This window comes from Trifolium pratense, linkage group LG3 (assembly GCF_020283565.1).
Source record: "Trifolium pratense cultivar HEN17-A07 linkage group LG3, ARS_RC_1.1, whole genome shotgun sequence".
NCBI classification, from domain to species: domain Eukaryota; kingdom Viridiplantae; phylum Streptophyta; class Magnoliopsida; order Fabales; family Fabaceae; genus Trifolium; species Trifolium pratense.
In genome coordinates this window covers 52875800-53008645 of record NC_060061.1, presented here as the reverse complement: position 1 = coordinate 53008645, position 132846 = coordinate 52875800, and the positions used below count along the sequence as shown (strand labels likewise).

The window sequence follows — 132846 nt, the reverse complement described above, 5'->3', positions numbered from 1 at the left end:
CAAACCTAATCAATTCAGATTTAACACAATTCATATAACAGTAGTAGTATGAGTTAAATTTTTTTTTGAACGGCAAAATGATATTTATATATAAAAAACGAATTGGAAAAGATTACAAGTGGTACTCAATCCACTTTTAAAGAAAAAGTACAAATAGTACTACACCCAATCCGAAAAAACCATACCCAAAACTATCTAGCTATACAATCAAAGTAGTATGAGCTAAATAAATAAACTAGAAGGTTTCATTCTATTCTATCTATGTATCTACACAAACTTCACTTTCTTAGTTAGTTATTAATTCCAATAAATAAATAACGGTTATGTGATAATCCAAGTCAATGAAAGTGTGTTTTTTAGAATGAATACCTTACCTTGGATTTGAATCCAACAACTCTGTTTGAGCGATGATGATGAACATGCTATAGCTACCCGTTCTCGCTTCCTGCTACTCCTTCCATTCCTTTTCATTTGAAATGGGTTTGGTTTAATAGAATTTTGGTCCCAATTTAATAAAGGGTCATGCTAACCGGTGCTCCCAGGCACTGGTTAAGGAAACCAAAATTAGAAAGTTTTGAAAAGAAAATAACATTTTTTAAACTTTTGAGAAGTTGACTGCACAAATTCCAATGTCAAATTACTATTTTTGCATCCTTAACTAGTGCCCCGGAACACTGTTTAGCATTTTCCTTTAATAAAAAATAATGAAGTTTTGATCTCAACATTTTTAAATAGTTTTTTTCTTCAACAGCATTCATCATCGTGTCACGCTCGTTGTGGGTATGATGGTTCACACTATTGTTGCCGTTTTGTCTTATTTTTATGTTTTTTTTCACTTTTTCTTGCTTCTTTATCAAATAACTTTATTTTTTCAAGTTTTTGTTTGCTTTTGGTCTTCAATTACTCTAAAACTACCCTAAAATGATACTTAAAATCGCTTATAATTGAATGTCATCAGATATTAATTTAAATTTCATAACAAATAAAATATAATTTTTTTGCAATGGTAGTTTTATTATTTACATATGAGATATATCATATATGTATTTATTTAGCTTATCTAACATATATACTTGAGTTATTTATTTTTTCGCTTATCAATTGAGTTACTTATTTGATCATAATTCATATAAAAAAAATTCACTTGCTTATTTTCTCATAATTTTTATTTAAAATTATATAAAGTTATTTGATTACTTATTTATATTTTTTATTTATAAAATTAAAAGTATTAAAAAATAATTAAAAAATATTTTTTTTAGAAGAATAATTAAAGTATGAGCGAGTATTTATTAAAAATAAAGTATTACCAAACGCATTATATGATAACTAAGGATAATTGTCATCCTGCTTATACCTTATCATATCCTGCATACCAAACGGGCCTTATACTGAGTAAAACAAGTGACTCTAATCTTTTTCATATACCTCCCTACCAATTGTTTCATCATCATCCTTGATTTGGTTCATCTACTCGCTTTGATTTGGTTTATCTACTCTATATTGAATAATGCGTTTTTTATTGAAATTAAAATTTTATTTTAAGATAATATAAGGTAGTTTGAATTTTTGAAGAAGACAAGTTTCAACTGGATTAAATCTCGGTTTGAAGAAGACAAGTTTATCTACTCATCTTCTGTTTTTTTTTTTTTTAAAAAAAAAATTATGTGAATCATTGAATTTGAATTAATGAATCAGATGAGAATGATGCATTAGACATCGTTGTAGTAGGAAAACAACGAGTAGAGGATACATATCCTTCGATTCTCCCTTAATTATTTTATTTACTTTTTTAATTTTTTAAAAAAAAAACTTCTTATTTCTAGAGTTTAACAATATACTTTGTTAGAATATGATCCACATTTCTAGAATTTATTAGAATTCATTAGTAAGTTGTAGAATAATTAATAGTTATTAAGTGATGTTGTAAACTTGTAGAACTTTCTAGATTACTTGAGTAGTTAGTAGAATATGTAAGTACTAGGACATATCATGAATGATCTAGAATAAAGGATCTAGAATATGCCATCCACACCTATAAATATGTAACCATTGCTCATTTGTAATGTATCCAAGGGGAGAGCAATAAAATATATTGTTGCTCTAAATGATCCTCACACTATTTGCTACTATTATTCAACTATCAACTAAGCATTCTACACTATCTAACTATTTTCTGAACTATCACTATTACCTCAACAACGTACTTATCATTTATAATATTTTATATTATATCATTTTTAAAAGAGGAGATTATTGATATAAGGTCATAAAAAACAAACACAGCATAATATACTTGTTACAAGTTTACAACACAATTTCATCCAGACATACATAAGGTCCTATAAAGATTGCATAACTCCCCAAATACACTGAACATTGGGTCATGAAGTATTTAATTTAAGTAATAACAAATTATAAATGTTTTGCAATACTAGGAAGGAACTTCAAATGAATCAAATACAAGGGACCGAGTCGAATACTGCAACAAAATCAACCCATGCATCTGCAATACTTCCTGTAGTCACAAATTTAAAAGATCAGACAAAAGGAAAATTTAGATTTCATGAAAAATAGATCATGTACTAACTGCAGTTGAAGTAAAAAGGAAACAAAATCTAATACAGAAGATTACAGGCAAAGAATTTTTTTGATAAATCAAAAGTTGATTGAGTAGATACCTACCTACAAGAGAGGTACACAGAATCCAAACGAGCTCTAAGAAAAACAAGAAAAAACAGAAAAAAGCTTGCAAGAAAACAAGAAGGCACACTAACAACAAACTCAAGCACCTCAACGTCACCACTGTAAGATCAAGACCCCTCAGAGAGAGAGAGGGGTAAAGATCAACCACGAGATAGGACAAAGTAACAAGAGGACCTCCAATCCACCAGTTCCATCGAGACCCAAATCCACACCCCACAGAACTCTATCGGTTCCAGCAGAAAGTATGGTAAATATCCCACTCATAGAAGATATTTACTATACAAAAGCAGATATAAAACATTTTTAAACTTGCTCTTTATCACATACATATAAAGTTGATCATAATCAAAATTATGAGAACGATGATAGGTTCAATTTTTTCATGAGAATTCATTGACATTTATAAATAACATATCAAAAATGTAATTTTCAGGCCATGGTTGTAAATGAACAGCTCAAAGTCCCTTTCTACCAAAGCAATGTTCACAAACCTATGTTTTAGGGGTAACAAACATTGTTGCATAAATAGCCATATCCATATAATAAATGAAGTACAATTAAACCTTAGTTATTATTCTTTATAATCTGATACTATTTCCATTTTACAAATCGGTACATTGTTTCTCAACAATTAATTAACATTGATCCATAAAGTCGTCAATAATAAGAACAAGCATAAAATAAATAACATTAATGGAAGCTTACCCATATGTTGAAAGTTGCAACTGAATAACATTGCATCTAAGAACAAGGTGATATCAAACTCTCAACATAGACTTCTGGATCCATGTAATCACTATTAAAGCTTTCAATCTTGGACATATTAAAAGTACCACTTTTGAAATCATAGACACCCAACTTCAATTGCCTCGAATCTCGAAAAATCATTAACAATTGGTCATCATTCGAAATATATAAAGCCTTGTGGCGGGGATAGAGACCCCGAACTCCTGTGCAATAAGGAACCTGATACAATTTAGTCCACGACTCTTTATTTCCAAATTCCTTCATAATCCAAACATCCACAAACATATCGGTACTCGCAGATATGCACAAGAAATCTCTCAAAACCCCCAACATACAAGTATCCGTCTCCACATTTGGCAGCAAAAGCTTTTGATAGGACTCGTTCTCAAAATCAAGCGAAATAATGAAATGTTTAGAAGTAATAGTGGCATCATATACCAACCAAGTAATGGTACCACTCACAAATACTCCTGGTCTAATAATGAAGTCAGAATATGGCAAGTCTTTGATCCTCCTCCAAGAATCCATACCCAAAGTATAAACCCTAACTTCATTTTTTCTTTTTGCACGAAAGTTAGTAACAGCAACAATCTTATAACTCTGAGTGAAATGATGATATCCAAAACTATATTCAGATTCGCGTCGTTCATCTTTAATTGGCAAAGGTGGATATATATAGAATCTTCTAATGGAAGGGTTCCACAAAAGAACTGAACGATACATAATAGTGAAACAAAGGATACCGTCGCAAGAGCAAAGATATACAAAATTGTTGAAAACATTAGGGCACCATAGTCTGGTCTGCTTAACCGTAGAGGATGACATGGTGCTGCTGAAAACAGTGGGAATTATGGAATCCCAAAGTTCCAGATCATGTGAGTCGATCCTAGGGTAAATAGTGAGATGGTGGCGGTCTCGGGAAGCCTTTGACATGATAAGATGTTTCTCGATGAATTTGTTATCAGAGATGAGAGCTTTCCATGACTTACAGATACATCGGAGTTTTAAGAGGTGTTGGACGGGAAGTCTACACAAAATCTCCGCAACTATATCAGAGGAAAGAGTGGGCAGTGGTGGTGATGTTAGGGTTTCTGTGGTAGTAGTCAATCGCCGTCTCCGCCGCCGCTTCTTAGTAGTGATTATAGGTTCCCATTCTTCTGCGAATGACCGAGAGGGAACTGGTGGTCTTCTTTGTTTTCGCCTTCGCGGCATCTGTGGGAGTTGCAAATAGGTTTGCTCACATTTCTGGATGGTTGGGTTGGGTGTTGTCGGTGTTGATAATTAAGAAGAAGAAGACTATGTTGTGTTAAAGTAAATAAAATAGACTTAAAAACTGTAGTCATTAAATTTTAATTAATGTTTTGGTCAAGGCATTATTAATTGAGTTTAATTGTTGGGCATTGTCGGTGTAATACATCCAATAATGCGTTGTCATATGACACATCATGTGTTTTTAATTAGAGTTTAATTGATATGCACTGACGGTATAAAATAGTTTTACACGATCGTTCAATAAATAACCATCATTTTGCCATGTCATGACAAGAAAGTGGGGTGATGTGGCGGAAAACATGGTTGATATTGATTGACAATGTAAAATTATTTTACACTGCATATCAATTAAATCCTTTTAATTACCATACATGATGTGTCAGTATATTATTGGATGCATGTGTAAAATAACTTTACACTAACGATGCATATAAATTAAATTCTTATTAATTCCTTCCTCATAAGAAAAATCAAAGTAGTATTTTATTTTTCTTTTCACCGAACAAAGTAGTTTTTTTTTCCGCGTAAATTATGTATCTTCTTTATGCACCGGTAGAAGAGTCCGATTTCTGGTTTATGCGTATAGAGAAAATTCGGTTGGGAGGGGAGAACTCACCTTGTGTGCCCCACAGGTTCTCCGACGGAAATTAGTAATCAATCACCAACGACGGTGGAAATTTTGTACCAATATCATGGTAACCCAAAAAAAAAATTAATCTTTTAATTCTTGTGAAAAAAATAACTTTATATAAAATATAACTCTTAGATGAATAGTAAAATTTCTCTAAGAGCTTTACGCTATGTTTGGATGTCAGAGAGATAGTGGAGAGAGAAATAATGAAGAGAGAAATAAGAGAGATGGAAGAGAAATTGTATAGCAATTTTTTATGGTTTGGATGAATAGAAAGGTGAGAAGAGAGAAATTAATAAAAGAGGGAAAATAACATATTTATCTTTTTTTACGAGAAAATAAACTAGTTAACGAGGGTATTGTTGTAAAATTATTTATTTCACTTCTTGACACACAAATCTTGCTTAATATGGAGAGATTTGTTTTTTTATAGTTTTTGACCATTATATTTCAGCAAGCGAACAACTGTTAGTTAATTTTGATATTACTGGTACAACTTTAATCCGGGGTTATCTCCATGTACATCTCCTTTTCTAAGTGTCCAAGCAAGAATGCATTTTTTACAAACTGGTGCAACTTTAATCCGAAGTTAGCAGTGAGAGGTGCCATCTAGAGCAAATGTTTCCACCCGCATCCAAATGATTTCTTGACTCCTTGCCTCTCAATTAAGATAACTAGAATTTTTTCCTTGCCTCTACTATTTTTGATCACCTAAGTAAATACAAAGTTTATACATGTTTTGCGTTGCGTACTTATAATTTGAGTACTGAAGGAAATTTAAACCTATCTTGAGAAACATACTATTCCGAATCAATCAAGAATTAAGTGTTCCATTAAATAATTTGCCAACCCGAACAGTTGAATGAGGTGTTCTGATAAGAGTTTAATTGCTGTGCACCGTCGGTGTAATTTTTTTTTACACATACATCCAATGACGTGTTGCCACATCATTTAATGAATGTGACACATCATGTGTTTTTAATGACCATACATGATGTGTCGGTATATTATTGGACGCATGTGCAAAATAATTTTACACCGACGGTGCATATAAATTAAATTCGTTCTGATAAAGTGATCCTCCGTCCGATCCTTTTTATAAGAAACGCTTTAAAAAAAAACATACAGATCAAAGAAGGTAATTTTCTCATTAATAATTTTAAAGTTTTATGTTTTATTCCAAAAGTAACCTTGGACTAACATGGAGAATATGCCTTTCTAATTAATGCATTATCATTAGAATGAATTATTTGATTTCATTTAGTAAAAATGAAATTGTGTATTTAATAATGAAAAAATTTAAAGCGTGTTTCTTATAAAAATAACCAAATAAAAATTCAAAAGTATTACTTATAAAAAGAACTAGAAGGAGTATTTATCACAATTCTTAGATTCTTTAGTTCTGTAACCCAACCATTGTGTATCTAAGTTGCGCTGTAACCACAACTCTGTTTCCTTCCACTCTGATGGAGTAACCTTTTTAATTCCAGGGACATCACATGCTGATATCAAGTCAATGATAAGTTAAGGCATTGTAAATTGTAAAGTTTTTTTTTTTCACCACCAGTTTAATATGGTTCGGAGGTTAAGTTCTGACATCAAGTGGTTCTAGTCCCCTCCCAATCATAGTTGCGGGGGATCGAACCGCGGTGCTCACTACCAAATTCAGCGCCAATCACCACTGAACCAACTGACGATTGGTTAAATTGTAAAGTTTTGCAGTAATATGAGTTCAATACAAAAACCAAAGGTGTTCTTCTCCATTCATAATTTTTTTTTTCTCTCTCTCTTTTTGCTTCTTCTTCAACCGTGCAAGATTCAACTTAAGTTATTTTGTTGTTGACAAATTCAACACAAATTTATATTTTTTTCTAAACTCCTATATACGAGTTCCCTAATTTTTTAACATATGCCGACAACGTTTGGTTTAAATGGAAAAAAGAAACAATTTTTGTGTGTATGAGAGATATTCAAACATTGCTATTGTTGTTGTTATTTACACTAGGGGTAAACCCGTGCGTTGCACAAGTTCGATTAAAATACATAATTAAAATATTTTTATAAATTAAAAATAATAATTGTGATAAGTATAATCATACATTCGATTAAAATACATTGTTAAATACTTTTTACGATATGGTTATATTCAATATTATATATGTGTAAAAATAAAAAAAGTTGTTACAAAATTAAAATAATTTTTATTGAAATGATGTATCAAATTTTATTTTAATTTGTGTCATCGTATAAAATCTTAGTTTTCATTATATGAGTTGCAATTTTAGTCACAAATCACTTTGCTTTTTTATTTTTAATGTATCCCTTATTTATTTATTTTTAATAAGAGTTGGAGGTCATACATACTTATACTTGGTGAAAATATTGCTCATGAGTGATGTTGAACTAAGAAGTATGGTGGTTTTGACATTTTTTATCACGTGATCTCGTGTTCTGAAAATTACCTATCAAATAGCAACATTACTGCTTACTCCCTTCTATACAATTTAAGATGCCAAATAACTTATCTACTTACCTCCCTCTCGTTCTTATCAATTATTCACTTGGTGAAATTTTATCCCGATTTTATTAGTCTCGATTTTTTTTGTCTATTGTTTGTTTTTTTTTTACTATGAGGTTTTTCTCCGCTCATTTTGCTTTGAATTTTTTTATTTAATAATCTTTATTCGAATTTAAACATAAGAAGTTTATTTAAAAAAAAAATTGTTTAATATTAACCTACATAGTAGATTTGTGTATATTAAGGACAATTAATATAATTTTTAGTGAATATCTGTTAATATTCATAAGTTTGAAGAGGTGCATTATATTTTATTCTAATAGTGTAATAGCATGAGAACTTAATTTTCTTTTTATACATCGTGGTAGTATAGTCGCAACTTGCTTTGCTTTCTTACTTTTTTTTTTCTTACCGTTGTTTTTTTACTTTTGTATATTAGATGTAGTCATGCTTGCCTTATGCTGATATATTGACTTTGTTGAGCTGAGTTTTATTTATTGTTAAAATTTATTCTAAATTTTTTTTTTGATCATTTTTTTTCATTTGTGCAATTTTTCAACTACTTTTTTCCTATACTATTAATAAAAAAATGTAAATAATTGATATTTTAATAAAATAAAAATAGTTTGTAACTTACGACTTTTCATTGACCTTTCATCAATTTGAACCTTTTATTATTTTTATAAATAAATAAAAATATTTTTTTGTGACTAAATTTGTTATTCTATAAATGAAATTAAATAGAAAAAAAGAGTGTTAATTAACTAATTTGTGGAATGAGTGATGGATAAATTTGTTATCCATCCGGTGATTCCAAATCACCAGATTTATCTGTTCCATTATTATCTTTGAACAATTTGAACCTTAACAAAGTAAGAAAAATGGACATGAATATTAAAAATAGAATAAGCTTTAAACTTGAAAACACACCAAAATAAAACCTACAATATGAATAGTTGAATACCAAAATATGTATCACTCTTCTTGCAAAAGTCTCAACATATATATATATATATATATATATATATATATATATATATATATATATATATATATATATATATATATATATATATATATATATATATATATATGATAAAATCTTCATGCTAGCTAGTATTTATATATACTTACTATGTCTATGGTTTCTTAATTTTATGAACGTATATGTTTATTATTGGAATTCTTTGAGTCACGTAGCATAATAACTTCCCTAATTATATTTATTGACCTTATGTATTCATTTCATAAGGTGTGGGTAGATTGATTTTCCGTATTCTTTTTCATTAAATAAACTTGTGCGTTGCACGGGTTTGATTAAAAAGCACGTTTAAAATATTTTTTAAATAAAATATAATAACTACGATAAGTATAAATACATATAATTAAATTTAATATTAGTCATGAGAAATGTTGAAATAAGCTCATGTTATAAAATGTGATTCATATATGTTAGTTTTATCTTTTTCATCTTTTGATCTCATTCCTTGAAAGTACATACCAAATAGCATAGCTTCTTACTCTCCTCTATGCAATTCAAGATCTTTCATATTTAACTAAATTTTAGTTCTTGTGTTGATATATCGACTTCTTTTAGAGGTTTTTTTTTTAGTAATTTGCTTAATTCTTTCTTTCTTTTTTTGTTTAGATTTTTTTCCTTTGTTTAATTATGTCCCTCGTTTTTCTTGTTGTTTAGTTGGTCTTTTAACCATTTAATAATATTTAATTGCGAATTTGTTTTTAGTTTGGTTTAAGAACTTTCAATAATGACTTTCAAAGTACTCCAAAATAGAAATGAGAGAATGAAACAAAAAAAATATTGATTATTGGATATAAAAAAGAGTGAGTGAAATTAAATAAATCTCCAACATTGATTTATGATTCATCTTTGGTGGTTTTTGTCTTTCATCCTTTGGTCTTTCTTGTAAAATTAAGCACAACTTGACGGAACTATTAACTTTACTCCTATATGTAATTTAAAGTTTCTCATATTTATTGAAATCTATGGTCATCCATAAACAAATTAGTATTCTTCATCTTTTAATTGAAATTGAAATACTACTTCAAATTCTTCATCCCCTCTAAATCAGGTAGATTCCTATCGGAAAGAGGTTTGACAATTAGTTTTTTCAAAATTCATTATAATTTGGTTTATTTTTTCTATGCTTGCAATTATATTGTTACAAAATATTTTTAAAATGTGGAAGTTGAAAATGTGAAACAATTGAATTAAGATTAAAGATGAAAATTTAATTTTTTTTCTAATTCACATAATTATAGGCACTAATAGTATAAGAATGGGTGAAAAATATTTTTGACACAAACATAAACGAATAATATTAGAGTCATTCACTCTTTAATCTCTTGCAAATGGACCAAATTATAAAAATTGTTTTCACTTTTTTATAACTTGAATATAATTTTGGCATACTTACATTTTTTTATAACTTGTAAATAGATCATTTATATATTTTAGGGATGGAATAATTTTTTGTTAAAAGAAATGATAATTAAAATCAATTTAACAATATGTTCATTAGTTGTATATATAAAAAATCTCCAATTACTAATTTGATTCAAATGATAATTATCCAAAGAACATTTAAATTGCAACCTAAGATGACGTGCTTAGATTAAAATACGACTGTCTATTAAAATTTATATATATTCAATCCACACTTAACCGATCCAGATTTAGGCATATGTTATACGATAAATGTATGAAGATTATATATTTGGACAACCTCTAATTCAAGTTGAATCAATATACTTCTTGTATTACAATTATAAGAACCACATGACTTGAGTGTCAACTTAAAAAAAAAAAAATACTTTGTTTTTGTTTCTATATTTCTCTTGAGATATATCACCTACACATTGTAGACAATATAGTATTTAAAAATGAAACATATATTTATATTTCTAAATTATTTGGATTGCCCTCCTTTGATTGAATGTCTCCAACATCAATATACATACCCTCAATCTATATAAATTTTAAGGCACTACAAAATCAATAAAAAGAAGTCTCTTTTCTCCTCTTCAACTTATTCACATGAGAAATTAAATATATTCCCATTAATCAACATAAGAATATAAGAAACAAATAAGCTAAAACATTAGACTAATAAAATAATACACAAAAAAAGAAGATTTTTCTAGTAACAAACATTATATCAATAAAAATACACATCCTGTTTGTTTCCTTCACATGAAAAAATAGTCATATTCATATTAATCGATATCGATATAAGTAAATAAGAAAGGATGCTTAAAAATTAGACTAATAAATTATTATACCATATCGCTAAAATAGGAAGCCTTAAATATTTGTTGAATCTGCAGATTGTCCCACATTCTAGCAATGCACACTTTTATACTACTTTCATTTGTCGCATTGTCGAGGTTATTTAAAAAACTGTATGCGACATGATCTCCAGCTCCTGTTGGCCTGTAAGGAAAACAAACCAAGATTTTATATGTATAAAGGGTTAAGTCTTATGTAAGTGGAAATATTGCATGTGAAGAGCATAGGTGTATGAAATGTAAGAACAATATGCTTACTTATTGGCATTACTTTGAGAAGCAGACATGATGTGGTAACTCTCTTAGTTGTGTAATTAAAATATTTCTTGGGTGTGAAAGGTGATGAGTATAGGAGGAATGAACACATTTATATAGGAACCAATTAACCATGTTATGAATATAGGAAGAGTTAGGCTTGTTCAAAAAAAAATATAGGAAGAGTGTTAGGATGTGACCCAAAAAAAAATACGAAGAGTTTGGCTATAGAGAGTCACACATGCAGTGGTTACAAATATTAATTACTTGGAGTTACATGATAAAGTAAATGAGGGAATGATTAAGTGGGAGTTACATAATAAAGTAGATGAGAGAAAGACAAAGGAGCCACAATTGACATGTTGTTATACGGACCACCAAAATGTTATATATCTTTCATTGTCAACAAAAAAGAATTCAATAATAGAAAAAATAATCTTTTAGATCATCATAATAATTAAAGAACTCAATAGTAGGAAAAAAAATAGTTCAGAAAAGGAAATTGTGTTGTAGATCATAATAAATAAAATAAATAAATAGTTGAAAATAAATTTATAAAATGTTAGAATTTCAAACAATAAATAAATATAAAATAATTGAACAAATAAAAAAGAATTAACATTTAATTATTTTAAATTTTGCATGAAATTTTTTTAGAGGTGCCACATCATCATCATATGAAAAGTAAAAAAAAAGTAGTATAAATTTTTTTATTAGTGAAACAAACAAATTATTTATTTTAGATTTTGCATTAGAACACTATTGAGTATGTAAATAGTTCTGCAATGCAACATGATGAGTAAAAAAGAAGAGTATTCCGTATAAATTTTTTATGGATTTGGTAGCCATAATTTGTAAGAAGGTTTTTTTATGATAATTGTAAGAAGTTATATAGTTCTGCAATGCAACATGATGAGTAAAAAAGAAGAGTATTCCGTATAAATTTTTTATGGATTTGGTAGCCATAATTTGTAAGAAGGTTTTTTTATGATAATTGTAAGAAGTTATATAGTGATAATTTGATATATTGATAATTAAAATGATTTAATTAAAGGAGATGATGAAAAGGTTTTTTAATAGAGATTGTAAACTTTTCTTATAGAGTGCCACATCATCAAAATACTTGATTGTGAGCAACTCAACATTCCTTTTACTTGTAAAAGATTTCGTAAATAGATTTGTTATTTTTATGTTTTAGCTAGATTTATTTTCTTTTACTATTTTTTAGGAGATTTGTTATTTTTATTTTTTACAGACAACCTTTTTATTTAATAAAAATTATAGAGATTTTTTTCAAATTTGGTAGATTCCAAATTATTTACTCTTTCTGGCGGATTCCAGAAGCTTGCACACCTTTGTTCTTGTTATAAGATTATCGCTTGTTAATCATTTATACTTTTGTACTGCGTCACTCAGATCCAAACATGAAATCATCACCGACTTTCCCAATTAAAAACTCTAAAACACAATCCAATTTCTTTCAATTATCTAAAACACAATCCATTTTCTTTCAATTATCATATGAAATCACCGTCCACCAGCAAAACATGTTTTAATGGATGTCATTTGAGCGATTCAAAAGAAGAAGAAAAAAAAAAGAATAAAACGAGTCATTTTATCGTAAAGTGATTCTGAATTTTTTGGTTGTGATTTGAGGATGATAAATGTCCTGGCTAAGGTTCAAGGTGTACTATAGAGTTTATAATGAAACTCAAATTTTACAATATAAAAATTTGTTTGATTAAAAAAAATTAATGTAAATTTTTAAAGATGGTGATTAGTCAATTAATTTGGTCTTTAAAAAGTTTTATGGAATTTTAGGCTAGAGAGAAGAAAGAAAATTGAAGAAAGAAGAAGAAAATATCGTTTTAGTATTTTCATCACAAATTTCTGGATTTAAAAAAATATGTGTCCAATTTTGGGTTTATAGAAAAAAGAAAAAAATATGTTTGGGTTTAATTTTGTTATTTTGGATTTGATCCCTCTAAACGGATGATTGTTTATCATCATCGTTTGCCACGTCACACATTGCCACGTCGACCTCCGTTTACCACGTCATCATTTTTGAAACGGCATTTAATGTTATGTACTAAAACCAAACAGATTTACAAGCACAGCGGCTATGAAGTGTCCATTTGCAACTTTACGAAAACATTGTTTAATTTTAGTGTTCATCTTGGTATTCTCCTCCTCATTATTGTCTTTCCCATAACCGAGACTTTCTTGACCATAATTGCCCAACACACCATCAACTAATTTGGCAAGACCATCCGGTTCTCTCCATGTAGCCAAACACCCCAAAATGTGATGTTGCTGCAAGGACTTCCTATTCCCAGACCTACGATCTCGTCTAGTCTGAGGCTTGACCACCTGTAACGTGCACCGAGGAAGTACTAACAATTGAAATAGCATGAAGTTTGGTGAGGAAAAAGGGTAAAAGCAGAAGCTAATTGTTCTGTTAAAAGCAGATTGAGAATGAATCATAATCGGAGACATGAAATTAAATGACATAAACAAAAAGTAAAATATAGTTTGCTGTTGAATCTCATGCTCAAATGAAATAGCCTGGCGCAAAACTTTAGTTTTCCAAATATCCACAGTTTCAAAGAGCATGAAATTTGCCGTTAATTAGTTTTATTGAAAAAATAAGAGTAATTGATAATGGATATAATTGACAAATGGTATCCTTAAAATATCAAAAACACAATTAAATAGGAACGCAATATTGTAGGAGAATCTGGGATTAAAAAAGAAAGAAATAGTATATGCTTTTAAATCGGTTGAATTGACTTAAAATAAGTTACTGAGTCGGTTAAACTGATTTAAATTTGATATTTTAAATCGGGTACACCCGATTTAAAAAGGTAACAGATTTTTTGAATTTTTTTAAATTGGTCTAACCGATTTAAATAAAACTAAATAAATCGTGCTACCCGATTTAAAAACTTTTTTTAAATCGGATTGACAACTGATTTAAAACAAAAAAACTTACTAAATCGATCGATTTTAAATCGGTTGTTGAACCGATTTAAAAAGCCTCCAGGAATCGATTTAAAAAGTGTTTTTTCCACTAGTGACGTTAAATCCGACGTCAAAAGACACTTTAAAAGAACGGAGGGAGTATATATCTCATTTTGGCTTGTTAAAAAAAAACGGAGGGAGTATATATTAAGTAACAAGAATATATATTTTTTTAATAATAAGGACGATAGGCTCTGGGAGCGGTTGATATGGACATCACACTAAACATGCAGATGTTGGGGTTTGAACCCTGAATACCCCTCTTATATATTCTCCTTCAAGGTAAAATTTTTACTCACTAGAGTACCTAAAAAAAAAAAAATAAGAAGGATAAATCTTTTACAAGTAAAAGGAATGTTGAGTTGCTCACAATCAAGTATTTTGATGATGTGGCACTCTACAAGAAAAGTTTACAATCTCTATTAAAAAATATTTTCATCATCTCCTTTAATTAAATCATTTTAATTATCAATATATCAAATTATCACTATATAACTTCTTACAATTATCATAAAAAAAACCTTCTTACAAATTATGGCTACCAAATCCATAAAAAATTTATACGGAATACTCTTCTTTTTTACTCATCATGTTGCATTGCATAACTATTTACATACTCAATAGTGTTCTAATGCAAAATCTAAAATAAATAATTTGTTTGTTTCACTAATAAAAAATTTATACTACTTTTTTTTTACTTTTCATATGATGATGATGTGGCACCTCTAAAAAAATTTCATGCAAAATTTAAAATAATTAAATGTAATTTTTTTTTTGTTTGTTCAATTATTTTATATTTATTTATTGTTTGAAATTATAACATTTTATAAATTTATTTTCAACTATATATTTATTTTATTTATTATGATCTACAACACAATTTCCTTTTCTGAACTAATTTTTTTCCTACTATTGAGTTCTTTAATTATTATGATGATCTAAAAGATTATTTTTTTCTATTATTGAATTCTTTTTTGTTGACAATGAAAGATATATAACATTTTGGTGGTCCGTATAACAACATATCAATTGTGGCTCCTTTGTCTTTCTCTCATCTACTTAATATATATATTCATTGTATCATCATTCATTGTAAATAAAACTTTTTTTTTGCTGATGTGGTAGGCTAACAAAGCTCCCTTTTTTTCTAAGCAATAGTTGGTGCTTATGTGACATCTTCATTTTTAAAGTAACAAAATAATATTAATAATAATATATTAATAATTATATGAAAGTTAGATAAGTACTATGTGAATTTTACAAGTAATACAAGGGGTTACTTTTACAACAAACCATTGAATGGAGGGACGTTACTTTGCAACAAACAATGTACATTCGATAAGAATTTTTTTAAAAAAAACAAATTAAACAAACAATAAATATGGCTAACGGGGAGGCTTATTTTGTTAAATCATGTAAATAAATGTCATTACTCTAAGAACGGCGGATAAAAAAAAAATAACCTTTAAGAATTCCAACTTATATAAGTTATAGAGTCTTTTGACATAAATTATTGTCTATGAAATTCATTATATATATCTATTGTGTTTACTACAAAAGACATATTGAGTTTTTGTTAATTAGTTTTGCTTGATGTGTGTGAAAATTGGCAATATATTTGTTTGAGTTTGCTTTCTCCTGACTTTTATCGAAAAAATAAAAAGGTGTGTAATTTTATAATACTCTTTTGAATCTTTCTTTCCATTTCTCTTATTTACTATATCACATAAATAATTTGAAACAATGATAAAATTTCTTATTTTTTATCTTTTCAGGTTTGAATCACATATGATTATAAATTAGACTTTTGAATCGATAAAGCCTCAAATCGAATTTGCTTTCTCCTGGCTTTTATCGGAAAAATAAAAAGGTGTGTAAATTTATAATACTCTTTTGAGTCTTTCTTTCCATTTCTCTTATTTACTATATCACATAGATAATTTGAAACAATGATAAATTTTCTTATTTTTTATCTTTTCAGATTTGAATCACATATTCTATCCAATAAAAAGGTTGAATCACATATGATTATAAATTAGACTTTTGAATCGATAAAGCCTCAAATCGAATTTGAGTGTGTGAAAATATCTTAATCTTAAGAATATGAACTTTTGAAAAATGTTATGATATATTCAACAATTTAGTCCGGAAGATCATATCCAAATAATACATTATTTTCTTAATTAATTAGACTCATGCTTCTTCTTTTTTCAGTTTTATTTTTAGGTTTTATATATACATAATAACAAGTAGAAAGATGTGTAAATATTTTAGAAAGTGAATCAACACTGTTTAGGTAGCGAAGTCATGTTAAGAAAGATATGTTTGTGCAGGTTGGATCTTTAGAGGGACAAGTTGTGATGGAACTAGAAAACGCGAGCATACTTTATAGTCCCTCATTTCCAAAAAAAAAAAATGCATCATTTGAAGAAGATTCACCAATCGATTATGAGTGTGGGAATTTCTCACAAGATGTAATAAAATTATAAGTAAGGTGCTTATAGTAGCATATAAGTTGTGGTCCTTTCAAGATAAACTTACTCATACCTTTTTGCCCCATGACAACGACAATTTTGTTAGATATATTGTTTGAGTCATCATTTACTTTCTCCAAAATAACTCTTGGGTAGATATTCTACAACTTTTAATAATATCTTATGTTCTTTTCTTACTTTTCATGTATGCCTTCACTAATTTATGGATTTCTATGGCAGAATATTGACTAAAGCATCTATTGATTTTCATGCATCCTTACGAGAAATTTGTAAAACAAATGGTCACTCATTTAATAATATCTTATCATCTATTGTATATTGAGTTTCACCCTTTTATTATTTATCCATTTTGTATTTCATATATATTCTTCATATATGTCTTGATTAATCCATAATTTTTATGGTTGGATATCTATTATATATTGATCGGCCAAATTATATCTTGAAAATTAATATAACCTCTTTTAATATAACCTTCTTTGTGTTGATGTGGCACCTCTAAGAAAATTCTTACAAAAAAATATATCAGTAATGAAAAATGAAAAGTTTAATTAAAAGTGACCAACTGATATTATAAGACCTACAAATTTATATTTCGGTTATGGTTTAGAGAGAGACATAAATGATACTATGACCATCAAATTCTCATGATTGTTGGAATTCTAAAATGAAAATCTCACAAGAAGATATATCAACAAACAATTATGTATTCTTATATTATTTGTCTCAGCTTTCTACTAAATTTGGACTTATAATGATAAATAATTGAGAAAAAATTGAATTGCGCCATATTGACATCTTTGCGTTCAGCTTTACTAAAAAATTCATTAATAAACAAAAAAAAATCTTACTTAGAAAAAAACATTAATAATAGGTAATTTTACTAAAGTTATTGTATAACTATGAATATAATTTTATATTTGATATCGGACTTTTTAGAAAAAAGAATTGATAAATACCAGAACAATAACATGTCTATTATTAGTCCATAGAAGAAAAAATAATTGAAATCGGTTATGAGATTTATTTTATGCTTAATTGCAAATAATTGGAAACACAAATTAATAGTGTGACTTTTGATTATCTGCAAAAGAAACGGCACACTAAAATGAAAAGAATAAAATTTCACGTGTTATTGTGGTTTTTGCATAAAGAGTTCTAATTTCTTATGCTATAAATTGCATAGTTAATTTGTAAAAATATAATGCAATGATAACTAAACACTCATTACGATTAAATCTTATGACTGTTGGAATGTTTCTTAATGTAACCATGGTCCTTATATAACTAATATTTATTCACATGTATCACATACTTTTGTTTAGTCATGCTCTCTCATTTTTTGTATTTAAATTATTTTGTATGTTTTCTATGTATAGATATTTTAGCAAATTATGTGTATATATATTCTCAACAAGTAAGTCAGCCACTATATATCTTTATCTTTTTAAGTATATATATGAATGTTATTCTATTTTCAATATCCATTTTTCACCTTTTTAAGGACTGAAGTTTAAAGATTGCTTTATGGAATAAATGTGGTCATTGTAGTGTGATGATTGTGGAGCACGTCAATTTGATCGGAAGTTTTCCTTCTATTTAAACAATGGATTTGATATGTTTTGTAAAAAAAAATGTATGTCTCAACTACATTAGAAATAATTTGAATGTATATGACCTATGCAAAAATTTAGAAGTTAAAGGTTATAATTTATTTTACGACATCTCTATAAGCGAGCTCTAAATTGCTCTTATGTCTCGATTTTGTTGATGTGCCGCCTCTAAAAAGGCTTCATACAATTATATGCAAAAATAATGCATAAAATTTTAAATTAGAAAACTTATCATATTTTTTTTTTTTTTGACCAACAAGACATTGAAGATGAGTTAAATAACTATTTTAATATCTATCATTTAACTATATGATATTATTATATTTATAACAATTATTATTTTTTATTTATAAAAATATTTTAATTATATATTTAATCGAACCCGTGCAACGCACGGGTTTACCCCTAGTTAATAAATAAACGAGGGGTGGAAACATCTTTACAATCCAATGTACTAAAGTGCATATAGAAAATTAAAATCAGTTGTAACTAAAATCGAGGAGAAAGAATGTACCAAAAAAAAAATCGAGGAGAAAGAAGCATCATATCTTTTTTTTGTTAATATATCCGCACATGAGTTGGAAAATATTGAATAGTGAGAGACCAATCTTGAAGGTGTAGTAAATTAATAACCTCTTTTAAGAGAGGTTTGAGATAAGAGATGATGTTAAGGACAACATCCACGTACAACAAGGGTAGAATCCATTTAAAAAACAACACTATCAAGGTGGAGATGATGAGCAATACGCATAGCATGAAGTAAGCTGGACATCTCATCAACCTGAGAATTATTGCGATCAAGATTGCAATAGAAATATATTGGATAGGAAAATGCTAGATGTAGCGAAATTGGTATCACGAAACCATCACGAAGACGACGTGGCATGACAACGCGTGTTTCTCTCTCATGCGTGATGCGTTTCTTTCCCCTCTTTAGCATTTTTTTTGGTGCAATAATTTTCCCCTTAGTATTGTGATGACCCTATTTCTGGTTTTCTTCCATCTCAACCGCTTCACAGCTTCCATTCCATCTCATCTATCCTTGCCCACAAAAGTAGACTCGCCTCAGCTCCAGCATCTGTGTTTTCACACCTCTGTGTATATCTGTAACACACTATAAAGGGATGCCAAAGTAGAACATCGATATCTCATCATACAAGAAGAAAATGATTAAAATTTAGAAGAAAAGAGCTTAGGAAGTTAGCCTAAAGATGTTCACGGCATTGAAAATACCTTGATGACTAGAAGAACCTAATGATATTACTTTATTACCGGCAGATTAGAGTGAGCAGTGATATTGGTTCAAAGTGTGTCAGAGCAATAATTCTAGTGGTGTGACCGACACAGAGTAATACCAGTTTAATAGTGGTTTTATTTTTTGTATAATATTTGCGGAAAGCAACAAAAGACAGTGTTCGTGAAAATTCACGAAACATTCTTTCGCGATGTATAGCATCGCTCATATTGGATAAGCGTCTCTATATATCTGCCACAACCCATTCCATTTGCTATGAATTAGCTACCACTGGTGTCGTAGCTAACCCCAGATTTTCCTTGTAGTGTACTGTTGTTCTTTTATCATGTTGTATATATGTTTGTTAGTAGATTCTGAAATGAACTGCATAGTATTTTGTCATTAAGCTATATGAGACCTTCTAATCAACATGATACCATACTCTCCAAATTAATAAAAAAGGATCAAACACATGAACCATTCATAAATATTCAGATATATAAATCCCCAGAAAGTAGAGTACATGAAACAAATTATAGGAACAATATTAATATACTAAATTGCAGGAAAATGTGTCTAGCAAGTACAAGAAAAAAACAAGAACCAAGCCTATTCCGACTAAGTAGGATCGACTATATGGATAAAACGATTCTATAAATAAGCTTATAGCTAGCAAGTAGATCGAATGAGCAAAAGTGTTCTTGTTATAATTCATCGATAATTTGAGGACTCTCTCTTGATTGCAATCTTCTTAGAAAACCTTATGTATCATCCTTCGCCTTGTTTTTTTTGCAACCCAACATATCTTGTGTTCACCTTCGCCCGATGCAGTAGGTCTTCAAAAAGTAGAGCTGATTTCAATTGAGAAAACACACCATTAAATTAAATAAACTCAGATTAGGTACGAGCCTTACACAAATTTCAAACAAAAAAATCAAAACAGATACTAATAAGAAGGAAATAAGAAGCAATAAATTCATGAGACTATTCTAGAACACATCAAACCTATCATATGATTTATTCAGAAAGCATATGATTTTAAGCGCATATTTTGAGAGCGCTAAACTCTCCCAAACCTCAGACTTCTATTACATCACTCTGTTATGATACATTCCTATTAACCACATAGCTAATCTAAACATTTATCTTTTGTTAGCAAATTTTTTTGTCATGCTTTCCGATAAAAATGCAATACTGGGCTGCTTAATTCATTAGAAAGAAAATCGTAAAAAATGTTAACTTGCAAGCAAAGCTACATACAACACCTACAACCTTTAACTTTGCTGATGTACATTCACAAGTTAATAACTGAAGTTTATATTAGTAGTGAATCTTGTATGAACTAGAAGTTTAGCTTTAATTCAAACTAGTTGTACATGTGATTCAAGATGCACTCATCAACATGAATACATTGTACACGCGCATTTGTTTATGCAAATAAGGATTTGTAACGGAGAAGAATGCAAAAATAAAATTAAGAAACTAACAATCTATCTTTAAAAAGTTATTGTACCTTTCACATTCTAATAGCTTTATGATGTCAACCTTTGCCAAGGGTGAGTTTTGAATCAAAGAGTCCACCTTTTTGTAAGGTATCAATGAAGGTGGACATGCTTGTATTTTCAATGACTTCAAGTTATACAAGGAAGGGGGCTCAGTCTTCAATGAAAGAACCTAAGCAACCAGACGTATTATGACCAGCTGCAAATCATATTTTTCGAAAGAAGATTCATAAATGCAATATAAAAAGTACCATTAATGGTTTAATATAAAGTACCGTAAGAGTATCTGAAGAGATTGTCAAAGATTCGATAGTAGCAAGCTTAAACAGCCAATCGAGTAGAATTGATGAATGGTTCTTTGGATTCAGACAACAGGGTAAATGAATATTTAGATGTTTGATAGAAGAGAAAACATTGTTGCTCCCAAAAAGTTTCAGAATATTTTCACCGGTAAAAGTAAAGGTACGAAGACTTGGAGCATAATATAACTCTATTCTGAAAGAGGCTAATCCTGAAGAGGTGAAGGGATAGGCATTAGGAAAACAATGTATAGTTAAATTGACAAGCTTGGCATTTGAAATACGAAGGTTTGATGTTCTACGGACTACACAACGATCAATGATCAAAGTATTCAACATGTTAAATGTCGAAAAGGGCTCGGCACAATCATCAGTGTTGCCACGAAAGGCATAGTACTTTAGAGACAATTTGGTTAATGATGGCAAATTCAGAGAATCTAGAAATATTTGTGGCTGGTCCATATTAAACAATCTTTTGTAGTGAGCAGAAAGATTAAGAGACGTTAAAGTCAGACATGAAAAGAAGCAAGACGGGAAGCATTCAATATTAGGTACATCGAGTTGTAAGTGTTTGACATTATGTAAAACAGCATATTTTATAGCCTCTTTGAATTGTCTATCGTACACTGTATAATTGCTACTCATATGGAGAGTGTGGATATTAGTTGAGTGATCTCGTAGAAACAAAAACTGAGACAGGAATACTTTATAACTTTCGAAGGTCATATGGTTTGAACTGAATATAAGAGTGGGAAGAGTCTTCCAGAGATTGATCCATCTTTTAGACAAAATGCAAGTTTGAACGGCCTGTTTGGTGTTCAAAAAGGACAGTATGTGAAGGATAACTTCATTGGTCAAGTCACTGATCATGTCTTCGTTTTCGTTGTCTTTGTTGTTGCTCTCCATTGTTGTCAATAATTCAACTGGAAAATATGAGAAGCAAAGTATTGTTAAACGATCAAATTGATTCAAAGAAATATATATGTTCAAAGAATGTAACCTAGCTAGTTTAAGAAGAGTGTGCGTCTGCAATGGCCTTTTGAAGCGATTGTTTGAAAACTTGAAAACAATAAAAAGCAAAATCAAAGTATCTTTCTATTTTGTTGCATCAAGTAAAACCCCACTTATCCTGGTGATCCCACTTATTCACTTTAAAAGTGATATTTTTAGCTAGGCTACTTGACAAAAAAAAAAAAAAGTATGTTTGCATTGACATAGATCTATCTAACTAAAAAAAATTATTTTTCTTCAATTGCAAACACGCTGCCACTTACCCCATCGAAATCGCCAACCTCCACCATATGACACAAAAAATTATTTTTCTTCAATTGCAAACACGCTGCCACTTACCCCATCAAAATTGTCAACCTCCACCATGTGGCACATAGATAAATCTATGTCAATGTATAAATATAATTATTAAATAAATAAGATATTTGACGTTATTAATATTTTTTTTCAGTTTTTATCATTTTATAAATTTATTAATTTTTTTATATTTGAAGTTTAGGGTTAGGATTAGAGAAAGAAAAACAAACAAAAAAAACCAACTAGAATAAACCAAAAAAAAAAAAAACTAATAAAAAACCATTTTTTACCTTCAATTTTGTTCATCTACTTTTTTTATTTATCAAAGTTCATCTATTTTTAAAATACCCAAACAATTAAATAGAAGATTTATTTTATTCCACCCCATTCCGCTCCGCTCGATTCTATTATATTGTGGCATTTTAGTATTTTATTTTCAATATGTGGCATTTTCATATTTTTTCACCGCAAAGTGTGTGGAAGTTTGAAAAAAAAGCCGTAAATTAACACTTCGGGTGTGTTTGTTTCGAGGATTAAAATTATAATCCTAGGATTATTATTCCTTGGAATATTATTGCTGGGAATATTATTCCTATCAATATGTTTGGTAAATAAATAAAGTTCCTTGGAACATTTTTAAAATAAATTCAATTAATATTTTAAAATATTAAAACAAAAAAATAAATGATTTAAAAATAATGGGAGAGTGAGGAGTTATGAGTGGTTACCTCTTATTCCCATAGGAATGTAAGATTCCCACCATTTAACATGGGAATAAAAAGTGGGAAAGTCATGTGTAATTTATATTCCAAGGAATAAAAAGTTCCTAGGCATAATTTTTTAAAACTTGAAACAAACATAGGAATTAAAGATTCCCAAAGTCACATTCCTGGGAATAAATTTATAATAGGGTTCCAAAAACCTAAATTCTAATTGAAACAAATTCTTCGAAAACAATGACTCCAGGAACCGTACAAAACGACTCCGCCGCAGTTTCTTCTTCTCAGTCACTGACTGACGAGACAACCGCCAAGCAACAACAAATGACAACCACCGCAGAAACCCTAACATCACCACCGTCATCCAGTGATGACTCACATCACGATCTTCCATTATCCACTCTCCCATTTGATCTCGTTCAAGAAATTCTATGCAGGCTTCCTGTTAAATCTCTCATGCAATTCCAATGCGTATGTAAATCCTGGAAATTGTTAATCTCCGGCGATCACAAGTTCGCGAAGAAGCATCTTCACATGTCAATCACTCAGAGCCGCCACCACCTCATGGTAAACAAATGGAAGGATGCACTGATTTCGTCTATTTTCGACGCAGTGTCGGAGGCTAAGATCACACAAACTAAGCTTAGGTCTCCTCCCTTTCTGAATAAAGGATATTATTTTGTATCGGTTGCTTCTTGTCACGGCATTGTCTGCTTTCAAATTCCTTATTATGTTGTTTTTTGGAATCCTTCTATTGGAAAATACAAGACATCACCATTTTTAAGGCTTGCACAACATTATGGCCTTGGTTATGATCATGTAAACGATAATTATAAGTTGGTTGCTGTTTATAACTATGATGATCAAGGTGATAGTAGTGATGATGATAATGGTAATGGTAATGGTAATGGTAATGGTGGTGATGATGATGACGATGATGACGATGATGACGATGATGATGTGTTCGAGGTTTCTAAGAAAACTGAAGTGATGGTTCATACTTTGGGGACAAATTGTTGGAGAAAGATTCGAAAGTTTCCTTGTGGTGTTCCTGTTGGTAAATCGGCAGGGACATTCGTTGGTGGCGCTATTAATTGGGTGACGTCTAAAGATGGGAATGAATTTTATGCTTCTTCGTATTTTATAGTTTCTCTGAATATGGCGAATGAGTCCTATCAAGAAATTTTGCAGCCTGATTATGGAGAGCTATTTGTGGTTGGCTTGACGTTAGGTGTGTTAAGGGATTGCTTATGCATATTTTCTCATGGTGAGTCGTTTGTTGATATTTGGCTTATGAATGAGTACGGAGACAAAAATTCTTGGAATAAATTGTTCACTATTCCTTTCATTAAAGATATTGGTTTGTATCCTTCTAACAAGGCAATATATATTTACGAGGATGAACGAGTGCTGCTGGTGTCTAGTGATGATGAACATAGATCGAATCCAAAGTTGGTTGTTTACGATTCTAAAAGTGATACTTTTAAATTTCCTGAGATTGCAATCAGGAGGGTTCCGACGATCTATGTTGAGAGTTTGATAACAACTTGTTTATGATGTTGGATGTTGGCATTGGCTATGTCATTTGAGCATAGAGCATAAGGTTTAGTTACAACTTTTAAGTTAAATTTCTATTTATGTTATTTATTTTATGCTTATTTTGATTACTAGTGGCTTTATGGATTATTGTTAATCAATTAATATTGATGGATTCTTCAACTTGAATAATCGCTTTGTTTGTGTTTCATTTATATTGTTATTGATTTTTACTTTTTACACTCCTTGGACCCCTCTTTGTGTTTTATGCAACCATGTTCCAGTTGTTGAAATTCATGACAATCAAATCAAAATCAAAGATATAGAAATGAAAACTAAGATATCCTCTGTTTGTTAGTTTGTGCAATGTGATTGTGAAGCATCCGTAAATGGAACAAGTAGAATTATTCATGTCGTTCTTGGTTCAAAATTTATATACCTCCTCTAGCAATTCATGTTTTTGTTTCGTTTTTAAAGTCGAAAGCTTCGGAGAAAGTAGGGTTAGCTAACTCCACTGCCCCCACTCTAGATCCGTAGCTGCTAATAGTTTAGACCAATCATATATTCTCATATAAAAAATTCACTCTTATATACTAGATTAATTATATATCAATAATTCATTATAAAAATGGAACAAAATAACAAATTCACCCCGATAGATTCATATAATCAACCCTTTAATTAAAGGATTAAGGTAGATAAAAAAACATCGGGTTCTTAATACCCCAAGTACAACATTTATTAAAATTAAAAACTTATTACATCAATAGTTATTTATACTATACCTATTTCGACTAGGGAGGATGATTGGTGTCGGAGACACGTGTCAGGAGGTGTGTTCTCGGTTAAATCAGCCTATTTGGCCCTTGACAAGAGAACTAGGTCCCAAAGGATTCTCCCGGGAGATGATATCGAAAATCTTGCTAGGGTGTGGGAGTCTTGGGCCTCATCCAAAGTGATTGTCTTTTTCGTGACAACTCCTTCAGGATAGGATTCCAACCTGGCAGGTGGTGTTTGTACTTTGGCGGACCCTAATTACGGTGATTCTAGCATAACTCCGTGAGCAAGTCTCTAATAGCTTGTAGAGGAAGGTAATCAAATAACATAAAGAGAAAGCTTCTAGTAACACAAACTCTAACAAAAAATGTTGCACAACATAAACTAAAATGTTATCCTTATGTAAAGGACATTCTGTATGTAGTTATTACACTCATTCTACCATAACTTCCTATTTGAAGTTCATTCCTATTTCCCATGCATGATGATCAACTAGATAGATCATAACTTTCTTGATACCAACTTCCTAAGGATAATAATAGTACATATATTTAGAGTGATCTTATTATAATGCATAATGAGATGACAAAAACTTCAAACAATTTAATAAATATAAATAACTACAATTTCTCAAGTTGAAGATTCAATCAACCATAAATTGACAATGATCCATGAGGTAAAGTCTAAAATATATAACACAAATATAAATTAACATATAAGTTCTTCAAATCTTGTGCTCAAGTAACATATAGCACCACATACTTATACTTCTGGGGTGTTCTTAAAATTAGTAAACTTAAAAGTATCATTCCTAGAATCATAAACAATCAAATTCATTTTCTTCTGTTCCCCTTTATACTGAAGCAACACTTGGTCATTCTCAAAAATATATACTAATTTGGTAAAGGTATAATGTTTACTAGGATCTTGCAGGTAAGATATCGTGAACAATTTTGTCCAAGACTCTTTATTTTCATATTCTTTCATAATCCAAAGATCATGATCAACAAGGATGCTCAACACAATCCCTCAACACACCCAACACCGAATCCCACACATTTATCTCTCTGACTCTAATATAATCAGGTAGTAAAATCTCTTGATACCACTCTTTCCTCAAATCAAAAGAAACAATAAGCATGTATCCTGGTTAGATTTTGTAATTGCTAACCAATTAATGGTGCCAGCCACTCACATAAATTCCAGATCGAGCAATAAGAAAAACACATAAAGGAAACTTTGGAATGTTTTTCCAAAAAGGGTTAATAGCTCTTTACCGCTGCAATGTTGGTGATTTTTGCTTTACCCCCTATAAAATTATTTTTTTCTTTTATCCCCTGCAATTCAAAGATTTTTGTTTTTAGACCCTCACCGCACATGTAAGCATCTGACTAGACATTTAGATGACATGGCTTGCCTACATGTCAAATTATTTTATTTATGATTTTTTTTATGCTAGTTGGATATTCCCTTTTTTATTAAAACAAAAAAATATTAAATTTCCTTTTTTTGAAAAAAAAAAACTAAAATACAAAATAAAAAATTGATAGGTTTATCTTTCTCCTTGTTCCATAAAAACCCAGAACAACTTGCTCCTTCATCTAACAACATTCCTCCTGAAGTAAAAACCTAGAAAATGAAAATTTATTCTTCATCTAACAACAAAAAACATTAAAACGACAACCACCAAGAGCAAAGATAGTTGCAGCAAGAGGAACAATTGAATCATTCCTTTTAGGCAAATCCAAAACACCAAATGAAACATTTCTCTACAAAATCCTTAACAAATAGATTTGCAAAACTGAAAATCATAACACACATACATTAATCGAACCCTAAAACACAAAAAAAAAAACACAAATAAAAATTAGAATATAATATTATATTTCCCATTAAAATAAAAAACATTGAGGTAGATAAAACACTGGCTTCTCAATACCCCAATTCCGAAGTACATTATTAAGATTAGAAATGTATAAGTATTACATTGTTAACTAATTATTCCAAGGAAGCTGTTCTCCAAAATCCCGAACTGGTCCAGCTTTATGTATAAACCACTGACAATGTTGACATATATCATTATCTCGTTTGTATTTGTATATATCAAACCAATGAGTCTCACCATTCCATTGAAAGGAACAATAGTATTGTGTGGTGTGAAAAATGTTAGGTTTAAATTCCCAACTGAAATAATCACTATGATGAAGAAGCTGAATCCCAAGATCATCATCTCCAGATTTACAATGAATAGTTAAGTCTAAATTTCCTTCCAAAGCGTTAACAATAATCACCTGATTTTTGCCAACTACAAGAACACTTTGCATTGATAGCGACATCAACACACATAGCAGGAGCCATTTTTGGATTAAGAAAGACATTACACCCTAAGATATTAATTTTTAGTATAATTGTTAAAAGATATAAACATATATTTATAGGTGTTTAGGAAAGAAAGCAGAAATCACCAGGTCACGTTACACTTAAATTTATTTATTTTTGATAAATAAATGTTACACTTTTTTTTTGACTAAAAATAAATGTTACACTTAAAACTTGTTTATGAGAGTATAATTAACCTTAATTCCCAATCAATATGGGATTAAAGAAAAAAAATACGAAAAAACTAAAAATCATATATTGTCATATAAAGAATAAAGAATAAATAATTATATTAAATACATTTATGACCAAAACAATAAGGAAGAAGAAAGCATTTGGAGACGCCACATATACACTATCATTTGAGAAAAGGCTCCCAAATAATATATTAATAGATAGATTAATAGATTTGTTGATCTTATCTCGACCAAAGAAAGAATCTTAAGATCTTCAACATTGATATTTAAGTCTAAAAGTAATGATAATGATATACATCAAATTATAATTAACCTTGATTTGATATATACATCAAATGTCTTTTTTTCATTCTGTGTTTAATCTACGGGGCAATAATATCATTTTTTAAGGCAATAATAATGATATTATTGCGAAAATAATATTTAAGGCAATAAGTTATTTAAGTCAATATTATTTAAGTAAATAAAAATGATGATATTTCAGCGAAAATATTATTTGAGGCAATAAAAATGATGATATTACTGTGAAAATATTATTTAAGGCAATAAAAATGATATTACTGCCAAATGAATAAAAGTGAAAGTTGGCACCTCTTGTAATATTCTAGTGTCTGCATAATTTATGGCCTAATTTTTAGGATCGGGATTTGTTGTGATATCAATCAGTTTATTGTGATAATTATATAATATTGTCAAACTTTTAGGATGTGAGATAGAAATCAGTTTAGGAAGGAAATGATTGAATATTGTAAAAAAAAAATTGTGACAAAAAAGGATTCCAACGCAATAAGTTCAATAGGGCCTTATTGGCCTCTGCTATACTCAGTGGTAAAGCAATGATTTTATTTTCATAAGATAAATAAATTTATTAATCCATTATTATATTAATCACAATAAAAATATCGTGAACAATTTTATCCAAGACTCTTTATTTTCATATTCTTTCATAATAATCCAAAGATCACGATCAACAAGGATGCTCAAACAATCCCTCAACACACCCAAGACCGAATCCCACACAGTTACCTCTCTGACTCTAATATAATCAGCTCAGGTAGTAAAATCTCTTGATACCACTCTTTCCTCAAATCAAAAGAAACTTTGTAATTGCTAACCAATTAATGGTGCCAGCCACTCACATAAATTCCAGATCGAGCAATAAGAAAACCACATAAAGGAAACTTTGGAATGTTTTTCCAAGAAGGGTTAATAGCTCTTTACCCCTGCAATGTTGGTGATTTTTGCTTTACCCCCTATAAAATTATTTTTTTCTTTTACCCCCTGCAATTCAAAGATTTTTGTTTTTAGACCCTCACCGCACATGTAAGCATCTGACTAGACATTTAGATGACAAGGCTTGCCTACATGTCAAATTATTTTATTTATGATTTTTTTTTATGCTAGTTGGATATTCCCTTTTTTATTAAAACAAAAAAAATATTAAATTTCCTTTTTTTAAAAAAAAAACTAAAATACAAAATAAAAAATTGATAGGTTCATCTTTCTCCTTGTTCCATATAAACCCAGAACAACTTGCTCCTTCATCTAACAACATTCCTCCTGAAGTAAAAATCCAGAAAATGAAAATTTATTCTTCATCTAACAACAAAAAACATTAAAACGACAACCACCAAGAGCAAAGATAGTTGCAGCAAGAGGAACAATTGAATCATTCCTTTGAGGCAAATCCAAAACACCAAATGAAACATTTCTCTACAAAATCCTTAACGAATAGATTTGCAAAACTGAAAATCATAACACACATACATTAATCGAACCCTAAAACACCAAAAAAAACACAAATAAAAATTAGAATATTTTATTATATTTCCCATTAAAATAAAAAACATTGAGGTAGATAAAACACTGGCTTCTCAATACCCCAATTCCGAAGTACAATTATTAAGATTAGAAATTTATAGGTATTACATTGTTAACTAATTATTCCAAGGAAGCTGTTCTCCAAAATCCCGAACTGGTCCAGCTTTATGTATAAACCACTGACAATGTTGACATATATCATTATCTCGTTTGTATTTGTATATATCAAACCAATGAGTCTCACCATTCCATTGAAAGGAACAATAGTATTGTGTGGTGTGAAAAATGTTAGGTTTAAATTCCCAACTGAAATAATCACTATGATGAAGAAGCTGAATCCCAAGATCATCATCTCCAGATTTACAATGAATAGTTAAGTCTAAATTTCCTTCCAAAGCGTTAACAATAATCACCTGATTTTTGCCAATTACAAGAACACTTTGCATTGATAGCGACATCAACACACATAGCAGGAGCCATTTTTGGATTAAGAAAGACATTACACCCTAAGATATTAATTTTTAGTATAATTGTTAAAAGATATAAACATATATTTATAGGTGTTTAGGAAAGAAAGCAGAAATCACCAGGTCACGTTACACTTAAATTTATTTATTTTTGATAAATAAATGTTACACTTAAAACTTGTTTATGAGAGTATAATTAACCTTAATTGCCAATCAATATGGGATTAAAGAAAAAAAATACGAAAAAACTAAAAATCATATATTGTCATATAAAGAATAAAGAATAAAGAATTATATTAAATATATTTATGACCAAAACAATACGGAAGAAGAAAGCATTTGGAGACGCCACGTATACACTATCATTTGAGAAAAGGCTCCCAAATAATATATTAATAGATAGATTAATAGATTTGTTGATCTTATCTCGACCAAAGAAAGAATTTTAAGATTTTCAACATTGATATTTAAGTCTAAAAGTAATGATAATGATATACATCAAATTATAATTAACCTTGATTTGATATATACATCAAATGTCTTTTTTTCATTCTGTGTTTAATCTACGGGGCAATAATATCATTATTTAAGGCAATAATAATGATATTACTGCGAAAATAATATTTAAGGCAATAAGTTATTTAAGTCAATATTATTTATGTAAATAAAAATGATGATATTACTGCGAAAATATTATTTGAGGCAATAAAAATGATGATATTACTGTGAAAATATTATTTAAGGCAATAAAAATGATATTACTGTCAAATGAATAGACGTGAAAGTTGGCACCTCTTGTAATATTCTAGTGTCTGCATAACTTATTGCCTAATTTTTAGGATCGGGATTTGTTGTGATATCAATCAGTTTATTGTGATAATTATTTAATATTGTCAAACTTTTAGGATGTGTGATAGAAATCAGTTTAGGAAGGAAATGATTGAATATTGTAAATAAAAAAATGTGACAAAAAAGGATTCCAACGCAATAAGTTCAATAGGGCCTTATTGGCCTCTGCTATACTCAGTGGTAAAGCAATGACCTTATTTTCATAAGATGAATAGATTTATTAATCCATTATTATATTAATCACAATAAAAATCTTTTTGCTGCGTTGGAATCCATTCATGCGTGCATCAAACAAAGATAAAATTCAGAGTATATATATTTATTTTTTCGTGACAAAATCGAACCCTAAAACACCAAAAACAACACAAATAAAAATTAGAATATTATATTATATTTCCCATTAAAATAAAAAAAATATAAAAAACATTGAGCTAGATAAAACACTGGCTTCTCAATAAGCAGAAATCACTAGGTCACGTTACACTTAAATTTTTTTTTTTTGATAAATACATGTTACACTTATTTAAGAGCTCTAATATATAGGTTACACATTTTAAAAGGTGTTACTAACTCATTGTTACTTAATTAAGGTCACTAGTAACATTTTTTCGTCAAAAAAAAATGTTACACTTATTTAAGAGCTCTAATAGGTTACACATTTTAAAAGGTGTTACTAACTCATTGTTACTTAATTAAGGTCACTAGTAACATTTTCAACAAATGTAATTGGTTAAATACTTAAATGTTACTAAAATTCTAAAGTGTAGTAAGTGAAATTAGAAATTGTGTTCTAATTCTTTATCAAAAAAAAAATAGTGTTCTAATTAACACCAAAAAAGAAAAGAAACACTGTTCTAATCTAAAAAATCTATAATAATTCCCCATCTTTAAAGTGGTAATCCCTACGTCCCAAATATTTGATCTTTTTATAAGAGTTTTGCACATAAATTAAAAAATAATAAATATTAAGTTAGATAATGACGCAATACGGAAACGTGAAGGAATGCCAAACGCTAATCCTATAAAAAAAACACAGGTTTGTAAGCGACAAACCTGTCAGATAAAAACTCTCAAATCTACCAGATTTCTGGAATCCACCAAAAAGAGAGTAATGCCTTTTCGGAATCCACCAGAAAGAGAGTAATGCCATAAGATATCTTGAACAATTTTATTCAAGACTCTTTATATCATATCCCTTGATAATACTAGCAGACGCCATCCCTCTCAATTTGAGTCTTCTTGTCTAGGGTTACACGCTTTCCTTCAATTAGAAAAGGGTTTAACAGTTTTGAATTTATCAATCTTATTTTGTGAAATCTTATATTAAAAAAGAGAAAATAGGATACTTATAGGAAAAATTCTTTTAAATGAATTGGAAATCGAATTCATGACATATAGCTTACTACCCAACCCAACCCCCCCACCCCACTAGACTAAATATATATAACAAATTTATCTTTAGCTCGGATTTTTTATACGTGTTAATCTTTTATCTTATTTATTTGTAATATATTTGTCTTTATCTTTTTTCTGCACGTGTTCTTTATATTTACTAGCAGCCAGACAGGGCGAGTTCTACACGTGTATGCGTCTATTATGTAAATTTATGTCAAAAAAAATATTAAAAAAGACATGCGTTATATTATGATAAGTTTGTTAATAAAATATTTTTGCTGCTAAAAATCAAATCAATGATATTGTTGGTATTATGAAAAGTTCACACCAAATTTTTCTATATCCTCTTTATATATAGATATAGATAAACATGTCAAGTTAATTTATTACCTTATTTATTTGTAACATAACAAACGGTTTCAAACAAGGACATAGAGTTTGGAACAAGGACATAGAGTTTTAAATATATTTCATAAGGGGAAAACGAGAGAATATAATATGTAGTGTAATGTAGTATTACATTGTCAATTAATTATTCCAAGGAAAGCAATCTCCATCTCGACATGGTCCTCATTTATTTATAAACCATAGTCGATCTTCACATACTTTCTTCTTGCAATAAATTTAATATATTATTATGTAAATTAAAAAATAATAATGTTATGTACAAAAAAAAATATTAAAATAAAAATCTTTAGTTTTCCAAAGATATAGCATTAATTAGTTTTATTGAAAGAAGATATAATAGATAAAATATAATCTTAAATTATCAAAACGACAAATAATTTGAAACAATTTTTTTCTTCTAAAACGACAAATAAAAAGGAATGGAGGGAATATTAAATTTCCAACCGAAACTATCATTATGATGAAAAAGATGAATTCCAAGATCATCATCGGCAGATTTACAATGAATAGTTAAAATCATCATCATCAAAGAGTTTGCCAACTACAAGAACACTTTGCATTGATAGCGACATCAACACATAGCGGGAGCCATTTTTGGATTAAGAAAGACATTATACCCGTAATTAGTAGAATTTTTTTTTTATAAGCAAAAATTGTATTAATAAGGAGTACTCAATCCTTACAATACAATAGGGCAAAAAGCCTCAAATACTTTGTAAACAATACAAAGGCTCGTTACACCAATTAAAATACAGATAACTAGTTTTGCATCCCGCTCTACCACTAAACCAAAGCCAAGATATGAATTTAATTTGATCTATCAAAGCAGAAAAATCAGCCACCACCCCTCGAAACAACGTATTATTTCTCATCCTCCATAAACACCAAGTTGTTGCTAACCAAATTACATGTCTAACCTTCTCTCCCTTCTTTGATGTAATAAGAGAGCCAAATGACAAAAAGTGTTTCCAGCCATACTGTAATTGTTTTTTAAGAGATAAACAAAAATCACTAGGTCACGTACACTAATTTTTTAATTTTATTTTTATTTTTTTATAAATACATGTTACACTTATTTAAGAGGTATAATAGGTAAACATTTTAAAAGGTGTTACTAACTCATTGTTACTTGAGGTCACTAGTAACATTTTTAACAAATGTAACCGGTTAAATACTTAAATAGAACACTGTTTCTAATTTCACTACATAGTGTACTTAAAATGTTACACTTTATGCGTGATATAAAGAAGATTATATAACTGTTTTATATTTGGATCGTCTGATCTTAATCGGACGGCTAGATATTCTCTTATTACAAGCAATTAAATTCCAAAATAAATTTAAAAAAATACGAATAAAAAAAACATTGAGGTAGATAAAACACTGGCTTCTCAATACCCCAATTCCGAAGTACAATATTAAGATTAGAAATGTATAAGTATTACATTGTTAACTAATTATTCCAAGGAAAGTGTTCGCTATTATCCCGAGTTGGTCCAGATTTATTTATAAACCACAGACAATGTTGACATATATCTTTATCGCGTTTGTATTTGTATATATCAAACCAATGAGTCTCACCATTCCATTGAAAGGAACAATAGTATTGTGTGGTGCCAAAAATGTTAGGTTTAAATTCCCAACTGAAACTATCACTATGATGAAGAAGCTGAATCCCAAGATCATCATCTCCAGATTTACAATGAATAGTTAAGTCTAAATTTCCTACCGGTACCAAAGCGTTAACAATAATCACCTGAGTTTTGCCAACTACAAGAACACTTTGCATTGATAGCGACATCAACACACATAGCAGGAGCCATTTTTGGATTAAGAAAGACATTACACCCTAAGATATTAATTTTTAGTATAATTGTTAAAAGATATAAACATATATTTATAGGTGTTTAGGAAAGAAAGCAGAAATCACTAGGTCACGTTACACTTAAATTTATTTATTTTTGATAAATACACGTTAAACTTATTTAAGAGCTCTAATATATAGGTTACACATTTTAAAAGGTGTTACTAACTCATTGTTACTTAATTAAGGTTACTAGTAACATTTTGGTATAATTAGTTAATTAGTCCCTTAAAGATATTTTAGGTTTTACAATGGTCCCTTAAAGAAAAAAAGTTTTGAATTGGTCACTTAAAGACATAACCGTTAGTCTTTTTGGTCCCTTCCGTCCATTTTTTCCAAAGAAACGTTAACTATTAAAAGGTGAACCAATATACATTGTGGTCCACCGTAGACCTCAGTAAAATTTAAAATTTTAACCATTTGATTATTTTGTCAAAATCTTAACCAACGAATCATGTAAAGTATATGGTATCTAAGAGCCAATCAACAACACCTAACTTTTTCTCCTTTTGTTTTCATCTTCTTCCTTATTCTTCTTCATCACCAGAGAAGAACTAGAGCCAAAAACCAATAACAAAAAGTAAACGTTTTTCACAATCACCCAACCTGCATATTCACATGGTGAGCTTCATCTTCACCATCACTCCCTTCTTTTGAATCTCTTCAAAATCTTCAATACCCATAACTCAAAACCCCTCAATTCCTCAACCCTTTTGATTTGATGTTTTAGGGTGAATGAAGCTTTGATTTTTAAAGCCAACAAAACTATGAAATTAAAAACCACAAACATCAAATATGGATAAATCTAACGTGCTTGGTGACTGAAGTTTTGATTTTTAAGACTAACAAAATCATGGAATTAAAAACCACAAAGATCACATCAGTATGAATCTAATTAATAAGCTTGGTGGGAGTGGTTATGTTTTAGATCTGGAACTTGATTTTCTTTTTCCTTGAAGTGAAGAGAAAAAAAAGAATTTAAGATTTTTGCAATTTTGGATTTATTTTTTCTGGATATGTTTAGAAATTCTAGGTCTAAAGGATGAAGTTATGAAGAACATCATGAAGGGATTATGAAGGAATGAGGAAGAAGATGAAGAAATAGAAATAAAAACTAGTTGGTGATGGTGCACTGTTAGATTCGGTGGACATGCAAAATCTAATGGTTTCTTTCTTTTCAAAAAGATTGGATGGTTAAGATTAAAAAATTTATTGAGGTATATGGTGGACCACCTATAATGTTGGTCCACCTAATACATTTGAGGTTGATAAATTAACGGAAAGGACTAATTTGACAAACGGTGATATCTTTAAGGGACTTAAGCGGAACTTTTATTCAATAAGGGATCAATGTAAAATCAAAAATTTCTTTAAGGGACCAAAATACTAATTAAGCCTAACATTTTTAACAAATGTAATTGGTTAAATACTTAAATGTTACTAAAATTCTAAAGTGTAGTAAGTGAAATTAGAAATAGTGTTCTATTTCTTTATAAAAAAAAAAAATAGTGTTCTAATTAACACCAAAAAAGAAAAGAAACAGTGTTCTAATCTAAAAAATCTATAATAATTCCCCATCTTTAAAGTGGTGATCCCTCCGTCCCAAATATTTGATCTTTTTATAAGAGTTTTGCACAAAAATTAAAAAATAATAAATTGACCCTAAATCTCCTCTCTCTAATAGATCAAGAAGAAGATTTAATCAAACTTTATGACTGTTTTATATTTGGATCGTCTGATCTTAATCGGACAGCTAAATCTTCTCGTACTGCAAGCAATTAAATTCCATTCTCATCTACAACCAAATTTGAGTTTGCCAATCAAGCACCACTATATGCAGAAATGAGAAACCAAAAGAAAAATGGGCAAACAAAAAATTGAGAAACGAAAAGCCATAACATGATTAAAATATTGGGTTCTCAATACTTTTATTAAGATTAAAAACACATTACATCAATAATTATTTATTCCAATCATAGCAAGAAATGTCATTCACACATGGTCCTGCTTTCTGTATAAGCCAAGTGCAAATAGTTCCATCCAAACATATATCTCCATCTCTTTTGGCTTTGTATATATCAAACCAATGAGTCTTACCATTCCATCGAAAGGAACAGAAAAATAGTGTGGTGTTAAAAATGTTATTATTAAATTCCCAACTAAAACTATCACCATAATGAAGAAGATGAATTCCAAGATCATCATCGCGAGATTTGCAATGAATTATTAAGTCTAAATTATCTTCCATATAGTTAACAATACTCACATGGCGTTTGGCAGTTACAAGAACGTTGTGCATTGATAGTAACATCAACAAACACAGCGGGAGCAATTTTTCAGTTGACAAAGACATTACACTTTTTTTTCTTGAAAGCAAATAACTTTTATTATATAATGTTTACAGTAATTGTTAAGTATATATAGGTAAGAAAACAACTTTAGATTCTACAATTTGTTATATGATGTTTCCATACAAAAATACTATATATTCCCTTTGGCTTATATATAAGAAAAAATTTGCTTTTTAAATTTATTGTAAAGTTGATGTATAGACAATATTGTAGTCTAAAAAATAATTTTTTTCTCATATATAGAATCGAAGTGAGTAAAGTGCACTAACAAGTGCCTTACGAGCACAAGTTAACTTTTCCCATAAATTTTTTTTAATTGAATATTGAATCGTAGTAATTAATGAAGTGTTGACCAAAGATGTTAATCAATAAATTCAAAGTGGGTTAACCTTTTTTTTAGTCATTGAGTTACCTATGTTTACCGTTTATTATTTGAATTTTGAATAGTGATTTAGGAAAATAACATGTCTTTATCCTTCTTTTTTTTGACAGTATCCATTATTTTTATTGGGAATCGGTTAAAGTGATAATGATGTTGGTCCGTTTAAGTATGTGGTTAGGAATTCGATTTGTGCCTTATGTATATGGAGAAAATTCGACTAGGAGGAGAGAATTTACCTCGTGTGCCCCACAAGTTCTCCGACAGATATTAGTCATCCTTAGGGCCGTGGAAACTTCATACCAATATTATGGTAATAAAAAAAAAGTAAACAAAATTTCTAAATTGATCTTTCTTTAATTTGTTATAGTCGATACCCAGATCCTATGCAGTTGGTCACTGCTGCGGTTGTGCAAACACGTGTTTCTGACTGTCTAATTTTGATGAGACAGTCATGATAAAAGAATATTTTGATTTGAGATCCGGTCTTTAAATTTTACATCATGTGATCCAGATCGGATGGATATAAAAGCTTAACCGCATGACTGTATGCAGTCACCGACATGATAGAATCCTCATCTGTATGGTACACTTAAAAAGAACACAACTTTTTCCCACTTTAAAAAAAATTGGTAATTTTGTCCAAAAAATAATAATATTTGGTAATAAATAAACAGTACATAGTTGAGTATGTAACACTATAAAAAAATTTATGTATTTTATTCTCATCCATACAATAACGATGGTTGCTTTACAATATATTCCAACCCTCAATTTGCAATTGTGGGTGGAGGTGGTGGAGATGGAATAATTTTAACACATTCACATGTGTGCTTTTCATTACAATTGGGAATAATAAACACACCTTGTACTATTTCATTACACACACAACAATTCCTACAATCTGCAACTGATGAACAAGTGCTTGGATAATCTGGAAAACAATGTGTAGTTGATGGACATGTTGTGGTTATAATTGTTTGTTTTGCTTCAGATTCAATCCACATAGCTGCATAAATAAATAAATAAACAATACATCAATATAATAAGAACAACATTTTTATGCAACATGTTAAGTTAATTAAGATTTGAAAGGTAAACTAATTAAAGTAAAAAATAACATGATATAGAAAATTTGTTGAATGAATTTAGTTAGACCTGATGCAATGATGAAGAAGAAAGCGACCAAAAATGCCATCTTGAGAGTAAAATTCCTTAAGATGGCCATCTTGTGTTCAACTATAGAACTTTGTTCTTTTCAAGACATTGTTTATATAGGGTCAAGAGTCTTAAAAAAAGTCAAATATGTCATCTTGGAAATGCAATTTATTTTGTATGTATGCATATAATTAGTGGATCAAAACTTTTTTTTTTTTTTTGGTTACAGAAGGTCAAACACTTTATCGTGGAAATACAATTTTTAAAAAGCATTATTTTAGTCAACCTTATTTTAATTTTTTATGACTTTCGGTTACTCTACTTTGAGGTCAATTTTAATGACGAGAAAGATGTTCGATAGACATAGCGATTACACATTTACACATATTAAAATATAGTATTTTTATTAATGAAATAAAATAAATTAAAACATACGTCAAAAAAAAAATTAAAACAAAAATATTTTAAAAATAATTCATAGTCTTGTATTAGCATTTATTAAAATATAAAAATATATCGGTATTTATTAAAATATATATATTTATCAAAAAAATTATCTTAATAAATATATTGGAAAAATAATGAAGACCTATAATAAATACATAATGAATATATTTTTGGTCGACAATGGCGGATTCTTAAAGGCTTTTGCTTGAAGATTTGAATTTCAACAGGAGTATAACGTATATCAAATGCAACAACAAAATAATAATACGATAAAGATAAGACTTGAAATGAATTTATAAAGAGTGACATTTGTCATCTTATAAACCAGTTTTTTAAGAATGAGTTAGCTTAATATAAAAACCTAGTTCCACATAGGATAAAAATAAGGGGGTAAATGATCATTTACCCCCTGCAAAATAAGCGAATTTTCGTTTACCCCCTGTGCAAATTTTTTTTCTGTTTACCCCCCTGCAAAACATAGATTCCCTCATTTTGCCCCCCGGGTGTACAGCAGGACATGTGACTGTGCACATATGCTGACGTGGCTTGTACGCGTGGAAAAAAATTATTTATATTTTTTTTTAAATTCCACATCAGATAATATATTATTTTTTTAAAAAAAATAAATTCCTAAAATAAAAAAAAAAATGAATTTTTTTATTTTGCATCAAAAATAAAGATTTACTCCAAGATTTACTCCCAAATAAAATTTATTTTTAAAATAAAAATTTTAAAGATTTATTTTCAAATCTTTTTTAATTAAAAAAAAATATAATCTTTATTTGCCCTAGAAATAGAAAAAGTACCGTAAAAACAATAGGAAAAGAAGTTTCAGTTTTCATCTTCTACCAAAACTATTTGCCCTAGAACTAGAAATAAGAAGTAGAAGAGGACTCCAGCGATTGAAGAAGACGACGACGAATACGATCACGACGGTGGAAGCATACGATTTTCGGCGAAGCCTGAACCATGAAGAAGAAGACCAAAACGAAGACGACCAAAAAGAAAGAAGCTCCTTCTTTTAGCGATTCCGATTCTGTGAGGTTAGTTGATTTTTTTTCTTCGAAATCTTAACCCTTCGTTTACTGACATTCAAATTTTGTTGTGATATGTGTGTTTTTTATCCGATATCTTAATGGGTTTTTTTTTATTGTATGTTTTTGTTTGTATGTGTGAGGTTTAAAAAGGTGTTAATGATACATGTCTAACAAAAAAATTGTTTTCTTTTTTTTTTCACAGAAAAAATGGTGTGTTTACTGTTGTTTTTCACCATGGAGGTGAATTTATAAGGGATAACAATGTTGTGTACAGAGGTGGGGTTGAAAATATAGTGTTTGATCTTGAGATAAATGAATGGGGTATGGTTCAAATTATGAACTTGTTAACCAGTTGGGGTTATGCAAAATCAAGTGTTAGGGTTTGGACAAGAATTATAGGGATACCTAAAGTAGATGATAAGTTTTTTCTAGTGAGTAATGACATTGATGCATATGATGTTGCTGTTTATGCTGCTGGGACTGAATTTGATGGCCACATTTATGTGGAACATAATGTGTCTGATGTAAACAAGAAGGTTAGTGAGCCTAAGTGTAATGGCGAGGACAGTGAAATGGAAAGTGATTACAGTGATGAGAGTGATTACAGTGATGACGCTCATGGAGTGACATTTGATGACAGTGAGGATGAGAGAACCACTGCTCTTAATGATGGCTTTGAAATTAATCAACTGCAGAGGACATCGGATAAGAAGTTGAAAATGGTTGCAAGTCCTGCTCCTATTGGATATAGTGGGCCTGATTCTAAAGTTGAAGATCATGAGTATTATAGTGATGAATTGGGTAGCTCAGACCCAGATGAATCTGATGAAGATAGAGGAGGTCCTAAGGCTGAAAAGTTTAGAAGATGTCAATTGAATGCTACCTTTCAGTTTAAGAAGGGTATGGAATTTAATACTCTGAATGATTTTAGAGAGGCCATCCGACATTGGTTTGTTTTAAATGGATGGAAAATTGACTTTGTCAAAAATGAAAGTTATAGGGTAAGGGTAGGGTGTAAGAAAAATTGTGGTTGGTATATACTTTGCTCTAAAGTGGGCCACAAGCACACTTATGCCATAAAGACAGATGTGGGTCTCCACACATGTGCAAGAGAGTTGGATATTAAAACAGCAAACTCAAAGTGGGTGGCACAAGCTGTTGTGAACAAAATGCAAACAACTCAAAAAGTTAGGCTTGTAGATATAATGCAAGACATATGAATAAATTACTCTGTGGGTATTACAATTGGAAGAGCAATGAGAGCAAAAAAGATAGCAACAACACTTCTTGATGGAGATGCTAACAATCAGTATGCTATGCTATGGAGATATGCAGATGAGTTAAGAAGGGTTTCCAATGGTAATACCATCAAGATTAATGTTGAAAGACCAGCTCCATCTTTATTACCAAGGTTTAGTTCTTTCTACTTTTGCTTCGAGGGTAGTAAAAAGGGTTTCATCCATGGATGTAGACCTTTTATTGGAGTTGATGGGTGTCACCTAAAGACAAAATATGGTGGCCAACTTCTGATAGCTGTTGGTAGGGATCCTAGTGACCAATACTTTCCATTGGCTTTTGGGGTTGTTGAGACAGAAACTAAGGAGAGCTGGAGATGGTTTCTCCAGTTGTTGATGGAAGATATTGGACAAGATAAGAGATATGTTTTTATCTCGGATCAGCAAAAGGTAAAAATGAATTCATGTTTCCTAATTTTTAATTAAGTGATTGTTTTATTGGTTATATTAAGTGGTTGTTTTGTTGGGTTGTATTTGGTTTTTTTGCAGGGATAGACATGTTGTTGCTGCACTAGGTTATAGGAAACAAAACCCTTCAGACTTTGTAGATAACTATTATACAAAGGAAAAATATATATTTTATTATCTACAATAGCACTTTTATAGTAAAGTGCTATTATAACCATTTGAGTGAGATCTTTAATAGCACTTCTATAAAAGTGCTATTAAATTAGTGCTATTGTAAGCCAAAATTGTGGTAGTATATGCACTTTGTTATGGTTTTGGTGTGAGTACTATAAATGGTATGGACATGTGGCCTGAACCTGAAAATGCTGAAGAGCGACCAGAAATTTTGCCACCTATTTACAAAACTGGTCCAGGTAGGCCAAAGAAGGTGAGAATTAGAGAATTTGATGAGGATGGTGTTAGGAAGAGGAAAAGAGGTGTAAAATATAGATGTACCACATGTAATAGTTTTAAGCACAATGCAGCAACATGTAAAAGCAAGACTCAAGACCTAGAAGCAATGAACAGAAAGGTAAATAAACTTACTTTTCCACTTTCCACTTTCATGTTTTAATCTTTTTCACTTTCCACTCTCATTAAACATCTTTACTGTAGAGAAAACAACCAAGAGGCAAAGATAATACAAACAGTGAATCCAGGCAAGACAATGCAAACACTGAAATTGCTGAACCAAATGCAACCAATGAAGTTGTGATTGATGCTAGTCAGAGTCAAGTTGAAGCTGTCATTGATGCTAGTCAGAGTTTTTTTGATGAAATACCTGATGAAGTTATGGCAACAGTTCCTGAAATCAATCATGATGATATTCCAAAGAAGGCCAAAGCTGTGAAGGACAATGCGGTAAAGGATAAGCCAGTCAAGGACAAGGCCAAAACTGTCAAGAAAAAAACTACAATGGTTGAACCTGAGAAAAGAAGACAAAGTGAAAGGCAGAAGGCTAATTGGGTTAAAAAACCAACTATAGGTCCTGGGAAATGAATCAAAGCTTGAAACCTGTTTTAGAGCTATGAAGTCTTGGAACAAAATTTCAAAGTAGTTATGATGTTAATTAGTAATGACTTCTGTTTTTCATTATGTAATCAGTGATGCACTTTATGTGCCATTTTGGAATGACTGATGCACCTCTTTTGAAATCATGTAATGAATTTTGCACTATATATGCTCTTTTTGGAATCATGTAATGATATTATGCACTATATTATGAAATTCTTATGTGCTATTTTGCACTAAATCTGCAGCAAATTTATTTTGTAATGAAGTTATTCACTTGAAGTTTCAATTCTTATGTGATATTTAATTATGCAGCAACCTTAGCTTGCACTATATCAGCAACACTAAATTATGCAGAAAAAAGTAAAGTTTTGTTTTTAAAAAAATAAAGATTCTATTTTTTTTAATTAAAAAAGATTTGAAAATAAATCTTTAAAATTTTTATTTTAAAAATAAATTTTATTTGGGAGTAAATCTTGGAGTAAATCTTTATTTTTGATGCAAAATAAATAATTCGTTTTTTTTTATTTTAGGAATTTTTTTTAAAAAAAAAATAATATATTATCTGATGTGGAATTTTAAAAAAAATATAAATAATTTTTTTCCACGCGTACAAGCCACGTCAGCATATGTGCACAGTCACATGTCCTGCTGTACACCCGGGGGGCAAAATGAGGAAATCTATGTTTTGCAGGGGGTAAACAGAAAAAAAATCTGCACAGGGGTAAACGAAAATTCGCTTATTTTGTAGGGGGTAAATCATCATTTACCCAAAATAAAGTCTAATTTAAATTTTAATATGGTCTCAGAGCCTATCCCAAATTCTAAACTTATCGATCACTAGTTCTTATATTGCATTTCCTTACATAGACTTCAACTCACAAAGTCAGAGAATTACTAAACTTACGGTATTCTGAGATACACAAAACTGGAAATAAACATAAGCTTACATCATTTACTAGATGAGAATGAGATATATATTGGTTCAGATTTTCTCCTTTCTCTCATTCAAAGAGTTCTTTCCAAGCACTGGACCCCACTCTTCTATTCAAATGGACACAAAACTTAGCAAAATTCAAACGTATCAGTTTCATGGACTTCAACTTCACACTACTTTGGGCATTCTTCTACAATATTTTTTGCATTTAATTATTTCCACCACTCACCTGCATCACATGGTCCAGACATACATCACCAAGTTGATAAAATTAATGCCATGCTGGACCAGTTTCACAAGTAGTTTCCTGTGGACCAATATTTAAAATTATTAGAAATCTTAACAACCCTCGATAATATATTTTAAAAGTAAAAAATCACGACTCTTCTCGTTTTTGTTAGAATCAAAGATACAAACTAAGATAATAACAAAGAAGGCAACTAGGGTTACATAATATTAGAATTGCATTAGCTTGATAAAATAGAGTTACAAGAGATTATATAGCAAAACCTAGTGGACTATAAACCTAATGGGCCAATAATATAAAGCCCAACAACTTATTATCTTAACACCTACCCTCAAACTCACGATGGGTTAACAAGAATAAGCACTATCTTAAGTCACCAAATAAAATCAAACCAAACGAAGTCACACAAAACCAATTGAACAACCACCAACTAAACCAAAAAATTCACCGACAGAATAAGAGTAAAAAGCCAAACATACCAAGACATAACGAAACACCAATAAAATTCCAATACAGAGACACAAAACAAAGCAACCACACCCTAAAGAAATTGAAACTCACTCAACCTCCAGCAATTCCATGAAGAGGCAAAGTCATCAATTTAGAGAAACAAGCAGCGACCACCAGCAATTCCATGAAGAGGCAAAGTCATCAATTTAGAGAAATAAGCAGCAACTCCCACACAAACAACAAACCCAAAACAAACTGAACTTAACATTCCAACGAGCTTTCAAATGTCAAACGATTTTGCCAAATTAATCTATCTTGCAAATTGCTTTTACCGAAAAGCAAGAAAAAGAATAATCCTCCACTGAACAAATAATAATACGGAGCCCATAAACCAATCAAACAATAGTTAGCTATTAAACTTCCAAATTGACTTCAGTTGCATAAACCACCCAAACTTAACTCAAAATCCACAACTCAGACACGATTTTGTTCCCAAACATTTGGGAATTCAGACAGCGGAAGCAACAAATGATTCAAGGAGGATCGAACCATGCTCTCGATACCATGTTAGAATCAAAGATACAAACTAAGATAATAACAAAGAAGGCAACTAGGGTTACATAATATTAGAATTGCATTAACTTGATAAAATAGAGTTACAAGAGATTATATAGCAAAACCTAGTGGACTATAAACCTAATGGGCCAATAATATAAAGCCCAACAACTTATTATCTTAACAGTTTTTACGGAGAAAAAAATGACATTATTAACGTCAATTCAGTACGAGTTACATCTTTATTATATGTTGTTTTAATCAAACCGATATAAATTAAATTATTATTTCAATCATAAAAATGAAAATAACCATTAAATTATTTCAAACAACAACTATATTATCGATAATATTTTAAATATTTTTTATAAACTGGTCCACCATGGACCACTCGAAGAAATGGTCCATATTAGAATTTGCGAATGTTTCACCACATTACCATAAGCTGATAACACAAGATAATGGCAGAACACCATACAAGGATGATGATATACACAGATCCCAACAGCATAATTGTAAGATAGCAGCTAGCAATATGAGCTAAGAGTGAAATGGCAGAAACTGCAGTATACTTTGCTCTGGGAGAAGTGTTCCAATTCCTAAAAGAAGAAACAAATCTTCTGAGAGGTGTACACAGAGATTTTTCAGACATCAAAGATGAACTTGAGAGCATTCAAGCCTTCCTCAAAGATGCAGACCGAAGGGCAGCGGATAAAGCAGCTGAGAGAAGTATCGTTTCACATTGAAGATGTCGTTGATGAATATCTTCGGCTAATCCATAGGACTGATCCTTCTGGATGCGGATCTTTAGTCTGCAAGATTCCAAGCCTAATAAAAACTTTGACTCCCCGTCATAATATTGCATCAGAGATTCAGGACATTAAGTTGTCAATTCGTGGAATCAAGGAAAGAAGTGAGAGGTATAACTTTCAAATTTCACATACACCAGTATCATCAAGCAGCACAGGAGAGACAGAAAATGGACGATGGCGTGATCCTCGATTGTCTGCCCTTTTCATTGAAGAAACTGAAATTGTAGGATTTGAAGACCCGAGAGAGGAATTGATTGGTTGGTTACTGGAGGGTGCAGCTGACCGCAAGTGATTTCAGTGGCAGGAATGGGAGGTATAGGAAAAACCACCCTTGCCAAGCTAGTTTTTGACAGCCAAAAGGTAACAACACAGTTTGATTGTCGCGCTTGCATTGCAGTATCTCAATCCTACACTGTGAGAGGGTTATTGATAAACATAAGCAATTTTGTCGAGAAACTCAAGACCCTCTTCCACAAATGTTACACAAAATGGATGACAAGTCACTGATTATTGAAGTGAGGCAATACCTGCAAAATAAGAGGTATTTGATATTCTTTGATGATGTATGGCAAGAAGATTTTTCTGACCAGGTTGAGTTTTCCATGCCTAATAACAATAAAGGTAGTAGGATCATAATCACTACTAGAATGATGCATGTTGCAGAGTTTTTCAAGAAATCCTGTCTAGTACATGTTCACAAACTGCAACTTTTGCCTCCAAAAGAAATTGAGGCTGAGTCAAAAGAAATTGTTAAAAAATTCAAGCAGTTACCTCTAGCAATTGTATCCATTGGTGGTCTACTTTCAACAAAATCTAAAACAATGATTGAATGGCAAAAGGTGAGTCAAAATCTGAGCCTAGAATTAGGACGTAGTGCCCATTTAACGAGTCTAACAAAGATTTTGTCGCTTAGTTATGATGGCCTTCCTTACTACTTGAAACCGTGCATTTTGTATTTTGGTTTATATCCAGACTCCAGAGGACTACGCTATTAATCATAACAGATTAATTCGACAATGGATAGCTGAAGGGTTTATTAAATCGGAAGACAGAAGATATCCGGAGCAAGTTGCAGAGGAGTACTTGTCTGAATTGATTCATAGAAGTCTGGTTCAGGTCTCAAAAGTTGGCTTTGAAGGAAGAGTTCAAACATGTCAAGTCCATGATATACTGCGGGATGCGTTCATTAGAAAAATGAAGGATTTAAGTTTCTGTCATTGTGTGAATGATGTTATAGGGAGTCAATTGCAGTTGGAAAAACTAGACGCCTATCTGTAATCACTAGTCCCAACAACGTGTTTAAGAGCGCACACAATTCACATTTTCGTGCTATTCATGTTTTTGAAAAAGGTGGATCATTGGAGTATTTCATGCATAAATTGTGTTCACGGTCTAGGATTCTGAAGGTACTTGACATTCAAGGTACGTCGTTGAATCATATCCCTAAAGATTTAGGGAATCTTTTTCACTTGAGGTACTCCTTAAACCTAAGGAATAAGGAATACAAAAGTACAACCTCTTCCTAAATCTGTTGGTGAGTTACATAACTTAGAGACATTGGATTTAAGAGAAACACTTGTCCATGAGATACCAAGTGAAATAAACAAGCGGACAAAGTTACGACATTATTAGAATATAGAAAATATTATATTATTTGTTGAGAAAATATCTCTATGATTTGGTTTGTTTATTCTTAGCCCTATAATAAAGGGATTTAGTTTAGATTTAAATTTATTCACTTGGTTATAAATACCAAGGTAGTAGTATCATACTATTTGATTTATGTAAATAGTAATGTAAATAATGTAAATATTGTAATGAGGGTTATTGACAAGTATCAATAATATTCATTGTTCCTTGTTATTTTCTCCTATTCTTTCACCTAAATTCCCCAAATTTCAACATCAATAATAAAGGAAAATGTGTATTCCATTCACTGAGTGGCTTTAGCTTTTCTTTTTCATTTCTATCATTTGTGGTGTTTTATTTAATTCAAAATATTGTAATCAAGACCTATATTTGGATTCCATTCAGACATCATTTCGACATTTTTGTCCAACTTTTACCATTTGTGGTGTGTTAATATGTTTAAGATTGGTGGGAGTTTTATTTCATCCATTGTAATAATCAAAACCACTTCAAGTTCATTTGAATGAATATGTTTATTTTGCTAACTAAGATTGGTGCTACTATATCATTTTTGAGCTGTTAATTAATTTAGATGCCTTCCTTCAAAAAAAAAAAAATATTTAATTTAGATGCCTAGTTGATTTGAAGTTAATCAGGAGGACATGTATGTGTCTCAGTCAACCGGTTTCGTCCATCCATCCATCCATCCATCATTTCCTCGTTATTTTTGAAACCTGAAAAGGGTCTTATATGGTTTAAACTGGCCCCTGAGCCTGGTTTCAGCTCTCCATAACATCATTAGCCACAAAAATTTTATAGATTCAAAGTAAGACACTTCGTTCTTATCTATAAATCGGGTTCCATCATTGCATATTTTATGATATTTGTAGATGACTTTGCTCTATAAAGGACCATGGTACATCAACTCACTTATTAGAGGTTGAAATCAGTCCAATTTCCACCTCACTATTCTTAACTTAGCATCACTGCCAAGGGGGATTCTAAACCAATTTTAACACCAATGGACACTTCCTTCTCTTCTGCTGCTACACTAGACTCAACAACATGTGACAGAATCTTATTTCGAAGTCTGGTTGGTTCCTTCCCTTGCATTATTTATCTAACAAAAAAGCACATTTGCACACCACTATGTGTGATGGTTGTGTGAGATGAAGAGAGCACAAGGGCTCTATTTTTAGCATAGAATGTGATCCATGTCATGGTTTTACAACTTGGCTTCTACAAATATGCAAAAAATAAAGATACTAGCCATCCATGTAATTAACAATAATTACTGCACAACAATTGTACTGCACCAATTATTACTGCACAACAAATCCAGGTCAACTTGTCAAGTCAAAACAGATACACAAACTGATACAAATTATGATAACATTAATCAAGTTTAATAGTCTCTCCATTTCTAACCCTCTATTATTGACTATAAGCCACTATGTTTGACAATTTATATTTTTTATAGATTGTGCTTCCATTGATGTAATAATTACTACTACTACTATTTCAATTATATTTTGGTCTTTAGCTGCCACCACAAAATCATCCATATCCATACAAATTACTAACCATTGTCTAGTGAGCTTTTCCATTGGTCCAAAATAATACAACATTACTGATTTTTTATTATTTTTTTATAGTTAAACACGCCTACCTACCTACCCTTTGACAATTATTTGAAAGCTTACATGCACTAGTTATAATAAAAAACCGACAAAATGGTTTTCTATGATGTCTTAATCTCGAATCAGTCTATTGCCTGGCAATAAATTGGTAATCAATAAAATTATCAAACTTAACAATATCTTTTGGATTAATTTATTTCACTATAGATGACAAGTCACAAGCAAGTTGGTCAGAAACAAAAAAAAAATACTGTTTACATGTATGTAAGACAGATGCTGTGATGGTGAAAACCTATATTTTCTATTAATGAATAAATCCTCAATTTTGAAAAGCAACCGTTAACAAGTCTCACATCGGTTGTGAGATTGTCTGAATATGTTCACAACTTCCTCAATTTTGCAATGAACATGTCCACAACTTCCTGCATCACCAACTTGATAAAATAATCAAATTATGTTACATCATCTCTCATTCTAAGGCTGTGAACAAATTATAATGATATTCTTATCCTTTGACTCTTGGAGCTTGTTTTTCCATGACACTATTCACAGTTAGGATATAGAGAGGAAAAACTAATAAAAAAACAAGACAATTGAAAGAAAGCAAAAAAGAGAGAAACACCATACAGATGATCCCAACAGCATAATTGCAAGGTAGCAGCACGCAGCAAATGCAATTGAAATGGCTGAAACTGCAGTATCATTAGCCTTGGAGGAAGTGTTCCAACTTCTTAAGGAAGAAACAAATCTTCTGAGAGGTTTACACAAAAACTTTTCAGACATCAAAGATGAACTAGTAAGCATTAAAATCTTCCTCAAAGATGCTGATAGAAGGGCTGCGGATGAGGCAGACACCAACGAAGCAATCAGAACATGGGTGAAGCAGCTAAGAGAAGAATCATTTCGTATTGAAGATGTCGTTGATGAATACCTTTGGCTAATGCACAGAGTCAATCCACCTGAACGTCGAGCTTTAGTCTGCAAAATTACAAGCTTATTCAAAACTTTGATTCCTCGCCATCGGATAGCATCTGAGATACAGGACATTAAGATCTCAATTCGTAGGATCAAGGAAAGAAGTGAGAGGTATAACTTTCAAGTTTCACATGAACCAGGATCATCAAGCAGCAGCAGCACTAGAGAAACAGAAAATGGATGGCGTGATCCTCGACTGTCTTCTCTTTTCATTGAAGAAACAGAAATTGTAGGATTTGAAGGCCCGAGAAACGAATTGATTGGTTGGTTATTGGATGGTTCAGCTGATCGCGCAGTAATTTCTGTAGTAGGAATGGGGGGGCTCGGAAAAACCACTCTTGCCAAATTAGTTTTTGACAGCCAACAGGTAACAACAAAATTTGATTGTCATGCTTGCATCACAGTTTCTCAATCATACACTGTGAGAGAGGTACTGATAAAAACAATGGAGCAATTTTGTAAGGAAACCGAAGACCCTCTTCCAAAGAGGTTAAGCAAAATGGATGACCAGTCACTGGTTATAGAGGTAAGGAAATACCTACAACATAAGAGGTATTTGATATTCTTTGATGATGTATGGCAAGAAGATTTTTCTGACCAGGTTGAATTGGCCATGCCGAATAACAATAAAGGTAGTAGGATCATAATCACCACTAGAATTATGCAAGTTGCAGATTTTTTCAAGAAATCCTTTCTAGTTCATGTTCACAACTTGCAACTTTTGCCTCTAAATAAAGCATGGGAACTCTTCTGCAACAAAGTATTTAGATTTGAACTTGGTGGGAATTGTCCACCAGAGCTTGAGGCTGTATCAAGAGAAATTGTTCAAAAATGCAAGCAACTACCTCTGGCTATTGTAGCCATTGGGGGTCTACTTTCAACAAAATCTAAAACCTTGATTGAATGGCAAATGGTGAGTCAAAATCTGAGCCTGGAGTTGGGACGTAATTCCCATTTAACAAGTCTAGCAAAGATTTTGTCCCTTAGTTATGATGGCCTGCCTTACTACTTGAAACCATGCATTTTGTATTTTGGTTTATATCCAGAGGACTATGCTATTAATCATAACAGATTAATTCGACAATGGATAGCTGAAGGGTTTATTAAATCAGAAGAGAGAAGAACTCCAGAGCAAGTTGCAGAGGAGTACTTGTCTGAATTGATTCATAGAAGTCTGGTTCAGGTCTCAAAAGTTGGTTTTGAAGGAAGAGTTCAAACATGTCAAGTCCATGATATACTGCGGGAAGTGATCATAAGAAAAATGAAGGATTTAAGTTTCTGTCATTGTGTGAATGATGTTAGTGATTCAATTACAGTTGGAAAAACTAGACGCCTATCTGTAATCACTAGTCCCAACAATTTGTTGAAAAGCACACACAATTCACATTTTCGTGCTATTCATGTTTTTGAAAAAGGTGGATCATTGGAGGATTTCATACCTAAATTATGTTCAAGGTCTAGGATTTTGAAGGTACTTGACATTCAAGGTACGTCGTTGAATCATATCCCTAAAAATTTAGGGAATCATTTTCACCTGAGGTACATAAACCTAAGGAATACAAAAGTGCATGCTCTTCCTAAATCTGTCGGTGAGCTACATAACTTAGAGACATTGGATTTAAGAGAAACACTTGTGCATGAGATACCAAGTGAAATAAACAAGCTGACAAAGTTGCGGCATCTTCTTGCTTTCCATCGTAACTATGAAGAAAAATATTCTGTTTTGGGCTTTACAACTGGTGTGCTGATGGAAAAAGGTATTAAAAACTTGACTTCCCTGCAAAATATTTGTTATGTGGAGTTAGATCATGGGGGAGTAGAACTTATTGAAGAGATGAAAATGTTAAAGCAGTTAAGAAAGTTAGGCTTAAGGCATGTAAAAAGAGAGCATGGGAATGCCTTAAGTGCTGCAATAATAGAGATGCAACACCTTGAATCACTTAATATCACTGCAATAGCAGAAGATGAAATTATTGACTTGAACTTTGTGTCATCCCCACCCAAACTTCGGCGGCTTCATTTGAAAGCTAGACTAGAGAAGTTTCCTGATTGGATACCAAAACTTGAGTGTCTTGTTAAAATAAGGCTAGGATTATCCAAGCTGAAAGATGATCCAATGCAGTCACTGAAAAACTTGCCAAATCTGTTGAAGCTCTCTTTGTGGGAGAATGCCTATGATGGTGAAATTTTGCATTTTGAAAATGGAGGATTTCAAAAATTGAAAGAACTGATTCTCAGTCACTTGAGTGGAGTAAATTCTATCCTTATAGAGAAAGGAGCTTTGCTCTCTCTTGAACATCTTAAAATGGAAAAGATCCCCCAACTGAAGGAGGTACCCTCAGGCATCAAACAGTTGGATAAACTCAAAGTCATTGACCTAGTTGATATGCCAGATGAATTTGTTAAGAGCATTGATCCAGACGAAGGACACAACCACTGGATTATCAAGCATGTTCCTATTGTATACATTCGTCAATGGTTTGGGCCAAAATTCTATGATTATGAGATTCGCACTATTAATTCATCCTTCAAAGAGTCCTGAGCTTGAGAATGCTATGGAATCTAGCTAGCTTCAAAAGAAGAAGGTACATTTCCTCTTATCTTTACAATTCCTAAATTTTTCACTATTGTTTCATTTATATGTCTTTCTTTTTTATACACCTTTTTCTTGTATATCTCTTTCTAATTTCATGGTCACCGGGCGATGAAAACTGGTTGCAACAGAAAACTTAATGTGTTTAGCGATGGAAGAGGTGTTTTGATTTTTTGAAGGGAGGAGGTGAACTAATGGGGCAGTTTAATGATTTCAAATATATCGAAAGTTTTAAAAAAAATTGCATTAATGTTTTGCATAACAAATTCCAATATCTTGCGAAACTTTTCAATAACGAAGTTGGTTATAACTTACATTTGAGTTGATTTTAAACTTTGATGTTCTATGCTATCATATAAAGCATTCAGTTTTATTTGGACGCTTCATATAACATGTTTACTAAGTTGACAATTGTATTAGTAACTGACTTGATTGTTTTGTATGTCAATGTGGACAGAAATTCGGGTTCTCCATGGTATAGCTCAAAGATGCCGAATTTGTTCTTCATTCCACCTATGGTGCTTCAAGTCAAAGTAAAATATTTTCTTCTGATCCTACATAATCAAGGAAAATTTGGATTCTATTCTCTGAGTGACTTTGTCGTTTCTTTTTTATTTTTGTCATTTGTGATGTTTTATAATTTGGTTGTGGAAGCTTTCATTCAAAATCTTGTAATCAAGACCTATATTTGGATTCCATTCAGATGTCATTTTCACATTTTATTCTTACTTTTGCCAGCTTTTCTTCATCCCTTGTAATAATAATCAAAACTACTTCATTTGAATGAATTTGCTTATTTTGGTAACCAAGACTGATGCTACTATCATTATCGAGCTGTAAATTTAGACGCCTAGTTGATTGGTAGTTAATCAAGAGGACATGTATGTGTCTCAGCCAACCGGTTTCATCCATCCATCATTTCCTCATTATTTTTGAAACCTGAGAAGGGCCTTGTTAATTTTGCTAACCAAGATTGATGCTAGTATCCTTATCTAGATGTAAATTTAGACGCCTATTTGATGAAGTTAATCAGGAGGACATGTGTGCGTCTCAGCCAACAGGTTTCATCCATCCATCATTTCCTCATTACTTTTGAAAGCTGAAAAGGGCCTTATATGGTTCAAACTAGCCCCCTGAGCCTGGTTTCAGCACTCCATAACTACATCACCCACAATTTATTTATAAATTCAAAGAAAGACACATCACTCTTATATACAAATCAGTCCCATCAATGCATATTTTCCGATATATGTAGATGACATGCTGCTCATGTGGAATGACTCCAAATTTCTGCAACAGTTTAAGAAATCACTTGCTGTAACATTCTCTATAAAGGATCATGGTACATCAACTCACTTATTAGGTGTTGAAATCAGTCCAATTTCCACCTCACTATTCTTAATTTAGCATCACTTCCAAGGGGGATTCTAAACCAATTTTAACACCATTGGACACTTCTTTCTCTTCTTCTGCTACACTAGACTCAACAACATGCGATAGAATCTTATTTCGAAGTCTGAATAGTTCCTTCCTTTGCATTATCTAATCTATTGGGAACAACTCAAGTCTTGCATAGGATAAAGATAAATCAGTTTTGTAAGGATGAGTTAGACCCAATATAAAAACTCGGTCCCACATAGGATAAAGAGAAGGTCTAATTCAAATTTAAGATGGTATTAGTGCCTATCGATTTTGTAGGGATATAGGCCTAACCCAAATTCTAAACTTGATGTTGCATTTCCTTACATAGACTTTTGCTCACAAAGTCAGAGAATACTAAACTTACAACATTCTATGATGCTAATTAGGGAGACGGCACACAAAACTGAAAATCATCATGAGCCTACAACGTTTAGTAGATGATATATTGTTTCAGATTCTCTCTTTTCTCCCAATCAAAACCGTTTTCATTACAACCGTTCTTTCCAAGTGCTGGATCCCACTCTTCTTTTGAAAATCAAAAAGATTTCATAATTTTTCTTTCCGCTTGTCCTATGGTACAATATTTACATGCTGATGAAAATTGTTTCATAATGACTGTGATCACTCTCTTGCAATAATACACATTAAATAGAAAAGAATAATCACATTCCATGCTAAATAGTAATAAAGAAAAACACCTTTTACTTATTATACTAGGAAAGTTATATGCACATGGATCACTCAATAAACAGTAATATGACCACATTCACCAAATGTAAATGCTTGTGAGATAAAGAGAGCACAAGGGCCCTTTTTTACAAATATATACATCTTTTGATTATTTATGCTAAAGTTGGAGACAAAATGGGGGGGGACCAGTTCCAGAAAATCTATATATAGTCAAAACACATCTACCTTAAATCAACTTGTAATGATAATGAATGAATTTGGAGATATATTCAGTTGCTTTCCATCTGCAAAAAGAAAATGATAATGAATAAATACTCAAAAATTCTAAGTCTTCTAACACATAATGACATTCTCTATTCTTTAACTTTTGGACCTCGATTTTGACACCATTCAAAGTTAAGATATACCGAGGAAAACCGCCATTGAAAGAAAAACAAAGTGAAAAAACACAATACTTGCCAGAATGATCCCAACAGCATAACAGAAAGGAAGCAGCTAGCAGAAAATGTGAGTGAAATGGCAGAAAGTGCAGTATTATCGGCCGTGGGGGAAGTGTTCCAACTTCTTAAGAAAGAAACAAATCTTCTGCAAGGTGTACACAAAGATTTTTCAGACATCAAAGATGAACTAGAAAGCATTCAAGTCTTCCTCAAAGATGCAGATAGAAGGGCAGCAGATGAAGCAGACACCAATGACGGAATAAGAAGTTGGGTTAAGCATTTGAGAGAAGCATCATTTCGCATTGAAGATGTCATTGATGAATACCTTCGGCAGATCCATAGGACCAATCCTCCTGGATGCAGATCTTTATTCTGCAAGATTGCAAGCCTAAACAAAACTTTGATTCCCCGTCATAAAATTGCATCAGAGATTCAGGACATTAAGTTGTCAATTCGTGAAATCAAGGAAAGAAGCGATAGGTATAATTTTCAAACTTCACATGAAAAAGGTTCCTCAAGCAGCAGAAACAGCACTGGCGAAACAGAAAATGGAAGGTGGCGTGATCCTCGCCTGTCTTCCCTTTTCATTGAAGAAACAGAAATTGTAGGATTCGAAGGTCCGAGAGAGGAATTGATTGGTTGGTTACTGGAGGGTTCAGCTGACCGCACCGTGATTTCAGTGGTAGGAATGGGAGGTATAGGAAAAACTACCCTCGCCAAGCTAGCTTTTGACAGCCAAAAGGTAACAGCACAGTTTGATTGTCGCGCTTGCATCGCAGTTTCTCAGTCATACACTGTGAGAGGGTTACTGATAAACATGATGGAGCAATTTTGTCGGGAAACTCAAGACCCTCTTCCACAAATGTTACACAAAATGGATGACAAGTCACTGATTATTGAAGTGAGGCAATACCTGCAAAATAAAAGGTATTTGATATTCTTTGATGATGTATGGCAAGAAGATTTTTCTGACCAGGTTGAATTTTCCATGCCTAATAACAATAAAGGTAGCAGGATCATCATCACTACTAGAATGATGCATGTGGCAGATTTTTTCAAGAAATCCTTTCTAGTTCATGTTCACAACCTGCAACTTTTGCCTCCAAACAAAGCATGGGAACTCTTCTGCACAAAGGTATTTAGATTTGAAATTGGTGAGAAATGTCCGCCGGAGCTTGAAGTTGTATCAAAAGAAATTGTTAAAAAATGCAAGCAGCTACCGCTTGCAATTGTAGCAATTGGTGGTCTACTTTCAACAAAGTCTAAAACAATGATTGAATGGAAAAAGGTTAGTCAAAACCTGAGCCTGGAGTTGGGACGTAATGCCCATTTAACGAGTCTAACAAAGATTTTGTCACTTAGTTATGATGGCCTTCCTTACTACTTGAAACCATGCATTTTTTATTTTGGTATATATCCAGAGGACTATTCTATTAATCATAAGAGATTAACTCGACAATGGATAGCCGAAGGGTTTGTTAAATCTGATGAGAGACAAACTCCAGAGCAAGTTGCAGACGAGTACTTGTCTGAATTGATTCACAGAAGTTTGGTTCAGGTCTCAACCGTTGGCTTTGAAGGGAAAGTTAAAACATGTCGAGTCCATGATTTATTTCGGGAAGTGATCATTAGGAAAATGAAGGAATTAAGTTTCTGTCATTGTGTGCAAGAAGATAGTGAATCCATCACAGTTGGAAACACTAGACGCTTATCTATTGCCACTAATCCCAACAATGTGTTGAAGAGCGCTAAGAATTCACATTTTCGTGCTATTCATGTTTTTGAAAATGATGGATCATTGGAGCATTTGATGGGTAAACTGTGTTCACAATCTAGGATTTTGAAGGTACTTGACATTCATGGTACATTATTGAGTCATATTCCTAAAAATTTGGGGAGTCTTTTCCACTTAAGGTACATAAACTTAAGTTATACAAATGTACAGGCCCTTCCTAAATCAGTTGGTGAGCTACAAAACTTAGAGACATTAGATTTAAGAGAAACACTTGTGCATGAACTACCATGCGAAATAAACAAACTGGCAAAGCTACGACACCTTCTTGCTCTCCATCGTAACTATGAAGCAAACTATTCTCTTTTAGGCTTTACAACTGGTGTACGGATGGAAAAAGGTATTAAAAACATGACTTCCCTACAAAATCTTTATTATGTGGATGTAGATCATGGGGGGGTAGATCTCATTCAAGAGATGAAAATGTTAAGGCAGTTAAGGCGGTTAGGTTTAAGGCATGTAAGAAGAGAACATGGAAATGCCTTATGTGCTGTAATAGTAGAAATGAAACACCTTGAAAATCTTAACATCACTACAATAACTGCGGATGAAACAATAAACTTGAACTTTGTCTCATCTCCACCCCAACTTCATCGGCTTCATTTGAAAGCTAAACTAGATGCATTGCCTAATTGGATTCCAAAACTTGAGTATCTTGTTGAGATAAAGTTGGCTTTATCTATGTTGAAAGAGGATCCGCTAATGTCACTGAAAAACTTGCCAAATCTGCTGAAGCTCAGTATGTGGGACAATGCCTACGATGGTGAAATTTTGCATTTTCAAAATGGAGGGTTTCTAAAGTTGAAGAAACTGAATCTCAGTCGCTTGAATAGAGTAAATTCTATCATTATAGACAAGGGAGCTTTGCTCTCTCTTGAAAATATTTTAATGGACAAAATCCCCCAGGTGAAGGAAGTACCCTCTGGCATCAAGCACTTGGACAACCTCAAAGATATCATCTTCACTGATATGCCAGCAGAATTTTCTGAGAGCATTGATCCTGACAAAGGAAAACACTATTGGATTATCAAGCATGTACCTTTTGTATTCATTCGCCACTGGATTGGTCCAAACTTACTTGATTTTGATAATCACACTATTCACTCATCTTCTGAGGAGTCAGAAACAAACTGAGAGTGGTCTGGTGTGTAGGAAACTTCAAAACACAAAGGTACCTTTCATCTGATCATGCAATGCTTCTCTTATTAATTTATCTTTACAATTCCTGGCTTTTCACTATTCGTTCTGTTGTATATCTTTTTATATACCTACTCCTTTCTATCTCCATCTTTTTCCATGTTACATCAAGCATCAAACTGGATCCTCTACATCCGTCTACCCTGTCCGGCCAAATCTTGGTAGTTGAATCAAACTGCAACCCAAATCCAACAACGAAAATTTGGTTGGACAGACCGGAGAACTGCATCTATCTAGCCAGTCTGTCCAAATCTCAGGTGGTAATGACGAAGATTTTCAACCAAAAAAACCACTTTTGTAATTGTCTATTTTATTTCAAGTGTATCCAAATAACTCATGAAACTTTTCAAGAATAAAATTGGTTCTACTTTTTAATTTATTTTTCCTTTGATGTGCTACCCTATAAAGCATTCTCGCATTAACTTTCAATTCTACGGCAATGCTTCATTGAACTTGATTAGTTAACTTAACAACTGTATGTGATACCTGACCTGACTCGATTGTTTCCTGTGTCAATGTGGACAGAAGTTCGCTTTCTCCATGTTACAGCTCAAAGATGGCGTAGTTTGTTCTTCATTCCATCTATGGTGCTTGAATTCAAAATACTTCATTCTCCTCCTGCAATTGTCAAGGAAAATGTGGATTCAGTTCACCGAGTAACTTTGGTTTTTATTTTTTATTTTGCTTACTTGTATTGTTGTATGATACTATGATTTGACTGTAGAAGCTTTTGATTCAACCCGTGTAATAATCAAAACCTCTTCAATTGAATGAATATTTGTACTTTTCTAACTGAGATCGATTCCATGATCAATATATAGCTGTAAATTTAGATGCCTAGTTAATTTATGTGCCTCAGCTAGCGTGTAGTTGTAATCATTGACGGTGAATCAAAATCATTTTGCAGGTGCGTGTAGTTGTAGTTGCACTAACATAGTTTCAATCTTATCAGTTTTTGTTTACTTTCAAAATCTTATCTGTTTGTTAAGATTTATTTTTTTATCTATTTGTTTTCTCTATCCATTGAAAAGATTCTATACATCCACGCAACCAATAAGTACTCTTAAACTATTTGAAATATACAACACAATTTTGTTTCTATAAATAACTTCACCATTGCACAACACCAGTTCTGGAGAAATCAATTCCTGAGATATAGATATACATTCCCAACTTTCTATGCAGCCATTCTCAGTTCAATTTTCACACACATTATACAGCATGACTGATTTTTTATTGATAAATTTGGGGCCTATTCTAGAGACTCATTATTTATTCCAGTACTAGTTATTTAGAAGTTTACATATATCTCTTCCACAAAGATATGGTCAACCATAGTTTACATCATCTCATCCACTAAGATATGGTCAACCATCTTGAGTCATAATCATTACATATTCATTTGCTTGTAAGAAATTGATAATCAATAAATTATCAAATTCAACCATATATTTTGCATTAATTTATTTTACTTTTGGTGACAACTCACTTGCAAGATGGGTTCAAGGCGTAAATAAATATGGTTTTATGCATGTAAGATTGGCTTTGTCTAACGTGCACAAGTAAGTTCGTCTTGCACCATGCACACGTTTGTTTTCCACCATTTGATCAATAAGTTTCATCCTATCTCATTTGATCTAATGGTGAGACTTATTCATTCAATGGAAAAAATATACTTGTCATGGTGCAATATTATCTCACAAGTAATTGTAAGAAAAATGTTGTGACGGTCAAACCTATATTTTTATTAATATGAATAACTCCTCAATTTAATTTCTATTGACAGATCCCATAAACAATATAGAGTACTTATTATTTTTATATATTTTAGAGATTAATTTGGATTAAAGGTTTATTCACTTTGTTGTTTATGAATTAAGTGTGTTGAATTTCAATGGTTTGCCTCAATGTAGTTCTAGAATTAGTGAATAATAAATCTTATATCATGAAGTTCATGGTTTACCTGCATCACAAACTTGATAAAATTATGACTTTTCATCACATTATCCAAGCCTTTGACTTTTGGAGCTTGCTTTTTCTTGACATCATTCACAATTAGGATATACAGAAGAAATACACCATTGAAAGAAAAAGAAAAATACCATAATAGCATAACTGCAAGATATATACATATGATCCCAATAGCATAACTGCAAGGTATAGCAGCTAGAAGCAAATGCGAGTGAAATGGCAGAAACTGCAGTCTCATTGGCCTTGGGGGAAGTGTTCCAACTTCTTAAGGAAGAAACAGATCTTTTGAGAGGTGTGCACACAAGTTTTTCAGGCATCAAAGATGAACTAGAAAGCATTCTAGTCTACCTCAGAGATGCAGACAGAAAGGCGGCGGATGAAGCAGACACCAATGAAGCAATCAGAACTTGGGTGAAGCATATGAGAGAAGTGTCATTTCGCATTGAAGATGTCATAGATGAATACCTTTGGCTGACGCATGGAGTCAATTCCCCTGGCTGTGGAGCTTTAGTATGCAAAATTTCTAGCTTATTCAAAACTTTGATTCCCCGTCATTGGATAGCATCTGAGATACAGGACATTACTGTGTCAATTCGTTAGATAAAGGAAATAAGTGAGAGGTATAACTTTGAAATTTCACATGAACCAGGATCATCAAGCAGCAGCAACAACACTAGACAGACAGAAAATAAAAGATGGAATGATCCTCGATTGTCTTTCCTTTTCACTGAAGAAGCTTCAATTGTCGGATTTGAAGGTCCGAGAGAAGAATTGACTGGTTGGTTATTGGATGGTGCAGCTGAGCGCACCGTGATTTCAGTGGTTGGAATGGGGGGGCTCGGAAAAACCACTCTAGCCAAACTGGTTTTTGACAGCAAAAATGTAATAACAACACAATTTGATTGCAGAGCATGCATCAGAGTTTCTCAATCATACACTGTGAGGGGGTTATTGATGAACATGATGGAGGAATTTACTAGAGAAACTGATTGCCCTCTTCTGCAGATATTACACAAAATGGATGACAAGTCACTGATTATACAAGTGAGGCAATATCTGCAACATAAAAAGTATTTGATATTCTTTGATGATATATGGCAAGAAGATTTTTCCGACCAGGTTGAATTTGCCCTTCCCAATAACAACAAAGGTAGTAGGATCATAATCACTACTAGAATGATCCAAGTTGCAGATTTTTTCAAGAAATCGTTTCCAGTCCATATTCACAACTTCAACTTTTGACTCCAAACAAAAGCATGGGAACTCTTCTGCAAGAAAGCATTCAGATTTGAGCATGATGGACAATGTCCACCAGAGCTCAAGTCCATTTCAAAACAAATTGTTCGAAAATGCAACCAGCTACCTCTGGCAATTGTAGCAGTTGGTGGTTTATTTTCAACAAAAGCTAAAACCGTGAATGAATGGCAAATGGTGAGTCAAAATCTGAACCTAGAGTTGGGACGTAATGCCCATTTATCTAGTCTAACAAAGATTTTATCTCTTAGTTATGATGACCTGCCTTACTACTTGAAACCGTGCATTCTGTATTTTGGTATATATCCAGAGGACTACTGTATTAATCATAAGAGATTAATTCAGGAATGGATAGCTGAAGGATTTATTAAAAAATCTGATGGGAGAAGAACTTCAGAGCAAGTTGCGGAGGAGTACTTGTCGGAGTTGGTTCACAGAAGTTTGGTTCTTGTATCAAAAGTTGGCTTTGAAGGGAAAGTTAAAACAAGCCATGTCCATGACTTGCTGCGGGAACTAATCATTAGAAGAATGAAGAATTTAAGTTTCTGTCATTTTGTTCATGAAGATCCAGTTGGAATAACTAGACGCCTGTCCTTAGCCATTAGTTCCAACAATGTGTTCAAGGGCATTAACTGCTCGCATTTTCGTGCTATCCTTGGCTTTGGCAAAGGAGGAAAATTGGAGCCGTTCATCAGTAAATTGTGTTCAAAGCCTAGGATTCTGAAGGTACTTGACATTCAAGCTACATCATTGAATCAAATTCCTAATAATTTGGGGAATATTTTTCATTTAAGGTACATAAACCTAAGGGGTACAAAAGTACAGACTCTTCCTAAATCTATTAATGAGCTATATAACTTAGAGACATTGGATTTAAGAGAAACAGTTGTGCATGAAATACCAAGTGAAATAAACAAGCTGGCAAAGCTACGTAACCTTCTTGCTTGCAACTGTAACTACGAAGCAATGTATTCTCTTTTGAGCTTTACAACTGGCGTGCTGATGCAAAAAGGTATTAAAAACTTGACTTCCATACAAAATCTTTGATATGTAGAGGTAGATCATGGGGGAGTACATCTCATTCAAGAGATGAAAATGTTAAGGAAGATACGGAAATTAAGTTTAACCCTTGTAAGAAGAGAACATGGTGATGCCTTAAGTGCTGCAATAGTAGAGATGAAACACCTTGAAAATCTTAATATCACTACAATAGCTGAAGATGAAATCCTTGACTTGAAATTTATATCATCTCCACCGCAACTTCAGTGGCTTCGTTTGAAAGCTAGACTACAGAAGTTCCCTAACTGGATTCTAGAACTTGAGTGTCTTGTTAAAGTAAGGCTAGGTTTTTCTATGTTGAAAGATGATCCACTGCAGTCACTGAAAAACTTGCCAAATCTGCTCAATCTATGTTTGTGGGATAATTGCTATGATGGTGAAACTTTGCATTTTCAAAATGGAGGGTTTCAAAAATTGATGACACTGAATCTCAGTCGATTGAATAAATTAAATTCCATTGTTATAGACAATGAAACTTTGATTTCTGTCGAACATCTTACACTGGAAAATATCCCCCAACTGAAGGAGGTACCCTCTGGCATTAATCACATGCATAACCTCAAAGATATTTACTTCACTGATATGCCAGCTGAATTTGTTGAAAGCGTTGATCCAGACAAAGGGCAACACTACTCGATTATCAAGCATGTTCCTCTTGTATTCATACGTCACTGGTATGGCCCAAACTTTTATGATTATGACATTCGCACTATTAACTGATCATGCTTTGGTGTCTAGCAAGCTTCAAAATATGAAGGTAACTTTCCTGACTTTTCACTATACTTTCTCTTGTATATCTGTATATCTCTATTTTCATGTTACATCGCTCATCACATCGCTGACGACAGTAAGAACTTCGTACCTATATCATGGTAACCAAAAAAAAAACACTATATTTGGAGTGATACAAATGGAAAATACACATAATATAAAGTATTCAAAGTCACCATTGTTTGGCCTGAGGGCAGTGAAAATTGGTTGCAAGAGAGGAGGGGAATTAATAGGACAGTTTAATAATTTCAAAAATATAGAAATTTTCATAAATTTTGTAATAATATATTGCAAAAATAATTCCAATAACTTTTGAAATTTTACAAGAATGAAGTTGGTTATTACTTTTACTTTTATTAATTTTAAACTTTGATGTGCTACCTATAAAGCATTCTTGCACCATCATTCAGTTTTATAAAGACACTTCATTTGAGATAACTGACTTGATAATTTCTTGTGTCATTGTAGACAGAAATTCGAGTTCTCCGTGATCTGGCTCAAAAATGACGTATTTCGTTCTACGGTGCTTCAATCAAAATAAAGTATTTCCTTCTCATCACCCAATAATCAAGAAAAGTGTGAATCATTCGAGTCACTGACCGTCTTTTTTGTGATCGGTGACGTTTTATAATTTGGTTGTGGAAGCTCTAATTCAAAATCTTGTAATCAAGACCTATATCTGGATTCCATTCAGACGTGATTTTGAAATTTCTTTCCTACTTTTATCATTTGTGCTGTTTATGATTGTTGGAAACTTTTCTTCAACCCTTGTAATAATAATCAAAACCATTTCAAGTTCATTTGGATGAATATGTTTTCTTGATAACCAAGATTGATAGTACTATCCTTATCTAGCTGTAAATTTAGATGCCTAGTTGAATTGAAGTTAATCAGGAGGACAGCCGGTTTCATCCATTCATCCATTTACTCATTATTTTTGAAACCTGAAAAAGGCCTTATATGGTCTAAACTGGCTCCCGCCGGACCTAGTTTCAGCTCTATGCTTCCTCGCCGACTATTTAATTCTAAATTCGAAGTTATACACTTCGCTCTTCCATTACGCATCATATCAGGTTTCATCATTGCATATTTTCTAATATAGAGGATGATTTGTTGCTCATGTGGAATGACTCCAACAATTCATAAAATCACTTTCTGCCGCATTCTCTTTCAAGTCATTTAAGTACCAAAATTCCAATAAGATATTAATATAAAAGTTCTATAACTAACAAAAAGACATAGTCATCAAAGTTCTTTACCTTTTCTGCATCATGGCAAATATTACATATAAAACAGACCAAAAATATATATATTCAACCATCTGTGTTAAGTTTCAAAGTGAGTGTGATCACTATCTTACAATGATATATACATTAAATAGAATTAAAAAAAAAATATCAAATTCCACGCTACATAATAATAAAGAAAAACATCCTTGAGAGTTGAGACTTGAGTAAGACTTATATATCTTAGGGAAGTTATTTGTACAAATATTTCCAATAAAATGAGCACATTATTTGCAAATGGCTACTAAACTAAGGGGGCTCACTCAATTTAGAACAAGATCACAGTCACTCTAAGTATGATTTAAGGACTCTATTTTTAACATACAATCCCATATATGAAAAAAAATATAAAAAATTAAATATAGAAACTAATAGTAGTTAGTGTATTATACCCAGCCCATATTTATGGTTAAGCAAAGCCTACCTAACATAGCCACTAGTTATTATAAAAAATAGAAAAATGGATTATAGAATGTGGTTCCAGATCTTAATTTAGTCTTAATCTAGAGTACATATCCACTAGTCTTAATCTAGAGTACTTAATTTGATAATCAATAAATTATCAAATAATTCTAAAGCTTGGACCGTATTTTTTACATTAAGTTGAAAGACTATATGTGCCGGCCAAAGATATAATTCTTATTGGTTAAGCCTGTTGAATTTCAATTTTGTTGAATTAATAAAAACATTCATACTTGTTCACATTTCAAGTTGTCAAATTGCAAAATAATAAAAACTTTTCTAAGAAAAATATGGTTTGCTTACACCACCAAGTTGATGAATTTTCTAATCAGCATTCACAGTTAATGTACCTAAAGTAAAACAAAAAAGAGACAGAATACCATACGGCAGTGTCATTTCAGATTATAGCGATATGGCAGAAACTGCAGTATTGTTTGCCCTGGGGGAAGTGTTCCAATTCCTAAAAGATGAAACAAATCTCCTGAGTGGTCTACACAAAGATTTCACAGACATCAAAGATGAACTTGAAAGCATTCAAGTCTTCCTCAAAGATGCTGACAGAAGGGCTGCGGATGAAGCGGACACCAACGAAGGAATAAGAACTTGGGTGAAGAATATGAGAGAAGTATCATTTCGCATTGAAGATGTCATTGATGAATACCTTCGGCTGATCCATAGGACTGATCCACCTGTATGCAGATCTTTAGTCTGCAAGATTCCAAGCCTAATAAAAACTTTGATTCCCCGTCATAAAATTGCATCAGAGATTCAGGAAATTAAGTTGTCAATTCGTGGAATAAAGGAAAGAAGCGAGAGGTATAACTTTCAAATTTCACATGAACAAGGATCCTCAAGCACCAGCAACAGTACTGGAGAGACAGAAAGTGGAAGATGGCATGATCCTCGTCTGTCGTCCCTTTTCGTTGAAGAAACAGAAATTGTAGGATTTGAAGGCCCAAGAGAAGAACTGTTTTGTTGGTTACTGGAGGGTGCGGCTGAGCGCACGGTGATTTCAGTGGTAGGAATGGGGGGTCTAGGGAAAACCACGCTTGCCAAGCTAGTTTTTGACAGCCAAAAGGTAACAACACACTTTGATTGTCGTGCTTGCATCACAGTTTCTCAATCATACACTGTGAGAGAGATACTGATCAAAACGATGGAGCAATTTTGTCAGGAAACTGAAGACCCTCTTCCAAAGAAGTTACGCCAAATGGATGACAAGTCACTGGTTATAGAGGTAAGGAAATACCTAACCCATAAGAGGTATTTGATATTCTTTGATGATGTATGGCAAGAAGATTTTTCCGACCAGGTTGAATTTGCCCTTCCCAATAACAACAAAGGTAGTAGGATCATAATCACCACCAGAATGATGCAAGTTGCAGATTTTTTCAAGAAGTCCTCTCTGGTTCATGTTCACAACTTGCAACTTTTGGCTCCAAACAAAGCATGGGAACTCTTCTGCAAGAAAGTATTTAGATCTGAACTTGGTGGGCGTTGTCCACCAGAGCTTGAGACTTTGTCAAAAGAAATTGTTCAAAAATTCAAGCAGCTACCACTTGCAATTGTAGCCATTGGTGGTCTACTTTCCACAAAATCCAAAACGATGATTGAATGGCAAAAGGTGAGTCAAAATCTGAGTTTGGAGTTGGGACGTAATCCCCATTTAACGAGTCTAACAAAGATTTTATCACTTAGTTATGATGGCCTGCCTCACTACTTGAAACCATGCATTTTGTATTTTGGCTTATACCCAGAAGACTATGCCATTAATCAAGAGAGATTAACTCACCAATGGATAGCTGAAGGCTTCGTTAAATATGATGAGAGGAGAACTCAAGAGCAAGTTGCAGAGGAGTACTTGTCTGAATTGATTCATAGAAGTCTGGTTCAAGTCTCAAATGTTAACTCGGAAGGGAAAGTTAATACATGTCAAGTCCATGATTTGTTGAGGGAAGTGATCATAAGAAAAATGAAGGATTTAAGTTTCTGTCATTGTGTACGTGAAGATGGAGAATCAATAGCAGTTGGAAAAACTAGACGCTTATCTATAACCACTAGTCCTGCCAATGTATTGAAGAGCACTAACAATTCACATTTTCGTGCTATTCATGTTTTTGAAAAAGGTGGATCGTTGGATGATTTCATGGGAAAACTGTGTTCACAGTCTAGGATTTTGAAGGTACTTGACATTCAAGATACATCGTTGAATCGTATCCCCAAAAATTTGGGGAATCTTTTTCACTTGAGGTACATAAGCCTAAGTAATACAAAAGTACAGACTCTTCCTAAATCTATTGGTGAACTACAGAACTTAGAGACACTGGATTTAAGAGGAACACTTGTGCATGAGATACCATGTGAAATAAACAAGTTGACAAAGTTACGGCGTCTTGTTGCTTTTCGTCGTAACTATGAAGTAAAATATTCTATTTTGGGCTTTACAACTGGTGTAGTGATGGAAAAAGGTATTAAAAACTTGACTTCCCTTCAAAATATTTGCTATGTGGAGGTAGATCATGGAGGAGTAGATCTTATTGAAGAGATGAAAATGTTAAAGCAGTTACGAAAGTTGGGTTTAAGGTGTATAAAAAGAGAACATGGGAATGCATTAAGTGCTGCAATAGTAGAGATGCAACACCTTGAATCACTAAATCTCACTGCAATAGCGGAAGATGAAATTATTGACTTGAACTTTGTGTCTTCCCCACCCAAACTTCAGAAGCTTCATTTGAAAGCTAGACTAGAAAAGTTGCCTGATTGGATTCCAAAACTTGAGTGTCTGGTTAAGATAAGGCTAGGCTTTTCTAGGTTGAAAGATGATCCACTACAGTCGCTGAAAAACTTGCCAAATCTGTTGAAGCTCACTTTGTGGGATAAGTCCTATGATGGTGAAGTTTTGCATTTTCAAAATGAAGGATTTCAAAAATTGAAACAACTGATTCTCGGTCACTTGAATAGAGTAAATTCTATCCTTATAGAGAAAGGAGCTTTGCTCTCTCTTGAAAATCTTAAAATGGAAAGGATCCCCCAACTGAAGGAGGTACCCTCTAGCATCAAACTCTTGGATAAACTCAAAGTCATTGACTTAGTTGATATGCCAGATGAATTTGTTAAGAGGATTGATCCAGACAAAGGGCACGACCACTGGATTATCAAGCATGTTCCTCTTGTATTAATTCATCAGTCGTTTGGCCCAAAATACTATGATTATGACATTCGCACTATCAACTCATCTTCCAAGGAGTCATGAGCAATTGAGAATGCTATGGTATCTAGCAAGCTTCAAAGTAAGAAGGTACCTTTCTTTCGATCGTGCAATGCTTCTCTTATTTATCTTTACAATTCCTGACTTTTTCACTATTCTTTCTCTTGTATATCTTTTTGTACACCTTTTCCTTTCTATCTCTATCTTTTTCTAATGTTACATCACATATCTCATTTTATAGTCTTCCTATCCCTTTTCATTGATAGAAAGAAATAGGGAAATCAAATTGTTGACAGCATTTGGCTTTTTTGAAGGAAGAGGAGAATAATAAACAGGAATGGTTTAATAATTTCAGAAAACTAGAAAGTTCAATAATTTTTTAAAAACAATTTACATAACAAACTCAAATATTTAAGTCACTTACATAATTGTCTATTTTATCTGAAGTGTATCCAAATAACACATGAATATTTTTCAAGAATAAAGCTGGTTATAAATTTCAAATAATTTTTTACTTTGTTGTGCTATCATAAAAATAAAAACATTACACTAGCATTCAATTTTACAGTGATGCTTCAATGAGCTTGTTTAATTAACTTGGCAATTATATTAAACTTTGCAACTATATGAGATACCTGACTCTAACTTGATTGTTTCCTGTGTCAACGTAGACAGAAATTCGGATTCTCCATGTTACAGCTCAAAGATGCCATATTTTGTTCTTCATTACATCTATGGGGCTTGAACTCAAAATAAAATATTTCCTTCTCATCCTGCAAATATCAAGGAAAAAGTGGATTCAATTCACCGAGTGACTTTGGCTTTTCGATTTTATTTTTGTTATTTGCGTTGTTCTATGATTTGGTTGTGTAAGCTTTGATTCAAAACCTTGTAATCAAGACTGATATATGGTGTTTAAGATTGGTGGGAGCTTTTCATCAACCATTGTAATAATCAAAACCACTCGTGAAGAATAAATTTCAATTTTTTGTGTATTAATCCTCCAGTTTGTTCCACCTAATAGAATCAAGCTCAGATTCTCTCGTACGATTCATCTTTAGAGGAAAATCATTAACTACTTAAGTTCAATCGATTATAATATATAAATCTTAAATTACTTAATATTACTCTCTCTTTGAATTGGATTCTTAAGTATATAAAAATAGTAAATACACTCTCTAAAGGTCCACCACATCCTAGAAAACCATTTTTTGGTTTTCAAAAATAACAAGTGGATGTAAGCTTTCAAATAACATTTCTTAGAAATTTCTTAGTAATTGATTAGTAAATGGGTGTTTAACAATGATTAGATATGTACCAAGGAATAGATAGAGTGAATTATTAATTTACAATATATTAATGAATAGGTTAAGGAATAGTCCCTTTGTAATACTTTATAAGCAAAATATGACCAGATACATTAAATATACAATTAATCTAAAAGGTCATTTTGCTTATGCTTATAAAGTATTCCGAGGGAATAAGTTGACAAGGACTACCACATGTTAGAAGACCATTTTTCCATTTCTCATAATAGTGGATGTAAACTTTCAAATAACTTTCCTTGAATAACATTTTTAGGACCACCACATAATTTAGAAGACCATTTTTCCATTTCTTATAATAACTAGTGGATGTAAGCTTTCAAATAACTTTCCTTGAATAACATTTTTCTGTTTGGATCTAAGCTTTCAAATAACTTTCCTTGTAATAACTTAATAGTTATATAGCTCTTATCTTACCCTTATCAACTTATTCCTTAACCTATTAACTAAAATATTATAAATTAATAATTCAACTTATCTATTCTTTGCTACATATGTAATCACTATTAAACACCAATAGGACGATTTTGTAAAATTGATAATTTACTTACTTATTCATTAATCGATTTTCTTAATCTATGTGCAAGAACTTTAAACGACACTTATTTAGGAAACAGATGAAGCATTTGGAAGCTAACATACAATAGTCGTTATAAAAAACAGAAAAATTGTTTTCTAAGATGTGGTCCCAGGTGTTGAGTCTTATTCTGTACAAACTTGGTTGCTTCCAAGAAATTGATAATAAAAAAATTATAGTTATCAAATTACAGATCAATAATCACATTCCTTTACTTTGACTTTTGAAACTTAACCTTCCTTAGCGCCATTCAAAGTTCATGTACCCCAAGGAAAAAACACAATACTAGGTCGGATGATAAACACATGATCCCAACAGCATAGTTGAGAGGTAATGTGATTATCAGATGAGAGTGAAATGGCAGAAACTGCAGTATTGTTTGCCCTGGGGGAAGTGTTCCAAATCTTAAAAGAAGAAACAAATTTGCTGAGTGGTGTACACAAAGATTTCTCAGACATCAAAGATGAACTTGAAAGCATTCAAGTCTTCCTCAGAGATGCAGACAGAAGGGCTGCGGATGAAGCGGACGCCAATGATGGAATAAGAACTTGGGTGAAGCATATGAGAGAAGCATCATTTCGCATTGAAGATGTCATTGATGAATACCTTCGGCTTACGCATAGGGCCAATCCTACTGGATGTGGATCTTTAGTCTGCAAGATTGCAAGCCTGATCAACACTTTGATTCCTCGTCATCACATAGCATCTGAGATTCAGGACATTAAATTGACAATTCGTGGAATCAAGGAAAGAAGTGAGAGGTATAACTTTCAAATTTTACATGAACCAGGTTCATCAAGCAGAAACAACACTAGAGAGACAGAAAATGGAAGATGGTGTGATCCTCGACTGTCTTCCCTTTTCATTGAAGAAACAGAAATTGTAGGATTTGAAGGCCCAAGAGAAGAACTATTTGGTTGGTTATTGGAGGGTGCAGCTGAGCGCACAGTGATTTCAGTGGTTGGAATGGGGGGTCTAGGAAAAACCACTCTTGCCAAGCTAGTTTATGATAGCCAAAAGTTAACATCACAGTTTGATTGCCGTGCTTGCATCACAGTTTCACAATCATACACTGTGAGGGCGTTATTGATAAACATGATGGAGCAATTTTGTAGGGACACTAAAGACCCTTTACTTCTGATGTTACACAAAATGGATGACAAGTCACTAATTACAGAAGTGAGGCAATACTTGCAACATAAGAGGTATTTGATATTCTTTGACGATGTATGGCAAGAAGATTTTTCCGACCAGGTTGAATTTGCTATGCCTAATAACAACAATGGTAGTAGGATCATAATCACCACTAGAATGATGCAAGTTTCAGATTTTTTCAAGAAATCGTTTCTAGTTCATGTCCACAACTTGCAACTTTTGTCTACAGAGAAAGCATGGGAACTCTTCTGCAAGAAAGTATTTAGATTTGAGCTTGATGGGTATTGTCCACCAGAGCTTGAGGCTATTTCAAAAGATATTGTTCGAAAATGCAAGCAACTACCATTGGCAATTGTAGCCATTGGTGGCCTACTCTCAACAAAATCTAAGACCATGATTGAATGGAAAAATGTGAGCGAAAATCTGAGCCTAGAATTGGGACGTAATGCCCATTTAACTAGTCTAACAAAGATTTTGTCGCTTAGTTATGATGGTCTGCCTTACTACTTAAAACCATGCATTTTGTATTTTGGTATATATCCAGAAAACTATTCTATTAATCACAAGAGATTAACTCGACAATGGATAGCTGAAGGTTTTGTTAAATCTGATGAGGGAAGAACTCCGGAGCTAGTTGCAAACAAGTACTTGTCTGAATTGATTCACAGAAGTCTGGTTCAGGTACTGAATGTTGGTTTTGAAGGGAAAGTACAAACATGTCAAGTGCATGATTTGTTGCGGGAAGTGATCATTAGAAAAATGAAGGAATTAAGTTTCTGTCATTTTGTGCATGAAGATTGTAACACAGCCGCATTTGGAATAACTAGACGCCTATCTGTAGATACTAATTCCAACAATACATTGAAGAGCACAAACAACTCACATTTTCGTGCTATTCATTTTTATGAAAAAGGAGGATTGTTGGAGCCTTTCATTGGTAAATTATGTTCCCAGTCAAAGATTTTGAAGGTACTTGACATTCAAGGGACATCTTTGAATCATATACCTAATAATTTTCACTTAAGATACATAAACCTAAGGGGTACAAAAGTACAGGCTCTTCCTAAATCTGTTGGTGAGCTAAAGCACTTAGAGACATTGGATTTAAGAGACACGCTTGTGCGTCATTTACCAAGTGAAATAAACAAGCTCACAAAGCTACGGCACCTTCTTGTTTTCCATCGTAACTATGAAGCAAAGTATTCTCTTTTAGGCTTTACAACTGGTGTACGCATGGAAAAAGGTATTAAAAACATGACTTCCCTACAAAATCTTTATTATGTGGATGCAGATCATGGTGGCATAGATCTCATTCAAGAGTTGAAAATGTTAAGGCAGTTAAGGAGGCTTGGTGTAAGGCGTGTACGAAGAGAACATGGGAATGCCTTAAGTGCTGCAATAGTAGAGATGAAACACCTTGAAAATCTCAATATCACTACAATAGTTGAGGATGAAATCATTGACTTGAACTTTACATCATCCCCACCCCAACTTCAGCGGCTACATTTGAAAGCGAGACTACAGAAGTTGCCTAACTGGATTCCAGAACTTGAGTATCTTGTTGAGATAAAGCTGGCTTTATCTAAGTTGAAAGATGATCCGCTACAGACACTAAAAACCTTGCCAAATCTGCAGAAGTTCGGTCTGTGGGACAATGCCTATGATGGTGAATTTCTGCATTTTCAAAACGGAGGGTTTCTAAAATTGAAGAGGCTGGACCTCAGTCGCTTGACTACTGTAAATTTTGTCCTTATGGAAAAAGGGACTTTGCCCTCTCTTGAATATCTTACAATGGACAGAATCCCACAACTGAAGGAGGTACCCTCTGGCATCAAGCACTTAGATAACCTCAAAGTTATTAACTTCACTGAAATGCCAGCTGAATTTGTAGAGAGTATTGTTCCAGACAACGGAAAAGACTACTGGATTATCAAGCATGTTCCTCTTGTATCCATTCATCACTCGAATGGCCCAAAATTCTTTGATTATGAGATTCGCACTATTCACTCGTCTTCCTCAGAGTCATATGCAAATTGAGAATGCTTTGGTGTCTACTGTCTAGCAAGCTTCAAAATATGAAGGTACCTTTCCTCTGATCATGCAATGCTTCTCTTATAAAGCATTCTTGCACTAGCACTCAGTTTTATAACGAAGCTTAAGGTGTTTCATTTTCTTTTGAAAAAGATTTAATGTGTTCGACAATTGTATGATATAACTGACTTTGATTGTTTCTTCTGTCATTGTGGACAGAAATTTGATTCTCCATGATACAGCTTAAAGATGACGTATTTTGTTCTATGGTACTTAAGTTCAAAGCAAACTATTTCCTTCTCATCTTGCAATAATCAAGAAATCTGCGGATCCATTCCCTAAGTGAGTTTGGCTTCTTTTCTTTTATTGTGTCGTTTGTGGTGTTTTATAATTTGGTTGTGGAAGCTTTGATTCAAAACTTTGTAATCAGGACTATATTCAGAGGTCATTTGGAGTTTGGACATTTCTTTTGTAGTCATTTGTGGTGTTTAATTTAAGATTGGTAGGAGCCTATTCTTCAACCCTTGTAATAATAATAATAATCAAAACCACTTCATTTGAATGAATATTTTTATTTTGCTAACCAAGATTGATGCTACCATCCTTATCTAGCTGTAAATTTAGATGCCTAGTTGATTTGAAGTTAATCAGGAGGACATGTGTGTGTGTGTCAGCCACCGGTTTCATCTATACATCATTTCGTCAATATTTTTGAAAGCTGAAAAAGGCCTTATATAGTCTAAACTCGCCCCTGGGCCTAGTTTCAGCTCTTTGTGACTTCCTCGCCGACTGTTTATTTATAACTTCAAAGCCATAAACTTCACTCTTCATCTACCCATCCAGTTTCATCACTGCATAGTTTCTAATATATGTAGATGACTTTCTGCTCATGTTGAATACTCGATATTTCTGATGTTAAATAATAGTTATATTATATTATTGTAGGGGTAGTTTAGTCTTTTATAATCCCTAGTTTATATACTCTATTGTAACTCTTGTTCCTTATGTTTTTTGGTTTATTGTAATGGAAAACCCTAGCCTCCTTTTCTCTTTGAATAATCTCAATAGTTAACATGGTATCAGAGCCGGGTTAAGGACTGCAATGTGAGCATTTGACCCAGGACCACGCTAGGCGTGAGGGTGGGTGTTGAATATGTTGTTGTGTTGTTGGAGATTGTTTGAAGTCCCACATTGCTTAGGTTCCCGGGATGTGAAGTGTATAAATATGTGAGGACAACCTCACCCTTTGAGCTAGTTTTTGGGGTTGAGATCCAAGCATATTTAACATGGTAATAATCTCAATAGTTAACATCTGAAACAGTTCAAGAAATCACTTGCTGCAAAATTCTCTTCAAAGGATCAAGGTCCATCAACTGGACTCTTCCTATCTCAGCAAAATTCTCTTCAAAGGATCAAGGTCCATCAACTGGACTCTTCCTATCTCAGCAACACTAAGTAAGGAAACTTATTGGATGAGCTTCCATAGACTTGTGTTGCATTACTAATTCCTAATTCCTGTTCTTCTGCTGCTATACTAGACTCAGCAACATTTGGCCCGAGCAAGTGTTGCATTGAGATATTCTTGTGTGGTCATGAGACCAAAAAATTCTATTTGGTCACACACACAAGAAAAAGTAAATGTAGAAAGAATAATAATTAAATAATATATAATTTTAAATAATTAATAATTATATTATATGTAGTGTTTTGTGTGTGTGACTAAATGAAATTTTTTGGTCTCATGACCACACAAGAATATCTCATTCTATAATGTCTCTAATCTACTGTGTCAAGTGGCGGAGCTCAAAGTATTTTTTGAGGAGGGCCATAAAATGGACAGTGCAAGGATCAAACTTGCGTCATTCAAACAACTGGGCGGCATTCGCAACCACTAGAACACATCACATTGTTGAAATAAAATTGTAAAGACTAATATATATATATATATATATATATATACTCCTTCCGGTCCTTAATATAAGAGGAAGACTACTTTTTAGATTTATTGAGAATCTAATGTATTTAGTCTATATAATGGACTAGATACATTAGATTCTCAATGAATCTAAAAAGTAATTTTCATTGAAACCGGGTAACCACGAAAGATCTCTAGCCTAACAATTTCAAAATTGTCAGTGAGCTAGGCCTTAGAGACTTTTTTTTTGCGATAACCCTCTGGTTCCCATGGGAAAGGGGTCCGGTAATTCAGAGTTCAGCCGCGAGGTAAGTATCGTCTGGTCAAGAATTGTTTCCACCGGGAATCTACAGACATATGTTCTGATTGAATCAATAACTTCACCGGACAAATTCTCAAACTTCACTTGATTATATCAAGTTCTATGTGGAGATTTGAAGAAAAAAAATTCAGAAAATCAGTTGATGAGACTCATTCAGTAATTATACTACACTATACACACATTTTAGATACTAGAACTAGAATTGGAATAATATCATAAAAATGGAAAATATGTATCATTTGATAAAAGAATAAATAAATTGATATTAATGAAACACCAAATACATTATTCAAACTCACTTGAGTTATATCATCCGGCGGTGGAAACTGGTGGCGATATACGATCATGGCGGCGTCTGGAATTTTTGTTGGAAGCGAAGGTGAAATTGGCAGGGACCGTTTAATAATTTCATAAACATATAGAAACTTTAATAATATTTTAAGTTAGTCCTTGATTTTATTTTTTTGAATATTTATCCATGTTTATTTTTGTTGCGTGTAATTTTTTTTTAAGTTTAGTACATAAATTTAAATATTCAATATTGTGTCATATTATTGTTTTAATTTTAAAATTAAATATATTGTACTCCCTTCTTTTCAAATTATAAGAGAAAAAACAAAAATCAAACTTATTAAGAAAAAGTAAAACATGATAATTTGAAATATATTTTTATGGATTTTTCTCGAAACAAGTTGCATGGAAAGATGTAAAAGCAATTTTTATTGGTTTTTTTTTTTTGAAGCAGTTTTTATTGGTTGTTTTTTATTGAGAAAATGGGAAAGGGAGAAAATTAAGTACAATTTGCATTAAATTTTATGATATTAAGGAGAAAAAACTTCTTGAAAATGATTTTTCCCTTATAATTTGGGACAAAAAAATGGGGTTGTTTCTCTTATAATTTGAGACGGAGAAAGTATGTTAATATATTACCGAATTCCTTCATGGCATGGATTTTGTGAAACTTTTTAGTTGAAAAATACAAAGAACACATTCAAGGTATATAAAACTTATAAAATCTTTTTATTAATTAGAATACTCTGACATAGTACAACTTTTTACACAGTCGACCAATTAAAAATAGAAGAAAAAAAATTAAATCAAAACATTTCCTAATCTATCACATCTCTTATTAATTATTATATTGATTTTATTATTATTTTCTTTTTGTGTGATCACATCTCTTATTATCCATGTGTTATTTTTTTTGTAATCACATCTCTTAATCATGTTCAATTGATGCAAACTCCATTCCTTCAAAGGGTAATGGTAGTCCGTTGTTGAGAGGATTCATGTCAAGAGGAGTTTCAAGCATATCATAATGACACAAATAGTACGTAACAAAATTAACATGCTAGTAATATCTAATATAAAATTAACATGCTAGTAAAACTAACGTCGTACTAAGCCACTAGGTTTAGTCTAGGGGTGAGAGATTTAGATAGTATGTTATAGGTTCTTGGTTCGATCTCCAGCTCATTATAAATCGTACTTGTAAAGTCAAAAACAAAGAATATTGCACAATAAATAAAATGAATGCATCTGAAACACTCCAAGGATCTCAAATTCGCCAAGAAACACCTTCGCATCTGAAACTATGTATTAGGAAATATTTGATTTAATTTTTTTTCCATTTTTAACACTAAGATTATGCATCTAAATGAATGATTTTAATTGATTGATTATGTAAAACGTCTTTACTCTATCAAAATATTCTAATTAAACTCCATTCAGATATCCAAAAACCCTAAATTTTATTATAAGAAGAATCCCACCAGTCACTACACACCGATCAATCCAATATTCATCACCTAAAAAACCTGTGATGGATGAAACAACCGCAGTGAAGAGACTCAGTGGTAATTCACTTCACTCTTCATCGCCACCGTCGACCTACATTCCTTTGATACAAGAAACAATCTTGTGTAGACTTCCTGTGAAGTCTCTCTTACGTTTCCGCTGCATATGCAAGCCATGGGATTCTCTAATCTCAAAGGATCTCAAATTTGCCAAGAAACACCTTCACATGTCACCCAAACGCCAGCACCTTGTCACAGCCACATGGAGTATGGATCAAGAGTTAACTGCAATGTCTTGTCCATTTGACTATCTTAATCTCCACTCTATTTTTTACTACAAATCCACTCAACTCGATTACTCTCCCATCATTTCATCATATGATAAGGGTCTCGTTGCATCTTGCGACGGCATCCTTTGTTTTGCCATTGATGAGCGTCTTGCTGTTCTCTATAATCCTTGTATTAGAAAAGAACAAAAATTACCCTATATAGATGATCTTCCAGGTGAAGAAGGTTTAACTCATTATGCTTTTGGCTATGATCCTTTCATTGATAATTACAAGGTTGTTGCTGTTTTTTGGTATAAATATGATTTTGTCAATTACCAAACTAAAGCTAACGTTTATAGTTATAGTTTGGGCACTGACTCTTGGAAAAGGATTGAGGACTTTCCTTCTATGTTTTGTTTTAGTAAATTTAGTAGAATGTCAAAACATGGAATATTCATGAGAGGGACAGTTAATTGGTTGACATATTCTAAGTTGAACGGTTTGGAATGTATTGTTTCTCTTCATTTAGGGTTGGAATCTTATCAAGAAATATCACTGCCTGGTCTACCTGATCTACCTTATATTGTTGGAGATACAAAGATGTTGACATTGGATGTGATGAGGGATTGCTTGTGCTTATTTGAGGTTTCTCAAGAAATGAGGTCTGATGCTTTTATAGATGTTTGGCTTATGAAGGAATACGGAAATAAAGAGTCTTGGATTAAATCGATTCGTCTCCCTTGCTTTGGTTATAAACTTAGCTACACGTTTCTCACCGATGTAGTATATATTTCTGAGGACTTCAACCATGTTCTGCTTGTCTTAGTAGAGAATGGTATATTCAAGTGGGTTGTTTACGATTTCAAATCTGATAGTATAAGTTCCAAGAGTTCCAAAATTCAAGATAACTTAGGTAGGGTAAAGTCAAAAGTCTACGTTGAAAGTTTGATATCACCTTGATTATAATATTAGGACGAGGATGATGTGCTTTGTCACTTGAGTTAAGATTTGAGATCAACTTTCTTTTATGTTTATGTTTGTTTTGAATGTTGGCAGCTTCATGGATCATTGTTCTTTTCCTTTGTTTTGTTAGTTGAGGTTATTAGTTCTGACTCATGCTTTGATGGTTGGAAATTTGATATTATAATTTGATATTAGAATTTAGTTCTGAGTCATGCTTTGATGGTTGGAAATTAGCTTCCAATAATCATAATTGTGAAAAAATATTGATTGTTGCTGTAGGTGAGTGAATATTTATATTTTGTTGCTTCCTATGTCTGTTGTGTTTAATTTTCTGAAGCTCCTTAGTCAATAATCATGAAATTAAAAGTGGATGGAATATTGTACAATATGTGATTGTTTTCTCCATTGGTTTTCTTATTGCATACCTTATAGTGTTTTTTTCTGAAACTCCTTAGTCAATAATCATGAATCACTTTTGACAGTAGCAAATTAAGTTATGATAAAGCAGGTTATTAAGTATCAAAGACAATGATGTATTTGTATGACACAATCACTTAATAATCATGAATCACTTTTGACAGTAGCAAATTAAGCTATGATAAAGCAGGTTATTAAGTATCAACAAAGACAATGATGTATTTGTATGACACAATCACTTAAGAAAATGTCTTTCTTTAAGTGCAAGACTAGTAATCTTGCTTGGCAAGGAGGGTTGCTCTCTCTCTGTGTTTCTCTGTCTCTCTAGATGTAGGTCATTGTTGGACCGAACCACGTAAACAATATTGTGTGTTTCTTCTCTTTGATTGTGTTGCTTATTTTAGTTCGAGATTATTATTGGATTACTTGGTTATTGATTGCCGTTAATTTTGCTCCACACATCATATTATTGGTGTGACTCTATCTAATTCACAACACCCACAAAAATCCTAAACTTAACCATGAAAACAAAATTTGAAAAAACAAAGAAAAAAAAGGACAAGTGTAGGACGCGCCATTCCCAATAGCACTACCCTACGATAGTCGCTCCTTCCCATCGGCACGTTCAATGTTTATTTATTTATAATCATGAGTTGTATAAACGTTCAATGTTTATTTCAAACTTCACATGAACAAGGTTCCTCAAGCAGCAGAAACAACACTGGAGAGACAGAAAATGGAAGATGGCGCAATCCTCGACTGTCTTCCCTTTTCGTTGAAGAAACGGAAATTGTAGGATTTGAAGGTCCAAGAGAAGAACTATTTGGTTGGTTAATGGTGGGTGAAGCTGAGCGCACAGTGATTTCAGTGGTAGGAATGGGAGGCCTAGGAAAAACCAATTTCAACACCAATGGCTACTTCCTAATTCCTTTTCTTCTGGTGCTATACTAGACTCAACAACATTTGACCCGAGAGAGTGTTACATTTCCTGTAATCAAATTGTCTCAGCAAATGCAACCTTCAACTTAAGTCCATATACAAGCACTAAAGCCTATTCTATGATGTCTCAAATCAACTGTGTCGCATGGAATTCATCTCACCAACTCAGAGAATCCGAAGCCTATTTTATTATCCTAAGCTTACAATATATCAGATTGTTGCAGAATACATATATAGGTTGTATGAATATATAGAAGCTATAAAAGTAAAACATAGAGATAACAAATAGATTAAAAAAAAAAAAAAAAAATCCAATCTTAACAAACAGATAGGGTTTTGAAAATAAACAAATTGAATAGATTGAAACATTGATGCAGGCAGTTTCAATGACTTTAATCTTGGTTTTGAGTAAGTTAAGGTGCGAGTAAGAAATTGGTTTAGTTAGGAGGTTTTCCGGTTGGTGACTTGTTGGCATGAGAGAAACATTGAGCTGCTAAGCTTCCTGTAATTCATATAGCAAATGATAATCTATTATTAAGTGTTTCGTGTGGGTATGGAACACAGAGTTGGTACATAAATAAGTTGCACCTATGTTATCTTAGTAGGTCATAGGTGCATCAATTGGAACACTATATTCTGAGTAACTGTTGGAGTCGTTGAAGCTTTTGTTTTGTATTTAGCCTCTGTTGGAGATCTTGCAAGTTGCAATTGTTGGTTTCTTTTTACGAAATGCTGTAATGTTATGATTCTTTAAGTTGGTAAGATGAAATCCATCCGATACGGTTGATTTGAGACAACGTAGAATAGGCCTCAATGCTTGCATATGGAATGGATTTGAAGATTCCATATGTTGAGACAATTTGTTGACAGGAAATGCAACACCCGAGCGAGTGATTCATAGATGATGTAAGGAACCAATTAGACTTTGAAAAATGCTCTTATCACATTTTTTTTATTCTGGTATAGCATCAGAAGATAAGGTAGGACTATGATCCTTTAAAGAGAATGTGGTAGCAAATGATTTCTTGAATTGTTGCAGAAAATTTGGAGTCATTCCACATGAGCAGCAAGTTATCTGATAAAACCTGATATGTAGATGAAGAGAGAAGTGTCTGACTTTGAATTTATAAAAAAATTGTCGGTGAGGATCTCACGTAGCGCTGAAAATGGGCCCGGAGGCCAGTTCAGACCGTATATAAGGAATTTTTCAGCTTTCAAAAATAATGTTGGATGGATGAAATCGGTTGCTTGAGACGCATACACGTCCTCATGATTAACTTCAAATCAACTAGGCATCTTGGTTAGCAAAATAAACATATTCTTTCAAATGGATCAGTTTTGATTATTATTACAAGGGATGAAGACAAACTCCGACTAATCTTAAACAGTTAAACACCACAAATGGAAAAAATAGGTAACAAATGTCAACATGACGTCTGTATGGAATTCAGATATAGGTCTTGATTACAATATTTTGATTCAAAGCTTCCACAACCAAATTATAAAACACCGCAAATGACAAATATAAAAAAGAAAAGCCAAAGCCATTCGGCAACTTTGAGCTTTATCATGAAGAACCCAAATTTCTGTCCACGTTGACACAAGAAACAATCAAGTCAGTTATTGTATACAGTTGCCAACGTCATTAAACACAATAACTGAAGCATCCCTATAAATCTGAATGCAAGTGCAAGAATGCTTTATACAATAGCACATCAAAGTTTAAAATTAATAAAGTATGTTATAGCCAAATTAATAAAGGAAAGGTACCTTCATATTTTGAAGCTTGCTAGACACCAGACCATTCTCAATTGGTTTATGACTCCTTGAAGGATGAATGAATAGTGTGAATGTCATAATCGTATAAGTTTGGGCCATACCAGTGACGAATAAATACAAGAGGAACATGCTTAATAATCGAGTAATCTTCCCCGTTGTCTGGATCAATGCTTTCAACAAATTCAGTTGGCATATCAGTGAAATAAATATCTTTGAGTTTATGCATGTACTTGATGCCGAGGGTACTTCCTTCAGTTGAGGAATTTGTTCCAGTGTAAGATGTTCAAGAGAGAGCAATGTTCCATTATCGATAACGACGGAATTTACTCTATTCAATCGACTGAGATTCAGTGTATTCAATTTTAGAAACCTCCATTTTGAAAATGAAAAATTTCACCATCATAGCAATTGTCCCACAAACAGAGATTAAGCAGATTTGGCAAGTTTTTCAGTGACTGAAGTGGATCATCTTAACAAGACATTCAAGTTCTGGAATCCAATCAGGCAACTTCTGTAGTCTAGCTTTCAAATGAAGCCGCTGAAGTTGGGGAGGGGACGATTTAAAGTTCAAGTCAATGATTTCAGCCTCGGATATTGTAGTGATATTAAGATTCTCAAGGTGTTTCATCTCCACTATTGCGGCACTTAAGGCATTCCCGTGCTCTCTTCTTACACGGGTTAATCCTAATTCCTTTATCTTCCTTAACATTTTAATCTCTTGAATGAGATCTACTCCTCCATGATCTATCTCCACATAACAAATATTTTCTAGAGAAGACAACTTTTTAATACCTTTTTTTTTATCCGCAAGAAAATAAAATCTCGATCTCCGAAAGCGTTTTCCTTCCCCCGCCGCATCTCCCTCCCTTCTTCGAGCACGCAAGAAGGTATTAAAAAGCTCAAAAGAGAATACATTGCTTCATAGTTACAATGGTAAGCAAGAAGGTTCTGTAGCTTTGTCAGCTTCTTTATTTCACTTGGTATCTCATGCACAAGAGTTTCTCGTAAATCCAATGTCTCTAAGTTAATTATGTAGCTCACCAACCGATTTAGGAAGTGTCTGTACTTTTGTACCCCTTAGGTTTATGTACCTTAAGTGAAAATGATTCCCCAAATTATTAGGAATATGGTTCAATGATGTACCTTGCATGTCAAGTACCTTTAAAATCCTAGACTTTGAACACAATTTACTGATAAAAGGCTCCACTGGTCCACCTTTGCCAAAGCCATGAATAGCACGAAAATGTGAGTTGTTAGTGCCCTTGAACACATTGTTGGAACTAATGGAAATAGATAGGCGTCTAGTTATTCCAAATGGAGGTGATTTATCAACTTCACCTACAAAATGACAGAAACTTAAATCCTCCATTTTTCCAATGATCACTTCTCTCAGTAGGTCATGAACTTGAAATGTTTTAACTTTCCCTTCAAAGCCAACTATTGAGACCAGAACCAAACTTCGATGAATCAGTTCCGACAGGTATTCCTCTGCAACTTGCTCGAAAGTTCTTCTTCCATCAGATTTAACAAACCCTTCAGCTATCCATTGTTGAATTAATCTCTTATGATTAATACAGTAGTCCTCTGGATATATACTAAAATACAAAATGCATGGTTTCAAGTAGTAAGGCAGATCATCATAACTAAGAGATAAAATATTTTTCAGATTAGATAAATGGGCATTACTTCCCAACTCAAGGTTCCGATTTTGACTCACCACTTTCCATTCAGTCACGGTTTTAGATTTTGTTGAAAATAGACCACCAATAACTACAAGCCAGAGGTAGCTGCTTGCATTTTCGAACAATTTCTTTTGACAGAGATTTAAGCTCGGGTGGACAATGCCCATCATGCTCAAATCTGAATGCTTTCTTGCAGAAGATTTCCCATGCTTTGTTTGGACTCAAAAGTTGTAAGTTGTGAACATGGACTAGAAAGGATTTCTTGAAAAAATCTGCAACTTGCATGATTCTAGTGGTGAATATCAAATACTTCTTGTGTTGCAGGTATTTCCTCACTTGTGTAATCAGTGACTTGTCATCCATTTTGTGTAACATCTGCATGAGAGGGTTTTCAGTTTCTCCACAAAATTCTTCCATCATGTTTATTAATAACCCCCTCACTGTAGATGATTGAGAAACTGTGATGCAAGCACGGCAATCAAATTGTGTTGTGACCTTTTGGCTATCAAAAACTAGCTTGGCAAGGGTGGTTTTTCCGATCCCCCCATTCCTACCACTGCGATACATGTGCGCTCAGATGCACCACTTAATAACCAACCGGTCAATTCTTCTCTCGGGCCTTCAAGTCCGACAATCGCAGTTTCTTCAATGAAAAGGAAAGACAATCGAGGATCACACCATCTCCTATTTTCTGTCTCTCTGGTGGTGTTGTTGATGCTTGATGATCCTGGTGCTTGTGAAATTTGAAAGTTATACCTCTCGCTTCTTTCCTTGATTCCACGTATTGACATCTTAATGTCTTGTATCTCAGATGCTATCCTATGATGGGGAGTCAAAGTTTTGATTAGGCTTGCAATCTTGCAGACTAAACGTCCACATCCAGGATCTTTGACCTCAATTGTCAGCCGAAGGTATTCATCAATGACATCTTAAATACGAAATGATGCTTCTCTCATTTGCTTCACTCAAGTTCTTATTCCTTCATTGGTGTCTTCTTCATTATCCGCTGCCCTTCTATCTGCATCTTTGAGGAAGACTTGAAAGCTTTCTAGTTCATCTTTGATGTCTGAAAAATCTTTTTGTACACCTCTCAGAAGATTTGTTTCTTCCTTAAGGAGTTGGAACACTTCCTCCAAGGCTAATGATACTGCAGTTTCTGCCATCTAGCTGTAGAGTGTGTTTCCTTTTCTTCTGTTTTTCTTTCAATGGTCTTTTTTCTTTGTATATCCTAACTGTTAATGGTGTCAAGGAAAATCAATCTCCCAAAGTCAAAGGATAGGATTGTCATTATAATTTGTTATCAGCCTAGGATAGTAAAGTGGTAATAAAAAAAGTGTTTATGTTATAGGAAAAGATTTATTATTCATAAAATTCCAAAACTACATGTTATCATGTGCATTGTTTCTTTTTTTAATGCTTTTGTTTATGCTACTCCATTGAACTTTATTTTTAAGCAAAATTTAGAGTGCAAAAGCATCATATTGTTATAATGACATCCCAACTATGTTGGCTACCTATAAAGCACAAACACTTCTCGCATTTGGCGTGTCCTGGTGTTAGACACACGTCGGTGTCTGACACCAATACATATTATATTGAATTATGTCATGTTTTCAAACTATTATTGATGTTGACGTGTCAATGTCAGTATTTGTGCTTCATAGTTGGCTACTCCATTGAAATTCAACATGCTTAATTAATTCATAAGGTATAAATCTTCAATTTAATTCATAAAATATTATTCTCTCGTTGAATTAATGCACTCTATAAAGTATCTTCAATTTTGTTTATGCTGTGATCTGTAATTTTTGTTTCTCAAGGTAATTTTTTTCTGTTTTTAATAATAACTAGTGGACTAGTGTGTAAGCATTCAAATAACCTTATAATCAATGGTGGGTAAGTATGTTTAACTATATAAAAATAAATCATGAGTACCTGGAACAAAAGCAAAATGTTCTTATAACCAAATCTACTCCATTGAAATTCAACATGCTTAATTTATAAGAACAAATCTTTAGTTTAGTTCATAAAATATTACTTTCTAAATTATATTCTTAAGTACGTATAAATAATAAATACACTCTCTAAGATATATCTTCAATTTTGTTTATGCCATGATTTCTCAAGGTTAGGGACCACATCCTCGCAATAACTATTTTTCAATACTATTTTGCAATAACTAAAGAAATTGATCTGTACACAGTACATTACCATATGCTGATAAGAAAAGTAATGGCATTCCTTTCCTTTGACTTTTGATGCTTATCTTTCTTTAGCACCATTCAAATCTCCAAAATGGCATTTTCTTTTGCAAGATGAAAAACACAATACACATGATCCCAATTCCCAACAACATAATTGCAAGATAGCAGTTAGCACTTGAGCTAAGATTGAAATGGCAGAAACTGCAGTGTTGTTTGCTCTGGGAGAAGTGTTCCAATTCCTAAAAGAAGAAACAAATCTTTTGAGAGGTGTACACACAGATTTTTCAGACATCAAAGATGAACTTGAGAGCATTCAAGTCTTCCTCAAAGATGCAGACAGAAGGGCTGCAGATGAAGCAGACACCACCGACGGAATAAGAACTTGGGTTAAGCAAATGAGAGAAACATCATTTCGCATTGAAGATGTCATTGATGAATACCTTCGGATGATGCATAGGGACAGTCCTCCTGGATGCGGATCATTAGTCTGCAAGATGGCAAGCCTATTCAACACTTTGATTCCCCGTCATCATATAGCATCTGAGATTCAAGACATTAAATTGTCAATTCGTAGAATCAAGGAAAGAAGTGAGAGGTATAACTTTCAAATTTTACAAGAACCTGGTTCAACAAGCAGAAACAACACTAGAGAGATCGAAAGTGGAAGATGGTGTGATCCTCGACTGTCTTCCCTTTTCATTGAAGAAACAGAAATCGTAGGATTTGAAGGCCCACGAGAAGAACTATTTGGTTGGTTATTGGAGGGTGCAGCTGAGCGCACAGTGATTTCAGTGGTAGGAATGGGGGGTCTTGGAAAAACCACTCTTGCCAAGCTAGTTTTTGATAGCCAAAAGGTAACATCACACTTTGATTGTCGTTCTTGCATCACAGTTTCTCAATCATACACTGTGAGAGGGTTAATGATATTCATGATGGAGCAATTTTGTCGGGACACAGAAGACCCAATAGCACAGATGTTACACAAAATGGACGACAAGTCACTGATAGTAGAAGTGAGGCAATACCTGCAACATAAGAGGTATTTGATATTCTTTGATGATGTATGGCAAGAAGATTTTTCCGACCAGTTTGAATTTGCCATGCCTAATAACAACAATGGTAGTAGGATCATAATCACAACTAGAATGATGCAAGTTGCAGATTTTTTCAAGAAATCCTTCCTAGTTCACATTCACAACTTGCAACTTTTGCCTCCAGAAAAAGCATGGGAACTCTTCTGCAAGAAAGTATTTAGATTTGAGTTTGATGGGCATTGTCCACCAGAGCTTGAGGCTATTTCAAAAGATATTGTTCGAAAATGCAAGCAGCTACCTCTAGCAATTGTAGCCATTGGTGGTCTACTCTCAACAAAAGCTAAAACCATGATTGAATGGAAAAAGGTGAGTGAAAATCTGAGCCTGGAATTGGGACGTAATGCCCATTTAACGAGTCTAACAAAGATTTTGTCGCTTAGTTATGATAGCCTTCCATACTATTTAAAACCATGCATTTTGTATTTTGGTATATATCCGGAGGACTATTCTATTAATCACAAAAGGTTAACTCGACAATGGATTGCTGAAGGGTTTGCTAAATCTGAAGAGAGAAGAACTCCAGAGCAAGTTGCAAATGAGTACTTGTATGAATTGATTAACAGAAGTCTGATTCTGGTATCAAATGTTGGCTTTGAAGGGAAAGTTCAAACTTGTCAAGTCCATGATTTGATGAGGGAAGTGATCATTAGAAAAATGAAGGAATTAAGTTTCTGTCATTTTGTTCATGATGGTCAAATAGTTGCAGATGGAATAATAAGACGCTTATCTATAGCAACTAATTCCAACAATGCATTGAAGAAAACAAACAACTCACATTTTCGCGCTATACATTTTTATGAAAAAGGTGGATTGTTGGAGCCATTTATTGGTAAATTATGTTCGCAGTCAAGGATTTTGAAGGTACTTGACATTCAAGGGGCAACTTTCAATCATATTCCTGATAATTTGGGGAATCTTTTTCACTTAAGGTACATAAACCTAAGGGGTACAAAAGTACAGGCTCTTCCTAAATCTGTTGGTGAACTACAGCACTTAGAGACATTGGATTTAAGAGACACGCTTGTGCGTCATTTACCAAGTGAAATAAACAAGCTCACAAAGCTACGGCACCTTCTTGTTTTCCATCGTAACTATGAAGCAAAGTATTCTCTTTTGGGATTTACAACTGGTGTTTTGATGGAAAACGGCATCAAGAACTTGACTTCTCTACAAAATCTTTATTATGTGGAGGTAGATCATGGGGGGGTAGATCTTATTCAAGAGATGAAAATGTTAAGACAGTTAAGGCGGTTAGGTTTAAGGCGTGTAAGAAGAGAACATGGAAATGCCTTATGTGCTGCAGTAGTAGAAATGAAACACCTTGAAAATCTTAATATTACTACAATATCTGAGGATGAAACCATTAACTTGAATTTTATCTCGTCTCCACCCCAACTTCAGCGGCTTCATTTGAAAGCTAAACTAGATATATTGCCTGATTGGATTCCAAAGCTTGAGTTTCTTGTGGAGATTAAGCTGGCTTTATCTAAGTTGAAAGATGACCTGCTACAATCACTGAAAAACTTGCCAAATCTGCAGAAATTTGGTCTGTGGGACAATGCCTATGATGGTGAAATTTTGCACTTTCAGAACGGAGGGTTTCTAAAATTGAGGAAACTAGATCTCTGTCACTTGAATAGAGTAAATTCTGTCCTTATAGACAAGGGAGCTTTGCCCTCTCTTGAATATCTTAAAATAGACAGAATCCCCCAACTGAAGGAGGTACCCTCAGGCATCAGGTTCTTGTATAACCTCAAAGTTATTAACTTCACTGAAATGCCAGCTAAATTTGTTGAGTGTATTGATCCAGACAAAGGAAAAGACTACTGGATTATCAAGTGTATACCTCTTATATGCATTCGTCATTCGGTTGGCCCCAAATACTTTGATTATGAGATTCGCACTATTCAATCGGCTTCCAAAGCGTCATAAGTAAAGTGAGAATGCTTTTGTGTCTAGCAAGCTTCAAAATATGAAGGTACTTTTCTTCTGATCATGCAATGCTTCTCTTATAAAGCATTCTTGCACTAGCATTCAGTTTTATAACGACACTTCGTTTAATTTGTTTCATTTTCTTTTGAGAAAGATTTAATCTGTTTGACAATTGTATGAGATAACTGACTTGATTGTTTCTTGTGTCAACATGGACAGAAATTTGGTTCTTCATGATACAGCTCAAAGATGACATATTTTATTCTACGGTAACTGAGTTCAAAGTAAACTATTTCCTTCTCATCAGTGGATCCAGTCATTAAGTAACTTTGGCTTCTTTTCTTTTTTTGTGTGTCGTTTGTGGTGTTTTATAATTTGGTTGTGGAAGCTATGATTCAAAACTTTGTAATCAAGACCTATATCTGGATTCCATTCAGAGGTCATTTTGACATTTCTCTCTTACTCTCTGTGTCATTTGTAAGAGCTTTTCTTCAACCCTTGTAATAATAATTAAAACCACTTCATATGAATGAATATTTTTATTTTGCTAACCAAGATTGATGCTACTATCCTTATCTAGCTGTAAACTAAATTTACATCCCTAGTTGAAAGCTAACTGATTTCATCCATCATTTCCTCATTATATAGTTGAAAAAGGTCTTATACAGTCTAAACTGGCCTAGTTTCAGCTCTATTTATTAATAACTTCAAAGTCATACCCTTCGCTCTTCATCGACGCATCAGGTTTCATCGTTGCATATACTCGAAATTGCATGAATACTCGAAATTTCGGCAATAGCTAAAGAAATCACTTGCTGCCAAATTCTCTTCAAAGGATCAAGGTTCAACAACTCACTTATTAGTTGTTAAAATTATTCCTACTTCCACCGAACACTTCCTAACTCAGCAGCACTACATGAGGCAAACTTATTGGATTAGCCACCATGGCAGATTCTAAACCAACGGCCAATTCCTTCTCTTGTGATACTATACTAGACTCAAAAACATGTGACAGGAGAATATTTTGAAGTCTGGTTGGTTCCTTCGGGTTTTGCATTTCCAGCCAACAAACCGTTACAACACATTTCCTGCCATCATATGAAATCTCCAACTTCAGTCGATCATATGAAATATCTAACTTCAGTCGACATGCAAGCACCAAAGCCTGTCATTTTCTTCCCTTTCTTGTGTCAAGCAAGTTTGAATAGAGTTTAGTGATTTTAGCTTGGCTAATTGCCTATGTGATCTCTTAGTCCTTCAAGTCACTGATACAAAACCAACTTGTAAGATCAAAACTATTTAAACATGGATTTTGGCTTTGCTAATTGCCTATATAATATGGATGGTCTAGTAATAAATCTAAGATAGATTTTGATGCAATCTTAAGTTTTTGGGTCTAACTAAACTCTATAAAACCAGATTATAAAACCTGCTTGCGTGGAGAAGTTCGAGGTTTTATTGATATGTTTTATATTTAAGTCTCTCTTGCCAATGTAGAACTTGGATATTTTCCAATAATATTGATTAATTTATCTCGACATTTAAGAGTAACAAAATGCTGCTAAGTCTACCAAGCTAAGTCACCAAAACGCAATAATCAAATAAAAGGGAAAGGTCCTTAGCAGCAGAAGACATAGATCGATATATGGAGTTTCCAAATATCTATCAGTCACTACATGAAAAGTGCTAGCAACACTCGCTCTAACATTCTCTTATGATCTTATCGCATGAAATTCATATAGATCCCACCAATTTATGTGGAATCCATTCTCAAAATGGTGGATCTACATTATCCAATATAAGAGACAAGATATTAGAGTGTTGCTAATATTCCTTATCAACTATAATAAACATCATGCAACTCAATCGCGAGTCATAACATCTGCAGCTGAAGCAAAACGATAATCAAAGATGAGACTAAACCAATACAATTAGCATAAAACATGATTTATGCCAAGGTTTCACAACTTGACTTCTACAATCCCAGATGTAAAAAACTAATGATAAAAATGAAACTAGCCTCCATGCAATAATTAATGCACAACAAATCCATGTCAAGAGAACAAAGTCGGAGACAAACATCATATCACTAGTTATGTACTTTCTAGTGAGTGTATTCATGGCCCTTATCAGCTCAAAATTCACACAAATTATACAGATTCAATGATTAATTGTGATAAAGTTGGAGCTAAAAAAGAGGCCGATCACACATGATTTATTTATTTATGGTTTAAACACAAACCTACCAACCCTTGTCAAGGATATTTGGAAGGTTACATCAACTAAAGATACTTCTACACTGGATCTTCCTCTTGACACAAAATGCTATCATCCATCTGTTAAATCAAAAATAAGATAAATGGAAAATACAATTAGCTTCTCTAGACTAGATAATGGAAGCAATTATGATTTGCAACAAATATGCAAGTTCCACAATGAAAATCAGAACGAGGAGTGCTAGCTAATACAGTCACTCTAACACTCTTTTCAACACTCTCCTCTCTCTTGGGTGAAATTTATATAGGTCACTTTTAGAATTGGTCCCACATAAAGTGGTTGGACCTACATGAATTTCACACAATAAGAAAGATGATGTTGAAAAGAGTTAGAGTGAGTGTTGCTAGCACTTTTCAATCACAAGTAGCATGTTTGATATAGCGGTGAAAGACTACCCAACGCATGTTCAGTTCAGCATATTTGAAAATTTGTAGCTTCTCACATAAACTTGCCTCGGGACATGAAAATGGGCAAGTGGACACATAGGCTTAGTTAAATTTGTCTCAAAACTTGAGTCATGAAACTGCAAAACTTTTGATAACCTCCATGCAAGGTGCCCCCAGAGGCAGTCCAACCCAGTGTAGTTAAATGGCTGCCATGGCAGAACGGCGTGGCAGATTTTTGGACAACCGCTATAGCCAATTTTTTAAGGAAAGCCCCATGGTGGTGCCATAGGTTAGTCCGTGTTTATATGACAGATTTTTGGCCTTCCACCAACGACAACATTGGCTCAACCATAAGGCAGAACAAACCCTTTGGCCTCCAAAAAGATTATAATTTATACAAGGACTTAGTACCCCCGCTTGAAAATTATTTGTGGTGCAAGTAAATAGCATACATAAATATAACTAAGTCATCATGTAGCACAGTTGGCAAAGTGCACTATTTTGAAGCCCGGAGACCAGGTTTTTCATCCTTTGTTGTGTGATTTATAATTTTTTTCACATTCAACTCAACTAAAATATGTCTCGTTTGAAAGTATGTTTTAAGCCTACAATGGCATTAGTAGACTTCAATAAACACACAAAGCAATATGAAAAATTAGTAGACTTCAATCAACACACATGAATTTAGTAATCAACATATAGTATACCTAAATCGTCATAATAATGAACTAAAATGGCTTCTGAAGTGAACTCATAGCGACATAATTTTAGATGCCTAGTTGATTTGAAGTAAAGCTGAAAATGCTAACATGCCAACATACCAAGGGAAACAGTATAAAAACAAATTGAATTGAAAATAGGAGGGAGATCGTGAAACCTGTTTAGCCATAAATGCATTAGCCAGCATCATATCAGTCTGCGGGAGACTGTGACAAAATATTAAGTAAAGGAACCGCGGCATTTTGGTGATCCACATAAGCATTTCTTTCTTCCTTTGTTTGCACTGCTACCCTCAGCATTATCAGATCGTTCAGATCCATAGTCATATGTTAACTCTTGCATTGGGGGAATATGTCTCAATGCAAAAAAAGCAACATGGAGAAAGGATTGGTTGTTCTCTTCATACATGACAGGCTGCCAGAAAACATTTGGTGAGCAACTATGATTCATGAATCTAGCCACATTTCCAACATTCTTAGCATTTATAATAAGAGGATGTGGCAGAGCATAATCCTCGCTAGACTCATTTGTGCTCACTTCTTCCAGTATCTTAGGCTCATAATTCCACTTGAAAGATTCATAAATACGAGTTGTATCAAAAACATACTCGTCAGTATCTCCTTCTTTTACAAGCTGACTTAACCTATCTTTATCGATAACTTCTCCTGCATACTCGCAAATAAAAGCACCAGCACGAATAGGATCCCATGATCGAAGACCCCAACCTTTATTGCTTGTTTTGAACACTTCCATTTGGAGCTTTAAACCGGTTTGGGATACTCGATTTTTGCAGTTAGGAAAACATTGACATGTAGGGCCACATTCATGAACCAACGGCTTACGACTCACCAGAACGCTGTTGGAAATATATGGAAAATCACCTTCATTTCTCCTAATGCAAGAGCAATCCAAATCACCAGGGGTACATGCTTTTTTAGCATTACAGCTGCAACCATGTGAAGGCTGCATTAAACTGAATGATTTTGGATGTCGAAGAGAGTGAAAATATGTGAAAAAGGCAGGTGACTTCACATTATCGACCTCATTGACAAGCGATACAGGAATACTCTCGGCTCCTGAGGAGAGGTCTGCAAGAATAAGTCCAGTCCTTGCAGGGACGCCGGATTTCCACTTCTGAACCGAGTTCCAAACAGCAAAGGCACTAGGCTGTCCAGGCACTCTTATCAACTTATACTTAAGCAAGCTACCACCGCCTTTGGCTTTTTCAACCCATGAATCTTGAATTTTATATAGACCATCATAGACGTAGATTTTTGAGTTCGGATTCACAGCATCTTTGATGCCTCGGATGACTCTTATTTCATTGTGTGTTCGCGAACTTCTATCCAAAGCAAGATTACCCCTATGAAGCTTCTGATCTGACACATGCTTATCTTTCTTGTTGAAATTCCCACCCTGACCGGTATAAATTATAACATCACCATCCTCAGCTTCATCATCATATTCTCCCGAAGAAACAATGCTTACAGCCAAAGTTTCTTCCTCGCGGACACCCGTGATATGCAAGGCATCAATTCCCCCCATGGACTGAGCATGCAAACCAACAACACACAATTCCATTCGGAAAAAGAAAATGTCCCCAATCTCAACTCCAGGCACTGCTCCGACCCTCTTCGTCACGTTTGTTCGAATTCCTTTGGTCATACAAATATTGCCAACTTTTAAATCCGCACGCTTGACCAAACCCGTGCTCAATTCCTTGGCATCTACAAGTTGGGTTAGCCTTCTTCTTAGTGCATCAAATGTCATGAGTACAATATTAACCACTTCACGGTTACCGTCGTCTTTGTGTGCCGGGTTTATACCAACTAAACCACTCAAATCAACATGAAAATCACTATATATCTTGGTCTTCTTCGGTTTGACCCGGCTCGAACGCGATGCTGCATTTCTTGTGTTACTAAAATCATCATTGTCATTGTAATCCTCGTCCTCTCCTAGAGGACTCCTAAATGCTCGAAGTGGAGTCGGCATCGCTCTACGTTTCGCCCCAGTGGTTGAAGAGTCATGAGGTCCACCAAATGGGAAAAATGGAGAAAACCCAGAAGGATACTGTCCTGAAGGTGGAGCTTGAGGATTCATTGAAAAAACGGGTATCAAACTTCTTATAGGCTTAATATCCAGAATCTTAGACTTGTCGATGGAACCAGGAGGAGGAACTGAGTTGTGACCTAACCCTTCTTCCATTATAAAATTCACACAAAACAACTTTCACTAGCTGAAATTTCCCCTTTATGTTAATAAATCCACTCTTTTTCACCTCGAACAAAAGCTATCAAAACCTTTAATTTTTCTTTTCCTACTTCACTTCAAAACCTAAAAGTGAAAGTTTCATCATTTTCTGCAGAATAAGACAAAAGGGTCATGCAATCTAGAAGTTGCTTTCAGGGGGAAAAAAATTACAGATAAAACCCAAAATGAAAATGAGATCAAACAACGATTTTTCCAAAAAATAGATGGTCCTAAAATTAGGTCAATTCTAACCCTTTATAGTCAAATTGACACAGAATCAACTTTCATTAGCAAAAAATTTCCCTTTTTGCCACAAATTCCACTTTTATTCACCTCAAACAAAAGCTATCAAAACTTTTAATTTCTTTTTCCTACTTCACTTCAAAACCTAAAAAAAAAAGTTTCATCATTTTCTGCAGAAGACCAATTGGCCATGCAATCTTGAAGATGCATTTAGGAAAAAAAAAATTACAGCAAAAAAAAACCCAAATGAAAATGAGATCAAGCAAAGATTTTTACATGGAATAAATAAACCCTAAAATTTGCTAAATTCTAACCCTTTATAATCAAGCTGACACAAAATCAACTTTCACTGGCAAAAAATTCCCTTTTTGTTACAAATTCCACATTTTTTCACCTCAAAGAAAATCGATCAAAACCTTTAATTTCTCTTTTGCTACTTCATTTCAAAACCTAAAATACAAAGATTCATCATTTTCTGCAGGAGAAGACAAAAGGGTCATGCAATCTTCATAGATGCTTTCAGAAAAGAAAAAAAAAATTGACTTTTTACAGATAAAACCCAAAATGAAAATGAGATCAAGAAAGGATTTTTACATAAAATAAATAAACCCTAAAATTTGTTTAAGTTACAACAAAGAACACAAAGTACATGATTCTTAAAGACAACAGAGAGAGAGAGAGAGAGTTTGCATTTAAGGAAAAATTGTTTGTGTTACCTTGTGGAAGTAGTTGACTAATGGGACTTGGAAGAAATGAAGGTGATGGATGAAGAAGAAAAATGGAGTGAGGTTTTTAGGTAACGAAGTACAAAGAAAATTAGAGTGAGGTTTTGTGAAGTGTTGTGTAGTGAGTTAAATGGGTAATAATAATGTTGTACTGTGCCATGTTCCTTTCAATGTCGTACAAGTAGGACACGTGCTGTAATAAAGTAACTTTGTCTGTGCTCGTGTCCTGTTATACAGTGTAACTGAAATAATGTAGGGTGTTTTTTTATTTAACTGACACTCATAACATACTATATAAATCTCTCATCACTAGACCAAAATATATTAAATAAGTTCTTGTGATCTATGCTCAATTTAGTAGGGATATCGCATACATTAGTCGGGGTTCGAATCTCGAACACTTCATTTATCCAATTTTAAGATAGAATTTTTAGTTATTAGGCTACTTGACAACAACAAAATTGAATAAATTTAAGGATTTTTTAAAAAAATAATTAAAAACTATTTTTATTTGTTTAGTATCATAAAAATTATTTGTATATAAAATGTAAAGCTTTTATATTTAAATTTTTTTGTTTTAAAAACAATAGATTCTAGAAAAACTGTTAAGATTAATTTTTCATTTTGTCGTTAAAAATAATTTTTTTACAAATGATAAAAAATAATTTAAAAAAAGTAATTTTCAAAAAATAAAAATCTAAATGCTAGTAAGATTTTATTTGGTAAGTTAAATTTTTAACTTATAATTTATGGTTTATAAGTTTGCCCCCACCGGGATGCCAAAATATTTATAGTTTATGAAGTTTTAAATAATAACTTTTGCATAAAAGGATTTATAAAAATATTATTTAAAACTTCATAAAAAGAATTGTGTTATTAACAATTTTAAAATAAATGATACTGTAGTTAACAAAATACAAAAACATAAGTCATTTTATTTAATAAATATTTTAATGAATATAGTAAGATATCACAACTTATTATTCATCATCAAATACAATACAATTAATTAATATTTTAAATGTTATCAATCACAATTTTTAAGTCTCTTTAAATGCAAATCAGAATTTTTATATACTTTTTTTTTTATGGATAATGATTGATGGATGATTAATATTCTTTTATGTTTAAGCTCATTAGATTTGGTCTAGTGTGATGAGGAATTTAAGTAGTATGTTAGATGTCGTAGGTTTGATCTTCAGCTCCTTCGCAAACAAAACAAAAAAAAAAAAATCTTTCATATTTTTTACGGTATATATAAGAGCACATGATAGTCGGATCGTATTCACATGATAGTCGTCCGCTACTTAAGTAGCAGACAATATAAAAATACTAAATTTGGTAAGATATTCCGCTACTTAAGTAACAGACAGAATTTTTCTTTTTTCATAGAGCACGCGAGAAAATGAGTTGGATAACGAAAGAAAAGCTCATCCCTTATAGTTGTTGCACCATATGTGCAGCTAGCCAGCTAGTATTGGGGATCCAAGTTTGGTTCAAACCCTCTCATGCATTTCTATCTTCAAGGGTCTCTCTTGCACTTCTCTCATTAATCAGAACAATTTGAATGCTGGAGATTAAGAGGTAATTAAAAAGTGACCGTAGAAATCTCAAAATGAGAAGAACACGAAATAATGTTACTATAAAATGATAAGCTACGATTAATCTAATTGGTGTCGGTTTGGTGGTTGCTTCATAGTCTTGTGTTATTTTGCACATTATTGCATCAAATGTTATAACATAACCATAAATCAAACAATGAATTGCACTCTTTTGTAAATGAATGATGTCCAAACAATAGTCATGTCATCGGAAACTACAATGAAGTCATTTATATTTTGGAGGTACAAAAATTTTAATCTGTAATTGCAAGATTGATTATAGTAGATCCCTGAAATTGGAACAATATCTTGACAAAAAGTGGCATTGTGTCTTGCTCAATAGTAAATCCACTTTGGTTCAGAACAGGAACATGAGTAGAGGTTGGAAGACATGTACTGTTACTCTCACACATGTATGAGAAAAGCACTTATTTCTCCACTATGAGATGTGTTACAAAAGAGGCAAACTTGCAATCCACACAGGAAGAAATACAAATACTGAACTTCTTTTTTACTTCAATTATCAATAAAAGACTAGTAGACCACTAAATTATACATAATGAATTATTCTTCACAATGATAATTAACAAGACAACTAAATTATACATCGATCAACTACTATCATATTATTCTGAAATTATAGCGTGAAAGAAAGTGGTTCATGTGGTTCCTTTGGCACTTGAGAATACAAGCCACCACGCCACCATGTTTGAAGGAATCCCCTCTACACCATCATGTTTGAAATTGAGAATCTGGTCAAATCCCTTGTTGCATAACAGATACGGACATAATAATTCAAACATATTCAAACGATTAGTTCATTCATAATAATTCAATCATATTCAAACTAAGAATCTAACCAATAGCTTGAATTACTTTGCTAACCCACATGAAATGGAAGTTGGGGAAATTAATCAACCCATAATTCTCAGCCCGGGTTTTATCATGAAATAGCTACAAAAGATTATCTCATATTCTTTTGTCATTATGGTTATTCAAGAAAAATATAAGATTACTGTCTAAGACTAGTTTCAGTTGGCCAATAAAACATCAGTAAATATCCTAACTTAATAGGCATCAAGGAGCAAAGGTAATCAGAAGAGCAGTTGGCAATGTGGGATCCCTCAATGCCACATGAACAGAAATGTTGACTGTAACTGAACGATTGAATGTAAAGGTCCTTCGCAATAAAGTTGTTTTTGCTCAGGGTGTGGACTGTGAAGAGTATGTCCAATGAATCACCTTCTATGGGAAAGAGGCCTATGGTGGAAACAATTATGTGTCTTTAACATGGATTGATGGTCAACAATATGTTCATATGATATTTACCGTGTATGCTGAACAGATTGACACAGATACCAGTATAATCAATAGCATGTTGCAGAAAATACAGAACTGTTGCTTCTATTATATGAAAGAGACAAAATTATGGCAATTATGTTCATATGATATTCACGGCAGTATGTAGAACAGATTGACACACAGATACCAATATAATCAATAACATGTTGCAGAAAATACAGAAACTGTTGCTTCTTTCTATTCTATGAAAGACAGACAAAATTATGGCAATAATGAAAGCATAAGCCGGTCCTGTCTATATCTTAAAACTACGCAGAATCTTTCTTATTTACAGAGTCAACTTATATTTATGCAAAAACGAAATCTTAATTGTAATATGTTCCTCTGTTCTCCCTTAGTACAAACAACAACGGTTTTAACGATGTAGTGCAAAATTGCCGAAATTTATGATATGTCATCTGCTCAATTGCTTCTAAGGCCATGCTAGTAAGACCATGCTAACTTAGATAAAATTTGGCACATAAGCTAGTAAGGAACAGAGCATAACATAAGAGTTATAGTCTACATTTAGTATCATGGTTTTTAATTTGCTCTCTTCAAAAAACAAAATCGTAACTGCTACAACATATTGCTTTTGAAAATTTCAACAATTCCACCATTGCAATTGCATCAGCTTAAGTGTTTAATCATAGTTGATTCCATTTTTAGCTGAACCAAAAACAAAGGCATAACAAATAGGCCATTTCATTTTGTTTTATAGGTAAACCAAATGCTAAATTAAGCATATAAATAAAGACTCATCATTCATCGGCTATCAAAATATGGCAAACACAAAAAAGCTCTCTCTCCACGAATTCACAACTATCACTACCACAATAACAATTAACTAACACTGCTAGGATTAACACATTAAGATGTATTTATGTTAAAAAGAATCAAAAACATAAACACATCCAACCAAACCAACACCATATAAACCTATTCATCATTCAAAATCTATGAAACGCTGATACTAACACTAGACACAATACGAAATTCAACACAAGTTATAATGTGAGAAACCATAAGTAATTTAATATAATCACAAGTGTTAATCTCACACATTAGACGCACCTCCAATATGAAATGTCAATTCTACGTAACTCATGATCAATCCACAATGGAAGCCCAACTATATTGCTCAAACTGTCCATCATCTTCCTCCTCCTCATCCTCATCATCATCATTACCTTCCAGTCTATCCCTAAACCCGCCAAACCCACGCCTCGGCTTCTTAGGCTGCGGCCGCTCCCTCGGCCCCAACTGATTCTTAGGACACTCATAAGACAAATGACCATGCTCCCCACACTCAAAACACAAACCAGTCTCCGAATTATACACGCGCTTCTTAATAAACTCCGGCGCGCGTCCATTATCAGCAGCAATCGACACCGTCAAAGTCCGTCCATTCAAAATCTTCTTATTCATTTCCGTCACAGCGCGTTGCGCATCCTGACGCAAAACAAACTGAATAAACGCAACACCACGGCTGAGGCGCGTGTGACGGTCTTTAAGAACCGTTACACGCGCGATTCGGCCGAAAGTCGAAAAGAGAGTGTGGAGATCGGAGTTTGTTAAGGAGTAATCTAGATTTGAAACATATAGTGTTGATTTTGATGGTGCTAAGGATTCACCTGTTGTCGATATTATCGATGATGCTTTGTTGTTTGATTTTGATTGGATTTGGTTATTGGATGTGGCGGTGGCGGTGGCGGTGGCGGTGGGGTAGCGGTAGTAGAAAACGTCGTCTTCATCGCTATCGTTGTTTTTGCGTTTTTGTTTCTTCTTGGTTGACATTTTTTTTTTGTTTTCTGTATTCTTTACTTCCGGCAACGAGGTAAAGGAGAACTGAAGATTTACAGTTGGAGGGAGAGATAAGAGATGTGTGTGAATGAATTTGAGAAACCCTATTTAGGATGGCAACGGGCTCCTATGGGTGCGGGTTTAACACTTACCAAACTCACACCCGAAATCATCACCCAAACTCAAATTCAAAGACTGTTCGGTTGGCAAAACAACACCCACGCTCACACCCATTGGGTTCGGGTTTTTCCCACTCAAACCCAAACCCGCAGCACATTTGAAAATAATTTGCAAATTTAAGAAATTAAATTCCAAAATAGACTTTGAATTAAATTACAACTAAAATTAAGGTCTTCCAAGGAAATTCAAACATAGACTTTCAAGAAATTACAACATAGACTTTCAAGAAATTAAATTACAACTACAATTTAAGGTCGTCCAAGGAAATTGAGGGAGATTATGGAGGTAATTATAAAATATTTCGGGTGGGTGTATGGGTTTCGGGTGTGGGTTTGACTGATATCAAACCCACATCCATATTATCGGGTGTCACCCGAACCCAAACTCAAACCCAGTCAAATCGGGTTTCGTCCGTTGACTTGGGTTTGGGTTCGGGTGGGTCTCTCGGATTTGGATTTTTTTGTCATCCCTAAACCCTATAGACAGAGTAGAGTAGTGAAAGAGAATGGCGGCAAAAGTTCAAGATGTTTTCTCTTCCCATATAGTGTTTTTTTATTTCTTGAAATTTTTCAATTTTGTCTTTATAAAATACTTCGGTTCAATGTACCAAAAAAAAAAAAAAATACTTCGGTTCCTAAAAACCAAATTTCTTTTGTCTTTGAAAAAAAAATTGGTTTTTAAAAATCGAAATTTACTCTGAATTTGCACTAGAAAAATTCGATTTCTGCAAAATTGAAATATTGGGGTGTAAAAAAATCACGAGATCGGAAGAGAAAACATCAAAGTTGAATTGGATCAGGATTTAGAACTGGTTTTTTTAACAGTAAAAAAAAGTGGTTTTTTTAATATAAAAAAATTAAAATTAAGATGTATTGTTATCTTTTATTAAAAAAATAATATTAAAAAATCTAAAATTGGCTTTAAATAAAAACTATATTTAGTAGTTGAGTGGTTAGAATCTAAAATGTAGTGGTTAGAATTTTACAATAAGTGAATTATTAGGGTTCGAGTCTTGCATCTTACATATAAATTGCGAAGTTTTTTTTGACTAAAAGTAAGATATTCATTCATTATGATAATTAATAGAATACACTGCGAACAAACTCACGGCATCCAAATTAATAGAATACAACGACGAAATGCCTACGAATAATATGATAAAATCAAAGTGGCCGGAATATTCATGCTTCCGAATCTGCAACGTTGACGTCCAAATCATTTATTGAATTTGCAATTGATTGAAGTTGATCTTTCAATATGAACTAAACAAACACCACAACAAGACGGAAAATGCAAAACGCCGTACCATTCGGACGACGAACAACACACAGCCGCATTTTTTTTTGACAATACACACTGCCGCACTTAGACGACGAAAATCACAACAAAAGAAAAAAATTTAAAAATTTGATTATGTGAAAATCACTTACTTAGATTAAACGAGAGGAAAATAAAATGTGGATGGGTGATTCTAGGCCAAAAAAAAAACTTAAAATCACCCCTCACCACTCAAGGGCGAAAAAGGAGACTTGAAGAAAAGAAGAAATAGAGCCAACGGTTGAGGGAAAAGTTGTAGCTCAAAATGCGATGTCCTTGCCAACTTTTTAAACTAACAATATAACAGAGACAAAGGATGATTTTTATTTCGATAAAAAACAATAATATTTACAATTTATAAAAATCTTTATTCTCACCGATTCTATACCAAATGTATTTAGTTTAGACTACTATACCAAATAATGAACGTTATGGTGCATAAGCGAATTCCTTATGCACCATACATAAATAACACACAAAATCATTTCATAACAAAATGGTTTTGCATTACAACCCTATGAAATCATTCCACAATAAAAATGGTTTTGGCATGATTAAATACATCTAATGTGAAACCATTCTGCAGCAAAAATAGTTTTGGCATGATTTTAGTTTAAAACTAACTACGAAGCAATTTGATGACGCTCAGGGGTTGTTGTTGTTGATTTGGGTGTGGGAAATAGTGCGTTTGGAGATTTGTTAGATTCAATTTGATGATGGGGATTTATTTATGCACCATGCATAAGTTTATTCCTTAAGAATAATAACTCATGCCTAACAAATACATTTGACTTTTATTTATATTCAAAGTTGAAGGATATGGTGAGTAAGAAAAACACATATGGGAAGGTATGTCTTATTTTTCTAATGTATCAAACTGGCCCTTAATATAAGTGATTCTGTGTAGAATTTTTTGTGACTTTTTCTTATTGCATCTCTAATTTTGAAAGTATCCAAAACTTATTTTGAATTCTAGAACTTGAAACCTATTTTAGATTCTAGAACTTCAAACCTGTTTTTACATAGACAATTACTTTTCTTATGTCATTTGTTTCATATATTGATGTTCCTCGTAATACTCACATTGATGCGAACTCAAACATTGTTCTTAATAATTTAAAAACCAACATCAATTGCATTGGGAAGTAACCAATTCATCAATTGGTTCAATCTTGATTATCATACAGTCAAGTTGTTCTCAACACGATTTTTATTTGAACTCATTAACTAAACCATGACCTAGAGATTGCACCAATTCAATCTCCGATCCAATTTTTAAAACGGTGTTTCAAACCTTAATTCGACATTAAAATATGCACTAATATAGAATGAGTTCAAGTTGGAAACACAACCTACAATCTTACATATCCTCCATGTTGTTTCATTTCTTGTTTATTAGATATAAGTATATTAGTTACATTAATGTAAGAAAATCCCATCACTATTGTCCTTATGCACCAGTACAATAAGGTACTAAAGGAGTTGTGATCCTCTACAATCACTATGAAAGTTTCAAAAGGAGAGAGAAAGACACTATGAATAAAATAATAGTATTTTATTCGCAATGTCAAACTCTCTCCTAGTAGAGCTTTTCAGTGACCGGAGAGGATCCACACCAAAACTAGAGAGGTGGATACAAAAACTACATCGGCATAGTAGTAACAGTAGAAGAAATACAAAGAGAGATTTGTTGTAGAATCTCAGACAAAGGCGGTGCCAAAAATGACTGAGATATTCATCACTCGGAATGAAAAAGTCTCTTCTTCCTCTATTATAATGTCTCCGTTGACCTGAGCTTATTTTACACATGTATCCAAACACATACAGAAACATTTATTGCATATGAATTGATGCTTCCTTTTTGCGCAAGGCATCTACCTGGCCTCATATTGTTTGTTCAACTTGTTCTTGTTTATCGGCTTGTTGGCTTCTAAGGAATTCTAGAACCGATAGCCGCTATAGAAGGATGGAAATTGAAGTTAATTTCATGATCTTATGTTCAAATAGAGCATAAAATGAAATGTGATAGACTTAATTTACTTCAACAACTTACCCGTTGCTCAAGTCCACTTGCTTCAGATTTCAATGTAAGTGATTCCAGTAAGTCTATGGCTTCTTGAAATCCATCACTAGCTGACTTTTCATCCCCTAGACTTTTGTCTACATCAGCTACTTTTGCGAGAGAAACGGCAACATCTAAGACCTAAATTGTTATAAACAATGAAAAAGGTTAATTTCAAAAGATTCAATTAACCTAACTAGTAAATGGAGATGATGATTTTCTTTACATGGTTCAGTTTTTTCAAAAGAGAAACAAAATCAAACTGAAAAATATCCATAGTTATCAAGAACTCGTGTAATGAAGAAACTAGCGGTGCATTTGATTTGTGGAAATGTCATGTTTCCTTTTCATTTTTCACTAACGTGTAAATAGGCACTAACGTAGCTAGTGATTCTTGTGCTATGTCTAGAAATGAATCTACCTAACATGATTGGGCACGTAAGCTAGTAAGGAACAGAGCATAACATAAGAGTTATAGTATCATGGTTTTTAATTTGCTTTCCTCAAAAAACAAAATTGTAACTGCTACAAGCCTACAACATATTGCTTTTCAAGATCCCAACAATTCCACCACTGCAATTGCATCAGCTTAACCATAGTCGATTCCATTTTTAGCTGATCCAAAACAAAAGCATAACAAATAGGCCATTTCATTTTGTTTTATATTTTATAAGTAAACCAAATGCTAAATTAAGCATATAAATAGAGACTCGTCATTCATCAGCTATCAAAATATGGCAAACACAAAAATGCTATCTCTTCACCAATTCACAACTATCACTACCACAATAACAATTAACTAACACCGCTATGATAAAATAAAATAAAAATCATCATTCAAAATCTATGAAACGCCGATACTAACACTAGACACAATATGACATTCGACACAAGTTATAATGGGAGAAACCATAAGTAATTTAATATAATCACAAGTGTTAATCTCACACATCAGACGCACCTTCAACATGAAGTGTCAATTCTACATAACTCGTGATCAATCATCGTCATCATGATCGCTCTCATCACTAAAATACCCACCTATCTTCCCTTTCTTCTTCTTCTTCTTCTTCCTATTCTTGTCAACCAAAGCCTCATCATCATTTCCATACCTCTCCAACAACCTCTCACCTGCTCCACCAGCTCCACCATCCACAACGGAAGCCCAATTATCTTGCTCAAACCGCCCATCCTCTTCCTCCTCCTCCTCATCATCATCATTACCCTCCTGTCTATCCCTAAACCCACCAAGCCCACGCCTCGGCTTCTTAGGCTGCGGCCGCTCCCTCGGCCCCAACTGATTCTTAGGACACTCATAAGACAAATGACCATGTTCCCCACACTCAAAACACAGACCAGTCTCCGAATTATACACGCGCTTCTTAATAAACTCCGGCGCGCGTCCATTATCAGCCGCAATCGACGCCGTCAAAGTCCGTCCATTCAAAATCTTCTTATTCATTTCCGTCACAGCGCGTTGCGCATCCTGACGCAAAACAAATTGAATAAACGCAACACCGCGGCTAAGGCGCGTGTGACGGTCTTTAAGAACCGTTACACGCGCTATTCGACCGAAAGTCAAAAAGAGAGTGTGGAGATCGGAGTTTGTTAAGGAGTAATCTAGATTTGAAACGTATAGTGTTGATTTTGATGGTGCTAAGGATTCACCTGTTGTTGATATAATTGACGATGCTTTGTTGTTTGATTTTGATTGGATTTGGTTATTGGATGTGGCGGTGGCGGTGGCGGTGGCGGTGGGGTAGCGGTAGTAGAAAACGTCGTCGTCTTCATCGCTATCGTTGTTTTTGCGTTTGTGTTTCTTCTTGGCTGACATTTTTTTTTCTCTTCTGTATTATTTACTTCCGGTAACGTCGCTCCGTTTCCGGCGACGAGGTATTATTACAATTGGAGGGAGAGAGAATGTGTGTGAATGAATTTGAGAAACCCTAGAGACAGAGTAGTGAAAGAGAATGGGGACGAAAGTTCAATTAGTTACATTTTATTGATTAGTTTACGAGCTTCTTTGATAAAATTGTCTGATAACAGTTTTAAAATTGTCTGATAAAAATAAATTATAATAACTATCGCTAACACTTACCAAAAAAAAAAAAATATAGATTGGAAGGTATGTTATTTTAAACTTATAATAACTAAATTTGTCAAACACTTTAATTTTATTCTATTAGCTTTTCAGCTATAAGCTACTAACTATAAGTTAGTTTTTCAGCTACAAGCTAGCTTATCAACTATCAGCTAGGTTATAGCTTATTCTTACCAAAACAAAACTTGCGCATACCGTTATTTTTTATTAAAAAATATTATAAGAAATCTAAAATTTGCTTTAAATAAAAACTATTTTTAGTAATTTCTTTGAAATATTATTTTCTATAGTTAATTTTTTAAAAAGGTGATTTTTTTTTCCAAAAATCATAGCTCAACTAGCAGAAATGTTGAAATTGCTAGTATTGGATGTCGTGACCGGAGTTCGAAGCTCGGTCACTCCACTTTGTGTGTGTGAGTTTTCAATGACTTTATCATTTCGTCTATCAACAAAAAAAAATAGTGATTTTTTTTGTCAAGTAATTTAGTGGTTAGAGTTTTGTAATAAATAAATTTTTAGGGTTCGAATCTTGCACCATGCATATATATATATAATACAATGTTCTTGTAAACTTGTTAAACTAACAATGTAAGCATATAGCAGAAAAAAAGGATGATTTCTATTACAATAAAAAATATATATTTACAATTTATAAAAATCACTACTCTCACCAATTCTAAATGAGTATAAGTAAAAAATGAAATGTATTAAACCAAAAAAAAAATTTATTTAGGTTAGACTACTACACCAAATACATTTGACTTTTACTTAAGGTTTGACTTTTACTTAAGGTTGTTGAAGGATGTGGATGAGTAAAAAACATAGATTGGAAGGTATGTTTTAATATGTATCAAATTGGCCCTTAATACAAGTGATTTTGTGTAGAATTTCTTTCTGACTTTTTCGTATTGCATCTCTCAAATTTTGCAAATATACATTCGAGTCCTAAAATTCAAACATGTATTTTTTTTTCGGTAGAAAAAAGAGGTGCAACAACACAAGGACTTCCCAGGAGGTCACCCATCCTAGTTATAGTATCTAACCGTCTCCATACTCATATGGAATTTTAAGATTTTACGGTTTAAATTCTTTTTTTGAAAACTTGATATCCGGCCTTAAGACCGACTAATCCAAGGGGACCAATCCTACCGCCCACTTGCGGGGGCCCCATTTAAAGCCAGAGTTTTTTTTTTCTCTGTATGGACTTAGCCCACCGAAATTGGCACCAGTAGGAATCGAGCCTGAGACCTTGAGAGGAGCATACTCCAAGGGCCCAAGTCAACACCACTCGACCAACCCCAAGTGGGTTTTTTACGGTTTAAATTCAATCTCCGATCCAATTTTTAAAACCATAATTTGACATTAAAATATGCACTAATATAGAATCAAGTTTGAAACACAACCTACAATCTTACATATCATCCATGTTGTTTCATTTCTTGTTTATTAGATATAAGTATATTAGTTACATTAATGTAAGAAAATCCAATCACTATTGCCCTTGTGCACCAATACAATCTAAAGGAGTTGTGATCCTCTTACGATCCCTATGAAAGTTTGAAAAGGAGAGAGAAAGACACGATGAATAAAATAATAGTATTTCATTCGCAATGTCAAACTCTGTCCTAGTAGAGCTTTTCAGTGACCGGAGAGGATCCACCCCAAAACTAAAGAGGTGGATACAAAAACTACATCGGCATAGTAGTAACAGTAGAAAAAATACAAAGAGAGATTTGTTGCAGAATCTCAGACAAAGGCGGTGCCAAAAATGACTGAGATATTCATGACTCAGAATGAAAAGTCTCTTCTTCCTCTATTATAATGTCTCCGTTGACCTGAGCTTATTTTACACATGTATCCAAACACATACAGAAACATTTATTGCATCTGAATTGATGCTTCCTTTTTGCGCAAGGCATCTACCTGACCTCATACTGTTTGTTCAACTTGTTCTTGTTTATCGGCTTGTTGGCTTCTAAGGAATTCTAGAACTGATAGCCGCTATAGAAGGATGGAAATTGAAGTTAATTTCATGATCATATGTTCAAATAAAGCATAAAATGAAATGTGATAGACTTAATTTACTTCAACAACTTACCCGTTGCTCAAGTCCACTTGCTTCAGATTTCAATGTAAGTGATTCCAGTAAGTCTATGGCTTCTTGAAATCCATCACTAGCCGACTTTTCATCCCCTAGACTTTTGTCTACATCCGCTACTTTTGCGAGAGAAACGGCAACATCTAAGACCTAAATTGTTAAAAACAATGAAAAAGGTTAATTTCAAAAGATTCAACTAACCAATGGACAAGATGATTTCTTTACATGGTTCAGTTTTTTCAAAAGAGAACCAAAATCAAACTGAAAAATATCCATAGTTATCAAGAACTCGTGTGATGAAGAAACTAGCGGTGCATTTGATTAGTAGTAATGTCATGTTTCCTTTTTATTTTTCACTAACATGTAAATAGGCACTAGCGTACGTAGCTAGTGATTCATGTGCTGTCTAGAAATGAATCTACCTAACATGATTGGTGTAAATCACATCCATGAAACAGTTGGTGAGTAAATAAGCAGGTAAGCTAAAATCCACATACCAAGACTTTGTTTGGATAAATAGCTAATTAAGAGCTTATGTCTATTTCTATAACAAAAAGATATAATAAAGTCATTTTTTTTTCAAATAAGCAGCTATAAGCCATTTTCATAATAAAGAAATGAGCTGAAAACAACTGATTGACATGACATAAGTTGTTTCTATAAGCTTTCACAAGTACTTATGCCAGTAAATAAACTCAAAAAAGTAAACCCAAACATGCTCTAAAGCAAAGCTAGAAAACGCTACTGTTAAATTAATTCGGATATACATGGATATTATTAACCAACCTGGGATGAAACATTTGAATTGTTCTTGATAACATCACGGCGAACATTTAAGGATTGAAAATAGTACGATCTTGCAGCTTGAAGGTCCCCATCATAATATTTAAGATCACCAATTTTATTAAGCGAAACAGAAAGTGTATGTGTAATCTGCAGGATAACAAGGTTCAAAGAAATTAATTGACAACAAACAAAAGTAGCTTGATCTCACAATTTATTATTTTTTACCGGAACAAAGATAAGCAGGGTTCTAATGAAATAACCTCCAAATCATCTTTCGGCAACTTTGACAGAAATTCAACACTTTCTTCAAAATAAGTAACTGCCGAACTGCTATCACCCATTGCTCGGCTGCATAAAAGTGATATCAACATAAAGATCACAATCTACCATCATTAAACATATCATTACACTAAAAAAATTATATTTCCTGATACAATAAGCAATATTATTAAAAGGATGAACGGAACAAGGGAAGAACAAAGAATGAGAAAAGGCCAAAAAACAACAAGATAAATAATCTCATTAAGTGTCCACCATCAAAACACTCTAAAATAACAATTTAATATCTATGTTGTTAATATTGGATAGCGGCACGGAGCACTGGACAGTTAAAAAATAAACAGAACAGTTAAAACAGTGGGTTAATTGAGGGATTTCACCCATCAACCCTAAAAGCAGACACGGCCACATGATTGGGTTGGATTTGGACGCGATTCACAGCCACGACCACCACACCTGTTGAATGTGGCTCGCTGGCCGAACGCATTGCAGTGGATACTGCCAGTGCTCCGCGGCAACTAAAGAGGCATGATTGACAGCATAGTTAACTATGCACCACAGAGATCAAAAGGCATGCTATGTTTCCTTTAGATTTAAGAGCACAAAATATTTCCCTATATAAATCATAACAGCCAATTATTTAAAAATACAATGTTGGAACTATATACTAATGGATTTAGGACCTGTTTCAAAGTGGGAGAAAACATAAAAACTAGCAAAAACTAATAACGAGCTTCTACCAACCAAAGTAGTTAATGCTGTACTCCAAAAATTGCTAAAGCTAGCAAATTTCAGAGTTGACACTGCTTTATAGATATAGATAGTGGATGCAAAGGAAACAATTTCTAGTATGGACGTAAATAACAAAAACTCAAAAGTCATCAATACCAAAGATGATTTGGATTCAGCACATCAATTTTTCAATGTCCTAACAGATATATTATACTTAGTGGAAAATTTCTCCATCTTTTGCTACACACAGACCAAATAAGTAAACAATATCCAATAACAGAATACAACAAAAATATCCTACAACATACCAGCAGTCACCAAGCATACCCAAGACTGCTCCAAGTTGTGAACATAACTCTGAAGTGTTACCCACTTTTTCTATCTGACTACGAACGTCTTTTGCACATAGGTTGAGTCTTGATTTGGCACTTTCTAAATTCTGAGCACGGAATGCCTGTTTTTGAATTGCATATGGTAAAATTGCTGATTATCAAGTGGTCGAAACAAAGTATAATTATAAACATAGTAAAAGCAAAAGCATTAGCTTCAGTAGAGCAAGGGTTCCCATCAACAATGTCATATCCAGATACAGCTTAAAGCTATGAAAACAATTTGACTTTATTTTATCTTTTGTTATAGAAATAGCTTATGCATAAACATTTATATGATAAACGCTTAAGCTATAAGCGCTTGATTAAGTTGTTTATCCAAATAGGGCCAAAGTAATAAACACCGAATAATATTTACCAGCTCAGCAAGTATCAAAAGTAATTAACTTTATCACTAGTCGCCACTTACATTGTGGACCGTGATAGCTAATGACAAATTTTAAGGATCTTTTCATTCTTTCTCCATTTAATCTTTCATATACAAGACTTCATTCACATTTACATTTGAAAAGGACACTTACCCTCATGGCCTGCTGCACCAAGAAAGAGCCTCTTTCCAAGGACACATCCTCGTATATGACTGGCTTATTATTCTCTGCTGCTTCTTCGCCTTTGTCTAAATTAACAGACCTTTTGATCCTAGCATGACCTTCAATAAAGCGATCAACTACACCTTGAAGATCATCATCAGGCTCAATCTTCTCAATATCAGCCCCACATAAAGGACAGTCCTTAAAGCGTGCTATGCATGCTCTACCATCAGATACACATAAAATAAAATGAGCCAAAAAAACATTGTATGTATTAGGCAATGAAAATGAAAGATAGATTTGAGAAATAAACACAGGCCATGATACATACTTGCAAAAGACATGAGAACAAGGCACGATTTTGCTGGTTTCAAATAGAAGTGCCTTGCATACCATACAGCTAAGAGGACCCATCTTAAATGTTTGTGAGTCATATCCCAAAGGGCACTTCGGCGAGACACTAGCTGAGTCATTAACATCTTTCTTCACTTTACTTTCATGCTCTACATGATGTTTAGTTGAGTTTTCAGCCGATTTTTTAGAAGCATTACTATCATCCGGCCGAGGAATTTTAACAAACGGACAAACCGGTGTCATATTGAATCTCCACGCCAAGAAGAACCTACAAAAGCAATATATTTGCATTCAGTTAACTTATGAACAACTTCTTATATAAACAAATGCACAACCAAAAACATCAAACCCTCGTAAATTAGAGTAAAAGAAACAAATTAAAATGGTAAATAAATTAAAATTATATACAAAAACAACATCTTTGCATGCAGTTGACTTAAGAACAACTTCCTATATAAACAAATGTGCAACCAAAAACACACAAAGATCAATCCCAATTAACCGTAAACACAAATTAAAATGATAAAAACCAAAAAATCCTATCAAATTAAAGCATGAAGAAGTGACTAATTTAACTTGATAATTTTTTTTTTTTTACAAGAAATGAAATATCAATGAAATCTCCACCAAAACAAACATGCCCAGAATAAAATTACAAACAAAATTTCAATCTTTTTTACATTACAAATGAACTTGGAAAAATTGAACCACTTCGCAAGTACCCCAATTATTCTAATATCATCAATTTTCAAAAGGGTGTACTAAAATAAAACCAAGATTCAATTTTTTTTCAAGAAAGATGAGAACGTTACTGGATTAAGAGAGACGAAACACGAAGTTGAAAGGAACAACGTTGTTGCAGAAGTCTTTGATGATTATTGTTGTACCTTTGGTTTTTGTTTGTGAGAGAGGTGTGCGATGATTTCTGAGAAAAATATGGATTGAAGACGCGATTGGTTGGAGATCGAGCTTGGGCTTATCTTTTATATTTCGTTTTTAGTCCCTAATTTAATGTTTATCTCATACTTGACCAAACATGGGCGAGCTTATTGGTTCAAAGTTTAACCGGTTGGATTGGAGTTCAATTAGGTTGGACCATTTTTAATTAAATATATATTTTTATATTTTAAAATAATATATAAATCATTAATAAACAAAAAAAGATCACAATATTTATTATTCTATGCTATTAAAATGTTAAAAGCCATCATATAAAATTAAAACATTATTACAAATCTTTTACTAGTAAAAGGAAGGTTGAGTTGCTCACAAGCAAGTATTGTGATGATGTGGCCCAAGCAAATAACATATAATAATTAGATATTATAGAACATATACGTTTTTTTCTTTACCATCTAATTATTTGATTTGAATTTATACTTATATGAGGCCCAAGGACCGAGCCCACTTTTATTGTAAGAGTGCGTTTGATTCGTAAAATAGTGGAACGGAAGAGAACGGTATAAGACAGAACAAGAAAATACAGGACAAAACAAATCTATACCGGAGAGATATAGGACGATAATATTTTTATATTCGAAAATAAAATGACTATTTTCATATTTTTTATAGTTATATTGTGGACAAAGAGTTGTCCCGTGGTTCAACGAGGGACAAAAAATCTTGTTTTTGTCATGTCCCTTACTACTTATAATTTTTCCAGTCCCTTTTTTTAGCAGATCAAACGCACTATAATAATATAAAAAAAAATCTCTTCCCAACCCCCACTACTCTTTTAACCCCTGAAAATCCTATTTTGTCCATGCTATGTTGACTTCGGGTTTTACGAACCGAACTTTTCGTACTTCGGAAAACGTTTACCGCTTGAACAATTTTCGGAAAACATTCACCAAAATTGTTTCTATATAGAGCAAAAGCATCTCACTTTCTCGTCTTCACACTCAATCTCATTCTCTCCTCCAAAGTATTTCGTTTTTACATCCTTGGTGGCTCAAATGCAAGATTGAGACCTTATCTAAAGGAATCAACACTCATTGAACCATAAACATAAGGTAAATTTCGCATTTAACCGATTATTTTTTGTTATTACATCTTAAAATTAGCCTGTCAACCCTAGGTTTCCGAAATTTCTGACACCTCTACGTTCGGAAAACAGTTTCCAAAATTTTACCTACTAAAATTTCGGAAAACGCGTTCCGAATTTTTATGCCCTGTGAAATTTTCATGTTTAGCTTCCTGGATTGTGATGAAATGGCTTCTCCCTTGCATGTTTATTGCTTATTAGTTATTGTCTATTGTTTATTGCTTAAATGGATTTATTTGATATGTGTTGTATTTGATATGAATTTTAATTTGTTGTAGTTATGGATCATGAATCGAGACAAGTAGTACTTGGTATACCTGTCAAGGAAGTTGTGGTTGAAGTGGATCCTGTCAATTGTCATGCTCCGATAATTGAAATTAGTCATCCTCCCGCAATAGAATTTGATACTACTTTGAGTTTTGTGACGAATGAAGCTTTTATGAATCATGATGATTTACTTAAGTGGGTTCGCGACGTTGCCGCCAAGTTATGGTTTGCAATTATGATTGTATAAATTCAAACAACGGTTCCAGTAGGAGAGAAAATAGAAGCTTGTGTTGGGTATGAAAGGGGGGGTGTTTACAAACGAACAAGTAAGAAGGTAAAATTTGAAGAAACTGGAACGAGGAAATGTGGATGCAAGTTTCGACTTAGTGGTTATTTTCATGCAAGCAAGCACTGACATCTTAGTGTTGTGAATGGCCACCATGAGTTCGATGGAGAATTAGATGGCCACCTAGTTGTGGGACATTTGAAACCCGAAGAGATGGAGGTGGTTGCCGAATTGAGAAGAAATTTGGTCCCGACAAGGAATATTTTGTCAACATTGAAGGAGAGAGATCCAGATAATGTGACACATATGAAACAACTCGTATAGTGTCTGTCATAGAATAAAAAAGAAAGTAAGGGGGTCGAGGACCTAAATGCAACATCTTTTGCATTGTCTTGTGCAAAAGAAGCATGTTTTCAAATGTAGCTATTCAAGATATAATTTTTGCTCATCCTAAATTTGTGGTGTTATTTAACGCTTTTCCGTCTGTTTTGTTGATGGACTCGACGTACAAAACGAACCGGTATGGTATGCCGTTGTTTGAGATGGTGGGTGTGTCGTCGACCAACAAGACATTTAATGTTGCATTTGCCTTCATATCTAACGAAAAAGAGGAGAATTTTACATGGGTAATACAACAATGTCAGAGTCTTTTGAGAAGTGAGGGCATAGGACCGAAGGTGACTGTGACTGATCGGGATTCCGCGTCTCCATTGGTGTGTCGTTTCCATGTTCTGAAAAATGTGACATCTAAGTGCAACTCATTTTGCAAAACAAGAGATGACGATGAAATGAGGCACTTGGATGTGGTGGATTCGGTGGTAAATAGTTTTGAAGTTGTGTTGGACTCGCAAACAAAGGAGTCATATGTTCAGGCAGTTGTGGAGTTTCCACAAGTTTGTGCAAAGTGGCCAAGATTTTTGAACTATGTTCAAAAAACCTTTCTAGACACCGATGAAACGAAAGTGGTGAAAGCGTTGACAAATAATGTCATGCATTTTGGGAACACTACCACGAATAGAGCTGAATCGTCGCACGATGTGTTAAAGAAATATTTGTTAGACGGTAACGGTGATTTCGTGAAGGTTTGGGAAGTGATTGAGAAGACGTTGACGAATCAGTTCAGTACCATACAAACAAGTTTTAGTAAGAGTTTGTCCGTAGAAGAACACAAATATAGTAAGGACCAATTTTTGTACGCTATATTGATTTATAAAGTTTCTTAAAAGACATTAAACTTTATTTACCATGAAGCTAAGAGAGTTGAGGAGTGTGGTATGGATACCAACAAGTGTGGTTGTGTCTTGAGATAATCATATGGCATGCCGTGTTCATGTGTTATTGTCAGGAAGATTCACAACAAGCTTCCGATTAGACTTGATGAGATAAACATTAAGTGGAAGAAGTTAGTGATCGAGTACGGTGAAGGCGGTGATGAAGAAATTGATGATTATTCATGTGCGGCCGAGTTTGAAGCAATTAAGGTTTATTTAATGGACCGGGCAATGGCCTAAAGGGAAATTTAATTAGGCCCAATAAGTCCAAAAGTAGCGAAGCCCAATAAAAAATGATCCATAAAGACTCAGCAGGCGAGACGGCGAGATAGCGTGACGTGGCGAGATGAAATGACATGACGCCAACAAGTCCAGAACATGGTGTCGTGCCTAAAATATCTTCTCCTCCAAGACTCTGAACTGTTTATCTTCACGTGGAAGATAATCATCACCCCCATAACCTTCCATAGCTTGGGGACGAAGGAAAGAATAACCACCCCTATTCTTGCGCTGGCTCGCCGGAGAAGACGGTGGTGGCCGAAGAATCAGGAGATCAAACTTGGAGAAGAAGGAATTCACAGCCTATAAATAGCTTCATATATTCATTGTATATCATCATCACATTTTTATTCGGTCTATTACTGATCATCTTATGTAAATTTATTCTCACATTATTAATAATATAATCTCACTTGAGTGTTCACCAGAACAATAGGCGAAATGATAAAGTCATTATAAACTCATTTATAAATAAGAGAGCTGGGGTTTGAATTTCAATCATAACATCCAATCTAATAATTCCGACATTTTTCTCAGTTGAATTACTACGCATTGACATTTTTTTTATTGTTTATAAGTTGAATTTCGATAAGTTATCACATTTTTTACACATAGTGTTAACGAAAATTATACAGTAAGTAATGTATATAATTTGTATTTCCTCCAATCCTTAATATAAGAGGAAAACTACTTTTTAGATTCATCGAGAATGAAATGTATTTAGTCTATATAATGGACTAGATACATTAGATTCTCGATGAATCTAAAAAGTAGTTTTTCTCTTATATTAAGTACCGGAGGGAGTATATAATTATTATTTTATTAAACTAATTTTATGTGTAGACGTACTATTAAATTAATTTTATGTATAAATGCATTTAATGTTTTTTTAATATATAATGACAAGTTGATATATATTTTTTTTTTGCAAATAGATGAAATGATAAACTATTGAAAACTCACACACATATAGTGGAGGGATCAGAGTTTGAATCCCAGTCATGACGTCCGACACTAGCAATTTCGGCATTTCTGTCATTTGAGGTAGACTACAAGTTGATATTATCAATAAGAAAGATATATTTATAATAAGAATACTAAATTTATCTAAAACTTTAAATATTGTTTTATATTTGGAGGAAAAAAATGCTTAAATATTGTTTTATCAATTTTACTTATTTATCCAAAAAAGTTTATAGAAAATGAATTGGTTATGATCGCTTACAAGAAATTCAAAATATTAACGAATGGTGCAAAGAATATTAGTGTGAATAATTATTTTGCAACAAAGTCAAATAATATATCTAATAAAGTTTGTTTTTGTGTTCATAAATTGATTAATGTACCTGGTCTAAAAAATAAGGTTTTTCTTATATCAAGAACCAAAAGAAGTATTAGGAAAAAAATGAATAAAAGCAAATATAATTTTTATATGAAAATATAATATTTTTATTTTAAACATTTATTCCTTTGTATTAATTATTTTTGTAATTATTCCTTTGTATTAATTATTTAAACAATAAAATCATTATATGTTAACTAATAGTATTAAATGAATTTTCTGTCAAAATAAAAAAATAGTAATAAATTATTTTAATATAATTAATAGCTATCCAAAAAGTCAAATATTTTACGTTTTCTATAGCTTGTGTACTACACATTTCATATGCCGCACCTCTATAAGAATCAAGCCTTTCACCAGTACAGACATCACTCACACAGTCACACTCACACTCTCACTCTCTCTCAATATTAAGTCTTAGAATCAAACAATCATCATTTCAATGGAGAGTAGAATTCTTAAAAAGAAGAGGACTATGGGGAGAAGGATGCCTAAGTCCTTCTTCAGAATTCTCCCCACAGATCTTCAATCCAAAATATTTTCTAAGCTATCTTTGAAGGATCAATCCAATGCCATGTGTGTCTCGCCACAATGGCGCGATCTAATTCTAAACACAACTTTACCAAAGATGCACCCACATATACCATTTGTGACTGCTCATGATTTACCTAACCCTTTTATAGATCTTGAACAATTATTCAATTGGTGTTCATTAGCTATGCATTGCGAAGCCGATCCTAAAAATCTTATTAGCTCGAGCAATGGACTACTCTTGTTTTGCCACAACAAGGGTGAGGCTGCAAACATCATGCGTGATGTTTATTACTATTATGTCATGAATCGCGTTACCAAGCAATGCATGGCAATTCTGAAGCCTATAGGTCAAATTTCGGGAGGGTATTCATATGCTGCTCTAGCATATGACCCTTCTGAATCTTGGTTCTTCAAGATCGTTCGTTTTCAAGGTCATCGTCACATCAACATTTTCTCATCTATGACTGGACTTTGGACTACGTTGACTATTTGTTTGCCCCAATATATTAACGAGTCTAAATGGGTCCAAAACTCAGTTTACTTGAAAGGGTCAATTTACCGACTCTCCTGTTCAGGTCATTTGGTGAGAATTAAAGTTGATCCTCAAGAAAATATTTCAAAACAAGCTGAGGTGATAACACTACATCCAGATTGTTTTCTGAATAATTGTCAATGGCAAATATGTTCTGAAAACAACAAGCTCTTGTTGGTCTTGTCTAGAGGAATGTTTTTTAATGTTTTTGAACTCATAGAATGTGTTACAAACAATGTTAGCTCATACACATGGAACATTGTGTTTGAAATTGAGAGTGAGGAGTTGATGCCTCTTAATTTCTATGGTAAATTGCTATCCTTTCACCCTTACCATGAAGTGGCATTTTTCAAACGTGGAACTCAACTCTATGTTTACTTCACTGAGCCAAATTTAAGCTACACTACCATTGACATTGAGGTTGGTGAGGTGCAATACAACAAACTTGCTTATGATTATATAAAACATTGTGGACAACCTTTGCTTGATTGCATTGCCCCTTTTGCTTGCACCTTAGAGAAGAAGGTAATTAATTGCAATAATTTTATTTTAATTTCTTTGGTTTTCCTCTTGTCATTGCATCTCTCATTTGCATGTTAATTTGGATTTGAAGCTTATTAATAGATATGATTTTGGACTTACAAAATTTTATTTTAAAAACTCAAATTAGATCAAAAATTTCAAAACACGCGATAAATTATTTACACATATTTATAATTTTTTTTTTCAGGATCCAAGAGATTTTCACAGGCTCCCCGTTCTCTACTAAAGGGCAATTTTTGTGTAAGGTAAAAGAATTTGAAAGGATCTTATATATTTGTTATTGTTAATTAGCATTTGCACAATATATAATAACTTATTATACATAATTTGTGTTCTTTTAGGGATGCAAGGCTCTTTGACTATGAAGAAATTAAGCAAAAAATGGACTAAAAGCTCCTTTTGTTATGTTCTTAATTTTAGGGATTCAAGGCTCCTTTTTTTATTTATATAAATGTACTCTTTAATTAGATAAACTTTTCATGTATTTTCAATGGCGGATCCATCAAACTACACATGTAATGAAGCCATTTGCAATTTCAATATTATGAATTTTCTTTGGTTAAAAGCATATATGTTAATTTAGTCATAAAAATCATATGATAATTAATAGTATTTAATGTTCTTAATACAGTATAAAATATAAATTTAACATATCCATTATAATGAGAATTTCCTTTTTAAAATAATCGAAATAAAAAATTATAATACATTGTATTTGGATGTATTATCACAGTACATTGTATTTGGATGTATTATTACGAGAGATCTTTTACCATCCTATTTGCTTTTCGCGTGTGCTACACGTTTTCATTTTTATTCATAGTGGACATGAATATTTTTGTAATTTTGTATGACGCGCGAAAAAATAAATAGAGTGTAAAAAGAAAATCTCTTATTATGATATTGGGATCCACAATAACAAAAGAAGCGAGAATCCTATTGGGCTTGTCTTGTATGTATGACAACATAATATATGATGAGTGGTGCTATATACAGCGAACCACTTTCTCGTGAAAATTCACGAAACCCCAAATTTTCACGGCACAACATGAATTGAAAAGGATACAATGAAATAGCAACAAGGAAGTTCCAGAAAAAACCAAAAAATCTTGTCAAAACCACACACTCAAGACTACACATAAAACACACTAAAAAAACACAAACTTCCTTGTTGCTATCAATAAAACACACATTCAAAACATTGCTAAATCACTTAATCTTGTGGTCTATGGTAATTTGTAGAACTTTTTTTTGTTTTTAATCAGGTAATTTCTGAAACTTAAACAGAGTATTTAGTGCTTAACTAGATGAAAAATATGTTGATAATTGATAAAATAGCCAACAAACAACCGCAAATCAATTAATTTACAGAGAAAATCTCAATTGAATTTGCAATAGACAACGCTGACGACGAACAACGACAAAGGAACGGCGACTGCTGCGACGAGGAAGGTAGAAGAAAGGCGACAAATATACCACTCGTTGGAGATGGGAGGAGAAAAAACACATACTCCATTAGCGGATGAAATGAAATTGCAGGGAGGTGGTGAACGGTGGTGATTTGCTTTGGGAAAGTTTTGGTTGTTTCATGAAGGCTGGAGAGAGAAACCAAATACTCCATTAATATTTTGACACCTCATTCGTGAAAGTTTCGCTATTTCTTTTTTCGCTAGAAGTAGCATTTTCCTTTTGCTAATAAGTGTCCTGAAATATTTTTTAAGAATTTCATTTAAAAATTATTTATTTAAAGAGTTAAACATTTTAATTTTCAAAACATTAACGTTACATATTAATATTATCATAAAAATTTATTATTTAATATTTTATAATGTCTTAGAGGCACTCGTTAGCATTTTCCCCTATGGTATATTATGGCCATTATTATGTCTATTGCATTTCATATGTCACGCTTCTTTAAGAATTGGGTCGATCAACAATAGAGATCTCACTCACACTCACGCTTCTTTAAGAATATATTATATTTGTAAGCTTAATTGCATGTTTAATCCTTATGTTTATTTCAGGTTTTAATTTGGTCTCTTACGTTTGAAAAGTTTACATGCATAGAAATTGAGATTAAATTGAAAAAAAAAAAAAAGAGCCAGACAAGCAAGTAAAAACTAGAATTTCAAGAAAAATGGAGATGTAAGAACAAAGGACAACATGGGGAGTGTATAGATAAAAAGACTAAAGAAACCATCATTAGTATCTTCCATCTTGCTTATGTCTACAATTCCATCTTCATATGGTGAAGGAGTTCTTTATAATAAGCTTGCATGCAAGGAAAATGATGAATGATTAGAATTGAGGGTAGACAAATTTGGGAGTAAATTTTCAAGTTATTATAAGTTTGAAAGATTAAAATGTTTAACCTCAACTTTTTTAACCTTGAAATATTTTAAGATGGTCACGTGATCAAAATTTTATATTTGGTCACAACCAATCAAAAGTCGTTAATGGTGAAAGAATCCAAGTCGGAGATAAACTGAGAATCTGTCATTCATTTTTATTGAACAAGAGGATATATCAGATAACCTGTTAGTGAATATATACAAGAAAAATTACTTAGATTTAAAATAAATTTAAGATTGACTTAAAAGTACTGTTAATGAATAAAGACATAAGTTTATAAGATTGATTTGTCATTATTATTTGTCCCTTTCTAGCTCTTTCATTCTTCTCATGCTGAGCTATACGTAAATTATCGAATATCCTTATGCAGGCCAATTAAGTTATTATTCATTTATATAGACCCTTATCATGTGAATTGAGAAAATTAATATGAAATTCAGTAAAAGGTGACAACAAAATTCAATCACAGTTTTCATATTTTTAACTAGAAATAAGCAACAATATTCACTTAATTAGACCATATCTCTAAAATTGTTGCTTATAGTTGTGGCCTAAAATTTTTGACAACATTTGTTTTTGTTTAAGCTACAAATTGTAGCCATAATTTCTCATTGTTGTCTAAAGTGACAATTTTCTTTTAATAATGGAGGATTTGCCCTAATATATTGAAACATGTCCTTAGAATTGGAAATGTTTGTTCCACACGCGTGTATTTTTTAGTTTCTCATGTCCCTCCGCGAGAGTTATCTATATTTGAGACACAATCAAACCCTAAATATAGTACTAAATACCAATTCTTTCAATTAAAATTTGAATATTAATCGATTGTTACATTTTGTGAGACTAATTCATTCTGCTAGACTCAACTCCGAATAGTATAAAAGAACGTGACATAAAAAAGAACTTTGAACAAAAAGAGGGAGGAAAGGAAGGAAACAAAGAAAACATTAAAAGCAAGAATGTAAATTACAATTGGCATCTATATTTGGCTTTGAATGACCTCACACCATAACCCAAGTTGGTATTGGTAATGGATGTGGAAATCCAATACAATACGCGTTATTATAACTTAAGGGGTTAGATATAGAAAGAACAAAAACATTGGTTTTTGGTATCTTTGCTAATAATGCCTTCATGCATGATGTAATAGCCTAATCTCAAACATTTTCATATTTTGAAGAAATCCAAGATACACTTCATGTTCTTGGATTATTGTTCTATATACATTTTGGAATATAGTAATGGGTTATATATGATTAATGTTCTTGGACTTATTGTGACCTTGTGCACCAATGCTAGTCTTTGAGAGAAAAAATAAATCCAATTGTTTCATAGTGATGTCACTCTGGGCATGGCAATGGGGAGATCAGGAGCGTATTTCGCCCGGCTCCTCCCCCGATTTCGACTATATATATAATATATATATATATATATATGAGCGATGGATTCTCTTTATTGACATGAAAGAATAATAAAATGTGAATTATTGAACAAAAAATGAACTATCGAAAAAAATTTTAAAAAATTAAAGGTGAGGTTGGAACAAATGAAAAAATATGAGAAAAATTGTTGGGTATGGCTCATATAGCAAGCTCAAATGGATAGGTATAAGCGAGACACTGACTTTTCGTGTTGGCCCGAATGTTTGTTGTGACCCCGACTTTTCAGTACACGTCTTATTTGACGGTATATATATTGAGATAGAGTATATTTATTAATTTTTCTATATTAAACATTATTTGTATATCCATCAGAATCATCCACCTTAACAATATGTCGATACGTAATGCACATCAATTTGCTGGCAAAATGACCAGACAATTTTCTCAGGATATAGGAACATATCTAAAGGAATTTTCATGATTATGACCACACAATTTTCTCAAAATATAGGAACATATCTAAAGGAATTTTCATGATTATAGTTCAAGGAGAGCCCAAAATTATAAAATAAAAAATAATACTAATAATTATTGGTAGATCATATCATACACACGAGGGTAAGACTGGGATATGATAGCAACACATGGAGAAAAACGGCACGATCGACGAAATCAAAGTAAGAAAAACGAGTTTGCTTATAAAAAAAAAAGTAAGAAAAATGAGTGTGATTTTATTTCAGAGTTTGACTTTCTCATTTTTTAATTAATTAATAATTTGTCTTATTTTAAATATTACTATGATTTTGGTATTTCTTTTTTGGTGCACTCTGTCCATTTCACACACTTTATGAACCTTCTCAAAAAGTTAATTTTAAAATTTATATATATTGTCACCGTAAAATTATTTTATTTATACATTTATAATATATTGACACATTATATATCGTGTTTATAAATACATGACGTGTCACATTCAATAAATCAAACATACTTAATTTTGAAGTTTTTATAATAAGAATTATTAAAAGAAGATGTATTCTATTGGTATGGAAATACAACATTTCACAACCATCTTAAAATTTCTCAAAATCAAATATGATAGTTAACTTTGAAGTTCTAATAGTATGTGCTACCAACTAAAGATGCATATTGTAGATATATTTAATACAACTCAAAACATTCATTCAATTGTACAATTTCATACATGCAAGACCTCAAGATTTATCTTAGTTTGATATAAACTCATTTCATTCTATTTTTTTTTAATGACAAATATAATATATAAAAAGGAGAATAGTACAAGAGAAAGTTCAAGAAAATAAAGAGGTACTAGTAGTATACTTCATCAAAACCTAGCAATCTCTATGGTAAGATACAAAAACAAATAGGCAAAATAAAATTACAAACAAAAAGGCATACCACCACCAAAACTAGAGCCCCTCAAAGACACCATGAGAACAAGAGAGAGAGAGAGAGATTAACCACTAGTAGGACAAAGTCAAAGAGGATCTCCAATCTTTCTGACCCAACGAGACCCAACATGACAACCCAACAAATTCTATCGGTTCCAGCATAAGGTAGGGTGGATACCCCACTCATAAAAGGAACAAGGGGAGTCAGGGTTTTTTTTTCCTAGAAACCACTTTCGAGATAAAAGTTTCACCCTATCTACCAGACACTCGACTGAAAAGGCCCATTCTGAAAATAAGACGTCATTTTGAGATTTCCAAATAGTCCACACAATAATATTCCAAAATTCAGTTCATTCATATGTCCTTTGATTAAAAGTGTGCGAGTAGCCACCCGTTATAGATGTCTTTTGACCTCAATAATCATTCTCCATCTTTGTCAACCTCCTTCGTTACGATCACATCATAAAAGTTAATCTCGAATGAATTACAAAAAATGTCAAATATTAATATTTTGGAAAATAACCTAAACCATAACTATTAAAAGTAAATTTGAGTTGAATTCTTGGAGAGAGGGTCCACAAATGTCCCACTACCAACTCAATAATTAGTCCAAAAAATGTGAATACTTTTAGTATCTAGAGGCGGTCCAATACTCCAATTATGTTAAGTTAGAAAAGATTCATAAATTTGTTCAGTTTACGGATTCAGCAGGTGGTTCTAGAGTCCGACGTTCTTTCATGCAGCTCGTATGGCTGGCTTGTGTCTGGGTTATGTGGACCGAAAGAAATCATCGATTGTTTACAGGCTCAGCGAACTCGGTGCATCATATGTTGGACAAGATCAAGACGTTCTCTTTTCGGTGGTTGAAAGCGACGAGTAGTACTTTAGCTTTGAACTGCCACAATTGGTGGTCTAGTCCTTTGCTTTGCTTGGGCCTTGTTTAGCTTCTTTCGGTTCCTGTATTTTTGACTTTATTTGTAACCTTGTTTTAGTCTTATTGGTACGTCTTGTGCTAAAAGACTATTATACTTATTTATATATATATATATATATATATATATATATATATATATATATATATATATATATATATATGGGGTTTTCTAACTTAGACCCTAGTTAGGTCTAAGTTAGCAAGGTGCACCTTTTGAGTTGGACAAAAATATCCATTTTTTTTTTTTTTTGAAACAATAGAGCAACTGGGGCATGTATGTAATTTGCATCATAAAAATACCTTTTTTTTTTTTTGAAACAATAGAACAACTATTACATTTTTTAAATTTCTTCCAAATTTCGACCTCATTTTACGTGCGAATCGAACGCCGATTTCCAAAACTAATACCGGAAACCTTTGTAAAATTGAAAAACGATCAAAATCCATATAAGGAACGTCGAGTTTCGTTGAGTATTGAGGGAGATCGAACCGGGTCAAAAACCGGGTCGCACGACCCGTTTCTGCATAAAACGGGTGGGAGGGACGATGAACAGTGCGCGTCGCCCACTCTCACCGGCGGCGCGTGGGGGCGCGTTCGGCCTCAGGGAGGCTCTATTTTTTTTTTATTTTTTCATAATAAAATAGTAGATAATATTCTGGAAATTTTGGTATATTGTATGAAATTTTTGGAGACCCGAAACTATTTTTAGTTAATTAAATGAGTAAAAAGGTAATTAAAAATATTATAATTCCATAAAAAATTTCCAAAATTTTATGTAAAGTACTATGAATTATTTAGAACCCTCTTGTGTACCTCACTCTCCCTAGTTCAAGTCATGAAATTATTTTCACAAATTCCGCTGATTATTTAAAACCATTTAACAAATAATAATAATAATCTCATAGATTTGTACTCTGAAACCAATTGTTTTTTTATTTGTTTCTAATAAAATATTAGATAATATTCTGGAACTTTTGGTATATTTTATGAAATTTTTTGAGACCTGAAACTATTTTTCGTTAATTAAATGAGATAAAACGGTAATTAAAAACTATTGTTTGCTTCTGAAACCATTTAGCTGGAAGAATGGTTTCAGAGAGTTATACTGTGAAACCATTCTAGCAGTAAAATGGTTTCAGAAGCAAACAATTAAAAATCAACTCCCCTGAAACCATTCTATCAGTGAAATGGTTTCAAAGTACAACGCTCTGAAACCATTGTACCAGCTAAATGGTTTCAGAATGGTTTCAGAAGCAAACAATTAAGAAATTACTCACTGAAACCATTCTACCAGTAAAATGGTTTCAGAGAGTTATACTGTGAAACCATTCTACCAGCTAAATGGTTTCACAGTATTATATAAAGATAATTAAAGGTAGTGAAAAATTGAGTTTTTTTTTTTGTGTCCAAATCAAACGAACCAAGTCTCTATTTGTAGACAAAAAAAAATTATGAATTTTGGTATAAAAATAAAAAAATAAAAAATTAATTTACAACGAAATAATTGAGTTTAAATTATTAAATGAAAAAAAAACACGCCAACCACCCAGCAGTTGACACGTGTCCTGCTTTTTTAAAATGAAATTTTCTCTCTCCAGGCGCAGATCTAGTGTGGTGCACGCGCTGGCTTATCATGGAGATGGATGATCTGGACTGTCTGATTGATCCGACAGCCATGATGATATCATCTCTTGGCCGTCTGATGGAAATCAACGGTCTGTAACGGTGGTCCTGCGGTAGGCGCGCGACACTGGATCAGCGCCAATATGTTTTTTTTTTTTTTTTTAAAAAAAGAAAGGGTATTTTTGTCTAACTCAAAAGGTGCACCTTGCTAATTTAGACCCAACTAGCAGCCCCCTATATATATATATATATATATATATATATATATATATCTCATTTTGGCTTGTTCAAAAAAAAGAAAAGATTCATAAATATGTACAAAAAAAAAAAGAAGAAAAGATTCATAAATACCAATAATAAACCAATCCAAATTATAAGATTTCTAACTTTATTTTTTTGTTTACCACCAGTATCCGATCTATTGAATCGTCTAATCTGATTCATATGTCAGTTCTGATATCAAGTAGTTCTAGCCCCCTCCCGATCGCAGCTGTGGTGATCGAATTGTGCTCCTCTCTACTAACTGCAACGTCAATCACCAATAGATCAACTAACGATTAATTCATTCGGTTTTTAATTATTGCATATGAAAAGTTAGCCCTATTATCATTAAGATGGTAAAATAAAAAAGAAATAGATTTGATGCATGCATGCATGAAAACAAAATTTAATGATTAAGACTTTAATTAATTAATTATTATTATTATGATAAAGTTAAAAAAAATTCCATACATACGTACGTACATAGAAGAGAGAGAGAGAGAGAATGATAGGTGGTGGTATCCCATAGGCAAAATCTCCACCACCTCCTCTCTTCCTCCTATTTCTCCTGCTTCACTGCAGCGTGCTTTCTTCTCTTCCTCATTCTCTCTCTCTCTCTTTCTTTTTTCTGCTAAGTACCATTTTCTTCTTTCTTCTCTCTCTGTTTCTCACTTTCACTCACTCCTTACACATGTAACTGTGTTCTTTCTTTCTTCTTCTTCTCTCATTTCATCCATCACATACATCAATTCCCAATGTTGTGTTCTTTCTTCCTTCGGATCTTTCTCAAACTCATTCACAAACTTAGGTAATTCATTCATTCATTCATTCATTACGATCCATTTCAAACAATTATATTTCTCATTAATTACTAATTACACAATCTTAATTTCATCATCATCATTTATCATCATTATCTTTCTATTTCTGTTGTTTATGTCACTCATTCTTACATTTATTTAATTAATTAATGATTCTAACACTTATTAGTACTAATCATTAGGTTTTTTCATTTATTTTTTCTCAATTTCAGGAACACAGTTTTCACTGTTTCATTCACTTTGTAGCTCAATTTCAGCTTCTAATTTACCCAATAAATAAATATATTCTTATTTATTGGGAATTTTCTGTGTTATCACTTTTGGATCTTCAATTCAATACTATCAATTTCTATTCAGGTACAATTTTCAGCTCAAACATCACAGTTTTGTGAATTATTTAGGTGATTTTGTGATAATTGTGTTTTTTTGCTGTTGTATAAATCAGTATTATGATGATGGGTTGGTGGGGGAAATGAATTATGTGTTTAGGGTTATGGATTGGGAATTTTTGCTGTATTTATGTTACTTCCTGATTTAGTAAGGTATAATTAATATCATTTGAAGCTTGCAATAAATCATAGATGGTTTCATTTTAGTGCTATCTTTCTTGATTCAGAGGGTTTCATTATTGATTTGTCAGAGATTTTATTTATTTCTTAGATAGAAATTTAAGTTATTGAAATTTTGTATGTTTATATAAATCTTTCATCTTAACCATGGATTTGCTTGGTTTTTATTGTGCTTTCAATTATTGTTGTCCTTTCCATTTAAGAATTGTGGTAGTAGCTGTATTTATTTGTATTTGAGACACCTTGATAAAGGTTATTTCTGGTTTTATTTTTTATTGTCTAGATCGTTGAATTGAATATCATTCCGTTTGTGTCGTGTCTCGGTCCCCCGTATGAAAATAGGATCTTATAAATGGCACAGAAAATTTATGATATTAATTGTTTCTTTTTATGTAAGGGTTTTATTTTTATATTTTTTGAAATTTTTAAGTTATTTAATATGTGGTTGTGAAATGATTTGCAGAGACTATTGTTTAAGAGATGAAGCGAGTGAAAAATGAGAATGAAGAGGATGTGCTCTGCAATGATCAAACACAGTCACGGTTGAATGGTGAAGGTAATGGAGGAAGTGTTGGCGGTGGAGTTGTTCTCAAAAAAGGTCCATGGACATCTGCGGAAGATGCTATTTTGATTGACTACGTTAGGAAGCATGGAGAGGGGAACTGGAACGCTGTTCAAAAGCATTCAGGCCTGTCTCGATGTGGAAAAAGTTGCCGACTGAGATGGGCAAATCACTTAAGGCCAAATTTAAAGAAAGGATCATTTACTGCTGAGGAGGAGCAGTTGATTGCTCAACTCCATTCCGAAATGGGAAACAGATGGGCACGTATGGCAGCGCACGTAAGCACACTTTGTCTTTGTCGTTGACTTACATTTCTAGTTTTCTTGTTTCACTTTTCTGTTTCATTTGATTATTGTTTAATGTATGACTATACTATTTTCCATAGGTGATGTCAGTGATGTTAACATCTTTCTTGTATCTTCTTTATGATTACCCTGTTTCCTTTTTAACTTGTCCTTAACTATATGAAACAAGCTAGTTAGATTTATGCAACTCAACACCGTTCAACAACAAACAGATGAATTAATGAGTGAAACTGGCTATTTAAAAATAATCTAAGTAAGTAATATACGGTGTTGCAGCTAACACTTATATGGTATATATCCAGTTTACTTGTCATTTAGTAAGATTCCATACTTAAACAGTCTGTGCAAACATCGTTTGATATTTAGAAATTGTGTGCCACTTATTACACAATAGAGAACCTTACAACCTCTTTGTAGATTTTACATGATATCATTGTGTTTGTTTAAAGATTTGACTAATCTTTAAATGAACTGACAATTATATCAATTTTAGAGTATATTCAGTTGCCAACAGACAGAATGTGATAATCTAAGTATTTGTATTTACAATAATGTTATATGTATTTGAATGTTGAGTAACCATTTTCTTTCTTCAGATTGTATTTATTTTAAAGATATTCTGTTAAAAAAAAACATTATTTTAAAGATAGTGTATTTTTTTCTTTCTCCTTGCATATAACCCATGGTTTTGGAGGAACTAAATCTGTGTAAAAAAGGACGATAATTGATAGCTTTAGATTTCAGATAAAATCTGTTAATAAAATGTCTTAAATACTCCTGGACATTTTGGTTTTTCAAATAAACGATAATTATCCTCCACCAAAGGGAGAGAAGGCTATTAATCCCAATAAATTTTTGCTTCTATTATCACATATTAATTTTCTTAATCCGTGATTATTTTTAATGAGTGATTTCATTTCTTTTGCTTTTAGTTGCCTGGTCGTACAGATAATGAAATAAAGAACTACTGGAATACCCGGACCAAGAGGCGTTCTCGGGCTGGCTTGCCACTTTATCCTCCAGATGTGTCTTTGCGAAAAATGCAAGGGAATCAACGTGGCCAAGGCACTGGTAGAATCGATGATGGTGATAGAGGGCATCATGATTTCTTGCCGAAAAACAACTATGAGATCCATGATGTAATATTTGACAATTTGAAGGAAAATCAGGGAATCTTACCTATTGCAATTGTGCCTGAGAATCCTGACATTTCTGCTAATAGCATTCTGCTTAACGGTCTTGATTCTCCTCCATATTGTAATTCTGTGCCATCATCATCACTACCTAACCATCACCATCTTCGAGAATCAACTATGTCTTTTCTTGGTTCAAGTGGAACGAACAAGAATTGGTTTTATCCATTTTACCATGTTCAGGATCATAGTTCTGATAAGATTGTACAATCATTCGGATTGCATTCTCCCCTTGATCCTGGTCTTTCCTCACACAACTCAATGTATTACCGCCATTCCCTATCAAATGGCAATTCTTCTACTTCTAAGCCGACATCCAAGGCTGTGAAGTTGGAGCTCCCTTCACTCCAATATCCAGATACCGGCTTTGGTGGCTGGGGGGCTACCTTTCCCCCATCTCCATTGAATGAGTCTGTTGATGTATTCAATCAGTCTCCTCTGCCACATGGTGGGCTAGAGTCCGGTTCTTCTTCACCGCATAATAGTGGTACGCTCGAGGCCATAATTTATCAGAAGAAGACTCTTCCAAATTCAAAGAACAATTATTCTGACAAGAGTTCACATTCATCTACTGCAACTCCTGTTGACAGAGCTGAGAGTTCTGCTTTGAACATGAATGAGACAGAATGGGAAGATTACAATGACCATGCATCTCCCTTTGGTGCAACCTCAATCTTGAATGAGTGTCCTGCTGTTAACTCCAATGCAAACTCATGGGATAAATTGACACCTTCTCAGAACTTTAGTGGTTAGTTCCTTTTATTGTAGTATGTCGAAGTCTTACAGTTGAACTTGAAAAGCATTTTCAAATTTGCACACACTTTGACGTACACCTTTGGCACCATGCAAGACTTGATAAATAATTTTTATATTATATGCTTTACTATTTCATTTACAAAATATATTCTTCAAATCAGTGGTAGATTTCGCCTTTTAATTTCTGTTTTTAGTTTGTCAATTGCGAGATGTCTATATGGTAATTCCTTGCAAAAGTTGTGTGATGTTGGAAATTTGTGCAGGAAACAATGTGAAATATGAGCCTGTTGACCAAGTTTATACCCCAAGCAGTGAAAACCCTCTTTCTATGTTGAACATCACTTGGCCAGATGTCTTGTTAGCTTCAGATTGGCATGAGCAGTGCTATGGGCATGAGAAGAACATGACTGATGCTAGGGACAACTTAACAGATTACAAGAAGCATGTGGCTGGTGGGTCTTATTCTTCAAGTACAGGGGGTTACTTTATGCACATGGCTTAACATGCTTTCTGTGTGTCAAATATCTGATCTTCATCGAGAAAACTGTTAAAATGAATGTTGTGAACTTTTCCTTATGCATTCATGTTATTCTTTTGACATGAGTATTTAGTGTAATATTTTTATGTGTTGCACTTATTGTAAACAATCTTGAAACTCTTAGGACAGTGTGTTTTTTTAGGTATTTGAATAATTTGTATAATGACATGGCACTTGAAACTTTGGATTGCAAGCTGCTAAATGGTGTGACTATGTCTTGTATTTCTTTGCTTATTTTTGCAGGTTGTGCTGATATTTGGCATTGATTTGCTGATTAACATAAGATAATGATGAATTTGACGGCCAAAACCCTGTTTGGATAAACATTTTAATTAAACACTTATAGTAAAGCAATTATCATATAAATGCTCATGTTTAAGCTATTTCTATAAAACAATGAAATAAAGTCTCAATTGTTTTCATGTAAGCTATCTTAGAGAGCTTATAGAAATAAGCTGAAAACAACTTATGAACATGTTATAAGCTGTTTTCATAAACTCCTTGAAACAGTCTCACATATGTTTATGTCGGTAGATATGCTTAAATAAATTAATCCAAAATAGACCTAAGTCAAACTTTTGCTTTTGCTTTTGCTTTTGCTAGGTTGGTAGAATCTGAGTAGGAGCTGCCAATTTGGTCGTGAAAACATAACACAACTCTTCTTAGGCATCATAATTTGAGGTTTTTGTAATTTTCAGTGATGGAACTACTTCCAATATTTCCACTTTCAGCATCTGATTCTAAAGAGTTTTGCATATCATCTCTTGATTTAGAATAGTCTAACATGGTAAGGGTACTACTGTCTTTTCCCAAAATGCAGCAACTGCAACCTTCCTCTATATGTGTTAAGGCTTTGACCACCTAGTAGTAATAATATGTATATATAGAAAAAAAATAAGAATGGAAGATATTTGTTCCTTACTACATGGAAAATATGTAGTGTAATTAGCAAGTTAAGAACCACAAATATATGACATGACAAGAACAATAGGAATAGGAATATGATAAATTTTACAAAATATAAGACAAGGTAAGGTTGTAATACATCTCTTGAAATTAGCATAAACTTAATACAACAGCATAAATCAAGAGATAAATAAATTACTATTTTGAAGTGTTTGTGTTTCTTTGATAACAAGTTATGATGAAACTCGAACCAAGCTATATGTAGTAGATTAATTGTTCTTTTTATTTGTGTTAAATGATCATGCTACCTAATTTGAACCTCCTATCATCTGCATTTGAAAATCAACATAGTGTAGCATCGACACACTTCAAGTTAAATGCCTCTGGTGTCCAACACGACGTTGATGCATGTGACTGACTACCTTCATAGGTTGCTACTATCAATAGATCTCATCCGTTGAATAAAAATCAGACCATTCATTTCTAATTTTGCCAAATTGAATCTAAAATACCAAAATATGAATTGTCTAATCTTAATTCAACAACTAATATCTATTGACTATGGTAACTTCCAAAATAAGCTTGGATTGTTATGCAAACTCTCAAAATGGTGTCCTCATGTAGCTAGATTTTGTGAATATGAAAGTGGAAGATAAAGAAATAATGGAAGCATAGACTTACTGTACTCATATCCAATCGTTTATGAGGATCTTTGTTTAAAC

At 32.9% G+C, this 132846-nt stretch overlaps 16 protein-coding genes and 3 pseudogenes across 22 annotated transcripts in view; 10 read left to right on the top strand and 9 right to left on the bottom strand.

Moving 5' to 3' along the window:
* Nucleotides 1-3447: 3447 nt before the first annotated feature.
* LOC123915394 (F-box/kelch-repeat protein At3g23880-like) lies at nt 3448-4665 on the bottom strand. The gene has a single exon (XM_045966513.1). It carries the CDS (start codon nt 4663-4665, stop codon nt 3448-3450), a length of 1218 nt encoding a protein of 405 aa, XP_045822469.1.
* A 16862-nt stretch (nt 4666-21527) lies between these two features.
* LOC123915393 (putative FBD-associated F-box protein At5g22720) lies at nt 21528-22505 on the bottom strand. The gene has a single exon (XM_045966512.1). The coding sequence runs from the start codon at nt 22503-22505 to the stop codon at nt 21528-21530; it is 978 nt and encodes a 325-aa protein (XP_045822468.1).
* Nucleotides 22506-23863: 1358 nt separating this feature from the next.
* Nucleotides 23864-25183, top strand: LOC123915392 (F-box/kelch-repeat protein At3g23880-like). Its single transcript, XM_045966511.1, has one exon. It carries the CDS (start codon nt 23864-23866, stop codon nt 25181-25183), a length of 1320 nt encoding a protein of 439 aa, XP_045822467.1.
* A 13585-nt stretch (nt 25184-38768) lies between these two features.
* Nucleotides 38769-39321, bottom strand: LOC123918307. Its single transcript, XM_045970315.1, has 2 exons — nt 39208-39321; nt 38769-39058 (listed from the first exon to the last, which is right to left on the bottom strand). Exons 1-2 carry the CDS (start codon nt 39275-39277, stop codon nt 38820-38822), a joined length of 309 nt encoding a protein of 102 aa, XP_045826271.1. The 5' UTR covers nt 39278-39321; the 3' UTR covers nt 38769-38819.
* A 3222-nt stretch (nt 39322-42543) lies between these two features.
* On the top strand, nt 42544-43685 carry LOC123916488. Its single transcript, XM_045967957.1, has 3 exons — nt 42544-42558; nt 42691-42965; nt 43049-43685. The coding sequence occupies exons 2-3, from the start codon at nt 42732-42734 to the stop codon at nt 43430-43432; spliced, it is 618 nt and encodes a 205-aa protein (XP_045823913.1). The 5' UTR covers nt 42544-42558; nt 42691-42731; the 3' UTR covers nt 43433-43685.
* Nucleotides 43686-46158: 2473 nt separating this feature from the next.
* On the top strand, nt 46159-48077 carry LOC123915390 (annotated as a pseudogene).
* A 2007-nt stretch (nt 48078-50084) lies between these two features.
* On the top strand, nt 50085-59248 carry LOC123915389. Its single transcript, XM_045966510.1, has 3 exons — nt 50085-53224; nt 53740-53800; nt 55824-59248. Exons 1-3 carry the CDS (start codon nt 50397-50399, stop codon nt 58758-58760), a joined length of 5826 nt encoding a protein of 1941 aa, XP_045822466.1. The 5' UTR covers nt 50085-50396; the 3' UTR covers nt 58761-59248.
* A 1762-nt stretch (nt 59249-61010) lies between these two features.
* On the top strand, nt 61011-68923 carry LOC123915388 (annotated as a pseudogene).
* Nucleotides 68924-70899: 1976 nt separating this feature from the next.
* On the top strand, nt 70900-75016 carry LOC123917357 (disease resistance protein RPM1-like). Its single transcript, XM_045969050.1, has 2 exons — nt 70900-73972; nt 74142-75016. Exon 1 carries the CDS (start codon nt 71094-71096, stop codon nt 73926-73928), a length of 2835 nt encoding a protein of 944 aa, XP_045825006.1. The 5' UTR covers nt 70900-71093; the 3' UTR covers nt 73929-73972; nt 74142-75016.
* Nucleotides 75017-77975: 2959 nt separating this feature from the next.
* On the top strand, nt 77976-79265 carry LOC123917360 (F-box/kelch-repeat protein At3g23880-like). Its single transcript, XM_045969054.1, has 2 exons — nt 77976-78535; nt 78584-79265. The coding sequence occupies exons 1-2, from the start codon at nt 77982-77984 to the stop codon at nt 79182-79184; spliced, it is 1155 nt and encodes a 384-aa protein (XP_045825010.1). The 5' UTR covers nt 77976-77981; the 3' UTR covers nt 79185-79265.
* Nucleotides 79266-81776: 2511 nt separating this feature from the next.
* On the bottom strand, nt 81777-85342 carry LOC123917361 (annotated as a pseudogene).
* Nucleotides 85343-86197: 855 nt separating this feature from the next.
* Nucleotides 86198-91265, top strand: LOC123917356 (disease resistance protein RPM1-like). The gene is made up of 2 exons (XM_045969049.1): nt 86198-89280; nt 89454-91265. Exon 1 carries the CDS (start codon nt 86400-86402, stop codon nt 89232-89234), a length of 2835 nt encoding a protein of 944 aa, XP_045825005.1. The 5' UTR covers nt 86198-86399; the 3' UTR covers nt 89235-89280; nt 89454-91265.
* LOC123917358 (histone-lysine N-methyltransferase, H3 lysine-9 specific SUVH1) lies at nt 91147-95981 on the bottom strand. Of its 3 annotated transcripts, none has more exons than XM_045969053.1 (4): nt 95830-95981; nt 94915-94979; nt 92775-94874; nt 91147-91570 (listed from the first exon to the last, which is right to left on the bottom strand). In XM_045969053.1, the coding sequence occupies exon 3, from the start codon at nt 94823-94825 to the stop codon at nt 92837-92839; it is 1989 nt and encodes a 662-aa protein (XP_045825009.1). In that variant the 5' UTR covers nt 94826-94874; nt 94915-94979; nt 95830-95981; the 3' UTR covers nt 91147-91570; nt 92775-92836. The 3 variants fall into 3 exon arrangements, with proteins under 3 accessions (XP_045825009.1, XP_045825007.1, XP_045825008.1); XM_045969051.1 differs by adding an exon at nt 95428-95588 and having other exon boundaries at nt 92775-94979; nt 95830-95974; XM_045969052.1 differs by adding an exon at nt 95508-95563 and having other exon boundaries at nt 92775-94979; nt 95830-95967.
* A 1855-nt stretch (nt 95982-97836) lies between these two features.
* Nucleotides 97837-100670, bottom strand: LOC123916588 (U11/U12 small nuclear ribonucleoprotein 31 kDa protein-like). 3 transcript variants are annotated; one of them, XM_045968069.1, is made up of 2 exons: nt 99855-100670; nt 97837-98700 (listed from the first exon to the last, which is right to left on the bottom strand). In XM_045968069.1, exon 1 carries the CDS (start codon nt 100575-100577, stop codon nt 99891-99893), a length of 687 nt encoding a protein of 228 aa, XP_045824025.1. In that variant the 5' UTR covers nt 100578-100670; the 3' UTR covers nt 97837-98700; nt 99855-99890. The 3 variants fall into 3 exon arrangements, with proteins under 3 accessions (XP_045824025.1, XP_045824024.1, XP_045824026.1); XM_045968068.1 differs by having other exon boundaries at nt 97837-98203; XM_045968070.1 differs by having other exon boundaries at nt 97837-98163.
* Nucleotides 100671-103394: 2724 nt separating this feature from the next.
* On the bottom strand, nt 103395-106181 carry LOC123917588 (U11/U12 small nuclear ribonucleoprotein 31 kDa protein-like). The gene is made up of 3 exons (XM_045969350.1): nt 105104-106181; nt 104134-104283; nt 103395-104036 (listed from the first exon to the last, which is right to left on the bottom strand). Exon 1 carries the CDS (start codon nt 105974-105976, stop codon nt 105140-105142), a length of 837 nt encoding a protein of 278 aa, XP_045825306.1. The 5' UTR covers nt 105977-106181; the 3' UTR covers nt 103395-104036; nt 104134-104283; nt 105104-105139.
* A 1452-nt stretch (nt 106182-107633) lies between these two features.
* LOC123914422 (protein NCA1) lies at nt 107634-112434 on the bottom strand. Of its 3 annotated transcripts, none has more exons than XM_045965570.1 (8): nt 112299-112434; nt 111389-111679; nt 111049-111280; nt 110447-110592; nt 109388-109475; nt 109128-109274; nt 108342-108491; nt 107634-108244 (listed from the first exon to the last, which is right to left on the bottom strand). In XM_045965570.1, the coding sequence occupies exons 2-8, from the start codon at nt 111652-111654 to the stop codon at nt 108173-108175; spliced, it is 1101 nt and encodes a 366-aa protein (XP_045821526.1). In that variant the 5' UTR covers nt 111655-111679; nt 112299-112434; the 3' UTR covers nt 107634-108172. The 3 variants fall into 3 exon arrangements, with proteins under 3 accessions (XP_045821526.1, XP_045821524.1, XP_045821523.1); XM_045965568.1 differs by having other exon boundaries at nt 112224-112393; XM_045965567.1 differs by having other exon boundaries at nt 111049-111679; nt 112224-112390.
* Nucleotides 112435-117342: 4908 nt separating this feature from the next.
* On the top strand, nt 117343-118868 carry LOC123915387. The gene is made up of 2 exons (XM_045966509.1): nt 117343-118491; nt 118851-118868. Exons 1-2 carry the CDS (start codon nt 117343-117345, stop codon nt 118866-118868), a joined length of 1167 nt encoding a protein of 388 aa, XP_045822465.1.
* An 8083-nt stretch (nt 118869-126951) lies between these two features.
* Nucleotides 126952-131428, top strand: LOC123917866 (transcription factor MYB65-like). Its single transcript, XM_045969743.1, has 5 exons — nt 126952-127282; nt 127508-127652; nt 128328-128704; nt 129664-130672; nt 130944-131428. Exons 3-5 carry the CDS (start codon nt 128345-128347, stop codon nt 131180-131182), a joined length of 1608 nt encoding a protein of 535 aa, XP_045825699.1. The 5' UTR covers nt 126952-127282; nt 127508-127652; nt 128328-128344; the 3' UTR covers nt 131183-131428.
* A 1320-nt stretch (nt 131429-132748) lies between these two features.
* Nucleotides 132749-132846, bottom strand: part of LOC123915386 (proline-rich receptor-like protein kinase PERK3) — a 1434-nt gene continuing 1336 nt past the window's right edge. The window contains exon 4 of the mRNA XM_045966508.1: nt 132749-132846. This exon is cut by the window's right edge and continues 109 nt beyond it. Within this exon, the coding sequence (XP_045822464.1) occupies nt 132749-132846 (98 nt within the window).

Bases quoted from the DNA above. Each gene is read 5' to 3' on its own strand.
- LOC123916588 (XM_045968069.1), bottom strand. From the start codon at position 100,577: ATGTCAACCAAGAAGAAACAAAAACGCAAAAACAACGATAGCGATGAA.
- LOC123917588 (XM_045969350.1), bottom strand. From the start codon at position 105,976: ATGTCAGCCAAGAAGAAACACAAACGCAAAAACAACGATAGCGATGAA.
- LOC123917360 (XM_045969054.1), top strand. From the start codon at position 77,982: ATGGATGAAACAACCGCAGTGAAGAGACTCAGTGGTAATTCACTTCAC. The intron at 78,536-78,583 runs GTATAAATATGA...TAACGTTTATAG, and splicing joins AAGGTTGTTGCTGTTTTTTG to TTATAGTTTGGGCACTGACT.
- LOC123915392 (XM_045966511.1), top strand. From the start codon at position 23,864: ATGACTCCAGGAACCGTACAAAACGACTCCGCCGCAGTTTCTTCTTCT.
- LOC123915394 (XM_045966513.1), bottom strand. From the start codon at position 4,665: ATGCCGCGAAGGCGAAAACAAAGAAGACCACCAGTTCCCTCTCGGTCA.
- LOC123917356 (XM_045969049.1), top strand. From the start codon at position 86,400: ATGGCAGAAACTGCAGTGTTGTTTGCTCTGGGAGAAGTGTTCCAATTC.
- LOC123915393 (XM_045966512.1), bottom strand. From the start codon at position 22,505: ATGGAGAGCAACAACAAAGACAACGAAAACGAAGACATGATCAGTGAC.
- LOC123917358 (XM_045969053.1), bottom strand. From the start codon at position 94,825: ATGGAAGAAGGGTTAGGTCACAACTCAGTTCCTCCTCCTGGTTCCATC.
- LOC123916488 (XM_045967957.1), top strand. From the start codon at position 42,732: ATGGACATGTGGCCTGAACCTGAAAATGCTGAAGAGCGACCAGAAATT. The intron at 42,966-43,048 runs GTAAATAAACTT...TCTTTACTGTAG, and splicing joins TAGAAGCAATGAACAGAAAG to AGAAAACAACCAAGAGGCAA.
- LOC123914422 (XM_045965567.1), bottom strand. From the start codon at position 111,654: ATGACACCGGTTTGTCCGTTTGTTAAAATTCCTCGGCCGGATGATAGT. The intron at 109,476-110,446 runs GTATGTTGTAGG...ACTTTTATGCAG, and splicing joins GGTATGCTTGGTGACTGCTG to CCGAGCAATGGGTGATAGCA. The intron at 109,275-109,387 runs GTTATTTCATTA...GTTATCCTGCAG, and splicing joins TGCCGAAAGATGATTTGGAG to ATTACACATACACTTTCTGT.
- LOC123918307 (XM_045970315.1), bottom strand. From the start codon at position 39,277: ATGGCCATCTTAAGGAATTTTACTCTCAAGATGGCATTTTTGGTCGCT. The intron at 39,059-39,207 runs GTCTAACTAAAT...TTATTTATGCAG, and splicing joins CTTCTTCATCATTGCATCAG to CTATGTGGATTGAATCTGAA.
- LOC123917357 (XM_045969050.1), top strand. From the start codon at position 71,094: ATGGCAGAAACTGCAGTATTGTTTGCCCTGGGGGAAGTGTTCCAAATC.
- LOC123917866 (XM_045969743.1), top strand. From the start codon at position 128,345: ATGAAGCGAGTGAAAAATGAGAATGAAGAGGATGTGCTCTGCAATGAT. The intron at 128,705-129,663 runs GTAAGCACACTT...TTTTGCTTTTAG, and splicing joins GGGCACGTATGGCAGCGCAC to TTGCCTGGTCGTACAGATAA. The intron at 130,673-130,943 runs GTTAGTTCCTTT...AAATTTGTGCAG, and splicing joins ACCTTCTCAGAACTTTAGTG to GAAACAATGTGAAATATGAG.
- LOC123915387 (XM_045966509.1), top strand. From the start codon at position 117,343: ATGGAGAGTAGAATTCTTAAAAAGAAGAGGACTATGGGGAGAAGGATG.
- LOC123915389 (XM_045966510.1), top strand. From the start codon at position 50,397: ATGGCTGAAACTGCAGTATCATTAGCCTTGGAGGAAGTGTTCCAACTT. The intron at 53,225-53,739 runs GTCCTGAGCTTG...CAATGTGGACAG, and splicing joins ATTAATTCATCCTTCAAAGA to AAATTCGGGTTCTCCATGGT. The intron at 53,801-55,823 runs GTGCTTCAAGTC...CGCCATTGAAAG, and splicing joins TGTTCTTCATTCCACCTATG to AAAAACAAAGTGAAAAAACA.